The following is a 124,206-nucleotide window of genomic DNA, read 5'->3' as shown; positions in this document are numbered from 1 at the left end:
GCTGGAGGGAGGCCCCGGAGACACAGGGGGAGCGCGGGGCCGGGGTGAGTGAGAGTCCGTCCTGGCCCCGAGCGCAGGCAGGACTCAGTCGGGCGGTACTGGAGGGAGAGTAGGGGGGCGGCCCGCGGGGCCAGGCGGCGGCTGTTCTCCCCCCCGGGCAGTGGGACTCGGGAGCAGCCGCTGCTGCAGCTCCCACTGCCGCGGGGGGAGGAAGCGGCCGATGGCCAAGCTCGGCGGCTGCGGCTCTGGCGCCCGCCAACCCCCTGAGCCTGGACCTGTTGCGGGGACCCAGCAGCGCGCCCAGCCCCTGGCAAGTCGTGTCAGTGCTGGTTGCCCAGCTGGTGTAATCCCCCGGCGGCCCCGGAGTGGGGGCAGCAGGCCCCAGCCCCCCCGTCCCGCTCGGGTCCCGCAGGGGAACGAACGGGGCTGGGCTGCCGATGCCTCTGCCCCGGGGCCGCCGCGGGATTGCACCAGCTGGGCAGCAGCCCAGACGCGACTGGCCAGGGGCTGGGCGCAGCGTGCACGCTGCTGGGTCCCCGCAGCAGGCCCGGGCTCGGGGGGTTCGGGCCCGGGCGCCAGACCCGCAGCCGCTGAACTTGGCCATCGGCCGCTTCCTCCCCCCGCGGCAGTGGGAGCTGCAGCAGCGGCTGCTCCCGAGTCCTGTTGCCCGGGGGGGAGAACAGCCGCCGCCTGGCCCCGCGGGCCGCCCCCCTACTCTCCCTCCAGTACCGCCCGACTGAGTCCTGCCTGCGCTCGGGGCCAGGCCGGACTCTCACTCGGCCCCGCGCTTCCCCTGCGTCTCCCGGGCCTCCCTCTACAAGTGCCGGAGGGAAGACGCATGGCGAGCCTGGGGAAGAGGCGGGGATTCGGGGAGGGAGCCAATGGGGGAAGGAGGGGGCAGAGTCGGGGCGGGGGTGGCGCGAGCACTTCCGGGCTCCGGAGTATTTGCTTGTTTTGTCCAGTGTCCCGACCTAACATTGGTCGGGATGCGGGACAAACAAGGAAATATCGGGACAGTCCCAATAAAATCGGGACGTCTGGTCACCCTACATCCAGCCCTTCAGATGTTTTAATGTGGCCCTTGAACTCCTGCCGGGGAGCGGGCTTCAGGGCTTTCATCGCTCCACGTGTGCTGTGGCTTCCCATGGCTCCCTTAGAAGCAGCAGCATGTCCCCTCTCTGGCTCCTATGCATAAGAGCACCCAGGGGGCTCTGCATGCTGTACCCACCTCAAGTGCTGCCCCTGCAGTTTCCATTGGCCAGCAACCATGGACAAAGGGAGCTGCAGGGATGGTGCCTGCAGATGGGGCTGTGTGCAGAGCTCCCCGGCCACACCTCCGTGTAGGAGCCAGAGGGGGACGTACTGCTGCTTCTGGGAGCTGCTTGAGGTAAGTGCCACCTGGAGCCTGCACCCTTGATGCCCTCCAGTGCCCCAACCCTCTGCCCCAGCCATGATTGCCCTCCTGCCCCCAAGCCCCTTGCTCCCACCCTCCTGCACCCCAGAGCCCACACCCCCAGCCAGAGCCCTCACCCCTAGACCAAAGCCCCCTCCTGCACTCTGAGCTCATTTCTGGCCCCACCCCAGAGCCCGCACCCCCTCCCACATCCCAACCCCCAATTTCGTGAGCATTCAGGGCCTGCCACACAATTTCCATACCCAGATGTGGCCCTTGGGCCAAAAAGTTTGCCCACCCCTGGTCTATACTACAGCAGCACAGCTGGAATGTTGCAGGAGTGCTTGTTGTGTAGCCATACCCTTAGGTGCTGCAGCTGGAACAACTTTACTGTTTAGTGGAGCCTTGGCCTAGTCTGTCTACTGTAGGGGTCTAGCAGAGAAATCACATTAGACTGTGAGGTGCTCAGGCACCATACTCAGGGCATACATTGAGCTGGAGCAGGGCTGAGAGGAGCTTCAGTAAATATTTTCAAACCTGCAGGAGCCCTGCCACCGTGCCCTGTGGGACTGGACTGAAGCTTGGACCCCTGAATGATGTGCGGGGTGGTAGGTATGAGAGGCTCTGGCAAATAAGCTCTAAGCATTTAAACCCTGATGATACTCGGGGGAGAGGACAGCGCATCCAATTACAAAAATGTAGATCTGAATTGATCCCTCTACACAGTGTAGACCCCATCCTTGGATCAAAACCGTACCTCCTGCTATGTAAACTCCAGAGGGAAAACACCCTGCCCCCTACTACCCGCCTATTAGTTAATCGCATGTAACCGAGCCGGGGGCAGCAGTTCAGGCACAGGAGCGGATGTATTGGGTGTAGTTCTGCTTTGGATTTTTTTCCCAGCTGCTTTTCACTCTAATCCCGCCTCGTTACCCTGTTCCCTGGCCCCCGCTCTGCTCCCGCCCGGCCCCGGCGCTGGAGCCTGGGGGAGGGGTCGGGTCTCGCGGGCGGGCGCGAGCCTGTTCCGCAGCGGGTCCCGCCCCTCGCCTCGCGCTGCTGGGGCCGGGCGTCCTGACATCAGCGCCCGGCCACGTTGGCAGCGCGGGCGGAGCCTGGGGGCGGTGCCCGTGGCAGCCAGTCCCCGGCCCTGCACATCCAGTCGCGGGGCGCCGAGCACGATGTCTTCGACTGACCAGGAGCGAGCCGAGACTCGGGCCGGACACCCCCCTGCCGGTACTGCCCCCCCACCCCCCCCCCGGCTGCGGGGAGCGAAGGGAGCCGCGCGCGGCGGGGGTCGGGCGGTTGTGCGGGGCCGGCACGCGCCAGCTGCGGGGCCAAATCCTCGCGCTCCCCCAGGCCCAGGCATGACATGATTTGGGCCCAGCCCCGCCAGCGGCCGGGGCCCCGGGCGAGCGGAGCGCGCAGGAGCTCGCTGCCGTGCGACCAAACCCAGCGCCTGGCTGCGGCGTTGTTGTTGTTGCTGCTGAGGTGGGACTTTGTCACCCCAGTGGCCACGTAGGCACCGCTTGCAGCTCTGTTCAAGCGCTAGGCAACCGGGGGCTCCTTTTGGCCTTTCGATGGTAACAAACGTGCGAACTTGTCAGCATGTTGGTTACTGTCCGCACAGCGATTTGAAAAAGTAGAGCACTGTGCGAGTGTCGAGCAGCAGCCTCAGGGCTGCCCCCCCCCCCCCCCATTCCGCTAGGATATGTGGCCAGGTGTAGGTAGATCTAGGTATTTTATTCTTATCAGACTTAAACACTTGTTGTTCAAAACAAAGTCCTAATCGACTCCTCTTGCTCAATGCCATTACCGAGCAGCCGTGCCCCCCCCCCCATTCAAATCTTCAGTTCTAGCTTGTGCTCTCATTGCACTTTTTTGTTGTCCTGAGCAGTCTGCGCTAGAAACAAGGCTCACTTTCTTCTTTTCCCAGATAAGTTTTGTACAGGCAAGTAATGCCTGACTGGGTGCATGCTATTTGACTTCCCAGGTTAGTTGCTGAGCATGAATGAGCTTTATCTCTGTGTTTTTTCCTTGTTGAGGGAGATATTTGTACCCTTATGCAGAAAAACCCATGGAAAGGGGATGGAGGAGGGCCCGAGAAACAGCCTTCTAGTGTTGCCTTAATCATGTGCTCCCTTCATGGGGAAGGGACAAAATGAGAAGCTGGAAACATGGGGCCTAATTCTTCACTACCTTGTTTTGCCATTTGCACCAGTATGACTTGAGTGTAAAACACTGCACTGTTGTGATTTAGTAGTGCTTTTACACATTTTTACACAGGTGTACATGACAGTACAGGTTTTAAGGCAGCAGAGAATCAGACACAGTGTTTCTAGCCCTAATAAATTGTGGAGACTGGAGGGGGGGGGGGAGGGCTGTGATGATACAAATAATAATAATTTAAAAAAAGGGCTGCTTTATTGCCAGGTCACAAGACTCTTCTGTTGTTGTTGGCATAACAATGCCTGTTTGAGGATAAACAGGGAGCAGAAATTAATACTTTTTAGGAGCAGCATTAACCCCTACACTTAGGTCTGTGGGGTTCCTACACAATCATGCAGTGTGGCTACATCTGAGCATCATTGCATCCCCTGCAGAGCCCCACTCTGCATAGTGGGCTTTTATTATCACCCACAATAAGCAATTCTTCCTGCTCTCCTCACCAAGCTGTCTCTCAAAGGGGTGCTTTGGATCCTAGGTGAGCAGCAACCTTTAAAATGTCTTCTTCCAGAGAGAGAGAGGGTTTTTTTTGTTTTGTTTTCTTTTTTAAATGGCACTAAAGTTTCAGCTCAGTGTTTCTTGGCAACCTTTTATTCACCGGGTTCGTTTAATAATTCTGTCTTCAAGCCAGTAGGAATAAAATTATAATTTTAGAGTCTTGCAGTACCATTATTGTTAATGTTTAAGATTTTGTCTCAGGAATTTTTCATGAGTCATGGACTGGTTATGGGCAATAAACAGACATTCCCAGAAGCCTGTGACCTGTCCGTAGGGGCATTGGGGGAGTGGGGGGTCGGACTGACAGCTGCGGCAGGGGGCTGAAGCTGAAGAAGTCACAAAGGTCCGTTATAATCATGGAGTCCGTGACCTCAGTGACAAAATTGAATACTTAATTATTGTATAAAGACATTATGTCTCAAAGGTAAACGGCGATGAATTTAAGCAAATTTGGGCTCTATTTTGCTGCTTTATGATATATATGGAGTCTGAAAAGTGAATGTTCATGTGTAGGTTTTTTTGTAAAATAAAACAAAACATCAGAAATTCAAATTATGCATTGTATGGAAGACGCTGACTAGAGAATTAGGAAAATGAAAACATAAAGGAGCCAAGAGAGTAAAAAGTTGAACAGTGCAAGAAATTTTTGGTCAGACTGACGTTTTGGTTTTACTAACACCTGTATCCAAGGTATTTAAAAAAAAAAAAAAAAAAAAAGTGGGGTGAAGGATGGGTTTTTTCCAAAATTTGTTTTCAAAATCTATTTTTAGGCATGTAAATAAGTGACCTGTTTTTTCAGAAGTGTTGATTGAGCACCCAGCAGCTCCAATTGGAAACAAGCAACATATATGGTATAATGACAAATTAAGAACAAGTTTCAGCTTATTGGTTGGCATTAAGTGTTTTTACTGTAATACCTGTGGAAGGTGTGAGTGACAGCACAGAGACTACATTTGTCTTTTAACCTCTCTCTGTCCCTAAAACAGCTACAACAGAGACATCGGGAGTGCAAGCTTCCCCTGATCTTGCTGACATAGTGCTTTAACTTTTTGTGGTTTATTTTTTGAGGCACCTACTCTAGAGGTGAAAAGGTTGTTTAATCATTGTGCCTATTCAGATTTTGGCATCTCTGTTGAGACTTACAGCAATTCCATTGTTGCATGGACATCTGTTTACTAGGCCTTGGAATTAGACCACTGGTTCATTCTGTCTGAGCCCCTGAACAATTGTCTGCTTATAGACTTTGAGACACTTCTAACAGAGGATGGTTTTGAACCAGAGGTGAGAGGCTGCGGGCCGTATTTCCATCTCTTCTAACACTGGAGAAAATCCACAGTAATTCCATTGACGCTAGTGATCCAGTAGATTGTCAGTGGTCTACCCGATATCAGGACCTAATTCTCTAAATGCTGAGCTATCTAGTTTCATGATTTAAAAAAATATTGAAGTGGTAATTTACAAACTAACATTAAAATAGAGATTTGTGGTTTTAACAAGAGACTGTCGGAGACCAGACATGGGTGGTCATGTCTAGTGGTTAGAGCAGCAGTTGGTAGCCAGGAACAGGACCCCAGGGTCAGAGCCAAGTTACCTGGAATGGGACAAAGGTGGGGCCAGGAGACATCTCAGCCATGGATAAATGCTTTGAGCAGCAACTGAACTACTGTAGCAGTACTTAAGAGCCGGTCTGCTGACTTTTCCCACCAATCAGGCAGCCTAGTACAGGCCAGCCGCACTGGTTAGATTTGTCCAGGAACTGGGTCTGCAGCAGGCCCTGATTCCTGACAAACTATATATAGATAAATGGGATAGCATTTTTAAATTACGTTGCTAGGAACTAGCCCTACCAAGTTGTCAATAGAGGAGTCTTATTTTATTACACTGTGCTTAAGAGAACTTATTGTTTTACTACACTTAATGACGTAAAGGGACCCACTGGGGTTTACTCTAATAGTTCAGAAAAAATATGTAAAGTAAAAATAATTAAGACTTGACTGTGAGCCAGATTCTGCCCATAGTTATACACAAGCAAAAAAACATACAAAGTAAGAGTATATTTAATGAACTTTTAATAGGATGCATTTCTTTTCCTCATGTCAGTTCAATTTAACCTTGGGCTGGAATCATTACCATATAGTTTGTGTGAAATTAATTTTAAATACATATCCTAAATATTCAAGGTTACTTGCAAGGAAAACTGTCAAATGCTAAGACTTTAGGGCCTACATTAGAGTTCCTGGGCACCCAGTGACTTCATTCAGACTTGTGGGTGCCCAGTGAATACAAGATTAGGCCCAGACTTTGCATATCAACAATCTAAATGTACTAAGCTGTGAATAGTAATGGAGTTGAGATTACTGGGGAACCTCTGGTAGATATCAAGAAGAAGAATCAAATATGTTAGCATGATATCTCTCAGACTTCAACAAACGGCCTACAGCTATAAAACAAGCCCACACACTGAGTAATGGTTGAACAAAACTAGAATCTGTACTGGTTCTAGATCTCCAACAAGCATCCCTACTTTAGAGCTTTGCCTAAACAATCCAACAGTATATCTGGAACAATCTTGCTTGTCAAGGAACATACAACAGTCCTTGCCCTGTATTAAAAATACATGATCTTTCCTGCCTCTCAGGGAGAACGCAAGGTATTGCTGTTAAAATCAAATCAGGCTCTTACTCCAGAAACTGAACAAATGGAACCCTGCTTTTTTTTTTCCCGAAGGGTTCATAAGAGGCACTTGGACTTTCCTTGCTTACATCACCTAGGTGGCCTCCCTTGCTGATCCTCTCTTTGCAGCTTGAGGCAGATTTCAAAAAAAGTGGAAACACAAGGAAACTGAGTTTAGCGATTGGGTCAGAAAGTTATGTAAGATTTTTGGGGCACAAAAAAATTACTGCTTTTAAACTTAAAATCTTGGCAGTACATAGACTACTAGGGCACTTGGTTCTCTTTCTTCCACACTGCCAAAGAAAATTTACTACACTAGTCAGAACACAGATTAAAATGGTGGGGTGTTTTTGTTGTGTGAATACTCCCAGTAATAAACCAGCAGAGAACAGTGACCAATAGCCTGACTGTGTAATAAAAGTGAAGAAAGAGCCTGACCCAACCAAATTTAGTGCTAAAAGGAGTAACTTGATCTTTTGTTTGCTATTTGGTTGTAAAGAATGGTGTCGAAATAGACAGCATAGTGTAACCTGACAAAAGTACAGTAACCTACTACACCTTCTTTAGGCTTGTGAATTAAAGTAAATAAAAAAAAAAAAAGTTCAATAGAGCTATTTGTCTGAGTAAAGAATACTCATGTGAGTAAGAATTGTGGGACTGACCTTATATCTTTGTACCATTTTATTTCAGGTGGGGATTAAAACAAAAAATCTTCTAGTTTGTCCCAGATCTTGCTAGTAGATATGTTTACTTTTGTGCTAGTACACAGTTGTTATTGACAAGAAATAACATACAAAGCAATAAACTTTGATATTTGTTTTAATCTCAAATAAAAAATATACTGTTATGCTTCCTGTTCTGTGGTTCCTCAAACAACTTATCTTCTGTAACCTAGTTTTTGTTTTTATTGCACCTTTTTTCTATGTTTATTGATTCCTACCTCCAAGCCCGTTGTGGGAAGTATTAATGGGGCTAATTGTCTTTATAAACTAAGTTAAGAGGAGATGTTAATGCTGGATGACGTGTTGTAGGCCCTGACGTTATTTGCTAATGCAAGCGGTCTCTTTAATAGTTTGCATCATAAAAGAGTAGCAGGAGTTTGTCATTTCTTTGCATTCACTAGTAAAATCCTCCTTATCTGATATAAACAATGTTCACTATTGTAGGAGTTTATACATTTTATGTTTTAAAGATAATCCAATAATTCTTAATATAAATTTTGAGAAATAGTAAACTGATAATTTTTTTTTAAATGTGTTGCCAATCATGGTTGCGTTAGTTTTGCCTTGTAACTGTCTCTTAAATTGTTCTCCATTGTTAAATTAGGGTATATTTTAAAGGTTTTGATTTAATATTTTAAGGAAAAAATCTAGTTAAAAATCAGACAAATAAATCCTGTAATCAAACTGCTGTTGCCTTGTGTCAGTGGAGGGGGGCACCCTGACATTAGCCCCCCCGCCTCCTCTGCCCCCCACCCGCACAGCAAGCAGGAGTCATGGGGAGCAGTTCCAAGGCAGAGGGCAGGAGCAGTACATGGCAGTGCGGGGAGGGACAGCTGCAATTGCTAGTCTGCTGGGCAGCTGCTGCATGGGGAGCTGATGGGGGGGCTGCTGGTCCACCCTGGTTCTAAGCCCCCACCAGCTAGCTGCAATGGGTTGCTCTTACTGCAAGTAGTGGACAAAGCAGGCGGCTGCCAAACAACGTTAGAAGGGAGCATTGCACAACTTTAAACAAGCACGTTCCCTAATTGATCAGCAATGTAACAAGGTTAACCAGGACGACTTTAAGTGAGGAGTTACTGTACTTGTCTTCAGAATGTTGACAATCTCTCAGGATGATGTGATTGTTCAGTCATTGTGTTTATTCAGATTATGGCATCTCTGAAACATCCAATGAGCTCTTTCATAGCAACAATATCAACTTGAAACACAAATGAAAAAGTTTGTGAATCTTTGTGCTTGCATAGAGTTCTGCGTTCTGTCCCTTTTAATGGCTTTCTAATGGAACTATTGATTGTAATGTAATTTGGAACCTGTTTCCTTAAGGGACATGGTCACCACCTTAAAATTCTTGTACCTTATTGCAACCAAATGGATTTTTTTACCAGTTACTAATATCACCACAGAATGTTAAAACTGAAAATTTAAAAAAATCAATTTTACTACTTTGTTCTTTTAGGCCCCCAAAATTGGGACCACTTGAGTTGTCCTGATTACAGAAGCAGAGCTTAGTTTCTATCTTGCGGTTCTCAAGATGAACAATGAATTGAGTTTCACTTTCAAAGAGAATGGTTTGGGTTGGTCTACACTGGCAGAGTTACAGCATTGCTCAGAGAATGCTGAAGGGAAACGGTTGTGTGTTCACACTGTCAGCTGCCTGTGCAATAGCATGTTTGCGCTTGTGGCGGTATTTGGAGCAGTGCACTCTGGGGAGCTATTCCACAAAGCATCTCTTCCTCTTCGAGTTGTGGGAAGGCGAAGGGGGTCACAGGGCATCCTGGGTCCTGTCCCAATGCCTTGTGATTCTGTCCACATTTGGCGCCATCTTTCAACAGTTTGAGTACTCTCTGAGTATAATCTGCCGGAATGGATTTTTAATATGGAGATATACCTATCTCATAGAGCTGGAAGAGACCTTGAAAGGTCATCGAATCCAGTCCCCTGCCTTCACAGCAGGACCAAGTACCATCCCTGACACATTTTTGCTCCAGATCCCTAAATGGCCCCCTCAAGGATTGAGCTCTTAACCCTGGGTTTGGCAGGCCAATGCTCAAACCACTGAGCTATCCCTTCTCCCTCCAGTATGCTGCTCGCTGTGACTAACACATCACGAGTGGCAGTGGAATTATTTCTTAAACTACAAAGGCAAGAGGAGTGTGACATTGATCTCGCCACCCGTAGTAGCTACGACACAAGATTGCTTGTGGCATTCACGGAGGTGCTGACCACAGAGGAATGCCGCTTTTGGGCTCAGGAAACAAGCGCTGAGAGGTGGGATCACATCGTCATGCACGACTGGGATGATGAGCAGTGGCTGCAGAACTTTTGGATGAGGAAAGCCACATTCATGGGACTGTGTGATGAGCTCGCCTCAGCCCTGCGATGCAAGGACATGAGAATGAGAGCTGCCCTGCCATTGGAGAAGCACGTGGCAATTGCACTGTGGAAGCTGGTTATTCCAGACTGCTACCGATTGGTCACTAACCAGTTTGGCATGGGAAAGTCTACCGTTGGACTCTTGTTGACAGAAGTGTGCAGGGCCATTAATTGCATCCTGCTCCGAAATACATTGACTCTGGGCAACATGCGTGGATGGCTTTGCAAATGGGTTTCCCTAACTACGGAGGGGCGATAGATGACACGCATATTCCAATTCTAGCACCAGGCCCACCTAGCCACCAAGTACATTAATCGGAAGGGGAATTTCTCAATAGTTCTCCAGGTGCTTGTGGATCACTGTGGACGTTTCACAGATATTAATGCAGGCTGGTCCGGAAAGGTGCATGACACACGCATTTTTCGGTACACTGGCCTGTTCAGGAAGCTGCAAGCAAGGACTTTCTTCCAGGACCAGAAGATCACCGTAGGTGAAGTCGAGATGCCCATTGTGATCCTGGGAGAACCCGCCTACCCCTTAATGCCGTGGCTTATGAAGCCATACACAAGGCACCTTGATGGCAGCAAGGAGCGGTTCAACACCAGGCTGAGCAAGTGCAGAATGACTGAGTGTGCTTTTGGCTGTTTAAAAGCCCTCTGGCGCTGCCTTTATGGGAAGCTGGATTTGGCCAATGACAATATTCCTATGCTTATAGCCGTGTGCTGTATGCTCCATAATATTTGTGAAGGGAAGGGTGAAAGCTTCGCTCAGGGCTGGACCACAGAGGCTCCGTGCCTGAAGGTTGAGTTTGAACAGCCAGAGACCAGGGCTATTAGAGGGGCACAGCGCGGGGCCATAAGGATCAGGGATGCCTTGAGGCAGCAATTTGAAGCTAAAAGCCACTAATATTTGCTGCTATGCTTGGGATTGCAGTGCTTGTAATGCTAGGAGGGGACTGGTGCATGTGATGCATAAGGGGGTTTAACATAATTGCCTGTTGCTTTGCAGTGCTTTTCTTGCTTTCACTTAATAGAATAAAGATTGCTTTCAAACCAACATACCTCAACCAGGGGAGAGAATCGAACAACAAAAATATATCAGCAGGGAGAGGTATGGGGGAAGGGAAGGTCTCCAGAGCGGGAGAGGTCCCGGGACAGCTACAGATTTGTGTATGTCCAGAGATCATAACCAACCTTCTCCTTTGGAGTACAGTGCAGCGGGTACTGTACTTCAGCAGGGCCAAACTGAAGAGGGATGGGTGTTGAGTGCAGAGGGTAGTGGGAGTCCACAGTGCTGGACTGTGAGGAGGGAGGAGTGGAATGCTGCGGGTAGAGAGTGGAGCCAGGAGGTTGATGATAACGTGTTGGCGGTGTGTGGGGGGGGCACATGGGAAAGAGTTTTGTGACAGCGGCTGCAGGGGTGGGTGGGTGGGCGGGCGCGGAGCTGCTCAGTTTGAAGAGCTAGTATCACCTGGAGCGTGTCCACTTGGCGTTCCATAACATTTAAGAGCTGCTCTGTGGCTTCCTTCTGGTGTGCCGCCTTCTCCTTTCGGTCCCTCTTCTCGCTGTTTCGCCACTCCTTTAATTCCTGTTTCTCAGCGGCGGAGTGCATCATAACCTCACGGAGAAAGTCCTTAGTTCTTCGTGGCCGCTTTCTAATTCTGTGCAGCCGTTCTGCCGCCGATACGGGAGGTTGGCCTCCCAGGGTCATCTCTGTGAAGTTTAAATGCAACATTTTACAGAAGCGGTATTGTTTGCAACACAGAGAGCACTAATTCAGTGCTTTAAAACACAGCCAGTACTCACACAGCTGTCACTAACTGGCTGACCCCAGGCAAGCACACATGAGCCACGCGACCGCCAAAATGGTGAGTAGCCGCAGGGTAAATCAGTGTTCCCGGACCCTACTGTACACTGGGCATGTGGCTGTTGGGGAGAGCCAGCACTGTAGTGGGGTGCTGATAATCATTCTTGTGTCCACATTTTCCACAGGCTGTATTGATTATGGAAGATATCTCGCTGCTGAGGGTGAGCAGGGAATTAAGGAAGCGTCTTTTCCGAGACTGCGGCTTCTGCCCCTGGCCCTTATGTAGCTCGCATGGGTGCAGCAATGATTCTCCCTCTCCCCCCCCGTGATGGCAGAGTGGCGTGGGAAAGTTGTTTCCTGCCCCATCAACGGTAAAGCAGCTCTGCCAAAGAACCTGCGGCAGTGGCTTGCCCAGTATCTCCATGACAGTTTCCTGGAGATCTGAGGCAGGCTCCCATGAAGTGAGGGAGTCAATCAACAGCCTGTTCCACCGCTCAGACTAGGCACGTGGTGGTACGTGCATCATACAGACACACGCCTGCTTTCTGCAACTCTCCTCCCCCCCCAACAACTCACTTCTGTGATTTCCCAAAATCAGATCCACTTACCAGAGGCTTCCTCTCCTGTTTGCATTTCGCCAAGATCCGGCAGCTGTGACTGGCTAGCCTCCTCCGGGGTAGGAAAGAGCTCCTGGCTACATGCATCTCTGACCTCCGAATTGTCCTCTGCTTCTGGGTCCCCCTCCACATTCTCATCCAAGATTTCCTCCTCCTGGCTCAATCCACTCTCGATTGGCACGCGAGCCACCGAAGTATCCACAGTGGCCTTCGCAGTGGAGGTGGGGTCGCCGCCGAGTATCGTGTCCAGCTCTTCGTAGAACTGGCAGCTTGTGGGTGTAGCACTGGAGCGGCGGTTTGCCTCCCGCGTCTTGTGGTAGGTGTTCTGCAGCTCCTTCACTTTGACTCTGCACTGCAGTGTGTCACGGTCCCTTTCCATCATGCATCGTGAAATATGTCCATAAGTATCATAATTCCTAGTGCTGGAGTGCAGCTGGAACTGGACAGCCTCCTCTCCCCAAATGCTGATGAGGTCCAGTAGCTCACCATTGCTCCAAGCGGGGAATCTCCTGGTGCTTGGAGCAGGCATGGTTACCTGGAAAGATGTGCTGAGACCACTGCATGCGTCACCGTGCAAATGGGAAGGGGACTTTCAAAATTCCAAAGGAATTTACGGGGTGGGGATGACGGTTGATCACCTGAGGACAGGGCAGTAGAGTTCAAACCGATGACCAAAGAGGCGAGAACAGGCATTGTGGGACACCTCCCGGAGGCCAATCACAGCACTGTAATCGACCAGGGTGTCTACACTGGCACCGCTACCATATACCCCCCGGGGCAGAAAGCTGTACACCTCTCATTGGGGTGTTGTGGGTGGGTGTGTTTGGTGTTTTTTTTTTTTTTTTTTTTACAGCGCGGCAAGTGCGCCGTTTCTGCACACTAAATGGGTTTGCAGTGTGTACACCTCGGGAGTTACAGTGCAGAAAGCTGCTTTACTGCGCAAAAACTTGCCAGTGTAGATAAGGCCTTTGTTTCTATCTGGACTAAAAGTAAATCATGAGAAAACTTCTGTTGGGTTTGAGGTTTGGTAATCAGCATTGCCAACTTCAAGAGATCAAAAATGGTGTGTCGGTCCCCCCCAAAAACTATAAGGTTTTTTTTTTTTTTTTTTTTTTTTATACTCTCCCTGTCCATGCCCAGGGTTTGTGCATGTGACAATTAGTGTTGCCTACTCTCCCACATGTATTGACATATAAGAGTTCTATTGCAAGATCATAAGTGAGGTTTAATTTTACTTAGAAATCTCATCTCTCATGATAAATTTGTAAGAGTTGGTATGTCTGGGTAATGCTTGTATTTTAGAAACACAAAAGTTTGCACCAAAGGTGAATGGACAGTGTCTTTAAACTTTTTTTGGTAATGCTATTCTAAAAACACCTTTTTTCTTTTTTTAAAAAAGATACATTTTAAAAAAGATACATTGTGTATACATTTTATTTGGAATGGTAAAAGTGCAGTTTTCTACCACTGCTGATGTGTGTGCTGTTTTGCAAAAGACACTGCTTTTATGTTACTCAGTTGGATAATCCCAGACTTGCCTGGCTGCCTCTTGTTGCCACAAGTTAATGGAGACAAATGGTGAAGTAAGAGCCTATTATTTCCTTAAGGAGATACGGAAATAATAAGAGGTACATTGAGTGGCCAACTTGGAAGGCTATATAAGGCAATATAACATGCCTGGCTTTGAGAAGCAACCAGCTACTGCTCAGATCCTCCACCTGCAAATATTCTCAGGCTCTCACTGAGTTGTACAACCTGATTCTTACATTGTTTTTTGGAAATAGATCCTTATTTTTACTAGTTTTCTCTCCTTTGGTTATATTGATTTGACTTGTTTTTCTTATTTTCATTCCAGTGAAAGCTGGTGGGATGAGGATTGTGCAGAAACACCCGCACACCCCAGATGTCAAAGAGGAGAAAGATAAGGATGACCAAGAGTGGGAGAGCAGCAGGTGAACAGTCTGAAGTCTATACATGATTTTATGCATATTGTACAGCTAACTTCTATCTCTCTGGAGATTAGCATGAGTTTGTTTACCTTGGTGATAATAGTTTGGGTAAATCATGTTTATTTGGGTAGGGCCTTTATGCTATCTGCAGTTGCTTGTAATCTGCCTTTGTTTTTGTATTCCAATTCAAAATAGAAATGCAGGATCAGATTATATATGCCCTTACAAGAGGGTTGGGAAACTAGCAATTTACACCTTGCTGAGCTGCCTGTAAATCATCTTTCCAAGTGAATGTGGCCCCTTTCTGCTCTGGTTCCCCTCTCCCCTTCCAAGTAAGCCTGAGACAAGGCCCTTCTAATCCACAGTTTTCCTAAAATCTGTTGGGAAATCGTGCCAGCTGTGAGGTATCTGTAGAGGCCAGGGAAGTCTGGACACAGGCCCACTGCTTCTGAATTGTTCCCCAGGCCACTAAGGGTATGTCTACAGTAGGTAAGTAGTTAAAACCCCGCAGCTGACTCGGGCTTGTGGGCCTCGGGCTAAAGGGGCTGTTTACTTGGGGCGTAGACGTTTGGTCTCTGGGACCCTCCCACCTCACAGGGTCCTAGAGCCCAGACTCCAGCCTGAACTCTGTCTACATCACAATTAAACAGCCCCTTAGCCTGAATCAGTTGGCATGGGCCAGCCGTGGGCTTTAATTGCAGTGTAAACATGCCCTCTGCCCACAGAGTTCCAAGTTATGCTTTTGCTGATTTCCTTCCATGTCTGGCCTATTCCACTCTCCCTTGCAGGGATTTGAGTGAGGTGCAAGGGGTCAATTAAAAATAATACAGACAATGTTTGCCTGGTTATTTTAGGAGGGGAAACAGCATGGATTTGGAGGGGGATTATGCCATACGCTGCAGCTGTCGTCTGATTCCTTTCCCCATCCACCCACTTGCCAAAAACACAGAGCCCCAAATGTGAGAAAAATCAAACCTCTGGGCTTTTGTGAAGTGAGTGATGCTGTACTGGTTCAAATTCCGTGCTTTTTAATTCAATGTATGCCAAGCTCACTGGTTTTGTGTTTCTTTCATTCCTCCCTGGGATGATATGGCTGACAATACCAGCTGTTTATTACTGTCCTGGGCTTGGCGGGGGAGACAGCAAATGTTTGAGGAGTTGTGAGCTTCTGAATGACTTGTTGTTTTGAAGCTGGACTCACCTGCTGTAAGACTGTTCATTGTAGTGGGAGATTGTGCAAAATAGTAGTGTATTTTCCCATATTTACTGGACTCTTTGCCTCATTCTGCTGAAAAATCTGCAAAACAGTTTTCATTATTGTATATTTAAGGTTGATTTATTTTTATTTGGCATTAAAGTTTGAAAGCTGTAGTGGCTTCTTATGCTTGAAATACGTAAAATAAACATGTATGGTGACAGCTGTTTCTCCTTTATAACTAAGCCCAATGTTACCCAAATCCTATTTATGCTGATTGACCACACTGCTCCCAGTATTTAGTAAAGGTGCCACCCCCCTCCCCCAAAAGGTGGAAAGCTACTTTCTACTGTGGTGGTGTTAGCACTGTTTTAGCTACAAGAAGATGCATTGTCTTTAGGAATAAAAACAAGCCATTAACTTTTCTCTTTCCACTGATCACTGCGACTTGAAATAAAGAATTTGTGTGTGGAGAAAGAGTTTTAATTAGTATGGCTGGATGAAAGGCTGGAAGAATTGAACAGCCCATCATCTACCAGGTTAGTCATCTCTAAATTCTGTCTGGAGAAAAGCAAGTTGGAGCAGATAATTTTGGGGGGGCGGGGGGGTTCAACCCCTGTACCAAATGTTTATTGGCTTTAGAAGGCATATATACTTCCTTTGAGGTGTGTAACATGCTGTTCATTTGACTTTATTCTCTGTACTATGTCACCCTGAAACCATTGCAGGATGGTCCTGTCTGTTCTAGATCCAAATAGGAAGTTTTGCTGTGGCATTTTGATAATGGTGACCTCTGAGCCTGTGTTTTGATGTAGCTGTCTGACTTATTTGTTGAAACAGGGTTGCCTCCAATGTTTCCCTTTCATAGCAAAACACTACTGTGAAAAGCTATAAACATAACTAGAATTATTTTACCATTGTAAAGCAGGGCAAAGAGGAAATTTTTTGTACTTAGCAGAGGGTAGAAAGTATAACAACCTGTAGTACTTCCATCTTATGTAAGGGGAGAAAAGCACTTGTGTCTCACAAGATCAATTGTTTCAGCTTGCTGACCACTTTATCTATGGAAGTACCCACTTGGTGCAGACTCTTCACTCTTGTCTTTCTGTAAACTATGTTGATGACTGATCTTGTGCTTTTGACCTCAGAGGTGTTGAGGTAAAGTTAATTACAAAATTGTTTTCGAATTCAATAAATACCAGTTTGAATTTCCTTTTAACCAGATTGAGTCCTACTGTGGTAATGCTAGCAGGAAGTGTATCATTAAACAGGAAGCATTGTGAGTTACTGTCTGGAATTGCATGGCATTAACCTGAGGGGGTGGGTGCTGTTGCTGGTTTGCTTGTCTGGAGAGGATAGGGGCTGTGACCATGAAGATCTGAGGGAAACTTGTGCATCTGCAAGGGAAAGGAGGGATATGAGAGAGGTGTACTGACTCCATCATAGGCTAGTACTGGAGTAGTGCAATAGCCCCTAGTGTAACAGGGCATATGGACTCAAGCAGTAGGTCATTTAGCTGCAGCTGGGCAGTGTGGATCAAATTGATTTAAATCATTAGTCAGGAAGACTCGATTTAATCATGGATTTCTACATAAAAGTGCATTCTTGTTGGTTGTTATAACCTTAATACATATTCTTCACAGCTCAGAGATAGATGTAGGTTTCATTTTTAGAAGGTACACACTATACATTTTTTAAAGTGATTTATTTTGAAAACTTTTCAGATTAGGTTTACAGCTATATCAGAAAATGAATGATTGTTTGGTTATTTCATTTACCAAAGGTAATTAAAGCAGATAGTTCACTTCCCAATGACTTCATAAATATCTCCAATTCAACAGGTTAATCATTAATATTTGGAGGATTTTCTTGCCATGCTGTATTAGGAGGAGAACATCACCAGACAGACATTTAAACTGTTTTATTTAACTAAAACAACAATGTTATGTATTCTGGATTTTTTTTCTTCAACAGCAAACATATAATATTTTAACAAAACAAGCATATGAATTTTTGAATTTAGTTAAACATTAGTGTTTTTTAAAATCAGGGTTGTTTTTGTTAAAATTTGTTTTAACTAAAATAGTTAAATGAAATATTAAAAAAAAAAAAATCGATGATGTCAGCCAGGTCAACATGAGAAACTTAAAATATTGGCTTCTGCAGCTAGCTTAGTCATCTTCACCTTCATTTTCCTGTTTGTTCATAATCTGGAAAAGAAAAACAAGCTTTCCTGCTTTTTCAGGTCCCAAACGATTTCTCAATTTGGAATGAATTAGTCCAAAGAAAGAAAATATTCTTTCTACGTCGGCAGAAGAAGCTACTGCTGTTAAAAGTGAGATTATCACTTCAGTAGTCTCTGAATCCAAGTGCTTAAGTGACTTCCACCAGTTCACTGGTATGACTTTCTTTAAAACATCATCAGCAAACATATATTTCTTGAATGGTTCACCCTTAGCTCTGAAGTTTATAATAATTGGCATTATGGAGGGATGATTGCTGGATGTCCATGTCATAGCAACTCCTCCTCTTCAGCAGTTAAGGTTTGACCCTGGTACCGAGTACTGAGAATATTTGCAAGAAAATGAGCTGGAGATAGTGCTTGTCCCATTTGGTTTTTTTAACGCTTGTAATTTAACTCTGTCATTGCATATTTCTCTTTAAGTTCTCACTCAGTTCCTTCCAAATTTCAACAGCGTCAGCAATAAAACAGCTATTTCCCTGCATTTTGTTCAAGGCAACAGAAATAGGCTTCAGGGTACTCAGCATGTGTTCAACATGTCTCTTAAGCCCAATGTTGAGAACTTTGGCTGTGACAGTGCCATCTATTTTTTCATGATTTTGTTCACAGACTGTCATCAGATTAGGCCAGTTCTTGATATAGTGCTCAAAACAGTCCACTACTGAGTTCCATCGCACGTCTTGTGGGAGAGTTAGCTTGGTTCCTCCCACTTTTTTCAGAGCAGCTGCTGCAGAGTGGTTGTTACGGAAGATTTTGCAATTTCAACAACATTAGCCTTTATTTCTGGAACACTGAAGTCTTTGGCTAGAAGGTGCATGAAATGAGCACTGCAACCGTATGTTATTAGCTTGGGACTCTCTACTCTCTTCTAAATAATTTCTTCTCATCTTGGATACATTTGCAGCATTGTCTGTGACCAAGCTCAGTGGCGTAGCCAGGGTTGCAGCTGAGGAGGAGCAGCGGCAAAAAAAGGCGCCGGTCCTTCGGTGGCATTTTGGCGGCCCTGCGCATGCGCCGAAATGCCGCCGAAAGATGGAGCGGCGCATGCGCAGGGCCGCCCCGCTTCCCCATCCAGAGCACTGTCCGGGGCACCGAGACCCCCGGCAATGCTCTCAGGGCCGGAGTCCCGGCCAGAGCGCGGCCCCGTTCCGCCGGCCGGCCGGAGCGCCGGGAGCCGGCCAGCCCGCGGCCCCGTTCCGCCGGCTGGCCGGAGCACCACTTTTGGGGAATGTGGGGTCAGGGGAAGCAACCGCTTCCCCTGAACCCCGCTAGCTACGCTACTGACCAAGCTGCTTACTAGACATTTGAATTTTTTTTCAAAGTTTGTTATAGCTTTTACTGCTACTTCTTGTAAGTATTCTGCTGTGTGTGCATTTCCTGATGTATCAATTGTTTCTGTGAGATTCCCTTCTTCTGTTGTCACACAAGCACATACAACAGGATCATTGTGGACATTGCTCCACCCATCAAGACTCAGGTTAACAATTTCATCCTCTAGACCTTGTGCACACTGCTCAATTTCTCCTTCATACACTTTATCTAGCAATTTGCCTGCGACATCTGCTCTGTTGGGTGGACTGTATCCTGGTCTTAATGACTGAACCATGTTAATGAAGTGTGGGTTCTCAATCATACGGAAAGGAGAGTTTGTTGCATACACAAAGTGGGCATTTTTTTCATCAGTTACCTCTTTTTGTAATCTGCTGGTTCTTATCACAAACTTATCTATGGTTGTTTCTGGATGATGGAGATTTTTTTTCTTTTTGCTACAGGTGATATACTGTGGCTATGTGACATACATGATGTGACTGAAACACTATCATTGGCAGATAACTCTGAAATTATAGAAAATGATGGTGATCGTGAAGGTGGATAGTCTTCAGAATCCTGTACATTGAGGATGGATTCTCCTAAACAAAATAAGTCAATGCAGTTATTTAATTATTATTACCATACTGCTCGTTTAGTATTCCTCACTGCATTCACTGACACTCAGTACTACTTTAAAGGTGTAATTGTAAAAGGAAAATCTGTCTATTTCAGCTGTTTATTTTTCATCAGAACTGCATCTAAAATGATAGTACCATAGAGTAACAACTATATTTTTTGCTCAGACATGAGAATTCAAGAATAGTCCAGAAGGAAGACAGGCAGTCCTTAAGAAAGAAGTATGGCAAACTTTTTTTATTTCAACCTGAAGATCCTGCATGTTCAGACATGTTCCTTTCATCATCTTCAACGCAGCTTCCTCCTGAGAAGGAACATATCTCACGATGTTGTTTCGGGCAACCAGGCCTTGCATTTCTTTGTTGCACTGTTTGCATTTTGCATGCATGCCTGTCTTACCCACAGGTGGAGGAACTTCATTAAAATATTCCCAGATTGGGTCGCTTTTACGGCCTGCTGCCATTATAGGTTTTCCCTTCTAGTGAGAGACTGGTATGGTAGATCTCAAATCAATGAAGGCTCCACTCAGACCTCAAGACTTCTGGAATATGCTGCTCAAACAGTTTCACTTTTGTTTCTACTGCCTGTCCCGCCCTTCTCACATTTATCTCCAGACTTCTTCTCCTTGTCCAGTTCTATTCCACCCCCAACAATCTTCTATTGATTGAACTTTTTGAAACTTTGCACTTTTAGAGAGCGGTAAGGGATTGACTCTGTGTACAAAAATGTGCAGAGGGACAATAGGGTTGAGGTCTGTTGTTTCTCACCTCTAAATATTATTTATTTAAAAACATTTTTGCTGTTAACAAGCATACTATCTCCAGAGACACAGATCCACAATTTGAGAACTGCAAAACTAAGCATCTCTGATGGTACACTGGAACCTCGCTATAACGCGCCCCGTGATAACGCGAATTCGTTTATAACGCGGGGCGAGTCTGGCCCCGGCGGCTGCAGCAGGCGCGGGGCTAGTCTGGCAGGTGCGGGGCGTTTGAGATCCATGCCCCAGTGGCTGCAGCAGGAGCGACTCTCCCTGCAGCCCCGGCCCGCCCCTGGGGTTCTCACCTCTGTCCCCGGCAGGGCCCGCTCCAGCCCGCGTCTTTCCCTCCGCGGACCGATGTAGGGGGCGGCAGCGCGGAGGAGGGAAGCGCCCTGCTGGGAGCGGGCTGCAGAGTGGCGCGGAGCCCTCCCGGCAGTCGGCGCGGCAGGCCGGCGGCGGTAGTCTTCGGGGGGCCCTGCTCCCCTGGCCAGAACACCGGCCGGAGCACGGCCAGCCCCGCGGCCCCGCTCTCCTGGCCGGAGTGCGGCCGGCTGGAGCGCGGCCAGCCCCGCTCTCCCAGCGGGACTCTGGCTGGAGTGCAGCCGGCCCCGCTCTCCTGGCCGGAGCGCGGCCAGCCCCGCGACCCCGGCGGGACCCCCCGGCGGGAGGGGCCAGCACCCCAGCTGAAGGAAGCCCTGGCCGCCCCCTTCTCTCTCTCCCCCCCTCCCTCCCTCCCTCCCCCTAGCCTGGGCGCGGAAGCTGAACACAAGTACAGTGGAACCCCGTTATAATGCGACCCCGCATTTACCGCGATTGAATGTTTTGGACCCCAATGATCGCGTTATAGCGGCTTTCCACTGTATCTTCTAGATTGAGCACTGAGTCCCATTGGGTAGATAGAAAGATTAACCTAAATAATCTATCCAGAAGCCCCTGAAACCCCATAAAATTGGGTCCCTAATCCATGAACTATTGGAACTCATTTACAAAACTTTTTTTAAGCATTACATGAATATATTGTCTCCTCCTATAGAATTAGAATTTATAATCCCTATTCTATGATACATTATAGCTCAAAGATATATCTTAATTGTCTTTATCTTTTATCTTTATCAAAAATATCCAATTTAAATAAAAAAAATCCGACTTTTTTGATTGGTGGTGTGTGTGTGGGTGTGTGTGTGTGGTTTTTTTTTATTCACCCTACAGCTGGGTAACAAAAGCAGACATGGCACTATATGTAAAATTGTTGCTGCCTCAGTCAGAATTAAATTATCTGTTGTATGTCCGCTAATTTGCTAGCGGATGCTGCTCCTTTGAGTGACTTGGCCCTCCATTCCAGCCAATCCAAGCTCTCCCGCTAAAATTTGTGGGCTGCTGATGTCCGTGTTGAGGGGCTTCCATGTATTCATGGGGGAGAGGAAATGATGCCACTCAAGCTGCTCTTCTCTCTTTCCCAATCATCAATGTGCTTACCAGTCCCTGCTGGTTGCCATTTTCGCTCTCCGTATCTAGCAACTGAGGGGGATGTTTTTGCCCTCAGTAAGCCCCATCACTTTTCTTCCATTCAACTTAAGTTATTCTTCAGTCATTAGATGAGTGACTTGGTTTACTTTTATTCACGGTTCACTGTCCTAGAACCATATTATTAATGATGCTGAGATTAATAATGTTTCCATGAGCACTAGAGTCAGGTAGGCACTGATGAGCAAATATGAGGAAGAATATAGAAAACTAGTGTATTTTGTGCAAACATATGAATTATGTATATAGTGAAGACTTTAATTTTATAATCAGAGATTTGCATTTCAAAATAGACCTGAATATCTGTAACTGATCATGAACAGAATAAGAGTTATTAAGCATTTTTTTAAAATGCAATTTTAATGTATAGGTAACTTTTAGGGTTTTTTTGCAAAGCAGGGAAATTTTGTTAAACTTTGCATTTTATGTTTTTTGTCTTGGCCACATTGCCACCATAAACAGTCCTCACATTCCTTAAATGGCATCTCTACATTTTTTGCGTTCAAAGTTAAACATTTCAGGGAACTTTGTCAGCTGACAGTGGCAGCTGATAATGAAGTAAGGGAAAAATGATAACACAGAAAAGATTAACTTCTGTGTATTTAAAAGGGCAGCCTGAAGGATCTGGTGTGCTGGTGAGTTTATCATTTCATTATAGGTCCAGTTTCACACAAGAATAGTGAGAGATAATGCTGGAGCTGGTGATGGACACAGAACAAACCCACATGAAGTGTGTATTTCCTTCTTTTTTCAGATCTCACATAGGCTGGTGGTAGTTGAGTTGGTGGGATTGCACTACTGCAAATAGCAAGGGTACAGCGTGTCCACATGGTATTTCAGGTGCAGTTTTTGCCTTTGTCTATACCACTTGCATTGTACTATACCATTACTGTTGCACCGCCATTTTAGATGTTTATGCCACAGTTTCTGGTACAGCTCTTTGAAGCCGTTGTGACAGGTTGGATCACAGAGACCCCCTTGGGACTGCCACCCGATGTGCTGGGACTGTCTCTGAGCCTGTTTTCCCTGCCAGCTTGGGACTCCAGTACGTTGCCTTGTTTGAGCCAGACACGCTTGCCTGTTGCAAACACAGATTTCAGGTCTGAACCACGTCCCCCACAAGCTGCAGGCTTAACTGAAAACAGCTTAAGAAGTGCTCCTGTCTCCAGCACTCAGATACCCAATCCCAATGGGGTCCAAACCCCAAATAAATCCATTTCACCCTGCATAAAGCTTACACAGGGTAAACTCATAAATTGTTTGCCCTCTATAGCACTGATAGAGAGAGATGCACAGCTCCCCCCTCCTCCCCCCGGTATTAATACATACTCTGGGTTAATTAATAAGTAAAAAGCGATTTTATTAAATACAAAAGGTAGGATTTAAGTGGTTCCAAGTAATAAAAGACAGAACAAAGTAAATTACCAAACAAAATAAAATAAAACATGCAAGTCTAAGCCTAATACAATAAAAACTAAATGCAGTTAAATCTCACCCTCAGAGATGTTCGAATAAGCCTCTTTTACAGACTAGACTTCCTCCTAGTCTGGCTTCAGCAATCACTCACACCCCTGTAGTTACTGTCCTTTGTTCCAGTTTCCTTCAGGCATCTCCTTGGGGTGGAGAGGCTATCATTTGTGCCAGCTGAAGACAAAACGGAGGGGCTTCCAGTGGCTTAAATAGACTTTCTCCTGTGGGTGGAAACCCCTCTCTTCCCCTGTGTAGAATCCAGCTACAAAATGAAGTTTGGAGTCACATGGGCAAGTCACATGTCCATGTATGACTCAGTTTTCTATAGGACATTCCCAGGAAAGCTCAGATGTGGATTGGCTTCTGTCAAGGTTCATTGTTCACCAAGTACTCCCAGTTACTTGAATAATCCCCTCACGCTATGTTGACCAAATCTGCCTTAGGTGCTTTCTACAGCAAACACTTTAAATACAAGCATAGAGCCAGCGCTCATAACTTCAGATATAAAAATGATACATCCGTACAAATAGGATGAATACATGCTGAAGAATATAACCTTTGCAAAGATTTGCTACATGGCATATCTAGCATAAAACATACTCCAGTTATGTCATATTTACACTCATAAGCATATTTCTATAAAGCATTATGGGGTGCAAAGTCACAGCAGTGATTTCTGGGAGATTTCAAAAGGGTGCTTGGCACCTACGAGGATTGTGGCAGATGTGGTCAAACTCCCATAATTCTATTAGAAATTCCAGAACATGTTCCATTTCTTAAACCTCTCCTTAAAATGGCAGTAAGGCAAGATGAATGGCTGGCTTTTAATGCTCATCAAGAAAGCTTTCTGCTAGAGCTCTTGCAAAGAAGTTGAGGCATCTGAAGTTGCTGCAGCACCTGTTCCAGCAGCACCTGTGGAGGGCCGGACACAAAAAAAATGGTTACTCACCTTCTCGTAACTATTGTTCTTCGAGATGTGTTGTTTATGTCCATTCCAATCAGGTGTGTGCACGTGCATGATGTCTGGAAGATTTTTCCCTTAGCAGCATCCATCGGGTCGGCCTGGGCACCCCCTGGAGTCATGCCCTCATGGCGCCTAATATATAGCCTTGCCGGCTACTCCAACAGAGGGGTAAGAGGGTGGGTATTTGGAATGGACATGAACAACACATCTCGAAGAACAACAGTTACGAGAAGGTGAGTAACCATTTTTTCTTCTTCAAGTGCTTGTTCATGTAGATTCCAATCAGGTGACTCCCAAGCAAATTTAGGAGGTGGGGTCGGAGCTGTCCACTGACTGGAATACTGCTCTACCAAAGGCCGCATCATCTCTGGCCTGTCTAGTAATTGCATAGTGTGCGGCGAAAGTGTGTATTGATGACAATGTGGCCACTCTGCAGATCCCCTGGGTGGGGACTTGAGCAAGGAAAGCTGTTAATGAAGCTTGCGCCCTTGTAGAGTGCGCCGTTATCGGGGGCTCTGGGATTCTTGCTAGATTGTAGCACTCGGTAATGCAGGCCACAATCCATGATGAAATGTGCTGTGTCGAAACAGGCTGGCCCTTCATCCTGTCCACTACTGTGACAAAGAGCTGTACCGACTTCCTGAACAGTTTTGTCCTTTTGATGTAAAAGGCCAGCGCTCTGTGGACGTCGAGTGTGTGGAGCCTCTGCTCCCTGCTATTGGCATGAGGCTTGGGGTAGAAAACTGGGAGGAAAATGTCCTAGTTGATGTGGAATTGTGATATCATCTTTAGGAGGAAGGCCGGATGGGGCCTGAGCTGAACCTTGTCCTTAAAAAAACCATGGTGTAGGGCAGCTTGGACGTTAGAGCCCTGAACTCAGACACTCTCTGGGCTGAAGTTATTGCCACCAGGAACGCAACCTTGTAGGAGAGGTAGAGCAGGGAGCATGTTGGTAGAGGCTCAAGGGATGCCCCATGAGCCTAGAGAGGACCAAGTTAAGGTCCCAAGCAGGAACTGGTTGGCGGACGTGCTGGTACAACCTGTCGTGGCCCTTCAGAAAGCAACTGACCAGGGGGTTAGCAAAAACCGAGTGGCCCTGTACCCCCAGGTGGAAAACCGAGATGGCAGCCAGGTGTACTCTTATAGAACACAAGGTAAGACCTTCCTGTTTTAGGTGGAAAAGGTAATCCAAAATCTGGGGCACTGAGGCTAGTGCCGGGGGAAAGTCGCGCTGAGCTGACCAGATTGAAAATCTCTTCCACTTGGCCAGGTACGTGGCCCTAGTGGAGGGTTTCCTGCTGCCCAAGAGAACCTGTCTGACTTGTTCTGAACAGGAGAGCTCAAATTTATTCAGCCATGGAGCCTCCAGGCTGTGAGATGCAGCGACTGCAAGTTTGGGTGCTGGAGCCACCCGTGATCCTGCGTGAGAAGGTCCGGGAAGAGCGGCAGGATAATCAGGGCTCCGAGTGACATGTCTAGGAGAGACGTGTACCAGTGCTGGCTGGGCCAGGCTGGTGCTATGAGACTGACCCGAGCCCGGTCTCTGCGGATCTTGAGCAGGACCTTGTGGACGAGCTGTATGGATGGGAAGGTGTATAGAAGCAGTCCCCCCACAATGGAGGAGGAACGCGTCCGGTGTGGAGCCCGGACTGTGATTCTGGAAGGAACAGAACTGCTGACACTTCCTGTTGCATCGTGTGGCGAAGAGGTCAATCGGGACAGACCCATCTCAGGAAGAGTGAAGATGCGACGTCTGGGTGAAGGGACCACTCATGGCTGTGAAAAGATCTGTTGAGGTGGTCAGCCAGCTCGTTCTGGACCCCTGGAAGGTACGATGCCTGTAGATTGACTGAGTGCTGTATACAAAAGTCCCATAACCTGAGGGCTTCCTGGCACAGGGGAGAGGAGCGTGCACCCCCTGTTTGTTGATATAGAACATCGCGGTCGTATTGTCCGTCATGACCGATACACATCGGCCTGCTAGTTTCGGGCTAGACTGACACGCTAGGCATACCGCCCTGAGCTCCCTGACATTGATATGAAGATGGAGATCTGTCTGTGACCAGAGGCCCCGCATCCTGTGGTCCTCCAGATGAGCTCCCCACCCCAAGTCTGACGCGTCTGTCACTAGTGTCAGGGATGGTTGTGGGGCAGCGAAGGGGACTCCTGAGAACACCTGCTGAGCGTCCGTCCACCATAAGAGCAAGTTGAGGATAGGGCGAGGCAGGGTCACGATCCTGTCCAAGTTGTCCCTCGCAGGTCTGTACACTGACACAAGTCACGAATGAAGTGGCCGAAGTCTGAGTCTGGCGTGCCGAACCACGTACGTACAGGCCGCCATGTGGCCAAGAAGTTTGAGACAATTTCTCGTGGTGGTGGTTGGGAACTGCCTGAGTCCCTGGATCATGGCGTCGAGGGCCTGGAATCTTGCCTGCGGGAGGAATCTCTGGCTTGGGTTGGGTCCAGAACCACCCCTATGAACTTTATCCTCTGGACGGGGGACAGTCGATTTTGTCTTGTTCAGTAGGAGGCCCAGATTCTCGAAGGTGGCTCTGATGAATGCCACCTAAGCTTTCCCCTGAGCCCTGTATCGGCCTTTGATCTGCCAGTCGTTGAGGTATAGGAACACCTGTATCTGATGTTTCAGCAGAAAGGCGGCGGCGACTGCCATGCACTTGGTGAAGACTTGATGTGCTGCTGACAGGCCAAAAGGGAGGACAGTAAATTGGTAATGGGAACCATTGACCACAAACCTGAGGAACTTTCTGTGGTTGTGCGCGATTGCTATGTGAAAATATGTGTCCTTCAAGTCGAGGGCGGCATACCAGTCTGCTGGATCCAGTGAAGGGATAATGGAGGTCAGGGAGACCATGCGGAACCTGAGTTTCCTCACAAACTTGTTGAGGTCATGCAGGTCCAAGATAGGCCTTAGGCCGCCTTTGGCCTTCGCTTTTAGGAAATAGCGGGAATAGAAACCCTCGCCCCTGTGTTACAGTGGAATCTTCTCCACTGCCTCTAGTGCTAGGAGCGACTGCACCTCCTGAATGAGAAGTTGCTCGTGGGAAGCGGTGTGGAAGGGCGGGAGGGCACAGAATTGGATCAAGTATCCCCTCTCTACCGTGCGAAGCACGCAGCGGTCCGAAGTTATACGGGACCATGCACGGTAGAAAGGGGATAGTTGGGAGGAAAAAGTAAGGCGGAGTGAATCCAGTCTCCGGTCTGGTGTGCCGTCCTCGACCGCAGCTTCAAAAGGCTGGTTTAGGGCCAGAGTGCGGTTTGGACTGGCCTTGATTAGCGGAGGGATGTTGCGTTCTCCTACTGCTCTGGTTCCTCCTCCTAGAATTGTCCTGGCGGTTCTGCTGCTGGAACCTTTAAGGAGGTTGTGGGCAGAAGTATCTCCGCTGTGTGGCAAAGGAATGCAAGCCCAAGGATCTGAGGGTGGCTCGGGAATCTTTTAGGCTGTGGAGCCGTTTGTCCGTCTTCTCTGAAAACAGAGTTTTGCTCTCAAACGTGAGGTCCTGAATTGTTTGTTTGGACTTTGTAGGGTAACCCTGAGACTTGCAACCAGGCCTCTTGCCACATAGCCACCCCTGTCTCCATGACTCTTGTGGCAGCGTCTGCAGCGTCTAAGGCTGGCTGCAGTGAAGCATGGGAGACTAATTTCCCTTCTTCCACCAAGGCGGTGAACTCTGACCGAGAGTCCGAAGGGACGAGCTCCGTGAACTTAGCCACAGAAGAACAGGTGTTATAAGAGTACCTATTCACAGTGGCCTGCTGGTTAGCAATACGGAGTTGTAAACCACCAGTGGAGTAGATTTTTCTACCCACGAGGTCCAGGTGTTTAGCATCCCTGTTCTTTGGGGAAGGACCTTGGAAATCTTGTCTCTCCCGCTGGTTAGCTTCATTGACGACCAGCGAGTCTGGAGGCAGATGGGAGTGGAGATACTCAAAGCCTCTGGAGGGGATGAAATGCCGGCACTCATTGCGCTTGGCAGTGGGTGGCAGGGATGCCAGCGTCTGCCATAGAGTCTTGGTGGTGTCCACCACCATCTTTGAGGGGTAACGCTACCCGTGAAGGCCCCGAGGGTGCTAGGATGTCCACCATGGGATCTGTGTCATCAACCACCTCCTCGGCCTTGATGCCCAAACCTTGGGCAGCCCTGCAGAGCAACTGCTGTAGAACTCTGTTGTCCATAGCTCCTGCGTTAGAGGACGTCCCTGCCAACGCTTCGTCCGGTGACGAGGCAGAGGAAGCGTGTGCCGGTGGTGGAAGCTCCCTGCTGTCTGTCCCGGATGGGTCACGTGACTCCCGGGGCAGCGTTGGAGGAGGTGGTGCCGATGATGGGGCCTTAGGCGTCGTAGCCAGCGTCGGCATCAGTCTCACAGGAGGGAGCTGCATCGGCATGCTCGCAGGAGATGCCGGGGTTGGGGGGCCAGGTGCCGACATCGGCACCTGGGCCGTAGGTGCCTGCATCGATATCGACAACGGTGCAGGCATGGGAGATGGGTGTGTCCCTGTTACAAAGGCCAGTGTTGGAGCCGAGCACGGTGCTGGAGTCGACGACGGTGCCGGAGGGAAAGGCATCGGGACCGTAGGCGCCAGGTGTGTATGCACATCGGAAGGCGGCACGAAAGTGGTGGAGGCGACTGAAGACGTTGCTGACCGTGAGCCCTGGGTTCCTCCGTCGCTCTGGTGATAAGCCCAGGGAGTCCAGAAGAGCCACTGAGGCGGGTTCTGCAACTGCGGAGGCCACGCCTGATGCTCCCTTCTGTCTCTGCCCGACCTCGCTCTACGGCTTCCACTCCTACTTGAGCGATAGGAGTTGGGCTCCGACTCCAAGGTCTGAGACATTGAAGACCACGGAGGAGCCGATCCTCGGTGCCTCGAACGTTGAGAGCTCGGAAAGCAGGAAGGCTCTCTGTCGGAGCGTGTAGGCGCCGATGGACAAGGCGAAGGGGAGCGCCTCGGCATCATAGCAGCTTTCCCTTAGAATGCACCAGAGGACGGGGCTCCGTCGGCGCTGAGGGTTCCTCCCTGGCAGGCGAGGAGATCTCTGGCGGCCTGGTACGCTTCCGGCGTGGACGGGAGCTGAAGCTGCTGTGTAGATGCCAGAGATATAGGTGGGGCTGGACTCGACTGCCTCACCTGGACAGGAGTCAACACGGACCCGGAAGGAGACGCCGAGGAGTGGCTCTCCTGGGATCGCACTTTTTGAGGCTTAGCCGGAGGAGAACGGTCGTCCGGCTTTTTCTTCTTTTGAGGCACCGGCGAATGGGAGCGGTGCCTACTATCAGATGGGCCCCGTGAGGAGCTGTAGCGGTGCCGAGCATCCCTGGAGGAGTCCTTCTGCGTTGAAGATGCCGCTATAGGGGTCGGGACTCTCGAACCCGGGTCAGAATGGGGGCGCAAGGCTGCCTCCATGAAGATCACCTTCAGCCACTATTCCCGTTCTTTAAGTGTTCTCAGGCGGAACTCGCAGCAGATCTTGCAGCGATCTTTCTTATGGGTCTCCCCCAAGCACCTAAGACACGACGAGTGCGGATCACTCTTAGGTATGCGTTTGGCGCAAGCCACGTATTTCTTAAATCCCGGGGACCGTGGCATGCCACCGGTCTCATTCGTTCCCAACGCCGGGAATGTTCCCAACGCCGATCACTGCCCAGCGACCGCTCAGGGCAGAGTCCAAGTGGATCGCCCTCGATGCCAACCAGACTGTCTGGCTGGGTTCCGTCCGGCCGGGACTCGCAGCACCGCTCGTCCTCAAGGAGCGAATATCGCGGTGGGCATCGCCATTGGTCCTCGTCTCGGAGAGCGTACCACAGTCAGTCACGACGCAATCATTGACACAGTTCCCGCTTGGCATCCCACTCCAAGTCTCTGCCAAGATATCGCAGCCCCGGGCATCGATCGCCGTCATCTCGCCGTCGTGGGTCCGCACGTCGAGGCCGTTCGCGGAGCAGCTATTACCGTTGGTACCAGTCCTCCACGTCGATATCACGGTCTCGTGGCCGTCATAGATCCCGGCACCGCCGCTCATCCGTAGCCGTTCCTTGATGGGCCAGGCCGGTCAACCCGGACAGTCAGTCCCATCGGTGCCACAGCAGGTGCGAGTGGCACCGAGCATCGTGGCTAGCCGAATGGTACCAGTGGGCATCGTGGCCCCCAGTGCAGCCCCCGGTGGGGGCTCTCTCAGTGGCTGGAGCTTCGGAAGCACTGTCGGCCTCCCTCTCCAGACCCCCTGAGGAAGGAGTCGGTGGGACATACGTCCTCGGCACCATGCCCGGAGTCCGACCAGGTGGTGGACCCTCTGGTGCCGGCCGACACCCAGAGCATCCGCACCGGCCTCTTTGCCCCACCCAGAGGAGGTGATTGCAGCCCCGCCCCCTATGTCCCACAGGAGGACTCTAGGGCCCACCAAGAACTCTTAAAGAGGGCGGCAACCAGCCTACACCTCCAGGCAGAGGAGATGGAGGAGCCCTCGGACTCCCTGTTTAACGTGTTGTCCCCATCGGTACCGAGTAGGGTAGCCTTGCCTCTCCATGAAGGGGTGTCTAACACCGGCCTTGTTGGCCCCATCTCTGAAAAGGCGGAACGTAAGTACTTTGTACCCAGTAAAGGGCACGAGTACTTGTATACCTACCTGGCGCCCAACACCTTGGTGGTAGTCGGTCAACCATAGGGAACGGCGGGGTCAGCCAGTCCCGACCCCAAAGAACAAAGACTCTTGGAGACTGGACTTTTTCAGAAGGAAAATTTATTCATCTTCGAGCTTCCAATACGAGTGACAAACCATCAGGCTCTCCTGGGCCAGTATGAATTCAGTCTGTGGGGCTCCCTGCCTAAGTTTGAGGATTCCCTCCAGGAGGGCGATAGGGACGAAGGGACAGCGGCTGCTAGGGCGTCCCTGCAGGCAGCTTCAGATGCCACGGACATGGCTGCACGATCAATGGTCTCTGCGGTGTCCATGAGACGGGCGTCATGGCTCCTGCTCCTACTCTCTGGGCAGTCCAGTGAGGCGCAGTGTTCCATGCAGGATCTCCCGTTTGATGGGAAAGCTGTTTGCGGAGGAAACCGATTCAAGGCTGCATGGCATGAAAGACTCCCGCATGACCTTCCAGACTCTGGGCCTCTGTCCCAGCTCTGGCAAAACCTAAATTCAAGCCGCGGCAGACTCCCACCCAAGCCGCCCTCCCAAAGTACGAGGCGTCCATAAGAAGCAGCAGGACTATAAGAGATGCTCTCACAAGCAGTCTCAGCCTGCCCCCCAGCCTGGGTCCTCCAAGGGCAAGCAGGCGGGGAAAAGGCGTTTTTGACGGGATGCTCAGGGTCACCCCACCAGTCCAATAAAGCTTCCCTTCTCCAACTGGTTGTGTGCTTTCCTCCCCGAGTGGTCGCGGCTGACCTCGGACCGCTGGGTCCTCAACACCATTTCCCGGGGTTACACCCTCCAGTTTACTTCCTCCCCCCCCCACCCCCCCCCGCCCCCATTCTTCTTGGGGAACCCCTCACACGAAGCTTTGCTCGAGCAGGAGGTGGGATGGCTTTTAGGACTAGGAACGATAGAGGCGGTGCCCAAGGAGTTCATGGGCAGGGGTACTACTCCCGTTATTTTCTTATCCTGAAGGTCAAAGGGGGGCTCAGGCCCATCCTGGACCTCCGAGGTCTGAACCAGTACATGGTGAAGCTCAAGTTCTGCATGGTTTCCCTGGCCTCCATCATCCCCTCCCTGGATCCCAGGGACTGGTACGCTGCCCTCGATCTACAGGACACGTACTTCCACATCCACATATTCAAGGGGCATAGACGCTTCCTCTGTTTCGTGGTGGGACAGAATTATTACCAATTCATGGTCCTTCCATTTGGTCTGTCCACTGCCCCCAGGGTGTTTACAAAATGCATGTCGGTGGTAGCAGCCTACCTCAGACGGCGGGGGGTCCAGATATTCCCCTATCTGGACGATTGGCTTGTCAAGGGCACCTCCCGGTCGTGGGTGAGGGATCACATAGTGCTCCTCCTGTCCACGTGCACTGCCTTGGGCCTGTTGGTAAGCAACACCAAGTCCACGTTGGTCCCAGTCAAACGCATAGACCGGTTCGAGACCCTGAAAGGTCTCATAGACTCAGTCACAAGGTTCTCGGTGACAACAGCCAGGGTTTGCCTGGAACTCTTTGGTCACATGTCGGCGTGCACGTACGTGGTCCTTCATGCCAGACTCCGGACGAGGCCCCTCCAGCACTGGTTGGCCTCGAAGTTCTCCCAGGCCACAGACAGGATGGACAAGGTCCTCACCGTGCCAGACTCTGTGATCTCCTCCCTACGGTGGTGGTCCGCCCCAAACAACAAGCTCTAAGGGGTCCCATTCAGGGACAGGGCCCTGTAATTGGAGCTGGTGTCCGATGCGTCAGACCTGGGTTGGAGGGCCCACGTGGAGAACTTTCAGACCCAAGGTCTGTGGTTGGCTCAAGACCTGATCCTACATATAAACATCAAGGAGCTCAGGGTGTTGCGGCTGGCGTGTATGGCCTTCCGCTCGCACCTAGAGAGCAAGGTAGTCAGGGTCCTCACGGACAACATGGCCTCGATGTTCTATATCAACAGGCAAGGCGGGGCCTGATCCTTTGCTCTCTGCCGCGAAGCCCTCAGGCTGTGGGACTTCTGTATAGCCCACGACATCCACCTGAAGGCCTTCCACCTACCGGGCGCCGGGAATGAGAGGGCAGACCGCTTGAGCAGGGACTTTTCCTCGCAACACGAGTGGTCCCTCCACCCAGAAGTGGCCCACCGGCTCTTCCAAAGGTGGGGAACTCCCCAGGTGGACCTATTCGTGACTCGGCAGAACCGACGATGCCCCCGGTTCTGCTCTGGGGGGGGACCTGGGGAGGGGCGCTGTCGCCGATGCCTTTCTCCTGTCCTGGTCAAGCCGGCTTCTTTATGCCTTTCCCCCGTTCCCCCTAATCAGCAGGGTTCTGGAGAAGATAAATTCGACAAGGCTCGGGTCCTCCTGATTGCCCCAGCATGGCCCAGGCAGCATTGGTATGGGACCTTCACGGGCCTGGCAGTAGCTCCACCGTGGCCATTGCCACTCTGCCCGGACCTGCGCTCTCTCAGGACCAGGGCCGCCTCCTCCACCTCAACCTAGCGGCTCTTCACCTCATGGCGTGGCTGTTCAGTGGTTAGGTGGAGAGGAACGGACGTTCTCAGACCAGGTTCAGCTTTCACCCTCCTTGAAGGTAGATGGCCCTCCACTCGCCACGCTTATTTGGCGAAGTGGTCCCGATTTTCTAGATGGGCGGCGGACCAGGGCGTCTCCCTGGTGACTGCCCCAATCCATCTTATCCTTGATTACCTCCTCCACCTGAGGACCCAGTGCCTGGCGCCCTCGTCGGTCAGGGTGCACCTGGCAGCCATATCGGCCTTCCAGCCGCCAGTGCAAGGGCACACAGTATTTTCCCATGCTATGACTGGCCAGTTCCTTAATGATTTGGACTGTCTTTTTCTGTATTCTAGACCCCCAGTCCCACAGTGGGACCTAAACCCGGTGTTGGCTCGTCTCACGGGGCCCCCGTTTGAACCACTGGCCATGTGCTCCTGGTCTCACCTCTCGTGGTCTTCCTGGTTGCAATCACATCAGCCAGGTGAATCTCGGAGCTCAGGGCCCTGACCTCTGAACCCCCATACATGGTCTTTCATAAGGACAAGGTCCAGCTCCTCCCACACCCCACGTTCATCCTGAAGGTGGTCTCCGCCTACCATGTGTAGATCAGGATTTTTTCTACCGGTTCTCTGCCCCAAGCCTCACGCGTCCAGTGAAGAGCACCGTCTCTACATGCTTGATGTGCAGCAGGCTCTGGCTTTCTATCTCGAGCAGACTAAGCCGTTCAGAAAGTCCTCCGCAACTGTTCGTTGCCTCGGCTGAGCGTGCGAGGGGCCAGACGATTTCACTCAGAGGCTGTCCAATTGGATCACTTCGTGCATCCGTTCCTGTTATGAACTGGCGGGTGTTTCCTGGCACCCATTGTGAGGGCACACTCGACTTGGACACAGGCCTCATTGGCTGCCTTCATGGCCCATGTCCCCATCCAGGACATTTGTAGGGCCACCAAGTGGTCTTCGGTTCACACGTTCACCTCGCACTACGGTTGTCCCCCAGACCAGGGATGACGCCGGGTTCGACAGGGCTGTCCTCCATCCTGGGAACTTGTAAACTCCTACCCACCTCCAAGATATAGCTTGGAATTACCTATTGTGGAATACACATGAGCAATCACTCGAAGAAGAAAAGACAGTTACTTTTTCCATAACTGGTGTTCTTCGAGATGTGTTGCGCATGTCCATTCCACATCCCACCCTCCTTCCCCTCTGTCAGAGTTGTCTGGCAAGAAGGAACTGAGGGTGGGGGGAGCGCGCAGCTCCCCTTATACCACGCCAGACAGGCGCCACTCTAGAGGTTGCGGGGGGCGTTCCCCCCCTACGGGTACTGCTAGGGGAAAAACTGCTTGGCGAGCACGCACACCTACTGTGGAATAGACATGAGCAACACATCTCGAAGAACACCAGTTACGGAAAAGGTAACTGTCTTTTTCTTTCCCTTTCCCTCAAGGTAGCTGTTCAGTAACTTGTGATACGATCTTCTTGGTTTTCTCTGGAAAGTTCATTGTGCAGCATTGCTCCTAAAATACAAAATATCAAGTGACAGAGGGTCCCCTCCCTTTGGCAGATGTGCGGTAAAAGTAATTTCTGTTCAGTTTAGAATTTGTGTTTTTCCTCCAAACCACTCAGTCCTGGGTCTAGGAATGGTAGGGACATAACATTAGACAATAAGATTTAGAATTCAGTGGTTGGAATGGGTTATTGAGGGGAATGAGATCAGTCTAAGAGGAAGGAAGGAAAGAGAAGAATTAACTGAACCACACAAATTTGAATGCACAAAGGTGTATGTATGACACACAAAACCAGAGCTTGAATAACCTCTGTGTACAGAGGTTCCTGGTAAGGCACAAATCAATGAAAATATTTTAACCCTTTGAGAAATAGTTATCTGATCTTACTTAATCAGATCTGCAATACCAACACTTGTTTCACGTATAAGATGTAGTATCTCTAACGTCAAGTGTAGCATATTATTGTAATAGCTGGTACATCCTGTAGTTTGCAGTTGCAGGGAGTTGGGCTCTCCCAAATTGGTCTTTTCCATCTCTAATTATTTGGATCCTGTATTAGTTGCCTTTGTTTGCACATGAAAATAATTGCAATATTTTGATAAGTGATGCTTTCTATAATTCTATAGAGTTCATTTGTTTGTTTCATCTTGCTGTATGGTTGAGGTTTTGATTGGCAATCATATCCATTTCTGCTGCCTGTTTTTTGTGGCATATTTAGGAAGACTAAAAGCTTTAATTATAACTTGGATTAGGAATTCCAGTGAGTGCAAGATGGTAGATTGAAAACTGTTTTTGTTACCTCAGCAACTACATGTATGGGTGGTATATTTTTAACTACTTAGATGAAAAGGTTCATAACCATAGCACTGAACCTCATAAAAGTGCATGCTTGACTGAGGCATGGGATTTTGCACTAACTCACCTGCTAACATCTTAAATTTTAATGCAGTAAATGCTTCTGAAGGACAGACAATTTGAAATGATAGCAGCTTGTTTAGTTTTGCCTAAGAGTTTCATTAGCTATTGTTGTAGGACACTAATAAGTGGAAGCGACAATTAGATTTTAGTATTCAGAGTTCTTAGCAGTAACTGCTGCATTTTGTCCTTGAACCAAACCAAGTAAACAGTGAAGACTTCTGGGACTAAATACTCTGATTTGTTTCTTTCTCCTTGGCTATATTTGCAGTAGGAAGGGGGCTATTGCAGTGATTTTAATTACCAAGCATTAATATGGGTAGTTTTTAGATGTGTGTGTGTGTGTGTGTGTGTGTGTGTGTGTGTAGACAAACAGATTTGATGGAAAAGTTACCCCCAGTAGTATGTCAGATTAGTCCATTTTACATTGTGTATCCTCAAAAATATTCTATCTCCATTGACTTAAGAGCAAACCTGCCTTGGAATTGTGAATCTAGTGTCCTCTCTAATTTCTCCTTGTGCACTAGAAAGTATGAATTGTGAAGCATTGATTTTTAATTCAGTTTAAGATCTGGGAATTGGCCATGATTCTGTTGATCTTGCAAAATGAAACTACTTGGTTTAAAATCTGTCAGGTAGTGAATTAAAAGCATAGGCACATGATGAAGCATATGGCTGTCCATATGTCAGAAGTGCCTGGCTCTGTGCTTATTCAATTCTGGGGTGAGATGAATTGCTTAAGGCACCCTGGCATCCTTCAGTTGTCTGTCAACAAAACTTGCTAAATCTCAATACTGTAATTATAGTACATCTGCTATCTCGGTTCAGAAGCAGTGCAGAAAGCAGGTGTGATTTCCTCTCCCCCCCCCCCCCCCCCCTCCCGCCTCCCACGATTTACCCTCCTTCAGAAGTCAATTTCTTTTCCTCCCCCCCCCCCCCCCCTTCAGTTCATCAGAACTGGTAGGGAGTAAATGGAAATAAAGCCAGCATCTTTTCTTTTGCTACTCGTGATTGCCAGATACCATTGCAATCTATTTAGTTTCTTCATTCTAAAGTACCTTCTCGTTTTTTCTCTCTGCTCAAGCGGTTATGCTAGTGGGGTATTAGAATAAATGTATGCATGTCGGTTTACTTCTGAAATACTTGTATCAAATGTATATAGTATAAATTCAATGGTTAAATCATTTGAAACAGTATGTATGTGGATAAACACTTTCAGTATTGCCACCCCAGATGTTGAAAGTCGTGAAACTGTCTAATCATGAGTAAGGCTACGTTTTAGACACGGGTATTTTTAGTAAAAGTCATGGACAGGTCATGGGCAGTAAACAAAAATTCTGGCCTGTGACCTGTCCATGACTTGTACTATATACCCCTGACTAAAACTTGGGGGCAGGGGTGCTGTAGGGGCGGGGCAGTTGGTGGGGCTGGCAGGCTCCCTATCTGGCTCTGCACCTCCCCAGAAGCGGCAACATCCCCCTCCCTCAGCTCCTAGGTGGAGGTATGGTCAGGCAGCTCCGCGCACTGCCTCTGCCCTGAGCGCTGGCTCCTGTTCCCAGCCCTGAGCCCCCTCCTGTGGCATTACACCACATATCATAAAAATATTACTATGAAGAATATGATTATGGCATAACTGTGGTGTATTTTGTGCAAGATGAGGCATGTGAGATATTGAAAAGGTTATAATTTACTGAATATGATTATCCTGTTTATATGCATGTATCATTTTGGTATCTGAAGTTAGGAATATTGTTTATGAATCTATTACAAATGTGTTTACACCTGGGAAACGCTCACTACATAGAATGCAATCAGTCTAGATGGCTGTCTTGGGAGGGCCATTAGGGAGAACAATGGGTTTTAGAAGATGCTAATCTCCCACTGGGGAGCCTTTCCTGAGCATGCTACGAACAGCCTCTGAGTCATGGCTGCTGAGTCCCTACTGGGGCATGTGAGCAAGTCACCTGGTACTGGACTCCATCATAGAATACCAGTGTTTTTCCACTGAAAGGCATGAGAACTAAAGTTGGAGACAAAGGGTTCCCACCATATGCAAAAGCTATTTAAGGCAGGGGAGTGACATCATCGTGGTTCTTCACTGAATCCCTGCCCAAAGGAGATGCTTAGAAACACCTGAGAAACAAAACCTGGACTAGGGGAGAAGGGCTGAACCCAGGCTAGAGGGATTTCTAGCCTATGAAAGGAATACCTGGAGTTTTGAGCTGCAAGCAATTGCAACTTGCCCTCAAGAATCTCTGCAAACTGCCTAAAACAACAGTTATGGTGAGAATTTGCTACTCATATCCAATTTTGTTAGTATGTTAAGCTTAGATTGCGTTTTTGTTTTATTTGCTAGGTAATCTGCTTTGATCTGTTTGCTATCCCTTATAACCACTTAAAATCTATCTTTTGTAATTAATAAACTTTGGTTTTGTTTTGTCTAAAACCAGTGGGTGGAAATCATAACTGGGGGCAGAAAGCTGTTGCGTATTTTCTTCCACTTTGAGGGGAGGGGGTGAATTTCATGAGCTTATGCTGTACAGTTCTCTGTGCAGTGCAAGATGGTATAATTTAGTGTGTACCCTCCAGAGGGGGTGTGCGCCTGTGAAGCTTATTAGTGCCCTAGCTGTATAGCCTTCCCATGCAGGAGCTGGTCAGAAATCCTGTCTACATGTTACAGCTGGGTGTGTCCCTACCTGTGTGCTGGTGAAAGTGAGAGACCGGGAGCGTGTCTGCAGCTTGTCACAGCATTACCGGGTGAGTGGGAACCCAGGCTGGTGGGTTGGCAGGCTCAGTGGTACCCCAGTTCCAGGTGGCACCTTGGTGGGGGGGACCCATCACACCTCCCACACCCAAACTCCTGCTGCTGCTGGGTGGCCCGAGACTGCTCCAGCAGCAGCCAGCCGCACTCGCCGCTGCAGACATCACGAAGGTCCCAGAAAGTCATGGAATCCATGACCTCCATGACAAACTCTCAGCCTTAATCACGAGGTGTTTAAAAGAACTATATTTTTTTATTTGTTTTGTTTAGCCCTCCCCCCCCCCCCCCCCCCCGACCCTTGGAGAGAAGCTACCCACCCCAAAGTGTGAGATTTCCCAAGGCAAAATTCACATACAAATATGTGGGCATTGGCACCCTCCCTCTGCACCCCCCCTCTGCTGACACTACTGTCTCTTTCCCCTCTCCATCTCCCTCTTAGCTCACCCAGGCTTCTGTATAGATATAACTATAAAAAGAGCAGTGTTGGAAAAGTTAGTTATTGGTCTTTGAATTAGACCCTTAAATGTTCAAGTTAAATAAAACTCAGCTAGCTCTAACTTGGCTCCCATCTGCCCCAATTCAGAATCCAGCTGTCCCATTTGTGGATTTATGTAGTTAGCTGTAATTGTCTAGTTTAACTTGCAAAAATGGTCATTTAATTGTTCATGCGATTTCGATATATCTTTGTATATCTGAGCTCTTGCTTTCTCCCTAGATTTATTTTTACACTTGGAATATTTTGGATTAGTTTCTTATTATTTATCCTTTAGAAAAGTGTCAGAGGGGTAGCCATGTTAGTCTGAATCTGTAAAAAGCAACAGAGGGTCCTGTGGCACCTTTAAGACTAACAGAAGTATTGGGAGCATAAGCTTTCGTGGGTAAGAACCTCACTTCTTCAGATGCAAGAAAAGAAAAGAATTGCTAATCAAGAGCATAAGGATTGCCATACTAGGAACATTGATCTGTTGTTCATCCAGTCAAATGTCTTGTTTCCAACAGTAGCTAATGTCATATTCTTAAAAGCCGGAAACAATCACATTCTGTATTTAGCTGTGCCATTCTTTTTATATAATTTGATTTAAGTTTCTTTGGGTGAGGACCGTGTCTTGCTTTTTTGCATATAAAGCACCACGAACACTTACCCAATATTATGAAATTTATATAGTCCCATAGAGTATTTCTTTTGATTCCCAACTTGTGATCTGGTTATACCGTGAAACATAAGCTTTAATGAATGGCCTTTAAATAGCTTCCCCCTAGCTATAGAACAGCAGGTGTTACTCTTTTTATATAGTATCATTTTTCCTAATGTACCTCAGTATGGGGACACGTAAATTAAATAAGGCCTTCCAACCCTGGGTTTAAATAGCCAGAAGGGGAGGATAAGAGAAGGTTGGAAGACCCAAAACTGGATGGATGGATGTTCTACAAAAGGATTTCAGTAACTGGAGTTTACAAGGAACTGCTTTAAGACAGAATGGAATGGAGTAGAGAGACTCAGAGCTGACCCCAGACAGATGTTTTAAGACAGGAGTAGTCAATAGACAGACCACCAGACGCTTTTGAATGGACTCCAAAACATTTTATTTACTTATCATTATTGTTGTTGTGGTGTGGAAAAATGTTTCTCTGGAGTCTATACCTTGACCAAGAAATTTGGACCTTGACAAAAAATACACTACTTCGATCTAAGGCCAAGAGTAGATTAAGAAGGAGAACTTGATCAGCATTCTTTATATTTACTCTTTCTCATGTAACTTCTTTTCTAAACCAAATTGCCTTTGATCATATTGAATATTTGTATAGTGATTTGAAAGTGTAAACTGGATATGTAAATACTAAGCATGTAAATACTTCCTCCTGTAGAAGCCATAGATGACCCCTGTTGCCCATCACTTTTGTTCCTCCTCTTGGGACCGTTTCAATTTCTGCTGTGTCTCTTTTGAGCTGAGTTAACCCAAAGTGAGTGCAGAGTTCACAGTGGGGGCATATTGCTATTATATGCTGCTGTATTAAAACTGAAACTCTGTTAACTGAATGGGTATGATGAATATATCCCCAGAGGGTTGACTCCAGCTCTCTGGTCCTGCAGAGCCCAAAGTCCTCGGGAGCTAACTGGCCTTGGGGAAGATGGAATTCTCTCTAATTGTGGGGAGGTAGCCTAGAAGGCTTTGAAGTCCAAGCTTGGGTTTCCCTGCAGACTTTAAAGACTACTGGGCTGGCTCCCCCAGTTATCCAAAATTTCTGGAATTCTCTGAGAGCTCTGAATAATTGGGATTGTGAAGGTCTGTAATGGCATAGCTTCTCCCCTATACCAAATCATGCACTTCTTACTTAAGCACAATTCCCATTGATTTCAAAGACAGTTCTGCTAGCCTAAGGACTGTAGGATTTTGTCTCATGTTATTCTGCATTCTGTATTTACAGCAAAATGTCTTCTGTTGTTTTTTACCACAACTGCATGCTGAGCAAATACCTTTTTTCTGCTTTCTAAAAACACCTCTCTCTTTTCCTAGGAGGTTCTATGTGTACAGTTAGATGTAACTGTTTCTATCTGTTGCATTACTTTGCACTTATGTGCACTGATGTTAATCTGCACAATTTCCCATCAAGCATTTTTCATAGTCCTCCCTAACCATAGAGCAACATAAAATATTACCCCCTCAAAGGTTTTCCCATCTCACTATTCATCACCACTTTGGAATCATTCATATATAGCTATTATATTAGTAAACATATAATTATAACAGTTAATCTTTATCTTTGGGTAATGCCTATTAGGCTCACATTTTTAGATAAGGGGGTCTGTAAATTAATTGTATCCCCCCGATCAGAAAAAATGTAATAGGAATGTTAAGAGTGCAACCTTATCAGGACAATACCCTGACTTCCCCATCAAGTATAGCTCTACATAGAGAGTAACCTTAAGTAATTACTATGACTTACAATTCAATGTCTTCTCTGTCTCACATCCATTCCTGAACAGTCTCTTTTTTAAACTCACCTGTTCATAACTTCTTCGCTCTCAGTTTACAGAAGTTCTGTATTTAAGTCAATATTTCAGTCTCTACTTTCCTTTATTTATGGTTAGATCAAGAGCAATGACATTTGCTAGAGGAAGCGCTGACCATTAAAAATGGGGAAACTGTAATATAAGAAGACTGAGCTCATATGGAAATACTGAAAGTGTGATATAGTCTTTCTGAATAATTACAACCAATCAAATGGACAAGACAATAAAGACCTCCATCAAGGTAGATACTGAATTTGGCTTTCAGTAGGAACTGAATTATGCCCTTAAGCAATATATAGTACTATGTGAAATTAGCTGAAAGGCTGATGTCAAGTTTGAATAAGAATGATTAAAAGAAAAATAAGGCTTAAAATCAAGTATTTGTTTTGAGTGTGGAGAAGAGCAAGAGGAAAAAAGAAAAGACAAGTAAAAGAAGGGGACACAAGGAGGCAGTGACAGATCTTGTTTACTGAGAAATTGCATGCCTTTGTTCATACAAATAATAAAATGCCCAGTTTTATGGCTTGATATTCAAATCTATTGCAATGTACTTCTGTTTATCACGACTCCATTTTAGAGTACATATGATCAGGGTCTCTGTGCTAGTTTAGGGACAGAAGAAAATACCATAAACAGATGCTTCTCTGAGATTTACAGACTTACTGTAATGCGCAAAATTCTCCAAATCCAAAAAGTACAGTGGAGTCGCATCATACACGCATTTAACTTACGCAGATTCAACTATATGCGCGCAATGAGTGCATGCCCCGATGCTGTTCCCTCAGTCGGTCTCCGTTCCTGTGTGCCTCTCATAGTGTGAGCATCTCGCCGCGCTGAGTGTGATTCTAGTGTTTAAAGATACGTATTTTTCGTACAACATGGCCCATAAATGCAAGCCAACTACTTCATCTTGTGCTCAACCAAAGAAATAGCGATCTGTTCCAATGCTGGAGGAAAAACTGGCGGTGTTGGACTTATTGAGAGACGGTATGTTGGTCTCCAACGTGGCGCGTAAATATGGCCGCAACGAATCTGTGCCATCAAGATTCGAGAGAGAGAAATTCGTCAAGCCGTGGCATCAAGTGCTCCAATAACTGCTAAGGTGACCAGCCAGGTGCGTGATAAGACTTTAGTGAAGACTGAAAAGGCTTGAAACTTATGGCTGGAAGACATGAACCGTAAATGTGTACCTATTGATGGCAACACGTTGCGAGAAAAGGCTCTTAGCCTCTACGCGCTGTTCAAACCTCCCCCCGAAGAGGGACAGCCTTCTGATGAGAAGGAATTCAGAGCCAGCCAAGGTTGGCTAAACAGTTTTAGGAACTGCTTCAACCTCAAAAACGTGCAAACTACTGGTGAAGCTGCATCTGCCGATGAAGAGGCAGCAAAAGCCTGCCCCGAACAATTAAAGAAAATCAGAAGAAAAGGGCTATTTTCTGGAACAAGTTTTTAATGCTGACGAGACTGGGCTCTTCTGGAAAAAAATGCCCAACTGCACTTATATTTCGAAATAAGAAAGACAAGCCCCTGGCTTCAAAGAAGCTAAAGACCGTGTGACTATGTTTTGTGGTAATGCAGCTGGGCATTTAATAAAGCTGGGCTTGCTCTACAGGGCTGCAAATCCCCAAGCCCAAAAAGGCAAGAACAAAAATCTCTTACCTGTGTTCTGGCAATCAAATAAGAAGGCTTGGGTGACAGCAGTATTATTTCTGGATTGGTTCCACAAGTGTTTCATTCCAGAGGTCAAGCGGTACCTCGAAGAGAAAGGACTTGACTTTAAAGTGTTGCTGATCGTAGACAATGCTCCTGGCTACCCTGAGGCACTCTGGTTTGCGCATAACAATGTTGAAGCCGTCTTCCCCCCCCGCACCACCACCACCTCCAACCTCTCGACCAAGGCATGATTCGCTGTTTCAAGGCCACGTACATGAGGCTTATGTTCTCACGGATACATAGCACTATGGATGCTGATCCCAATCTTAATGTGATGGAGTGTTGGAAGTCCTTCAACATTGCCGATTGCATCACTTATATTAAACAGGCAATGGATGCAATCGAGCCTGAAACAGTCAATGCATGTTGGCGAAACCTATGGAAAGAATGTGTGAATGATTTTAAGGGTTTCCCGACCATTGACAAAGAAGTGAAACGCATTGTTCAGGTGGCCAGGCAAGTGGGTGGTGATGGCTTCGTTGAAATCCTTGAGGAAGAAATTGAAGAATTGAGAGCCATAGAGAAACATTGACTAATGAAGAGTTAGAGGAACTGATAAAATCATCTACAGAAGATGAAGATGACGACGATGAACAGGAAGAGCGAGCAAGTTGGAATCTTCATAAATTTGCTGAAGTGTTCCAAGCAGCGAAACACTCGAATGATTTAATTTCTGAATACGATCCCTCTATGGACCAAAGCCTCAAAATCACACGTCGTATTACGGACGATTTGAGACCATATCAAGAAATGTTTGAGCAGCTCAAGAGACAACAGCGACAGTTGCCAATCATGTTTTTTCAAGAAAAAACAAGTGGCAGCAGATGAGCCTGGCCCATCATCTCCTGGATCAACATCAAGCCCTGATGACCCCCCCGATAGTGTCATTGTCGTCGTAGACTACCATGAATATCTAGGATGAATGGTGAGTGGTTAGGTTTACTGTTTTCCTTTTTTATTCTTTCATTCTTCCGTCTCTCTCTCTTTTATGTAATTAAAAATACAGTACTGTAAAATTATATTTTGCATATGTACTCTTTATTATATACTGTACATTACTGTATACATTATACAGTTAGACATATTACTGTACAGGGTTATATACTGTACACAAAACCATGTATACTGTACTTTATGGGCGATTTAAGGGATTTTCAAGGGTAATTTTGACTGTACGCGATTTTCGCCTTACGCGCTGACTTTAGAACCTAACCCCCGCGTAAGATGCGACTCCACTGTATAATAAAATCTTCATTACCTAAACATTTTACAACTCTGGAGGCTCTTCCAAAGCTGTGTGTATGAATATGTACTTGAAATGGATGCCAAGGAACCAGATGCTGCTTTTTATTTTTAAAAAGCAGGAGAAATCACATTACCATGAACTAAGAGGGAGTAGGAGGGACTTGCAACTGATACTTTGGACTTTTAAAGGGATCTGTTAATTTGTGTAGCCTTTTTTGCTTTCTTCTTGTTAGATTTACTCTGTCCTAATTTGACTGAGACTTGACCTATAGTAGCAATTTATATAAGTATAACTCTGTTGCTCAGAAGTGTGGAAAATCCACACCCCGGAGTGATCCATTTACACTGACCTCACTCCTGGCATAGACAGTGCTATGTCGACAGAAGGGCTTCTGTTGTCGACATAGCTACTGCCTCTTGGGGAGGTGAATTACCTACTCCAATGGAAGAAGCCCTCTCCTCGGCATAAGTAGCATCTTCACTGAAGCGCAATAGCAACCAAAGCAGCTGTACCACCGCAGCATTTTAAGGGCAAACAAGCCCTGAGTCGTAAACACTGAATTTGGACTTCGAAGTATAGGACAACAGAGTGAAAATGCAGATTAAAAACCTTGTTTGCTTCTGTATTGATTGATTGCTGCTGACCAGAAAGGGGAGAACTTTCTGTGGCTGCTTCAGGCCACAGGTACTAGAAACGAAACGAAAATAATATTGGAGTTACTTAAGGATTTGAAAAAAAATAGTATTTTGTGTATAATACTGAACATATGTTAAAAATGAAAAACTGGAATTTAGTATTGTGATTTTCCTTTTCATTAGGTAGTTATTTAAGTTTTAAGCACTACGAGCCTGAATGTGATTACATTTACACTGGTGTAAATAAGGATTAGCTCCATTAAAGTTAGTCATGTTGTCTTAGTGTATAACTAATGTGAGATCAGAATCAGGCCATCTGTGTTCTGTTCTCCAATGGACTTTGAATGTAAGTATTACTACATACAGTGATTCCTTCAGTTTTATTTTTGTTATATGGGGCCGGAGTGAGGGGAGTACTCTTAATAAGGCCTAATCCTGCACTCCTCACTCAGGCAAAATTTCTGTTATCTTCAGTGGGAGTTCTGCCTGGGTGAGGAGCATGGGATTAGGCCTTAAACCAGACATCTTTGAAAATGTTTATGAAGGCATGGGTCTCGAATTTTAAATGCTACTCACACAGGAACACTAAAAATAAATACAACTATACTTAGATCAGAGTGTTTTTCCTATATTCTATAAATTTGAACGTTTGTCTCTCCTTCCCAACCCCAGACTAAGGCTTTCTTTCTGAATAGAAATAAAATGTTCCCGATCTTGCAATGGAGGGCTTATTTTTTCAGACTGCATAGCTCAGATTCATGGCGTATGTCTCAAGAGCTATGGTTGGCTGGAGCAGTTTTATGCTATATTTCAAATATTTTAAAGAAACCCATTGCTGAGTGCGTGTGCCTTCTGACATACTTTAAGTGCTGATACTGTGCTCAATGCTGTACAAAACATACCCTCATCCATGCTAGCTAGCCTGGATTGAAAGCACCATTAAACTCAGGTTACAAGTTTTTGTGTGGAGATGGATTAGGGGCAGCACCCTGATTATTTTGGTTAGAGTAGACCAGGGATCGGCAACATTTGGCACGCGGCCCACCAGGGTAAGGACCCTGGCGGGCGGGGCCGGTTTGTTTACCTGCCGCGTCCGCAGGTTCGGCCGATCGCAGCTCTCACTGGCCGTGGTTCACCGCTCCAGGCCAATGGGGGCGGAGGGAAGCGGCGGCCCGCACATCCCTGAGCCCACGCCGCTTCCCTCCGCCCCCATTGGCCTGGAGCGGCGAACCACGGCCAGTGAGAGCCGCGATCGGCCAAACCTGCAGACGCGGCAGGTAAACAAACCGGCCCACCAGGGTGCTTACCCTGGTGGTCCGCGTGCCAAAGGTTGCCGATCCCTGCAGTAGACTTGGTATGCTCAAGTTCAGAAAGTACTCTTTAATTATACTCATCGAGAATTCATAACCCCCTTGTAAGCACTTCACACTACCACCTGGGAGCAGAGTTTATACCCAATGAGACTTTTCTTTAGTCTCAGGAATACACAAACAGCATATAAAAGTTTTTATGTAGAAGTATACAGCATATGAAGTAACCTTTAGCGAGACCATTCCTTTAAATGCTCAGTCTCATGACCTCTTGTTTCAAGTTTCTTCCTTTATCTTCCCTGTGGTACACAGTTGGCTGCTTCTGCATTTTGTCTCAGCACAATCATTATCTGGGAGTCAAAATTCTATCTTGTGCTCAAAATACTGAATCTTCTCTGGGCCTCAAAGTCAAACCTAGTAAAAGGGAAAGCCTTCAGCAGACTTTGATTTATCTTAAACTTGTTTGCCCGCTGACATAATTTCCTCTGTTCAGAGGAAATGGAGATCCCATAGAAGATTCTATAGATATGGATGATGAACAGGAGATGCTCTTCAGAAGTTCTTGTTCTGACTGACCTTTCAGTTGGTTATGGAAATGAGCCAGGATGAGCCTGCAGTGAACTACTTCTGCAGTAGCTTCAGATCCTTCTAAGATGGGCTGAAAAACATTTTTAGTCAATTAAAGGAGTTGATAGACCTGGAAACATATACAAGAGCCAGTTAGTGGTACACTAAACAATTTGTCTTCTGGATCTGCTGTAAGTGGGGTTTCCAGGCCAAATCCTCAGCTGGTGTGAGTGAGCACAGCTCTGCTGGTATCAGTTGTCTACTAGATGGAGATCTGGCCCTCTGTTATTAGGCCTGTTCAGCCTATCTGGGACATTAGAAGATTCTGTGACAAATTGAAGGGAAAATTCAGTAGTAGACATTAGTGTTTTCCATTCCCTAGATTCACAAATTGTTGTACATGTTATTAATAGCTTTAATCTCCCAGGCTTCCCTGAACAAAAGGTTAAGTCTAATCATTCGGACACACCCCTGACACACTGTGCTTATAGCTGCCTAAATGAAGGTCTCTCTAGGCTTGGTTTCTGAAAGGTAGGCCTAAAAAGAAATTCAAGACATACTCTTGAATTAGAAAATTACCCACCACCACCAATATCTGTCATAGGAAACAAACGAGTCTTAAGATGTTCTGTTTCTACAGGTTTAGTACTACTTCAGGTTGGAGAAAAGTCATGTCTCATGCATCTTAAAATTGACAGTCAATGGTAATTGGAACTGTAAAGTTCCACTTGAACCTGATTTTTTTTGTAATATGTGAGTGTTTAAGAAATCATTCCTAGAATCTAAGTGTGGCATTAACAGCAATACATGTGTAAACATTTTTACTGTTGGCACTTGATACTACAACAGGGTTTAAAAGAGAACTAGATAAATTCATGGAGGTTAAGTCCATTCATGGCTATTAGCCAGGATGGGTAAGGAATGGTGTCCCTAGCCTCTGTTTGTCAGAGGGTGGAGATGGATGGCAGGAGAGAGATCACTTGATCATTACCTGTTAGGTTCACTCCCTCTGGGGCACCTGGCATTGGTCACTGTCGATAGACAGGATACTGGGCTGGATGGACCTTTGGTCTGACCCAGTATGGCCATTCTTATGTTGATTGAATGTGTGTCCATTATCTCAACGTGTAGCATAACTTGGATATGATTAAATCTTTTATGGCTTCTATATATTTTTCGGGCACAAGTACATATTTGGATTGAGCTTGAAAAACAAGACTCCGAGTAAAATGTTCAGAGGAAAAGAATAAAAAAATATGTCTAAAGCAAGGGGAAGAGAATGAAATTGATCTGAGTGGCCCAGATTAATAAAGTCTCTAAAGATGGTTTGAAGAAAAGGAAATCCAACTGAAAAAGTTAAGATAAAAGGAAATGGGGAGTTGCACTGTTAATTGATGATTCATCACTTGCCAAATTCATTATGTATCTGAGAGGAAAAAATACATTGTAACTTTTCAAATCCAGAAAAGGAAGGAAATGCAGAGTGTGCTGAAAAATGGATTCTGCTATAGTTGAAGTTTAAGAGAGAAGGATTTTGTGTTTGTGCCTTTTTCTTTCAGTGCAGGATTCAGAAAATGAGAATAAATTAAAAATTGAAATACCACATGTTGGATTATTAGCATAGCCTCTAGTTCTACTTTGAGGCTAGTCAGTATTTGGATAGAGGACAAGAAGCAAATGTTTGTTGTTAATTTAAAAGTTTAATCTTGGTTCTTGACATCCTGAAAATATTTTTTCATTTTATGTCCCCATAATTCAAAGGAAGATGTGATGTTTCCCTGGATGGAAGCCACCCAGAGAAAACCCAATGCAGGGTGTGGTTTTGCTAATTCACTATTTGGCATTCCACCCTCTTGATTTTTTTTCACACTCAGTAATGAGCCATTCTGAGATACTTCACAATCCTGGATACCCGTTAAGTATCTCACTACCCCTTTCCCTTAGCATGAGGTAGCCTTGTCTGTGGCTGTAAGAGATCAGCTACAGGCAGCACAAGTATCCGCCTCTCAGCATATGCAAGCTCCGCTGTCCCTCTTTTGGGTTAGTGGTGGGCACACTCCAGCCTCTGAATCCTCCAAACGTCCTTCTAGAATGCCCAGCCCCTGATCCATTGGACACTTACAGAATTCACAGATCTGCTACTCCCAAAGAAATAGTACAGACCAGCTTATCGTTTCCACTGCTCTGTTTAACACAAGCACCTAGATACATTTATAGTGAAAAGAGAATACATTTATTTAACAAAAAATAGATATCCGAGAAGAAGCAAATACAGTAACTCCTCACTTAAAGTTATCCCAGTTAACATTGTTTCAGGGTTAGGTTGCTGATCAATTAGAAAACATGCTCATTTAAAGTTGTGCAGTGTTCCCTTATAACATTTGGCAGCCGCCTGCTTTGTCCACTGCTTGCAGAAAGAGCAGCCCATTGGAGCTAGCTGATGGGGACCAGGGTGGACCGGCAGCCCCCTATCAGCTCCCTGCTCCCCTAAGTTCCCTGTGCAGCAGGTGCCCAGCAGGCTATCAATTACCGGGCAGTTCAGCTGGCCTCCTCCCCCACTGCTGTTTGCTGCTTCTGCCCTCTGCCTTGGAGGTGCTCCCGTGAGCCTCCTGATTGCTGTGCGGGGGTGGGGAGGGGGAAGAGGGGTGCTAATGTCAGGGGGTCCCCTGCTCCTGTACCTCATCTCCACACAGCCGGGGGGTCACGACAGGCTCAGGACGTAGGGAGCTTGCTGGCAGCAGCTGCTGTCTCAACTTGCTGATCTACTTAAAAAGGTAGTATACTGAGTGGGGTCAGCGTACTTAAAGGGGCAATGCTTGTCTCTCTCACAAACATGGTGTGTGTCTCTCTCTCTTTGCCATGCTGTCTCCCCTCCCTTCATTCGTGCTGCCTTGTAGAGTGTAAGGCTACATTAACAACATGTTAACCCTTGAGGGCTCAGCCGAGTGCTAGTTCATCATTTAGCAGTAAGGCATTCCCTGGGAAATATCCCACACTCTTCCACCCTCTGACTTCACCATCTCAACCAAGCTTCACAATCATCATTGCTGTGTACAGTATTAAACTGTTTGTTTAAAACTTATATATAAAATATAGTCTTTTGTCTGGTGAAAAAAAATTCCCTGGAACCTAGCTCCCCACCCCCATTTACGTTAATTCTTATGGGGAAATTGGATTCACTTAACATGCTTTTGCTTAAAGTAGCATTTTTCAGGAACGTAACTGCAACATTAAGCGAGGAGAAAGAACAGGAGTACTTGTGGCACCTTAGAGACTAACAAATTTAAGTGAGGAGTTACTGAAATCATGACATTCATTCTAAAGCCTAAACTTAACTAACAAGATGCTCTTTTGTATGCAGTGTAGTGACAGCCATGTCGGGCCCAGGATATTTGAGAGACGAGGCGGCAAGGGTAATATCTTTTATTGGACCAACTTCTGTTGGTGAGAGAGACAAGCTTTCGAGCCATACAGACCTCTTATACCGGTCGTCTTACATATTACCTGTTCATACATCTTGCAGTGAATGTGATGACTAGCAATTCTTTCCGAGCCCTGAAGAAGAGCCCCGTGTAGCTTAAAAGGTTGTCTCTCACGAACAGAAGTTGGTCCAGTAAAACACATTACCTCACCGACCTTCTCTCTCTAAAATGCCGCTTATCCAAAATCCTTCTCAGCATTTTCAACCAGCATGGCTGAGAAGCTCCAGCCTGGTGGTAGCTTGTCTCCCCAGCTGCAGGATGCCAGCACATCTCTCTGCACCCCTAGCTATATTAGACGAGGCCTTTGTTCTTCTCCTGTTACCAGAGTTCCCTCCGTTGACATTCACCTCTTTGTTAATTTCTTCAGGAAAAGAAAGTAAAACAATCTCTTCATTAGCATTTGACTCGCTGTCCAAATAGATTTCTATTGTAAGATACACAATGGTCAGCCAGGGAGATAAGAGCCTCTTGTCTGGTGGGACTTGTCTTAAGGCATGTTACAGCTGGGTAACCTGCCTTTATCTGCAAGGTTTCAAGAAGTGTGTGTGAGAGAGAGAGATGACCAGTATGCACATGGCTATCCACATTGCAATAGAAACCTTACATGACATTCTGTGATTAACTAGAATGTAAATACAAAACCCCAGGGCTCCCTGTAACTCTTAGGCACCCTATGTCCTTTGCCAGTTGGCATCAAGAGGTCCTTGGGTAACACATTTCCTTTCTAGGGTGATAGGAGGCACTGTACTGCTGAAGGCAATATCTTTCCGGTGGACTGTAAATGCGAATTCTCCTTGCTGTTCAATCACATAGAAATTTTTCAAATGTTGTTGTGCTGAAGAAAAGGACCTAGAGGTTACAGTGGATGAGAAGCTGGATATGAGTCAACAGTGTGCCCATGTTGCCAAGAAAGCTAACGGCATTTTGGGCTGTATAAGTAGGGGCATTGCCAGCAGATCGAGGGACGTGATCGTTCTCCTCTATTCGACATTGGTGAGGCCTCATCTGAAGAACTGTGTCTAGTTTTGGGCCCCACACTACAAGAAGGATGTGGAAAAATTAGAAAGAGTCCAGCGGAGGGCAACAAAAATGATTAGGGGGCTGGAACACATGACTTATGAAGAGAGGCTGAGGGAACTGGGATTGTTTAGTCTGCAGAAGAGAAGAATGAGGGGGGATTTGATAGCTGCTTTCAACTACCTGAAAGGGGGTTCCAAAGAGGATGGATCCAGACTGTTCTCAGTGGTACCAGATGACAGAACAAGGAGTAATGGTCTCAAGTTGCAGTGGGGGAGGTTTAGGTTGGATATTAGGAAAAACTTTTTCACTAGGAGGTGAAGCACTGGAATGGGTTACCTAGGGAGGTGGTGGAATCTCCTTCCATAGAGGTTTTTAAGGTCAGGCTTGACGAAACCCTGGCTGGGATGATTTAGTTGGGGATTGGTCCTGCTTTGAGCGGGGGGTTGGACTAGATGACCTCCTGAGGTCCCTTGCAACCCTGATATTCTATGTGCAAGCCACATCTGTCTGCATTTCCTTGGCAATGACATTTCATTTAGGGACACGAGTTGCTGAAAGTCAGCTATCCTTCCCTTGGCAAGAAATTTCCTGCAACAATGGTTAGAAGCATGAAGACGTGCAAGAGAATTTTTTGGTACATTGAACATTGGCTGCCCTAGCTGTGCAGCGTCTGTGATTGATATTTGGTACTATGGGCACTCTGCAATCTGCAGACCAAAAGGGGTTGCAAATATTGATGATTCTGCATGGAGCAGGTGTGGAATCTGTGTCTCAGGATGATGGTGGAGGTAGCAAATATCACATTTGTTAGATGCCACGTGTTCCTCAAAGGACATTGTCGTTCTCATCTTCATGAGGGCAGTTGTCAGCTCCTTCTCTTCTTCCGTTCTGTATTGCAGTACAGGATTAACAGCTACTTTGGGGAGGAGGGGGGTGATCTTTTATTTCTTCTCATGTATGTCTCATCATCATCATCCATATTGGTTGTGTTCATAGTAAAGATTCTTATACAGACAGGAAGAGATGAACAGCTGGCAGGGGTAGGAGGCTAGAAACGTGTGTGTACTTGATGAGAGGGGTTTTTTGAAGAAAAAGGAATCTGTAAAACTAGTACGTGTTGTTTTATCAAGGGACTGCCTGTCAGGTCTAATTTGAAATCATCAAACTAATTGTTACATCTGACAGGCTGGGAGCTGGGAAGTTGATAAATACATAAGTGAAGAAGTCATTCTTGCTCTAAATACCTTACTGTTGTTTGATTTAATGGTGGAGGGTGCTGAGATGTGTATGCTAATGGTCTTTTTTTTTAAGAACCACCAGCCCTGAATTATTTTTAAGTAGAAACGATGAGCTTTTTATGCTCTTTTTGTCAAATGCATTTTTAAAAAAGGGCTGAAGTCAAGTGCCTACATTTACTCTGTAATCCATGTTAATTCTCCAAATATACACATATTGTCACTTACGCTGATGTGATAGAATGCTTACCACTAAAATTCTGTTCATGCTTATATATTGTTCCATCCTTGTTAAGCACTCTAGCTTCTGTGATGTATCTGCAACAGAGAACTGTACTAACTGCCTAACTGATCAAGATTTAGAACTGAAGTATTCATTTACATGTTTTGTCAAATGAGATTGTATCAGAATCACTTGAACTTTAAAGTATTAATTGCAAGCTTATTTTGCACTAGGTATTAAAGGGACAGTAGGGTGACCTCTTTTGATCAAAGCAAAGGCTGAAGGGAACTGATTGGAAGCTGACACAGATAAGAGGACTAGTTCTGTGAATCATCTAAATTTTATTGATATCACTTCAAACTAGTGATCATAGATGTTACTACTTCAGCAGTAACAGAATGCTCTGCGTTCAGAGCAAGATAAAATGAAGACGGCCAGAACAGCAGAGTGATGTGGGCTTTGAATGTCAACGTTTCTAATGAAGTTAAGACTTCAGACATCACCCTGGATTAAGTGCTGGCTGTGTTGGTTATCTTTTGTGTTTTGTTCTGCCTATGGTTAAGCTTTTCTAAAGAAATGAACATACGATCACAAACCGCCATGGTTCCTTTTCTGTGTTTCGGCTTGTGATATGGCCAAAAAGTTTCAAAGATACCAGAAGGATAACTTCATATGTTTTTAACAAGTGAAGCAAAACTTGCACGTTTTAAATGTCTTGAGCTTAGATTTGTTTAAACAAAATATCCTTGTTGAAGCATTTTCTTAGCTTTTATTACATTCTTACAAAAATCGTTATAAAGAATTATTTCTTCCTCGTGCCTAAGGTCCCCAGATCCATTTAGGGTGACCAGACGAGAGGAAGAAAATATTGGGACATGGGGGGGTCTGCCAGCGGAGCAAAAAAACTGCCGGCGGAGCCAAATATCGGGACAAATTGTGTCCTGACCAGATATCGGTCAGGACTCAGGACAAACACCTAAAAATCGGGACGGTCCCGATTTTATCTGGACGTCTGGTCACCCTAGATCCATTACAATAGGTACCTCCGCTTGCTTGGAGCTTGCAGAAGAACCAGACCTGTCATTCAATGGCAGCAGGGAAATACCCTGCTTCCAGAAATTTCCTTCATTTTGATCTTCCTCCAAAGCTGCTTGCAGTTCAGCCAGACCTCTGTGCTGTAAAATTTTCTGAGGGAAATGTCAACATTTTATTTCAAATTTCAGACTAACAGTTTGGCTCAGTAATTTGTCTAACTTTTTCCTAGGGCTAGTTTTTCCTTTCCCTTTGGAGGCATTGCAGCAGCTAGTGCCAGGTCTTAAAGTGGGGGCTCTCATTACCCCCCCATGTGCCCATCCCCCTGCCCAGCAATTCTCCTCCAGCCTTTAAATCAATCCTGTTCACCCACACTCATCTTTGTATGCACAGAGATGCTTCAATGAACCAGTGTTCATATAAAACCCATTCCTGTTACCCCTCCTCAACTCACCCTATCATATCCACTGGCAGAAATCAGTGTCCCATTCTTTATTCTCCATTCCCTCAACTGATAAATTCAAAGAACCAGAGTTTCCAAGGGATTCCCTAATCCCCACTTTACTGAACCAGTCAGACCAATTCTTATGATAGACAGCAGCTGGGGATAATGGAGGTGGCTCATTCAGGTGCCATTGTGATCCCGGGAATGGGTGCTAAAAAAGCCCCACATCCATTAGTTGGTACTCAGTGATTCATCATTGTCACAGATCACTCTGACTATCCTGCACAAAATAGGCACACAACTTTCTATTCCCATTACTACTCTATCCTGCAGACCATACACTCTAACCTCTTGCAAGCAGCAGGGTTACCTTTTCCCAGCCTGAGAAAAGCAGGAATGGCAGCAAGGAACCCTAAGTACTTACACTCTGGTTGCTGGATATCTGCTTGGTTGGGTGTGCTAACCTTGCTGTAACCTTCTGCCACACACACAATCCTGTGATGGGTCCCCTAGAGGAGTTGGGTCTGAGGGTACATCTACACTGCATTTAAAAAAAAAAACAACAACCCTGCACCAAGTCTCAGAGCCCAGGTCAGTTGACTTGGGCTCACTGGGCTTGGGTTGCAGGGCTAAAAATTGCAGTGTAGGCTCTTGGGCTGATACTGAAGCCCTCCCCCCTTCAGTGGCGGAAGAAAGGAAGTATATATTACTCAGTGACTGGTAACTGGTTGGAAGATAGGAAATAGTTTTCACACTAGAGCGAGGAGGGGTCCCACAAGGCTCTGTGCTGGGACATGTACTGTTCAATTAAGTGGCAAAGTTTGCAGACAATACAAAAAGAATAGGAGTACTTATGGCACCTTAGAGACTAACAAATTTATTAGAGCATAAGCTTTCGTGGGCTACAACCCACTTCTTCGGATGCATATATGCATATATGCAGACTAACACGGCTGCTACTCTCAAACCAGACAATACAAAGTTATGCAAGATAGTTAAATCCAAAGTAGACTGCGAGGAGTTAGAGGGATCTCACAAAATTGGGTAACTGGGTAACAAAATGGCAGATGAAATTCAACACTGATTAAGTGCAAAGTGATGCACATTAGAAAAAATAATTCTGATTATACATGTACATTGTTGACCTTTAAATTAGTTGTTACTTCCCAAAAAAGAGATCTTGGAGTCATAGTGGGTAGTTCTCAATGTGCAGAAGGGGTCAAAAAGGCTAACATCATGTTAGGAATGGTATAGAAAATAAAACAGAAAATACCATAATGCCACTGTAAAAATCCAAAGTTCACCCACACCTTGAATAGTATGTCCACTTCTGGTCGTGCCATCTCTAAAAGGATATAGTGGAACTGGGACAAGGTTGGGAGAAGGGTAACAAAGTTGATCAAGGATATGGAACGGCTTCCATACAAGGAGAGACTAAAAAGATTAGGGCTTTTCGGCTTAGAAGAGAGACTAAGGGTCTGACCTCGTGTGGCAGCTCTTGTGTTCTTATGTACTATAGAGCAGGGGTTCTCAAACTTCATTGCACCGTGACCCCCTTCTGACAACAAAAATTACTACACGACCCCAGGAGGGGGGACCGAAGCCTGGGCCCGCCCAAGCCCCACCACTCTGGGGTGGTGGGGCGGGAAGCCAAAGCCCCACCTCCGCAGGCCCGAAGCCGAAGCCTAAGGGCTTCCGCGCCAGGCAGGGGCCCTGTAACCTGAGCCCTGCCGCCCAGGGCTGAAGCCCTCGGGCTTGGGCTTTGGCTTTGGCCCGGGTCTTCAGCAAGTCTAAGCCAGCCCTGGTGACCCCATTAAAACAGGGTTGTGACCCACTTTGGGGTCCTGACCCACAGTTTTGAGAACTGCTGCTGTAGAGAATTGGTATTTCATTTTGTTATCAGAGAAGAAAAATAAATGCTAATACATATTTGTGTATTATAAAGCACAAAAACACAGCTGGATGTTGGTGCTGTCATCACTTCAAGGGTTCATAGTGCTGTAATTATCCATTTTTATTACTGCAGCGTGACTACAGCATAAAATAATTTATACTTCTCTTGACTTCTTTAGTCCTGTATTCTGCACTGTAAAGATGCAGTTCTACTAAAGTAAAAAAGTAGTAAACCAGTTTGTCAAATTTTAAATGAAAAAGACAGTATCTTTTGAAGGAAGAAACAAACCACACATAGTTTTGATAATTCAGTACCACATTTATAGCAGCATTTTGATTTCTTGATGCTCATGATACAAAGCCCATATGGAGTAAGAATTTTCTTTGTTTCAAAACAAAAAGGAGAGAAGAAAACATCTCAAATTTGAGTGCCATGAGGATTTGCTATGTAAATACAGTCCATTTAAAATAAGTATCTTGTAACTTTAGGCTTTATAATTATCTAGTCCATTCATAATGAGCTGTTTCCTCAGTAGTCTGCCAAATGCTTCAGAAAAGTCTCTTGTAAATTGTTGATTTGTTTTTTCTTTGAAAGTTTGTGACTTTGACGGCTTTTTTTCTTCCCACCCTGCAAAATAAATTGTGGATTCCTTGAGGACTGATTTGATTATGAACTGTGTAAATAGTGGTTGACATGCACAGTTACAAGGCTAAAACCCCAAATTTCCAGCCATTAGGTCTGAATAGCTTTGTAGGAGGGATAAAGAACCATTTGACTCAAGATATCCAGTTCAAATCCACCCAGAGACATAATGACTGTGGTGTTACCTGTGGTCTAATGACTGTTTGTCCAAACTGTAATGGAAGTCTTAGCCCGGGAGTCAAAGGAATTGCCCTGTCACTCCAGAGAAGGTTCTTGAGTCCAAGTCCGGGTTGATAAGCAACAGCAGTGCTGTTCAAGTTGGCCTACACTTTCCATGCCTATTCCATGGATAAATAGAAGACTTTTGTTCCTGGGTTGTCATGCCTGCAACTTACACCAATATTACATTCACTTCAAAAACATCCAGTGATCAGATAGTCCAGTTTACACAATCACTGTTGTTATCAGTAGACTAGAAACAACCAGCCCTTGCTTCTGTTCCTTTTTGATCATCTTTATAGAGTAGAGGGCATGCTTTTTAACAAAAAAATCTTGTGATTTAAAGCAAATTCTGTGATCCTGTTTTGAATCTAGACAGTTCCCAAGCATTGGAATTAATTCGCTTGGGCAGTCTCATTATGTGCCCTTAATTTTTTTTTATCACAAACACTTGACCCCAATTAGTATGTGTCCAAGTGAATGCAGATAAATAAAGAATTGTTTTGCCTTTTATTTTTTCTGAGATGAAGCATAACTTTTATTTTGCCAAGAAAAACATTCTCCTAATCAAGATGGTAGCTCTTAAGTGAATACTGATGAATAACAAAACTGTATGGTTAACCCCCAGTTTCAGTAGATGTAATGCCACTGATTTTCTTGTAGCTGTGTTCAGTTTTCATTTTAATCTGTTCTTGTTTTTCCCACTGAGGGACCGCGTGTGTGAGAGAGACCCTTTTACTCTGTGAAAATTGGAATCACTAAATGACAGCAAACACTGCCATTTTTTCCCATCAGAAGCAGCTTTGGGATCACAGCTCTTGTAGCTCTCATATTGGAAAATGATCGTTTTGATACTTTGACATCACTTTTTTTTAAGACACAGTACATTGTCTGTTTGATGGTTGGCACTATATCCCAAAACTCGCTGGAAAACCTGATTCCCCTATATCTGAGAATTTCTGCTTCTGAAATATCAAAATATTCTGCTGCAGCAATTTGGACTGTTATTTCCTCTTCCCTTTTAAAATTGAGATGCCATTTTGGGTCCAACTTTTCCCTGTTCATTTTTATTAAGCAACACTTCAATTTTCAGAGATTTTTTTCATTGCTCAACAAAGTCAGTGAGGAGTAAATGTGGGGAGTAAGCACACACATCTTGTCAAAAAATAGCCAGTTTATACACGGATGACCTCTCATTCACACTTTGTACTTCACTCTCAAGTGTCTATTATAGAAATGAATAAATACAGTCAAGAGTACTTCTGGGGTACAGAAGAATCCTTTCATTGCTTATAGGATATGTTGGTGAGAGAAACACAGAGGGAAGCTGAGCACCTGTATCATGAATGAAAAGGTGTTACAGGTGTTATAGATTGCATTTTAAAATAAAAAAGAACTAGCAGTGGTTTAGAGATGGGCAAGCAGATGAATAGAGGCATGGAGAGATGTCTGAAATTGGAGTCCCAGGCCTGGTCTACACTAACCCCCCAAGTCGAAGTAAGGTACGCAACTTCAGCTACGTGAATAACGTGGCTGAAGTCGACATACCTTACTTCGAACTTACCGCGGTTCAGACGCGGTCCACACGGGGCAGGCAGGCTCCCCCGTCGACTCCGCGGTACTCCTCTCGTTGAGATGGAGTACCGCAGTCGACGGCGAGCACTTCCTGGTTCGATTTATCGCGTCCAGACCAGACGCGATAAATCGAACCCGGAAGTTCGATCCCCAGCCGCCGAACTAGCGGCTAAGTATAGACCAGCCCCCAGTCTTTTCACTGTAACAGGTGAGAGAGAAGGTAACCCAGTGGGTCATAATAAAGCTATACTAAACAATAATTGGTGCAGAGAAAATGGATTGAATACTGCTATTTACCCTTCCTCCTAATACAAGAACAAGAGGATAGTCAATGAAATCGAAAGGCAACAGACTTGATACTAATAAAAAGGAGTGATGTCTTACATACACAGTTAGGTAGTGGAAGTCACTGCCACAAGATACTATTGAGGAGAGGAGCATAGTTCCCAAGTTCATAAGAGGACTAGACATCTATATGAAAAAATCCAGTTATATTAGATAGAATAATATTTTATTAGAAAAGGTGTAAATCCTCATGCTTCATGGCATAAGCCAACTCCTACCTGACATGATTTGGAAGAAACTTTTTCTGTGTGTTGGCTATTCCATAACTGCCCACTATAGAGGTTCTTGCATCTTTCTCTGAACCATGTGAACTGACTACTTTCAAAAAAGCTCAGTCCTGCAAGGGACATTCTGGCCTTGATCCAGTAAAACAGTTAAGCACATGATTATCTTTCAGCACATGAGTAGTCACTTAGACTTCAGTGAGACTACTCACTGGTTTAAAATTAAGCACCTACATGCTTCACTGGATCAGAGCTAGGGTGCTCACTCAGCATCTAACAGGATCAAGCTCAATGACAGGACACTAAACTAGATGAACCATGAGTCTGATCTAGCATTGCAGTTCCTTTCTGTGTATATGTGTGTCTTTTTTTATGAATATTTCTCTGTTAATTTTGATAGCAGTTTTGCTATTAAAATAAACAAGTTTTAAGATAAGGAAGGTGGATAAACATAATGATATAAAAAAAACCCTTAAAATTGCTTTTCATGTTTTTTTATTTAAATTGGAGTTTTTATTTACATGTTTCTCGTTCTTTACTTTCTTCCCATTTTATGGTCTTATTGCTAAAGTGGATGTTCTGTACATTTCTTTTTAGTTTCCAAATTTTTTGTAGAATTTCAGGTGTTGCATAGCATTTTTTTCTAACAAGTTTCGTACTTAGCATTTTCAGTTATGCTGAAAAAGACAAGCCCACTTTCTCAGTAACCTCTATACTGTGCAAATAATAGAAACTGAAATGTAAAATTGTTAAATACTCCCATGTAGTATTTGCAACCAACACTACTTTCCAATAAACTAACCTATCACAAGTGAAGAAAGCAGGTATGTTTCAATCAAACTTCACTCCTCCAAAAGTGTTTGCAGTTTGAAATCAATTGGACTTGTACTCTGAAATCATGTAAATCAGTGGTTCTCAAACTAGGGCCGCTGCTTGTTCAGGGAAAGCTCCTGGCGGGCTGGGCTGGTTTGTTTACCTGCCACGTCTGCAGGTTCGGCCAATCGAGGCTCCCACTGGCCACGGTTCGCTGCTTCAGGCCAATGGGGGCTGCAGGAAGGGTGGCCAGCACATCCCTCGGCCCGCGCCGCTTCCCACAGCCTCCATTGGCCTGGAGTGGCGAACCGCAGCTAGTGGGAGCCGCAATCGGCCGAACCTGCGGATGTGGCAGGTAAACAAACTGGCCCAGCCCGCCAGGGGCTTTCCCTGAACAAGTGGTGGCCCTAGTTTGAGAACCACTGATGTAGATGCTTTTGAAACTCCCAGCTTTAGATGCCTCAGGAGGGACTTGCAAGTAGACCTAGGCAAAAATTGGAATTTCTAGTTCATGGGAAATGTTTACATTTCAAAATTTGGTTTTGTTCTTATTTGAACCAAAACCAAATTTTTTCAAAATATCCTGTGACCTGAAGATTCAGAAAGTTTTTGTTTTGGAACCTGAAACATGTTTCGGAAACAACATATGCTCCCTAGTAGTTTTCTCCCACTTTTCAGACCTAGTGGAAGTGTGTGTGAAAAGCAGTACAACCTGGGGCTGTATTACCTTTACCAGGGAAACTGTAAAGAAACTGAGCCCACAGAGAGCCCGTTGTGGCTCTGGGAAAAGAGGAGTGATGGTACAAGAGACATAGCTAACTCTTCCCATTTCCACTCAGAGATAAAGTTTCAAGACTGAACCAGCTATTAAACTATAGTTTGCCCTGTGGATTTTCTAAACCCTTAGTTTCCCTCTGTGTACAGTTGTATCACCAAAGCCCCTTGCACTTTCCAGCTGTGCTTTAGAAAAAGTTTACATCCCTGGTGACTCATAGTTTAAAATATGAATTTTTACTTTTTCCCGGTAATGCAAGGGCTTCCTAAAAATGCCATACTTACTTGAAATGTTACAGTAGTCAAAGGAAACAGAACTAAATATTTGCCTGTAAAATTTGTGTAAATTCCCCTCATTCCCTGCATTTGTGTGTGGTTTGAGGAGTGCCCCCCTGATAGATAAAAATGAAATTAAACCTTAGTTTGCAGATGGCTGTTGTGTTGCAGCGATAGTGTTGCTGTCATTTGGGTGCCTAGAGTACATCTCCATGGGCTTCTTTTCTATAAAGATTTTAAATAAATATGACAGGAAGCCAATACCCTTCTGTCAATTCTAATGTCATAACAGCGAGTATTCAGAGCAAGAATACACAAGAGGTCTGCCTTCTCCTTTGAATGTAGTGTGAATAATAGGAATGCCATATTGGTTAATATAAAATTGTGCCATGAAAATAGAGGGTGAAAATCAGAAAATGGTTTCAGTCTTTTATTAAATTAGGAGTGTCCTCTTTACATCTGGTCTTTTTTTCCCTTTACTGGTGAAGATAACTTATCTATCCATTCATTAGCTGTATATTTGATTTGGGGAGGATGCGCCAACTTGCCTGCTGGTAGAATGATTCCTAAATACCAGATCAAAAAATGCCATCTCAAAAAGAATATGGAAGAAGGATTATAATTACTGGTGAATCCAAGTGGAAAAAATATAACAGCTCTTATATATCATTTTTGTAGTGTCCTATGTGCCTGTAGTGTCCTAACATAAGATTTGTTCAGTCTTAAAAGGGGGCTAGATTTTCTCACCATTGTGTAAATGTTATGGTGGTTTTATGTTGAGCTTTGCTATTGATTGTTTTAAAATTTGTTTCATCTTAATCCATGTAATAATGTCTGATTTGGTTAAATGAACAAGCAATTTATTTCATCCGTTCCTTTTGAAGATTTATTTAATATATTTTAAAATAGGTCATTTAGGGGGCACAAGCCTTTTCTCAGAGATGATGGTTTCCTTTTCCTTCCACAGGTGCAATTTCTCTCATCTGTGACCCTAGAATTCTTCACGTTCTCTCAGGATACTCTCTTCCTTATCCATTTGTGTTAGCCATTTGCCTCTTCTCTCAATATTCCATAATACTGGGATTGCTTTTATCCAAAGCCAATACCAATATGCAGGGAATATTGGCAGTGTCTATATAGATTTGTCCAGTCTCCCAACTCAGATTTTGTCCGCCCTCAAAAAAAAATAAAAAATGGATGGAGTAAGAAAGGCGTGTCCCACATAGACAGGATTTTTGCAAAGGATTTTGGTGGTTGTTTTCTAAGACCATGTGATTTCACTAGGCAAAATCCTCAGCTATACCAGCAAGTGCCTGCCATCTCACATTCAGTTGTGCATTTTCTAACCTGCAATGAAACTTAGGTTGCTCCTGATACCAAACTCATAATCTGGAATTTTAATACACCTCTACCCCGATATAACGCGACCTGATATAACACGAATTCGGATATAATGCAGTAAAGCAGTGCTCCGGGGGGGCAGGGCTGTGCACTCCGGCGGATCAAAGGAAGTTCGATATAACGCGGTTTCACCTATAACGTGGTAAGATTTTTTGGCTCCTGAGGACAGCGTTATATCGGGGTAGAGGTGTACCAGTTGATGATTCTGTAAGTCACAAGGATGGTTATTCAGGAATACTGAGTAGTCTGACTGGGGACACCGATTGTCTAAAGCCTCATTGTCATTGGCCAAATGGACCTTTTAATGATAATACACCAACTTCAAGTGGGCATGGCTGGGGTAGTGTCACTGGAAGAACAAAACACCTTGTGCCTATCATGTTAAATGGAGTGGGTAGGAGTGTGCGTAGGAAGGCAGTTAAAGGAGAAAGATATAGGAGCAGCTAGTGGGGAGCGGAGGAAGGAAGAGAGGAGGATCAGTTTTTAAAAATGTATTCTTTTCAGTTTCTTCTGTCACCCCCCTCAAAATGTTGAGCTCCTCTTTCAGAAGTCCTATGGAACCTCCAGCCACTTGATTTTGCAAAAGCTAAAACTAAACTGGAACTGTTCAATACTGAGTTCTTACTATACAAAAAAAAAAAACTCCAAAGAGGCTTTTGAGCTAGGGCAGTGGTGTGCAAACTTTTCCAGTTGCACCCCTCTCCTCTTACCATTAATAGAATCAATCCGTACCCTCCCCCCCCACCCCCATTACTGCACAGACAAGACTTCCTCAGCAGCTGAGCTTGGGCTGAAGGCAGAGCTGGAGGCGGAACTGGGGATGGGGGAATATCTGGAGCTAGAGGCGGAGCTGGTCTTGGGGTGGAGAGGGAATGAGGGCATAGCTGGGCAAGGGGTGGAGTGGAGGTGGGGATGGGGCGTAGTGGGATTGGGAGTGGAGTTGGGCCTAGAGTTGGAGCTAGCCTAGAGGCAGAGCAGGACTGGAGGCTGCATGGGGTTGAGGGAGGAGTAGGGCTGGAAGTGTGGCGCTCTCTCCCTACCCCCTGTGGGGGCTAGCCCGGGTCCTACTGCATGCCCCCTGAACTTTTTTCTGTGCCTCCCTAGGGGGGCATGCCCCACAGTTCGGGGACCACTGAGCTTGGGGTTCCTGATAGTTCTTGTTACCCTAATAGGGAAAGACACCTAGTTTAATCAAACATACTAAAAAATAGGGAAAGCATATTTAACATTTTAAGAATTATCATAGTGGAAGGATTCATTATGTTTATAAATGTTTTTTCAAAAAGTGAAATTTAAAATTAGTAAGCCCTATTCTGCCATCAATAAATAATACCAGACGTGCTCACAGATTATTGGAGCCAAACACCATCATCTTTATGAATGCACACAGCCTGGTGTGCCTTATTGCTATATAATAACTTATTGTGACAAGTAGTATTTCCATTTTTTAATCGCTTTAATATCTATATTTATGATTCTTAATGTTCTATAGCTCAATTACTCTTTGATGTACTGGGACTCCATTACACAGATAAACTGTGCTGAGTACAAATGATCTACTGTACCAGGAGGGATCTCTGCATTTGCATATTAATGACATTCTATAAAAGTGATGGCTTAGACCATTAGCAAATAGAACTATTAAAATGTATGGAACAGAGTTTATATGTCTAATTGCACATCAGACGAAAGGGAAGTCCTTTTGAGCTAAACAAGGAAACCAGGCAAGCTTCTTAAAGGAACTATTGCTAATCTAAACTCACTAGATGCTGGAAAACAAAAAAGGAGAACATTGCATTGTGTAGATTGTCCCTGATTTCACAGCTTAGGATATGAAGGACATCTTAAAGCAAATGCTACTATGTATTTGTTATATTTCCCCATCAAAGGCTAGATGTACTAGAACTAGGCCAGTGTTTAGGCAGACTACATATTCTTGCTGGGGACATATCACAGCTGACGCCTCAGAAACACTGCTTCAAATTGGTCTATAGTCAAGAAAGACCGTACTACCATGTGGACAATGAGGTAAAATCTATAATTTTATCTGGAATTTAAATATAACTATCCTCTGAGGACTGTTCCATTACTTCTCCCTTTCAGGCATTTAATATACATAATCTTTTTTATTTCTGTTCCCTCCCTTCTGTAAACTACTAATAAATACTCCTGTTGTTTATCTGAGGTTAAATTAGGTTTTGACTGCTTGGACTGGGAAACATTACCGACTTGCACTCCTGAAAGAAACTCATCTGCTTGCTCCAAGTAGGCAGAGAAGGGTGAACATAAGAGCCTGTAAATGGGTCAGTAACATGGAGAAAACTGTAATCTTCTAGCAGTGTCAGCGAGTTATGGGTAAGAGAGTGAGCACAAGAAGACCAAATGCCCTAAGGGTACAAAGTTCCATTATACATATTAAAGTGAACTATCAGCCTTAGTAGCTTCTGGAACAAGCAACATCCATTCAAATAATCATAATGCTGGAATATGACATATAATGCAGCTAAACTTAACTAGAAAATTTAGCAAGTTTTTGTTGCACCAATTAGCAGTAAAATAACTAACGTTATTGATATTGAAGTGATCATAATTGACTTTGATTTTGATACCTATTAAAGTAAATAAGTGGTGTTGCCTCACTATCCTCAGACTCGACAGGAGAGCTATACCTTATCCATTGTCACAGCTTTCATAAACATTTAAGGGGCTAGAGACTTTTTTCACCCCAGTTGGAAGCTTATACTCTGAAGATTTCCGTTAAAATCCTCTGAATGTTCATGTTTTAAATCCCATTTCTGCAGATTTGTATTCTTCTGGTATTTCCATTTATATTTTTAATGTCATACTTTCCAAATGCCAAATCGTGGTCCCTGAAATCAGTGGAAGTTTTGCAGTTGATTTTAATACCATATTTTGACCCTATATATTAAACCCAGGGGAATAGTAGAAAAGAAAAAAGCGACCCAGTGTGATGCTATTGGGAATATTAGATATTTCTGTTGGAAAAGGAATTAAGATTCTGCCTCTTGCAGCTGCAGCCCAGTGGCTAGCCTTAGGGGTGGCGGAAGGAGAGTGGAAGGTTTCTGCTTTCCGTCGTCGATCTGAGCTCTTCTTCTCCAAGTTGAAATTGAAATCTAGTCTGTGTTAAGAAACAGGCACTTAAACAAAGTCCTGATGTTGTCAGAATGTGTTTTTTAAAGACTCTGTGCCATGTCCTCTGTTACATTAAAATATTTTTGGCTGAACAACTCTGTTAAAGGTGAATGATAAAGTAAAAGAATATTTTTGAATTTGGCTTCCTGGTTCCTTAATGATCTATTAATACAGACTTACGTGTAAGATGAATGTTCTGTGTGTTTCCTGCATTTGACATACCAGGAATTTCAGGTACTAAGGCTTATCAGCCCTTGATGCCTCTGTTAATGGAAACTGGCATTGCAGCTCAGAGTGCAGCTGGATGCACTATGCAAATCCTGCTAAGATCTTGCCAAAGACTGTAAGGAAAGAGAGGGAAGCCAGGACCTGATGTTTCATATGTGGAAAACAAGCATGAACATCCATGCTTTGTGGGGGGGAAATTGTAAGACAATCTTTAATATATTAAAGAAGAAAGGAAGAAAAAGTCATCAAACCTTTATCCCTCCAGAAAGTCCATTGACAAGTCGGAAACCTTCTCTGGAGAGTAGGGGGCAGTATAAGCCACAAAAATTAAATTCTGGGCATGTATGGGTTGCAGAGATACCTGTTGAATGTGAACTAATGCAAGTCTGTCTTCCTGAGTCTGCAGACAGCTCCAGTGCCTTTACTGCTTCCCAGAGCTAACAGTAGTACAGTGGAATTTACAAGAACATAGTTATTTTACATTTGTGTTGATTTCACTCTACAGTTACTGTAGAAAGCTTTGAACAACAGCAGAGGTACGCATTGGCGCCATGCTCAGACAGGCAACTATACAAAACATGGAAGATCTTAGAAAGTTAAACTAGCAGAGACTTCTCTTCATAACAGTCAGGAATCTCTTGTGTTTGAGGCAAGGATACAGAGTGAAAAGGAAGAACTTCACATTCCATTGCTCAAAGAAGTAGGAGGGTGTAAGATGTAAACTCATCAAATGCCTACTGGTCAGAGGGTGAGGTTCAAGTAGGAATCTGAGTAGATTAGTGGCGCAGTTGATATTGACCGAGAATCTCACTGCTAACCAGCTGCCCTATCTGTTTTAATGTCTGTGGCTAGTTCTCTGGCTGATAAGCATTTTACTTCCATAAATTAGATTTTCCTTTGAATGTTGTCACCATTTAAATAAAATTTACTTTTAGTATGTTTAAAACATTTGCCATTTTTTCCACATAAATGGCTACAGACATTAAATGTACATAACAAACACATATGACAGCTGTTGCTTGTGCAGACTTCATCATTGAATTCCCTGGGAGTCACTTGTATGTTAGAATGACCAGGCTGAGCCCTAATTAATGAAGCAGCAGCTGGACTATATACAAATATAGTGGGTCTATAGAAAAGGTGAAATACTTAATTCCTTCTGTTCACAAAACAAAAGCTTAACAAACTCTGTTTATAGTTCCATATACTCCAATGTTAGTGCTTGCCAAACAATGTGAGGTAAGATTGTGGGGCGAGGGGAGATGTTCCCTAAAATGGGTTTCTCCTATGGATAATAGAGCATTAAGAAAGGTAGATGAAAGAGAGGCTGGTGAGAGAATGTCTTTAAAAATTTTTATCCAGGCTATGCACCCCAGTAGGCTGATACTGAATATCAGCCAGACAAATATCAGTCAGTTGCTATTAAATTTAATTTAATGAATTAAATTAGAACATCCCATTTACTTGTATATGAATAACAAAACTAGTTATTGTTAATATAGGATATTGTTAATATAGGATATTTGACTCCTACTTAAGATTTGTGAAATTGCATTCATTTGCTGTATAGAAAAGGGAGACAATTTGGAAGGGTTGGAGCTTTCACATGGGATTTATTCAAATTCAGACCAGTACATGGAACAATGAAATTGTTTCCCAAGTATAATATAATGTGTGTATGTGTGTACATACATAAATATGTACACTGCGTTGCCTATTTTTTGTTAGTGGAAACATTATCTGCAACTTTTTTTAGCTTAGTTTTTAATATTTGCCAAAGTTCTCAGGTTGTCTTGTTATAGTACACAAGGCTAGGAGGTTCAACAGTGCCATCTTGTGGATCATCTTGCAGGTTTCAAAACGTGGTTTTGGTTGGCATACAAACAACCTCGACAGCATAGCATGTTGTAGAATCTCAGATACGGAATGTCTGTGTGCAATCAAGCAGAATATTTCCCTCTGGTAGCCAGCCAGGCTAATTATTACTTTTGTGTCCTGAAAATTAATAACCCAAATATATTATAAGCAAATCAGAAAGTATTTCAGGCCAACTGATGAGCAGTGCGCTTGTTGTTATTCTTACTTTGTTTGCTGGGAAATGTGTTTTTAATCATCTCAGTGTGTGTTTAATCATCTCAATTTGTTTTCGTAGACAATGTCAGAATCAAAGGCAACCAGGTACACTCAAACACCTCTGTGAAGTTGTATATAGGAGACCTTCAAAATGGCACTAAACTAAAATTGAAAATAGTTAACTCTTGTTTTGTAACAATGACATACAAATTCCCAAATAACTTTGAAGGCTAAGCTGGATGGGTTGAATGTCTCACTAGTTGTTGTTTTATTTTTATTTTTTTTAATTCCAGAAGGCTAAGGGCAGGATCGAGGTCTGAAGTTTTGTCCACTGAAATCAGTGAGCACAGGTGAACTCCAGGCTGGAAGGTTTAGAGAACCTTAGGGATTCTTACAACAAATGTTGGTGGCCTCAGGGTGCGGCCACCAACTCTTGCTGGTGGCCACTCTGACAATTTTTCCTAAAATACTTAATTAACCTTGGGGAAAACATATAAATATGCCCATATACATGTCCAAATCATTGTAATTCATTTATGTAGGGGTTTATTTGCAGACTCAATAATAAAAATAATGTACAGTTGTCTCTATTCTTTACGGGACCTAAACAGAATAGAAACACACATCAGGTGCTTTGCATGTTGTCTTGTTTCTTGTTTCTTTTGCCTTTTTGGTTGCCTTTTTTAAGACTTGATAGCTACTAAGTCTGCTATCAAAAAGTGGTATTAACATACAACAAATAGTCTGCTGTGAAAAGTAGTTACTCAGCCTTGGCCAGCCTGGGGACAAATTAAGTCCTGAATGAGGAAGTGGGTATGGAGGCAGTGGGGGCCAGGGGCAGTGGGGGCACTGGGGGAGGTAATGGGGGCCAGGAGTGTTATGGGGGGGAGTTGAGTTCAGGGCCAGAGCCCGCCACTGTGAGGCAGGGGAACGGATCCCAAAGCCAGTGGCTGGGGCCTGTCATCCACCACCCCAGGGCTGAAACCCTTCCCCACCACTCCCAGTGAAGGTGGGGAACTCACTGGCTGCCTGCTCCTCCAGCTTTTTTGTCTCCCGAGGTGGCCCAACCACTGCTGGAGGCCTATGGGGAGGGGCTGCTGCTTTGCCCCCCTCTCCCCCACCATCACCGCACAGGAGGCTGTGGCCACAAGAAAAGCCCCTGGTGGCCGCATTTGAGAAATGCTTGTGAACCTTATTGCTCGCTTTCCCATGAGTGAGATCAGTTACATACTAGCTGCATACTGTAACACAAATACAGAATAGCCATCAAAATAGGAACTTTTAATACGTGCTTGTAGATGGGCAATTGGAGATCAATGGATAATTCGCATCACGATACAATTGATCCTTTCCAATTTGCTTGCCCTCACCCATTGTCCAGGAGAGAGTGCATGATCTTTCATTGGAAATCAAGCATGAAAATTGGATACCAAGTCATAAAAAGCCCTGTCCCTTCTCCAGCAACTCCCTACCCACCTGCGAGGGGGGGGGGGGAAGAGTGGTGGTTGTAACAGGTGCACAATGCCTGTCTACTGCTGTGTACCCAGGCTCAAGGTCCAGGTATCCCTCAGAGGTATAAATTGAGTCCTTACTACGCCTTGTGCCCCTCTTCAGCCACACAGTCCAAGACATAATCTAGCCTTTACCTGGGACCAGTATTTGTCCTTCTGATTCTGTAATTGGAGAGCCCAGTTAAGAGTCACAAGACATAATGCTGGGAGATTCAAGAAGAGATGGACAGCTCCAAATATCTCTATCACTTTTTGGAACTAAAAAGCAGGATCTTGTGTATTTCTGTAGTTCCTGGCCCCTTAGCAGCTCCTGCAACTATTAAACATTTTTCTCTCACTTATAGTAGAGTTTAACTGGCTCCTTAAATAGCCTTGCTGTAGGTTAATGTGGATGGTGCTTACCAGGGTCAAGGCAAGCAAAGAACTATGGCCCAGATCCACAAAGGGACTTGGGCACATAGGAAATCACAGGAACAACACTGGCATCTACAAAGCCTGAGTTAGGTGCCTAGGCTCCCTGTACAATGCTTGGGGAGAGAGGGGCCTGAGATCCCCCAAATCCTGGAACCATGTAAGCTAGGCCATGAAAAACATGTCACGGACCATGAAATCTGGTCTTTTGTGTGCTTTTACCCTTTACAGATTTCACTGGGGAGACCAATGAAATTGGTCTCAAATTGGGGGTCCTGACCCAGAAGGGAGTTGCTGGGAGGTCGCAGTATTGCCACCCTTACTTCTGTGCTGCCTTCAGACCTGGGTGGCCGGAGAGCGGCAGCTGTTGGCCAGGCGCCCAGTTCTGAAGGCAACGCCTCACTACCAGCAGCTCAAAAAGAAGGGTGGCAATACCATACCATGCAACCCTTACTTCTGCGCTGCTGCCTTCAGATCTGGGTGGCCGGAGAGTGGCAGCTGCTGACTGAGGGCCCAGCCCTGCAGGCAGCAGCACAGAAGTAAGGGTGGCAATACCATACCATGTCAGTGGCTCTGCCTTCAGAGCTGAGATCCTAGCCCGTAGCCGCTGGTGTCCAGCTGCCCAGCTCTGAAGGCAGCACCGCTGCCAGCAGCAGCACAGAAGTAAGAGTAGCAGTACTGCAAACCCCCCTCCCCCATAACCTTGTGACCCCACCACAATTGTAGGACCTCTACAATTACAACACTGAAATTTCAGAATTAAATAGCTGAAATCATGAAATTTACTATTTAAAAAACCCTGTGACTGAAATTGACCAAAATGGACCGTGAATTTGGTAGGGCCCTACCAGTGGGAGATGCCCTGCCCCTCTCAGGTAGTTCAGCCCTTAAGTCTGGGATGCAGGGAGGTGCCTAGCTCTGCTTGCAGTCCAAGCCAGGAACCCCTGTCCTGGAGTCAGGTGACTTAGGTGACTAAGCTGTTTCTTGCGAGAATGAGTTATGCAGGTGCCTAACTCCATGCAAGATGGCCCAATGCCCTCTCTCATAACCTGTAGAACAGTGGTTAGGAGACTCACCTAGAGTATGAGTGAGAGCCTAGTTCAAGTCCCTTTAGATGAAGAGAAGGGATTTGAGCAGGGAATCTGCCATCTCTCAGGTATGTGTTCTGACCACTAAACTGGAGGTTATACAGCAAGTCTTGTACAATTACTGTTTAATTATACAGTTATTTAAAGTGGACCAGCTTCAACAGGAGAGTTTGAGAAAGACCCACATCAGAATATCTCATAGACCAGTGGGTTAGGGCATTCACCTAAGAAATGTAGTTGATCTTTCCCTGTTCAAGTCCCACCTTATCAGGCAGAAGCGGCACTAAAACCTGGGTCTACCATGTCCCAGCTGAGCACCCAATCCCCTGGATGAAAGGTTATGAGGGAGGTCATCTGTCTCCTGCTCTTTTGTGTGGAGTTAGGAATGCTCACAGCCCTGCTGGCGACAGTGCTCCTCTGCCTGTCTTCCCCCAGTTTGTGGATTGTGCTGGGGCTTAGGACACCTAGAGGGAGGCAGCAGTGCACATGCCCAGACTCAGAAACTTAGGTGTCTAGGGAATGTTCACATCAGAAACTTAGGTACCGAGTTTTGGCACCTACCGGGTTAGGCGGCAGCTGAGCAGGGGCTTTGTAGATCACCAAGAAGCCTAGAAATTGGATTTCAAGACCTTTGTAGGTTTGGCTCTACTTCCCTTCTCTTAGGGGAGAACACCTGTGTGCCAATCATCCCTGTTTAGGAGAGAGCACCCTCTTGTTTAGTAAAATATTTATCATTTTCTCATTTGTCTCAAACTATCCTAGCCCAGTAAAAAGGTGTGTGCTTATATTTCTCTCCAAGTGTCCTCCTTGAGGTTTGACAACTTGATTCAGTGTTGGCAGACTGGAAATCTTTTGAGAACTCTGCTTCTGCTCAGACACATAGTACTGCATGGTTTTAGATGGTTCAGGTATACTATCGGTTGAACCCAGGAAGGACAATGACATGTGAAAGTGTAACCTACCTGATCATAGAGGAAGTTTCTTCTTAGCCTCCATCACATAGAGGTTAACTTATGCCCTAGAGCATGAGGGTTCATAGACATTTTACATTTTTGTATCCTAACTGATGTGATTATGGATGTGTTCAAGTCATATAAATGTCTAATTCTGTTTTTGAATCATACTAAACTCCTTGCCTCAATAATACCTTCTTGCAGTGAAATCTGTAGATTAATTATGCGCTCTTTAAAAAGTATTTTCTTTTATCAGTTTTAAATGTGCTGCCTCAATCTCTAATATGGAAAGCCCTCCATGCTTCTGATTCTTTCCCTTGCCCATCTCTGTACCCTTTCGATTTCATCTGTCTCTCTCGCTGTGGAGTGGCCAGGATTGAATGCGGTATTCTAAACAAGGGTTATAATTAACATTTTCAGTATTGTTTCTATTCCCTTCTTTATTCATCCTAACATTTTTGTTTGGTTTTCTAACCACCAGTGCACAATATATCAGTAGCTCAAATTATTCCTTCTGGTGTTCAGGGCTTTGCATTAGTCTGCACTGAATTTCATCTGTCGCTGTGCTTCTCCATCATCTAGCTCTGTGAGGGCAGTGGAGAATTTCTCACAATTTTTTTCTAATCTTGACTTCCCAAAGTAATTGTGTTAGCTGCCGAATTTTACGATCTCACTGTTTATCCCCTTTTCCACAACACTGATAAAGATATGAAACAACACTGGTCCTAGTATGGAAAGTTGACTCCCATGTTGGAAGTTAGCAATTTATTTCTTTATTTGTTTTCTGTTTCTTGCACTTTTTCTTCATGCTCCTATCTCCCAAATAATTAACTCTATAAAGATAATGAGCATCATCAATGTGTACAACAGGGTTCAAATACTGAATTATGCAGTCTCTCCCTTAAAATAATGTAATATTATGCATTCTCTAGGGACTTTCATATTATTAATTTTTAACCCCAACATATGGTCATTCTTTACAGTATATCTGTGAGATTTGAACTCACAGATTTAAAACCCCTGCAGAATGAAGACATAAGCTTTTAGTATTCGTAATACCTTATTTCATCTAGTTTAGTGGTCTTTTCAAGTATTCTATCTTCTCTATGATTTTCTTGTAATGTTAGTAAACACCTTGTTTAAGCTTCGGTACTATGAAGTAATAGAACTCTCTATCTTACTTGGATACTTTCAGTGCAAATGAACCCAGTAAAATTTGTGATGTTTAAAAGGTGCAATTTTTGACAGTATTGCACATATAAAATTGGAATAAGTGCTTTGTACATTCAAATCTTAAATGTGGGCTTTTTCTCCACCTATTATAATAAAACTAGAATTCCTTATGAAAGTATTTTCATGAACTTTAAACAATCCTGGCAAATGTAGCCTTGTATTCCTTAAATAAGACCTACTTTACCTTTTATTTAAACTTAAATAAATGTGTCTATCAAATATAAAATAGTAAAAGCATGTATAAGAATTCTATTTTAGTAACAGTAATTTTTTTTTCACTTTTTTGTTTACTAAAGCCTAGAAAAAGTAATGTTGCATCTTCAAAACAACATCTGTCAAACCAATTTTCATCAGATTAAATATATCCTCAAAGCAACCATCACAGGTTATAAAATACTAGAAATGTAGGTTGTACTTAGCATAAAACACCAATAGAATTTAAAGCACTTGAAAGTGTGTTACAAATGTAGCAATGATAGCCTGCTCTTTTCTTGGGGTCTGCTGACATGCTCACCTCCCCCAACCCCTATTTTTCGCAGGTGTTTCTGAGCAACAGTAGTGTATGTTGGACTACTGCAAACACAGTAAATGTCTCAGTGCAGTGGTTCTAAAACTGTAGGCTTTGGGGCTCGTCTAATGGTTCACAGAATTAAACATTCTGAGAACCAAGCAGTAGGGGTCGGGATGGGAGGTGCATCTGTAAGAAGATCTCTCATAAAGTGGTCCTGTGAATCAGAGTGAGAGAACTACTGATTCAGTGTACCATGTCCTTTTGTTATCCTTTTAAATCTGCATTGGCACATGTCATAGTTATTCAGATCTTCAAAGACAAAAGCTGAGGATCTTGATTTTCAAAGATCTTTGGGGGACAAAGAGGTCTAGCAGAAATGGACAGGAGAGCCAGTGGATTTAATGTAGCATACAAACATATACTGTAACCCAATCGTTTATAGCTATGACTAGGTTTCCTTTTTTTCTGCTAAAGAAGAAATAGGATATGACTGTGCACTTACTGACAGGTTACTGTCCCTTTCACTGGGGGGGTTGGACTGGCATCAGGTTGGCCCCACAGTCAGGGCAACAAAGTGGTATAAAGCTACCTTTGACTCTTTGACATAGCATGGGTGGATTAGACTAGAGCATTTGGGCCACTTTAGACAAGAAGAGAGAAGTCGAGGCTGCTGTCAGAGGAAAACGACTCTGGTATGTAAGTTAAAATCAGTTCAGTATGGATCTTTACTGTAGGAAAAAAATTAAAACGATTGCTTGTTACCATTTGGGTTGTTTTTCTTTTGCTGCAGTGGTTCTACGGGATTTGTTAATGTAGCAGTCTATACTACAGTTAGCATTAAGGATTTCTGTGATTTAGCTGAAGTTTATGGTAGGCAATTACGCCCTAGTACTGGGCAGTGCTGGTAGAAGCCAGGGCTGGAATTTAAGAAGGGTGAATTAAATCTGAGGAATATCAGGAAACGAGTATTCCTAATTTTTGTCTCAGCTGTCTCATTAGTTAGTTCTGCTATACCATCTGAAATGCTATCCTCAAACAGCTCTTGAACTAAATTGATTAGGAGGGCGATTTTAAAGACTTTCAGAATCTTCAGTGTAATTTCTTTGGCAAGAGCAAGACAGAGTACGACCAAATAAAAAAAAAAAGCACAAACCTAGCATGAGTTCTCAGCTTGTTACCTTCATTGGGAGTTCAAGGGGCTGGGTACCTTGTAGGAACAAGTTCTTTGAATAATATGACACAGAAGACCAGAATTCCCAAAAGGCATTGTAGAGCTTGCAATTGGAAGAGGTGTTTTAAAACAATTGTGATGTCAAAAATTCCCTTTTTTTAAACTCAAGTATTGCTTCTAGCCACACCCGCCCTCTTTTTTTAAAAGCAGCAGGAAGCATGGTTCACATAATGGTGTGTGGTGGCAGGTTGACAAAGCATAGCAGGTCCAGTACACACAAGCTTTGTGCAGGAAATACAAACCTGCTTTTGAATTTCATGCATCATCAGAGCACAGTGAATACTGAAAGGTCATGGTGAGAATATAAGAAAAAAATCCATCAGATTCAGATTTGCCATTATGTAGCCTCCTTAAAAATGTCATGGCAGAAAATAATTGTGTTCCTGTGATTTAAAACTAGGTTTTCATGTATTATTAAAGAATCATTTGCCATTCATTTTTCTTTGTTTACTAATCATTTCCTTTCATATGTCTTTAAGTGTTTAATGAAAGTTTCTCCATAAAGTTTGTAAATGGAATCTTTGACTACTGCTCTGAAATCCAGTGTATCTGTGTTGCGTGTAACCTCCATCCACCAACATAGCTAGTGTGAAATTAAGATGTTGGGTTCCAGATACCGCCTATTAAATAGTATTAAAAGAGAATTAATTAAAATATTCTTCTGCCATTACAGGTGCTTTCAAATGGATTTGTCTTACTAGCTGACCTCTCTCTATTGTTTTCCTGTCAAACTATTCTTTTCCTTTCTTCCTTGCTATTTTTAGTTTTCTAGAAGAGATGATTTGTGCTGTTACAACAAGAAGAGCAGGATGTTCAGATAATATAGTGATCTAATACTATTTTAACTGATGGTTAAGACTTAATTAAATCACTATTTATGATTAAAAACTTATTCTGTTTGCTGGCTGTGTATGTCCTCTGAACATCTAATAAGAGAATTTTTTTTTAAAACTATAGGATTCATTAATGTTTGCAAAGAGTTGTGCAGTTGTAAAGTGCTGTGTAATATTCTTATGATGAATCATCTGGCTGATTGCTTAGTTCATCTTTCAGGGTTTTTTTTTTTCTTTATGGGGTTATGTGTATTGTAGAGTTTTTTTGGTGCTGATGTGGAACTGAAATTAACAATAATCTAAGGCCCCAATCCTGCGATGAATTCTACACAAACATACTGCTGCATTTGCCCAGAACTCCACAGAAATCAGTAGGGCGCTGAGCAAGTGGAGGAATAAACTTATGACTCCCACAGGTGGTACCAGTTTAGTTGAACCAGTGCTAGTACCTGTGGGAGTGTGTTTTGTACAGTTCTCTCGTGTAGACAAGGATTGGAGTCAAACTCTGCTTTGGTCCAACTTTTATAAAGGTGAATGAGAGTTTGCATGTGGGAAAAGCAAGAGCCAAATTTGCTTCTTAGAGTGTAAGATTTTGTTTATAACAGACATGCTTCTATATCCTTGTATTTGGAGTGGTAATGTTATAAACATTTCTGATAAAAGTACTGGGTATTGCTTTTTCTGAGGCTCAGAAAACTTATTCTTCTTGACTAACAAGCATAAACTTGCAACCTGTTTTTATTCTGCATCACAGCAGCAAGTTTAGTCTAACTACTAGTATCATCATCTTTTGCAGCACAAATATACAAAGTCTAAAAATACAGCCGGCAGCTTTGATGTGTAAATTGAGGATTTGCAAACCACTACAAACAAAAGACCCCTAACTTTAAATAAGCAACACAGTGTTGTTGGACTAGTCTACTACTGCCCATCAATTAACTTGAAGATACAGCAGCCAAAGAAAAGTTCCATAAGTGTTTTTGGCTCTAATGGGCTAATTAGTGTGGCAAAACAAGGTTGAAGGGAGAATTTGTCTTTTCTATTTCAAGCATCCATTAATTGCCAAGAATACCCAGAGTCATCTTATATTAGGTTGACAAAGTCTTAGTGCTGCTGTACCTGTGTTCTTTTTCCCCCGAGGGTAAGTAAAGTTTAACAAATCAATTAAATAACTATAATCTTTCTTATTTTCCAGCCCACCTAAACCAACGGTGTTCATCTCCGGTGTCATTGCAAGAGTGAGTTTACATGTTAATTTCTTTTCAGTCCTTTGATTAAGAGCCTTTTCATTTCATCACTGATTAGAGAAAGATTTTTAATTGTGATCTTTTCCCTTCCCTCTCATATTTGACTTGATTGGGGTTTATATTTATACTTTATTTAAGCCTGCTTAAGTATTTTTTATTTGATTAGGTTATGGATGAATAGATATATTGAAATTGTTTCTACTGTTTTAGTTTGTGAGTTTAAAAATGTGAAGCTATTGGACTTTGTCCTATATCCTTGATGCTACTGCATCACTTTTTTCAAAACTTGTTACATATGGGCCATCTCCAGTAGCTTGATCCATGTGGATAGACACCTGCTGAAATCAAATGGGCACCACACAAGCATAAGGGTCCATCCACACAGATCCAACTGCACGATCTAACTCCGTGCATGTGATATATAGAAGCACTTGCATCCTTATTGCATCTCAGACATAAACGTCTCGTTAAAATTATATTGTGGGGAGATGCATAGATGTAATCAAGTAATGAGAATCCTGAAAAACTGAGCTTAACAAGTGCAATTGCCTACATTAACATTATTAGCTCCATCACTGTGCACATACACAGGACTACATGTGCAACCCTTACTTACAAATGTGAGCACCTTTCATGTAAATAGTCCATTAAAGTCAATGGGATTACTTGTGGGCATACTGATGTAAACGTTTCACAGTCTAGTTTCTTCTGGATTAACTTTTTTCTAACAACTGTCAGTGCTCAAAAATGATAAATATGTGTTTTAGTTGCTTCCTATAATTATAATAGAGCTAAGGCATGAATATCAACATGATGTGATTAACATTAATTTGCCATGAATTTAATAATAATTCTTGCCCAAGCTCACTGTAATTGTCAGTGTATGGAATGTAACATAATCTCCCTATATACTCAGAATAAATTACCTAAGCTTGTATCAACCATATTACCACCAATTGGTGAGGTGAAACTAAGCTAAGTGTGGGTTAAATGAGTGTAAATAAATTCGTTACAGTTATGTTTTGTTTGACTCAGACCCAATGCCCTTACTAGACTGCAGTGCTCAGTTGGTAAGTTTCATTTATTTTCTGGGGCTGGAGCCAGAGGACCATTTAATCAGTGGTCAAGCTGCTGTGAATAGTCTTGTCAGAATCAGTTAAGAAGAATTTGCACTCTTGTATGTGCCTGGCCACCACAATGTCCTCTGCAAGACTTAAGTCCTGCAATGGAACTGTAGTGGGCGCCAGTGGAGAGGCCAAGCACACACTCCCTGTGAACTGTGAAAGGTTTCCATGCCAACCCAGCCTGATGGTGGTAATTGGGATAGATCCATACTGGGGAAGTGGTATAGCCACAAGTTCTGAAGTGCCAAGAAAGGGCTGCTGCCATTTGCTCAAGCCCTTGAGCTAGAGTAGCAGAGAAGTGCTGGCCTCAGAATGAGACTGGGTGTGTATTTCAGTGATATAGTTGTGCTGGCCTTCCCCTGCATAAAGCTCAACATTACTGCGCCTTTGAGGATTTCATCCTGAGATGTTTTGGGGGGTTGTTTGTTTGTTTGTTTGTTTACAGCCAAAAACATTTGCATTACAATTTAGAAGCTTTAGTCTCACTTTGTCATCTCTAAAATTGTGACATTTTGCCTTGGTGACATACAAACATCCTTCACGTTGCTGAGCATAACAAAAAAAGGGGACCTGGACTTTGTAAGTCTACAAGGTCCAGGCCTAGTGAAAATAGAAGGGAAGTCCTTTCCTTAGTTACCTTGCGACTTTTCCTTCCTCTAGCTTGTATCTTGCTCTTTAGGAAACACTTGACTCCTTGGTAGGTTACTGTGGTGACCTGCAGCATGCTTGCAGCCAGTGATTTGCACTCTATAGCTCAGGCAGGCAGTACTGCACCTCTAGGCTCTACTGTGGCTGCCTTGATCCTCAAACTTTGTCAGTTCGCCACCACCAGAAAAAGCCCAGTGTTTGAACTGGGAGCCACTTTGGCAACCGCATCCTTCAGCCGGATACAGAGTGGTTCTCTGCATGGCAGAGAAACATTTCTGGAGGACAGTGATGGACCCACTTTGGCAACTGCTTGTCCTCTAAAACACTCACCAGTCACATTTAGTGTGTTAACAAGACCTGCATTCAGGCCGCCATCTCAAGTATATGTGAGAGGGAAGTAGGAGAGGATACAAAAAAAAATAAAAATCAATGACAGGAGAGGGAAAAAAAGAGGGGAAAATATCAGTTCAGAGAAGAAAATATCTTCAAAAAAGAGAAAAATTTAGTGCAGAGAGGGATTAAATGAAGCAATTTAATGGTGAAAATTATAGTTAGCCTAATGTTTGCAGTGTTGTTGTAGCTGTGGTTATCCCAGGATATTAGAGAGACAAGGTGGGTGAGATAATATTTTTCATTGGACCAACTTCTGTTGGTGAAAAAGACAAGATTTCGAACTACACAGAGCTCTTCAGGTCTAGGAAAGGTACTCAGAGTGTCACAACTAAATACAAGTTGGAACAGTTGTTTAGCATAAGTAGTTAACACATGTTCTAAGAGACCATTCAAGGTGAAGTGGCCTGAGAGCATCTCCCTAGTCTTTGGCCAAAAAAGTGGGGGAGGGGTTAGTGAGTTACAGATTGTTGTAATAAGCCATAAATCCAGTGTCTTTATTAAGACCATGAGTTTTAGTGTCTAGCAGAGTTATGAATTTAAATTCCCAGACTCATCTTGTGCTGGTGTGCAGGTTTCCTTTGAGGATGAGATCTGAGAGGTCAGATATCATGTGATTGTTTTGTGAAAAGTGTTCACCCACAAGTGATACAATGTTTTGTCTTTTTATCATTTTTCTGTGAGAGTTCATGCAAGAGCACAGTGATTGTCTGGTTTCACCCACATAGAATCATCTGACTGGACACCCCACAGTAGATAAAAACAACACACTCGATCATTACATTGATAGCTTCAGGAAAAAAATTGACTGAAATCCTTAAACATCACATCCACCACAGTCTCTCCACTGCTGAGAGGACAGCAACACTGTCCCCTGAAATCCAGCCATCAGATAGTGATCAAACCAGCAGACAAAAGGTTCACCATTCTGGTCTTCAGCTGTGATGACTGCATCAGTGAGCCCAACCGCCAACTCTCTGACATCACCTACTATAAAGAACCCAGAGACCCCCACACACACCACAGTTCACCCAGGAATTTAAGGATATCATCAAATTCTTCCCCAAGCAACTCCAAGAAAAACTCTACAATCTCATCCCCCGTGAGCTGCCCCCAGAGACCTTGTACATGCTTCCCAAGATACGTAAACAGGGGAACCCAGGCAGACCCATCATATCTGGGCATGGCACTTTTATTGAAGGAATATCAGGACTCATAGAAACCATCCTCAAACCAATCACCGCACAAAGGGACAGCTTCCTCCATGACACAACCGACTTCCTCCACAAACTCTGCAACATTACAGCCTTCCTAAGAACACTGTCCTTGACACTTATACACCAACTTCCCTCACAATGATGGCATCACTGCCTGCCTTAAATATCTTCAGGACAAAGGACAACACTCAGATATCCAGCCAAAACACATTACCAAACTCATCCATTTCATTGTCACCCATAACAATTTTACAGGCAACAACAAACACTTTGTCCAAGTCATGGGAACAGCTGTGGGTACTAGAATGGCTCCCCAATATGCCAACCTGTTGATGAGCCCCCATGAGGAAGAATTTCTGGACAAATGCACCACAAAACCAATGATATACCTGAGATACATTGATGATATTTTCATCCTCTGGACAGACGACCTAATCTCCCTCATAGATCTTCACCACAACTTCAACAACCACCACCTGTCCATTAAACTCTCTCTAGAACACTCCCACACCAGCCTCAACTTCCAGGACACGAGGATCACTTCAACAATGGAACCCTTCAGACAACTATGTACAAGAAACCCACAGATCACCACACCCACCTTCAGAGATCCTCCCCAAACACACCAAGCAATCTGTTATCTACAGCCAGGCCCTCGGATACCACAGAATATGCTCAGAGGAGAAAGTGCAGGATACACACCTTAACACACTAAAAACTGCCTTTGTCAAACAAGGACACCCCACCAGAGAAGTAGATTGCATCATGGAACAGGCCATCCAAATTCCCCGAGAGAACCCACTTCAATACAGGGGGGGAACCCTCCGACCTCACACCGTTAGTTGTCACCTGCTACCCAACACTGTAACCCATACAAGGCATCTTTAAACAATTACAGCCCATACTCAATGGGGACCTGAAAGAAATCTTTCCCAACCCCCCTCTTCTGGCCTTCAAACAACCCCCTGATCTCAGTAAGCTCATCAGAAGCAAGCGCCCCACAGACCAGGACACACCAACTCAAAGCAGCACTGGACCCTGTCAGATCAACAGATGCAAAACCTGCCTACCTATTTCCACTGCTACGATGACCAGTACCTCCCACAACACACCTTTCAAGATCCATTATGCCTATCGCACCTTGTGGTGTACCTCATCCAGTGCACTAAATATCTCAACAACAACTGTGTGGGTGAAACCAGACAATTACTATGCTTTCAAATGAAGTCACATAGAAAAGTGATAAAAGACAAACACCATATCACTGATGGGCCAACACTTTCACTAAACGTCATTTCATTATCTGACCTCTCAATCTTTGTCCTAAGGGAAATCTGCACAACACTTTCGAAAGACAAACAAATTCATAACTTTGCTAGACACTAAATATCACAGTCTAACTAAAAACACTGGATTCATAGCTTATTACAACAGTATGTAACTCACTATGTTCCCCGTTTTTGTCCTATGACTGAAGAGGTGTTAATAGGCACTTCACCTTTAATGGTCTCATAGACTAGACTAGGTGGGTACGGTAATATCTTTTATTGGACCAATTTCTGTTGGTGAAAGAGACTAGCTTTCAAGCCACACAGAGCTCTCCTTCTTAGAATGTGTTTAATTATGTTAAACAATCTGTTTCACCGTGTATTTAGTTGTGACACTGAGTACCTTTCTCAGACCTGAAGAGAAGCTCTCCGTAGCTCGAAAGTTTGTCTTTCAGCAATAGAAATGGTCCAATAAAATATATCACCTCTCCCACCTTATCTCTCTAATGAACAATATGGCCCTGAAAGAGCAAAGGCAAACTTGACAAGATAGAGAGGGGACATTAGGGTAAAATGGAGGGAAAATAAAGCAGACATAGGATTTCTGTTTTGTATAAAATCACTTTGTACAACATTGTCAATCTGCCAATGAACAGAAGTTAAAGTGTTTCTGGCCTAAACATAAGAAAATTAGATTCTTCCCCAGCGTTTAGACAGGGATATGGTGATGTTCCCTCTCTAGTCCCTGCCCCTTTGGATGCTAATGATTTTCCTCCATTGCTTTTTGAAGGGTTGACAGGGATGACTTCACAAACAGAAATAAGCAGCTGCCTGATTCCTTGCTGATTGTACAGCAAATACGTACTACTGCAATTGGCCTGGTTTTGCAGAGTAGATGTTAGGTGATGATGGCACAGGTGGGACCAATGCTTCTTTAAAAGGGACATTTTAAACTTGAAATCTAAGCCATGTTTATACTATAGAGTTAAAAGCAGTTTGAGTACGCAGCTCCCCTGGCAGAATTCTGTTTATTTGTATGGTTTAATAAACTACTTTCTCCTGTTTTTAAAATGTTTTCCCCTCCCTTGCTGCTGTTTAAAAAAAATTGTCACAAATAAGGAAACTGAGCATAATAATCAGAGAAACTGAGGCCATGTCTAAACATATAGCTGCGCCACTGCAGCACGTCTGGTGAAGACGCTCTGTGCCGATGTGAGAGAGCTCTGCCATCGACATAAAACCACCTCAACGAGTGGCAGTAGCTATGTCAGCGGAAGACGCTTTCCCGCCAACAGCGCTGTGCACATGAGCACTTATGTCAGTGTAACTTATGTCGCTCAAGGGGCGGTTTATTCACACCCCTGAGCAACATACGTTTTCCCAACATAGATTGTAGTGTAGACATAGCCTGACTTTACACAAAGCGCTGACACTGCAGAAATCAAAAACAGAAAAATCTTCTCTCTCCAATCTGTAAGATACAGTCATTTTAGGTGCTACTTGGAACAACAGTAGGTGAAAATTTTCAGACAGAAGTGTGTTTTTTTTTTTTTTTTAAGTTTACAAAATCCCTGTTAAAAATGCCAAGATAAAATTCATGCAGTGTGTCTGCAAAGGAAGAAAGGAAATAGAGGGACCCACAGTGTTTTTCATATGTTCTTTATGCTTTAAATAAAAAAAAAAATACTATCAGTTTGAACTGGTTGGCATGTTTTTTAAATGTTTGTATTTTTACTGGTGTGTTCTTTAACAGGGTGATAAAGACTTCCCTCCAGCTGCAGCTCAGGTGGCTCACCAAAAACCTCATCCCTCTGTGGAAAAGCTTCCTCATCCACAACACCTCAATCAGCACATCAACCAGCCTCGCAAGTGAGCCCTCTGTCAAAAAGCCAGCCAAACTGCATCAGTGAATACATTGTAGAAAGAAGAGATTCGAGTTTTTAGGATTCACGCTACCAAATCAATAAAACTGGCCTTTAAAAATGATAGATGTTGCTTTTGCCTTAATTCTCCATGGTTTAATAAAAATGGAGATTTCATTAGGTTCTGTTACTCCAGATGGAAAACATGCTGCTTTGCCGCTGTGTGTTTGCTGATCAAGAGTATTACTCAGTTTATCCAGTTCAGTTTTGCTTAGCAATGTAATAAATCGGTTATTGCCAAGACCAAACGTGAATATAAATAATTAATCTGATGAAGGGATTTAGATGCGGGATTGCCATAGCCAATAGCAGAGGTAACTTTAATGTTAAACCTATTGGGGATCATATAAGATTTTGTGTTTGGTTTATTTGACGTGGGGAGGATATTTTTTTTATTTGTTTGGGAGGTTTGTAATATGTGGGAGTCTGATTTTTATAGAATCTTGCAGTCTGGACTATATTTGTAATCTATCTAGAATATAAGAAAGAATGTTGCTAAAGTTTTTATGCTTTAGATTCTCTCCTTTGAATTTAGCTGTGGCAGAGAAGAAATGATCAGACACCATGATCAAATGGGGTGTGTGGGGAGGAATCTAGTTGATCCTTTGTGACACCATGTTCCATTTACAGCACCTCTTCCATGTAGACTTCGTACATTTGGAGCGCTGTTGCTTTAGGTGGGAGGAAGATGTCAAAATAGGGGGAAGCCTATTCTATGCAGTGTCATTCCTCAACTCACCTGTTGGGTCTCGTGATGGGTATTTGTGAGACTTCAGGACCCTGTGAAGCCTTTCTAAATAAAGTGAGCAATAAGGCATAATGGTGTGTAGTAAATCATTGAGGTGCAAGCAGTCCAATGCTGTGAAGAAGTGAGCTCCCTTACTTCCCACTGAGAGAGTTGAGGGAACTCAACATCTCACAGAATTGGCCCCAAAATAGACAGAAGGGTAAATCCATTTAACTTAAATACGGTGTATGGTTATTGTTCTAAAATATGGACTATCTGTAACTGTAAATGTGTATGACATCATTGTGCATGGTCTATTACATACCATGTCTGCTGTTTTTTCTAGACTTTTACCATAGGCAAGCAGATGATACAGATAAGATGTACCATTTTAACTAACGTAGTCAAGGTTAGGTCTGGCCATGTGTATAAATCTTTTTATGCTTGCACAGTTTAAAATCACTAGCTCTATCAAAATCAATACCCCTATCTATTGCCTCCCACATCTAATCTCTATACACCCATGACATTTTTTTTAAATGTAGCCTATATTTTTTAATATGTAGTTGAATTTTTAAAGGAATATAAATACACTACAGGCTTTAGTACCCTGCATGATTATAGAACATCACTTCAAGGAACGTGGCCACTTGGACCAACATTGAAGTCACTCATCTGGCAAACCCTGGTAGTTCTGGGCTGCTCAGGGCTTGGTAGTGTATTTAGAGTTAAAAATCAAATAGCATGAAAAAGTAGTGAGAGGAGAGCTTTAAAAATACTATTTAAAACCATGCTAAATAAAGTCATGATTATTCTGAGTGGCTGATTATTGTAAACTGAAATAGAAAAAACAGTGGCATTTTCTAAATGGGATAATTCAGTTCATTGTGAGTAAGATTTACCCCTGTGCAGACGCCCTGCACAAGGGCTGTGCATCACTTGGTGAGGATCCTCTACACATAGAAATGAACTTCACCCTGTATGCGTTCATGTACATCTGCAGACCAAAAAAAGTATAGTCTGGCTATGCGATCCTTCTGTAAATGAAATAAGACTGTGAATTTCTTGGGCTTCTGGGAAAATATTCAAATTTAATAAAAATTTATGCTGGAATATTTTCTTGTCAGCTGTCTTCACCGTACTGTCAGCTTAAGAGACTTGTGAACTGTATTTGCTTTAAGGATGGAGCATCCTCTCAAATTAAAATTTGCATATTCAGCATTTTAAAAAAACACACTGAAACACACAACATAGGCCTCTTCTCTAAGGACACAGACTTGTAATCCCTTACTCTTGTTAGAGGACTTATTCCTTCACCCTCCCACTTCCCTGGTCCTTCTCGTGTGAACAGAGAGTAACAATACCCAAAATCTGAAGGTGCACACAATTCGATGTTTATTGGGGTGAACTTCCAGCAAGCTTAAATCCGAGTTCCCTTTCCTTATTTTCGAATCCCAACTTACTTCCTGTTTGCCCCTAATTTATACAGTAATATTCTCAGCTATACCTTAACCAATCATTTTACTGAAATTTACCTAACCAATCCTAACATATTGTAGCATGATTAGCTAACCAATTATATCCCACCACCTTAATTAGCTTAGACCCAGCAAAATTAATGATACAGCAGACAGAAACAATTACAGAACCAGACAGAGACCATGCAAATAAACAATAGCAAAGTGGGAAATATAATAAAACAATACAGAAGTGAGAATTTCACAACTACACCTATAAAGACATAAGGATTTCCCAGCTGTGTCTATTGATAAGAGAGTTCTTACCAAACAGAAAACTATCAAGCTAAATTTCCTTTTACATCTTCTAGGCTCTTCCCTTTATCTGGAGATGATAGATCAGATCACCTCCCTAACAGCCCCAGATTGCCTTATTTCAATATGACTAGTTTGGAATCTGAGGGTGTGACCACATGCTTCCCAGCTTATGGCTGCTTCCACTGCTTAGCCAAAGGCCTTAGCTTAAGAACAGGCCCTCAGACTGTCACAGTGAGAGAAGGCCCTTACACAGATTCTTTCTTTTATACCTCTATAACTAGCTAAATGCTAAACATTTACCTACGTTCTTAAAGTATAGGCCTTTACAGACAGGCCTAAATATGTACACCTCTACCCTGATATAACGTGACGCGATATAACACGAATTCGGATATAACACGGTAAAGCAGTGCTCTTGGGGGGTGGGGCTGCGCACTCCAGCGGATCAAAGCAAGTTCGATACAACGCAGTTTCTCCTATAACGCGGTAAGATTTTTTGGCTCCCGAGGACAGCGTTATATCGGGGTAGAGGTGTATATCCGAACAACCCTGTGGTTCTGTTAAAGCCAATGGAATTACTTACCTGAGTAAGTTGACTTGCATTTTGGGGCAGTGACTGTTTTTGTACAGTGCCTAGCGCAATGGGGCCTCATTCTTCATTTGCCTTTAGGCACTATTATAAAACATGGCTAATATTAATAATACTTGCATGCTGGCAGGATTCAGCCCTGAAACATTGCTGATATGCTAACGGTCCAGTCAACAGTTGGCACTGTCGTGCACCAATACATCTTCCTCAATTATTTGGTAGTATGTGGGTACTGGCTTTGGAATTCACTGCGTCTAGCAATAGGAGATGACACTGCATGCTTCCAGTGATATATTACTTCTTATTACAGTGACCATCAAACTTAATGTTAAACGCTAGGCACACTCCTAATGCTGGTTGTCAGTATATATAGACAACCTTTGCAGCATCCATTAGATATTCTAGACAGATGTAGGTGTGAACAGCAGAAAATTACTCAGATCGTTTTAGTGATTTTCAAGATGGTGAGAATTAATATAAGCTTAGAGGGACTCGCTCTGTATAGACATAGTATAGAAACTGTTGGATATCCATGTTTGCACACATAGCACCACCTTGTCCAAAATAAAAAAATCTTAGCCAGGGGGATGGATTGTGTGCTGCTGCAGGATCTATTTAAATTAAATAAATGCATTTTAACAGCCTTTAAGTGCAAAATAAAGTATCCAGATATTCAGCTGTTAACATGAAATGAATGTTAGACATTTCCTGGAATAGAATTGTCAGCATGGTAATGTAACAATAAAAATGACTCCTGTGGTATATATTTGGTGTACCTCTCGATGGGTTCAATACATCTGAACTGTTATTTGATTCTTACTCAAAATGTTAAGCAATGAATCAACATTTGAACTAGTGACATTTATTGAGGTTGCTTGGCACAAGATATGGGAAGTTTTAAATATATTCTCATCCTGTGAAGTATTCCCTGGTCATTTAAAATAAAACTAGCTGCTGTCTACTAGAATGTTGGTTACTAATGCAAGTTAGGAAACTGACAATCTGGGGATTCCCAGAAGTTCTTCATGGGGGACACAGATGTAGAAGCTGGGGAAACTAGGTACAGCAATTTGTTTTATGGTACTTAACATTTTAATGTAGTACTTGTTTCAGTTCTGTTCTCTCTCAATGCAAAAGGTTTTATAATCAGCATAGTTGTAAACTTCTCAAAGTCCTTTAACATGATGTATAGATTTGTAGCACCCTTTGTAACAAGCTAGTTTAAAAAAAACTAAGATCACGATATTGAAGAAGTGAGGTTCTTACCCACGAAAGCTTATGCTCCCAATACTTCTGTTAGTCTTAAAGGTGCCACAGGACCCTCTGTTGATATTTTTGGAGACTTACTGGTAGTAGTAATTTATTATTATTACTACTTACATAGCACTATAAATGTGCATGGTGCTTCACAGTACGCATAAAGATGGATTCCCTGCTCTGAGGAGTTTACAGTGTAAAGCTCTGATCCTGCAAACATGTACACGTGTTTAACTTTACGGACATGACTTGTTCTACGAACTTCATTGGGACAAATCGCATGCATAACAGACAGCTTCCCCATTCTAGAATTCAAAAACCTTAAGTGGTGGGATATTAATCCTAATAAAGATGGAGTAAAATTTTCACTATTTGTGAATACTTTGGGGTGGTCTCTTAGCACAGGAGGTTGCCTTTGTCATTTACAGGTGGTGTCTTGTACAGGTTTTACTGTAATTGAGAGGGTGCAAAGAATCTACATTAATGAAAAAATATTTCCTCAAACCATTGGTACTCAGATGGGGTCATATAGTAAGTACCCTCTCAGAAAAACGTGGTAACTCCACATGGTCGCTGTGTGACTTTTTAACTATTCCTGCCCTCGGGTTGTAGTTGTGGATAATGGAGGAGGGAGGCAGGCTACCTACTCTGAAGATATGGGCGGGAAGGGGGCTGTAGTTCTGTGGATGGACTGAGGACTCCATGGAATTTTAGCTGCTCTGAGTTCTTTTTCTAGGCCCCCTGCTCCCTGGTAATGTGAGACTATATACCCACTGGCCATTCATTCCAACATCTGCATAAATGACAGCTTCTCTAGGGAAGCGGGGTGGGGGTGGCACTGGGGCACATGCTATTGCTATTTAGAACAACATTACCTTTGGATATCTGCCATCTCCAGAGGGGAGAAGGATCCTGAGCCCTAGCTGTAATGCGTTAAGGTGCAGAGGCCTCCATGGGTTTGGAAGGGACAGAAAGTATGAAGTGGGGATGTTGCTTCTTTTTTCTAAAAAAACAACAAGGAGTCTGGTGGCACCTTAAAACCTCACTTCTTCGGATGCATCCGAAGAAGTGGGAGGTTTTTACCCACGAAAGCTTATGCCCAAATAAATCTGTTAGTCTTTAAGGTGCCACCAGACTCCTTGTTGTTTTTGTAGATACAGACTAACACGGCTACCCCCTGCTTCTTTTTTCTGTATCCCTGAAAATCCCTCGGGAATTTGTATCTCCTGGTTCGCCTCAGCCCACATCAATTGACAGTATCTGGAAAATGGTATTTTCCTCTACCTTTCTATAATATCCTGGAAAAAGCTTTGGGACTGGAAGGCTGGGAGAAGAGATGGAAAAGGATGTTTTGTTCAAAGTGGTCCACAAAATGAAAAAAATTGAGGATTGCTATTTAAGACTTGTCTGTTTCCCTCTCCTGCAAGGTACTAAGCTGAGGCAGGAACGGGTACAACATTCTAAGTGGACTATTTATTACTGCTTGGAGGTGGCAGAGGTATTAAGATGTGATCATTTATGCAACCTGTAGTGATCTCTCAACACCTGCTAAAGGCCAGGTTTGAAATGCAGACACCAAGCCTATTACAAAATACACGCTTGCAAGTGATCTGTTAAGTAGCCCTGTAATACAATCGCTGCTGCCCAGCTTGTGTTTGAGGTATTTTTAGCAAACTGAAGTCCATATTATTCTACACTCACAGCATTAAAAAAAAATGCTTTTGTAATCTCTGATTTTCAGGATTCTAAAAGTTGCTTTGCGGTTAGTGAATGATGAATATAATACCACAGTGCCTACTGACGATAGCGAGGACACCTGTGTTACCTTATAGTTCTCTCGTTATTGTGTGTGTATATGTGAGCAAAAATTCTGTTGCAAAATATTTTTACCCTTGCTTCTGGCTGATAATCAGGTGACAGTTTACAAAAGCAGACAAAGTAACTTCATCCCAAGGCATTCTCAGTAAACTTAAACTACGTATGGTGTCAATGGGAGTCAATCTTTTATAACAAATGTTTCTGGAAGTTCAAAATCATTGATTCAATTCAAGTTAAATGCAAGTGTTTTCTGCACTTAGTGGCAGCTGCCAGAAGCTGGAATAACTTGTGGCTCATGGTATTTCGAATGTGACAGGAACCCCAGGCCATGTTTGAAATCTTACAAGGCAATCTGTTCTTTTGAGAATCCTAGCCAGGTTCCTCCTCCACTGAGGGTAGACCGTACTTGGCTAACCAAACCATACCTTCTGAGGTTTGCCCATTACAAGACTAATAGAAATTAGAGCTAGAAAGATAATGCCTCAGGTTCAGGAAATAAATGTTCAGCCTTTCCTTGCCTCAGCTCCCCATCTGTAAAATGGGGATAATAGCACTTCCCTACCCCACAGGGGTGTAATGAGGCTAAATACATTTTAAAATTATGAAATACTTTGAGGTTTAGTGATGAAAAGGGCTATATAAAAGCTAGATATTATTACTGTAATGGAATTGAAATAAGTAGCCTACTGTAGCATGACAGGAGATGATATGGATTAGATTAAAAATGCTATATTGTGAAGAGGCTGTTGCTACATGGATGGCAAAACCAAGCCCTCCAATGCTAAGATGGGTTGAGGTACATGGAAACAGAATCTTTTAAGGAGGTGATCTACATGGTGAGGGTATACAGCCTTAGGATCCACTGGCATGCTCAATGTACTCACATGAGTAAAGTTAGTCTGATGGGCAGGCTTTTGCAGGATCAGGCCCAAAGACAGATGTGTTAGCTCCATCTCCATCTTTATTTAATTTATGGTTAAACCCTGCTTAATTATTTTAAAGAAAAAGATTTTAGCCTTTACCGCTTAAAGGACATTTAGGGCTTGTCTACACTGGCAATGTTAAAGTGCTGCCATGGCCTCTCCCAGCACTCTAAAAAACCCACCTCCACGAGGGGCACAGCACCCAGCGCTGGGGCACTGTCTACACTACCACATTACAGTACTGCAACTTGCAGCGCTCAGGAGGGTGTTTTTTCACACCCCTGAGCAAGAAAGTTGCAGTGCTGTAAAGTGCCACTGTAGACAAGCCCTTATTTAACCTTAGTTTTTTCTGTAATTTAAAAATTACTTATAACTCTTGCTCTCTAATAATGCTTAGTGCTTTCCTCCTTTTTGTACAATTAAATCTCAAGCCTTTTAAAAAAATAACTTTTAACCCTTGCCTATTTCCATTGCTGACACAAAGCGGCAGGCCAGGGAAAGCAAGTTATTGGGGAGGTAGTTTTGGTGCTGAACTCAGCAGAATGCAGGTGACATCACAAGGGCAAAGTGCTAGGCGAGTCTAGAACCAGTGAAAGTGGTAGGCTTTCAATCTCTGCCCCCAACAGGCCCCTGGAGATGGAGGTTGCATTGGGTGCAACTGCCCTAGAGCTAGTGGAAGGAAGGGAATGAGAGTAGGCCCTAGTCCCTTATGATCGCCACTGCTTCTGCCTGGTGCTGGGGTAGTGGAGGCCTGTGAGGGACTTGGGAACTCTACCTCTGGAAGGCCCATGAAGGCAGTGGCCAGTAGCGTGGGCCACATGCTACTGGAATACAGCATAATCAGCCCTTTTTTAAGCAAAGTATTTATTCACCTCTGCAGTGAGATGGGGTAAGAGCCTAAAATGTAACAGCTTAGTTTGGGCCAGTTTTAATTTAAAATAATAATAAAAAAAAAAAAGGTAAGTGAATCTGCACCAGTCGAACTTGGTGGTGCTCAGTAAATGTGATTTTCGTTAGAAAATTATATTGCAGACAAAATGGCCAGTTACAGTCCTATAAAGTGCTGAGCCCTTCCCACAGCCCTCAACTCCCATTGACTTGAATGGGAGGTGCCCGGCAGGATTTGGGCTCCATGCATAATTCAGTGATTTGTAAGTGTGCATGACTGTGAATCTTCTTCCGGGGCAAGGAGAGGGGAGGAATGTTTACATGAAAGGTTTAACATTTTACAAGCTTCCGGTTATCTACAGGGCTCAGCCTAGGAAAACATATGTTGGTCATGTGTGCTACAATAGGTGGAACCAGACATCTATTTTTATAGGCTGTGGAATCAAGACATAATTCAACTAAAACTAAGCCCTAAAATTATATCTGACATTCTAATACAGCCACCTACTGAGAAAAAGAGTAGTCAGTTTTAGAATCTGAGATCTGATATTTTATTCATCTCATGGAGATGGAGCAATGTGGGCTCAGACTTCAGCGAATACATTTACTAGATGAACACCTTTAATGTCCTTTATAGTTTCTCAGTGTTAAATATTTAAATCTGAGCGGTTTATTTTAAAAAATAGTTTAATTAGAAGCTGATTCTATGCTTGATTCCTACTCTTATGAAAAACTGTAACAAATAGCACAAGTGAGAATTTTTTTCCCATATAGTCTGATTTATCAACCAGAACAGGATAAACATTAGCCTACTGCTGATGTGACAAATGTGACAGCTGGAGGGGTCTGGAATGAATACAGAAACCTTAAATAAGCTTTTCAATTGAGCTCATTATGAGGACATTTGTTAAACACACAGCCTCTTCTTTTGCTGTGCCAAGCAGCTCTTAGCATATACACATTGGAAACCTATACTTTATAGCACAAGGGCTCTATTTTGCATGCTAATTGCTGGTTCACCATTAGCCGATTGTTTCTAAGTTAAATATTGATGGGAAGTATAGAGCGTGATCTGACTATTTATCATGGATTAGAATAATCCTCTCTCCTGAGTTCATATATTTACTTTAATAGACGTTAGTGTATTAATATACACTTTTCTGGATGTTATGGTATGCAGTATGAATGACTGATTTTGATGTCACGTATCAGAGGGGTAGCCATGTTAGTCTGGATCTGTAAAAATCAACAGAGAGTCCTGTGGCACCTTGCGTCTGAGGAAGTGGATATTCACCCATGAAAGCTTATGCTCCACTACATCTGTTAGTCTTAAAGGTGGCACAGGACTCTCTGTTGATTTTGATGGTCAATCTTTTTATAACTGGTGTGATTTTATCCAGTGGAGGCAGGCGACAAAGTGCAGAACATTCCATCAGTCTTTTTGTGCAGGAATTCTATATCAATAGAACTTAAGCAGAGTCTTCCTGGATTCTCTGCCAGATGTCAGCCTGCAAATCTTTTAGTGTAAGGAAATTTTACAGCATCTCTACAGTAGATGGCCCAGATTCTACCAACAGAGTCTGCACATCCATGGAGTGCTGTTGAATTCAGTGGCACTCCTCGTGAGTAGTATAAAGGTAATTGCAGACTTTGTTTGCAGGATGGATGGATCAGTTATCTGAGTTAAAGTGGTAATCTCCAGAAACATGCATCCTCAGTAACTGTAAGATATCAACTGGAAAAATAGTAAAACAGGAGACTTAAGAGCCAGATCCTGGACTGCATCTGAGTGCTAATCCCTAGCATTACGTGCAACATCAAAAATGCTATTACAATAGACACTTGTTTGCATCAACACCTTGTAAGAGCAACCGCCGCTTATGAGCGGCATTTCCCCTGGGACCACTTTCTCTACTGTGAATTGTCAACACCCCCCATAACAGCAATAGCTGCTTAGGAGCAATGTAGCAAAAGGGCTATGTTGCTACTAATGAGCAACTACTGTATTCTGATCTGATACCATTGTTACATTCACCTTGCTCTGGTGTAAACTACACAGGAGTAGGTCAACAATACGTCAGGCCTGGAAGGTTCAATTGTTCTGCACACCGAGGTTAGTGGGTAGCTTCTCCATTTCTCAAGACAGTGACTGGGGGTCAGGTCTCATTTACAATGCAATATCAGTTTAGTGTGCTAATCCTGTATGTACTTAAGGGTTGTTTCTCAGTAATTTCTCTTCTTGTTTCCAGCCAAGTTAAGTTTTGCTTTTCTACTTCAGTGTATTGGTTTATTTCCCATCTCTCACATTAATCTCCGTACATGTAGTAATAAACAAACTGGGACAGGAAGGAATTGAGTCAAACTTGTCTGCCTTTGAGTTGTGCTGCTTGGCATTATAAGAGGGATCAGGCCTTTAGCCCTGGACCTGATCCTACAAGGAGATGTGCAGGCAGACACCTGCACTGCCCCACTGACTGGAAGGGAAGAGAGCTGGAATTCATGGGGGCTCAACAGAGGCACAGGGGATTCATCTATGAACCTCTCCTTGCTAGACTGGGGACTTAAAATGGTGGCAATAACTACCTAACTTGTTTTTACTTTTTATTGTAAAGATCCACCAAATGCTATTGTGTAAGGTGGTTTGTTGGCAAGCAGGAGTGGTCACTACTATGAAGTGGACAAATCCATGCATATGCAACTCACGCACCACCTGGGTGTGGTGCTCTGTCCCAGCTAGTGGCACCAAGACCACTTTGAGATTAATGAGTCTGCTTTAAAGCCTTAGCTAAGGGCCACATGGCCACATGCAGTAGAGGCTCATGCATTTAGCTCCATAGGTCCCGGGTTCGATGTGCCCACAGACAACCAGGGTCTGTCGGCGTTACAAGAAGGGGCTTCTCCGGGATTTCAACTGGGAAGTCTCTGAAGCTCAAGACATGCTTCCTCAGCTAGGGGAAGTATGTAACCCACACACCTCCTGGGTGTGGTGTTCTGCCCCATCTAGTGGCACTGAGACCACTTAGAGAGAATTAAATGAGTCTGCTCTACAGCCTTAGCTAAGAGCCATGTGGCTTTTAGCTCATGCAGTAGAGGCTCATGCATGAAGCTCCAGTAAGTCTCAGGTTCGATCCCACCCGCCGATAACCGGGGTCTGTTGGTGTTACACATACACACACTAAATGACTCAGTATTCACTACCAGTAATAAATTCTGCTAAATGGGAGAAAATGCTCTGATTTTGCAAAGATTAATAAAAAGGCATACAGACGCTCCCCGAGTTACGTAAATCCGACGTACGCAAATCCAAGTTTATGGAAAAAGTTCTGTAAGCTAGAAATAGGAGAGTTTTTTGGTTTGTTTTGGGGGGGGGTTGTATTTTTTTTTTGTTTTTGTGTAATGGTCGGAGATACGTTTCCGACTTACGCAAAATTTGAGTTATGCAAGGCGTACCGGAATGGAACGCCTTGCGTAAGTCGGGGAGCATCTGTATACAGTATTCATCAGCTAGAACATTTCCACCATGATGACACACACACTTCTATTGATCCTGCATTAATTTACAGAAGTAATGACGCTGTTACTATTCTGCAATGGTTACTAAAAGTAATCTAAGTTTCTATGCTACTGTTGCTGTTACCAAAAGACTGCAAAGCACTTGTCTGCTTTGCACAGAGATACTATTCAACTGCTTTTTAAAAGAAGACATCATTCTTAATGTAGCATTCTTTACAGCACTGAAAATCCAAATGCCCTTTGACTAACTGTTTGAAAGAATGAAAAGATTCAGACACAGTCCTTTACAAGCAAGCAATAGAGACCAACTCCCCCCAGGAGTTATTTGCCCTCCTTGAAACTCTGCTTTAATGCCTACATAAAACTTGATAGTGGCTAGGCTGCTAGTGTGCCAAGACCACTGCCTTTCATGCTGACCAATACTGTCACATTGTTTCCTTGTATGCCCCTGTCTGGATCCATCTGTTCTCTCTTGTTTCATACTTAGATTTTAAGCCCCTGGGGTCAGGGACTGCCTTTTTGTTCTGTGTTTGTACATTGCCTATCACAATGGGGGCCTGGTCCATGACGAGGGCTCCTAGGTGCTACTGTAATACAAATAAATACTAATAAAATGCAGTTCTACCCAGAAAAGTGATTTTATAAAGATGGGTTTCAGAGTAGCAGCCGTGTTAGTCTGTATCTGCGGATACAGACTAACACGGCTGCTACTCTGAAACCTGTCATTATGCAAGGCACTGCATTTAGCCATATGGAGTGGAAATCCATCAACTTCATGAAAAAACTCGTACAGATACAGACAGACATCATCTTCCTTTCCAAATGCAAGCAGATGGACATCATACCAAAAGGACTAAAGGTAAAAAATCCATTACAATCTACATATCACACAGACTATGCTGAGAGACTGTGTCACACACTCTCAAAGAATCTGCGAAACCACCTGATCAGCATCCTATACAGCAAACAGGGAAAGATTAAGAATGAGCTTAATAAATTTGTTAGTCTCTAAGGTGCCACAAGTACTCCTGTTCTTTTTATAAAGATGGTACCTTCTTGTTCGTTGAGCCATTGCCTTGCACCTTTTATAGGCCACAGAGTGTATGGGAGCCAATAAATATGGAGCCCCAAATTGTCATTCGATAAATAGTTGCATTTGAAGGGACTAGCCAGTACTAAACTTGGCAAGCAGTCGTGAACTTTTTATTACACTTTTTCTTTCTTTTTGCTGGTCAGCCAACCATCTCTGCTTTCTTCTTCCTAGCCCAATGACTTCCCTTCTCCTCAGTCCTTACATATTTCTTTTTTAAAGGAACAAGCAACTAATACATCCCTCAGGTGTAGCAGTAGCACAGGAGCATTTGAGATAGTATTAAAAAGCAGTGCAATGGGTAAACTGGTTGTATTAAACCCAGCATCAACCTGAGCCGTTATTTGTCACTCCAAGTGACCTGAACTTTAAACCTTTGAGTGTAAGTTCAGCTGGGGGGACCTTCTCCTCCTACATCACCTTTCCTGAAGAGATGTGCCAACATGGCTACTACTTTCTCCAAGGATCTCACTTACCCAGGAAGCGAGGATTGCTATGTCCATCCAAGAGGTAGTGTTTCCAGTGGCCATCCTGACCTAGTGAGTAGAGCACAGACACAAGAGTTAGGAGACCTGAGTTGTCAATCCATTTAGCAATGGGTTGCCTGATGGCTTTAATGAAGAAAATCATAGAATCATAGGGTTGGCAGGGACCTCAGGAGGTCATCTAGTCCAACCCCCTGCTCACAGCAGGACCTAATCCCCAACTAAATCATCCCAGCCAGGGCTTTGTCAAGCCTGACCTTAAAAACCTCTAAGGAAGAAGATTCCACCACCTCCCTAGCTAACCCATTCCAGTGCTTCACCACCCTCCTAGTGAAGACGTTTTTCCTAATATCCAACCTAAACCTCCCCCACTGCAACTTGAGACCATTACACCTTGTTCTATCATCTGGTACCACTGAGAACAGTCTAGATCCATCCTCTTTGGAACCCCCTTTCAAGTAGTTGAAAGCAGCTATCAAATCCCCCCTCATTCTTCTCTTCTGCAGACTAAACAATCCCAGTTCCTTCAGCCACTCCTAATAAGTCATGTGCTCCAGCCCCCCAATCATTTTTGTTGCCCTCCACTGGACTCTTTCCAATTTTTCCACATCCTTCTTGTAGTGTGAGGCCCAAAACTGGACACAGTACTCCAAATGAGGCCTCACCAATGCCTAATAGAGGGGAATGATCATGTCCCTCAATCTGCTGGCAATGCTCCTACTTATACAGCCAAAAATGCCATTAGCCTTCTTGGCTACAAGGGCATACTATTGACTCACATCCAGCTTCTCGTCCACTGTAACCCTTAGGTCCTTTTCTGCAGAACTGCTGCCTAGCCACTCGGTCCCTAGTTTGTAGCAGTGCATGGGATTCTTCCTTCCTAAGTGCAGGATTCTGCACTTGTCCTTGTTGAACCTCATCAGATTTCTTTTGGCCCAATCCTCTAATTTGTCTAGGTCCCTCTGTATCCTGTCCCTACCCTCCAGCTTATCTACCACTCCTCCCAGTTTAGTGTCATCTGCAAACTTGCTGAGGGTGCAGTCCACACCATCCTCCAGATCATTAATGAAGATATTGAACAAAACTGGCCCCAGGATCGACCCTTGGGGCACTCCGCTTGATACCGGCTGCCAACTAGACATGGAGCCATTGATCACTACCCATTGAGCCCGACAATCTAGCCAGCTTTCTATCCACCTCATAGTCCATTCATCCACCCCATACTTCTTTAACTTGCTGGCAAGAATACTGTGGGAGACCATATCAAAAGCTTTGCTAAAGTCAAGGAATAACACATCCACTGCTTTCCCCTCATACACAGAGCCAGTTATCTCATCATAGAAAAGCAATTACTTTAGTCAGGCATGACTTGCCCTAGGTGAATCCATTCTGACTGTTCCTGATCACTTTCCTCTCCTCAAAAAGCTCCAAAATTGATTCCTTGAGGACCTGCTCCATGATTTTTCCAGGGACTGAGGTGAGGCTGACTGGCCTGTAGTTCCCCGGATCCTTCTTCTTCCCTTTTTTAAAGATGGGCACTACATTAGCCTTTTTCCAGTCATCTGGGACCTCCCTGGATCACCATGAGTTTTCAAAGATAATGTCAAATGGCTGTGCAATCACATCTGCCAACTCCTTTAGCACCCTTGGATGCAGTGCATCTGGACTCGTGCTTGTCCAGCTTTTCTAAATAGTCCTGAACCACTTCTTTCTCCACAGAGGGCTGGTCACCTCCTCCCCATACTGTGCTGCCCAGTGCAGTAGTCTGGGAGCTGACCTTGTTCATGAAGACAGAGGCGAAAAAATCATTGAGTACATTTGCTTTTTCCACATCCTCTGTCACTAGGTTACCTCCCCCATTCAGTAAAGGGCCCACACTTTCCTTGACCTTCTTCTTGTTGCTAACATACCTGTAGAAACCCTTCTTGTTACTCTTAACATCCCTTGCTAGCTGCAATTTGGCTTTCCTGATTTCACTCCTGCATGCCTGAGCAATATTTTTATACTCCTCCCTGGTCATTTGTCCAATCTTCTACTTCTTGTAAGCTTCTTTTTTGAGTTTAAGATCAGCAAGGATTTCACTGTTAAGCCAAGCTGGTCGCCTGCCATATTTACTGTTCTTTCTACACATCAGGATGGTTTGTTCCTGCAATCTCAATAACGATTCTTTAAAATACAGCCAGCTCTCCTGGACTCCTTTTCCCTTCATGTTATTCTCCCAGGGAATCCTGCCCTTCAGTTCCCTGAGGGAGTCAAAGTCTGCTTTTCTGAAGTCCAGGGTCCATATTCTGCTGCTCTCTTTTCTTTCTTGTGTCAGGATCCTGAACTCGACCATCTCATGGTCACTGCCTTCCAGGTTCCCATCCACTTTTGCTTCCCCTACCAATTCTTCCCTGTTTGTGAGCAGCAGGTCGAGAAGAGCTCTGCCCCTAGTTGGTTCCTACAATACTTGCACTAGGAAATTGTCCCCTACACTTTCAAAAAAGTTCCTGGATTGTCTGTGCACTGCTGTATTGCTCTCCCAGCAGATATTGGGGTGATTGAAGTCCCCCATGAGAACCAGGGCCTGTGATCTAGTAACTTCTGTTAGTTGCCAGAAGAAAGCCTCGTCCACCTCATCCCACTGGTCTGGTGGTCTATAGCAGATTCCCACCGCAACATCACCCTTGTTGCTCACACTTCTAAACTTAATCCAGAGACTCTCAGGTTTTTCTGCAGTTTCATACTGGAGCTCTGAGCAGTCATACTGCTCTCTTACGTACAATGCAACTCCCCCACCTTTTCTGCCCTGCCTGTGCTTCCTGAACAGTTTATATCCATCCATGACAGTACTCCAGTCATGTGAGTTATCCCACCAAGTCTCTGTTATTCCAATCACATCATAATTCCTTGACTGTGCCAGGACTTCCAGTTCTCCCTGCTTGTTTCTCAGGCTCCTTGCATTTGTGTATAGGCACTTAAGATAACTCGCTGATCGTCCTGCTTTCTCAGTATGAGGTAGGAGTCCTCCCCTCTTGAGCTATTGTTTCCTTCCACCAAAGTGAATGTGATTATTGTAAACTATTGGATAAATTTTGCTTGTGCAAATGGTGTGCCACAGATCTAGTTGGGGTCCCCTGCCAGCTACTCACCAGATGGCTGGGAGGGGAGTCCCAGCCTCTGGCTCCACAGGTGTTTTAAGCTTCCTGGAGCCTGAATGGAGTCCAGCCACTACTCCAATCTTTTGGTCCTTAGGCACACACTCAGGGCACAGACCCTTTGTGTGACACCCCTTCCTAAGAGCTGGAACCTGCTGTCCAGCTGCCTAGCCCTTCTAGCGGAGGGCTGACCCTTCAGACTCCCCATGCTCAAAAAACAACCTCCCCCAAAACTCCACCCCAAAGCTAAAAGCCTTCTGATTACTGTTCAACTCTCTCAGGAGGCATGTCAGTTGTGAAGCAGATACCACACAAAGACAGAGACACACTGCCCAGAAAGTGACACCATTGCTCTTTTATACTTAACAGATAAAGCACAAGTGAGTGCAGATCCTATAGAGCACAACAAACATCCTCAACACAATGCTCCTCACTAGCTCACCCTTCCCTTATCAATGCTTGAGGGACCATCTATGTTCAAGTAGGTGGACAGGGTCCCCTTCCTCATACAGGCTTCTCCTATATGGTGGGTGACCTCTCCCTCACCTTGAGTTGGAGACAATTAGCCAATAACCCCAAACACATCAGCTCCTCCCCTTTTATAACCTTCCAGTCTCCTCTGTCAGGTGACTCCATGTTCAGCTTCCCCATGTGATCACAGGCCCCTACCAGGTGATGTCCTTGCCCATGCAACCTCTTCTCTGACAAACCAGTTCTTCTGATCAGAAGCCAGTTATTTATGGTTATTGTTATTTATGGTTATTCTGTTTCAATGGGAGAGCATGTAACATCACTGACTCTTCTTTGTTATTCCTTTACCTCTGTGTTGAGCTGAAATTTGAAAGGCTGGTGGCAAACAGACAAGAGGGAAGGCAAAAGCCTGCACCTTCAAAATGGAGTTTGCAGTTTGGTAAAGATGCATACCGTGACTTCAGAATCTCATGCAGAGCCATAGATTGTACAGACAGATACACCAATTCACCACACTGCGAAAAAGCTTTTACAAGGTGTATGCATTACCAGAATCTCAGTATTCAGTATCTGCTCCAATAAATATTTTGTCATGGGAAAGAACAAGTACAATTAATTTAAACAAAAATGTACGGTTCTTTTTAGAAATCCTAGTAAAGTTACAGGAGGTTCCATGGTTATGGATTTAGCTGCAAAATTCACCGTTTGCTGCAAGAATTGTGCTACAGAATCTCAGCTATCTTGAAAAGAGTGTAACCAATACATTGATATATGTCTCTGCAGAAAGCCTAAAATAATCTCTCTGAGAGATGGGTACTGTTGCATGCATTTCAGTGGGTGGTTAACTTTGAAACCTAAGATGACAACCAGCAGCACCATGAAAATAGAAACTGGGAACAATGTCAAGCAAATTAAAATTCATATTAAAATAGCCTGGGGCGACTGTGCTGATTGTATCATTTATTTTTATATTTAATTCAATAAAAACCTCAATTAAAAAAAAAAAAGATGTGAAATTGCTGCAGCACTTCCACCTGCGTGCCCTGGAATTCAAGGGTGTTGCTGGAGAATTTAGGTTCACCTTGTGGTGGTGTCCATGGGGCCTTGGTTACAGGTTGCTGCTCTAGCCGGGCACATGCACCCTGGGGATTCTCAGTTCTTCTTAAAAGGTTTTCACAATGCCACCAAAAATCTGCCATATCCACATTGATGCACCCAATAATAATGAACAAACCGAAAGAAACTGAGCAATGGCTATACAAATCTTGCCTAACTGAGAAGCAGTGAAAGCTCTGCTCATTTTAAGACATGGGTCAATGCATATTCAGTGCACCATACCATAACCTGATTATCTAAGAGCCTGACTAGCATTCGTATGTGGGACTCTATCCCTTGAACAGGTAGGGTGGAGGGCTGGTGAATGCAGTGGCAATATGAGGCTGCTCTGCATGAAAATAGAGAGTTTAGAGTATTACAGCTCTTTCATGAGCCAACAGCCACAGATGATATTTTGGGCTAAATCAGACCCTTAATTATGTAAGAAGATTCATAGTTTATGGTCATGTAATTAATATGATTTGCCCAAAACTCTCCTGGGAGATTATCCTAAAGTTAGAATCCTGCTTTGCTAGCCCGATCTCCCTGCTGCTGTTGGTGGCTGGCTGCCTCATCCCCCCGCCCGCCCCTTCCAGTTTGTTAGTTGTCATTCTGTCTTCAGGACTTCACCCTCCAAGACTATTCATCCAGTCTCCTAAGAAGCATAATGGAATGTTCCATAATTTTGCCTTCTCAGGAAGGTACCAGGTATTATGCAAAACACAGACTTACAATTTTTAGCCCTGTATTTATGCAAAAGTATTTGGTGTGCATTGTGCAAAAGAAATGCTGTTTTAAGGCGTCTGTGTTTTTAAGGATGACATCTCACACAACTTGGACTGTAGGCAATAAAACAAAATCAACCAGTCCAGACGCTACAGTATGTTATTACAACCACCCTCAAATAAAGTAAATGAGTATTAATAATCAGTTTTCATCTCCAACAGTTTTACAGATCTTAACTAATCTTTATAGTACCCCTTTGAGATAGGAAAATATTTCCATTTTATAGATGGGGAAACAGACAGCAGTTGCTGTCCTTTATACAGCCATGAAGTATAGGAGAGCCACCCAGCATCACACCCCTTGAGCTCTGAGATACTCTCTCTCTCCTAGGAGCACCGCCCTTTACTATGGTTAGTGTACAAACAGCCTGAGCTAACCCACGCTGTGCAGAGCAAAAGAATTGTGCAAACATTGCACTTTCCTCTTAGGTGGGTAAGTGAATAATGTTATCCCTCTTTCACATATGGGGTGTGTGTCACAGGTTATGTAGCTTGTGGAAAATGCAATAAAATCCCAGAAATTGAATACATTTACAACTAGGTTAACTTTGCTAAAAGATTCCTCAATTACAAACATGTAGCACTAAATAATGATAATATTTTGATCTCAATGCACTTGAGAAACATCACTTAAGCCTTAAGTTAGCAAATTTGTGCTGTATGGTATAACTATCCCATTCTACACAGGTGGGGAAAGGGAGGTACAAAGGGTACCAGAACCCCTGTGAACCCACCACTCCCTTCAGCCACGGGGGCTGGAGAAAAAAAATCTCCAGTGACTGAAGTTGGCAGGAGCAGCATCTTGGAGGAGTAGAGAAGTCCAGCTGGGATATCCTGCTCCAACATCTCTTAGACCTAGAAGTGTGCAGGGTAGATCTCCCCTCAAGGAAAACCAGACCTTATGCACTTAGCCACATCGGCTCATCCACTGAGGCAAGGCAGTGGGAGCAAACAAAGGAGTTTCAGCTGCAGGCACCTTTGAACCACTTGTTTACTGATGATGTCACCAATGTCTCTTTTCCCAGTGTTCACTCTTGACATTCTCTCCCCTGTGATGATTGACTGTTTGTTCCCACTTCTCCCTCTGTCTCTTCACTTCAACCTCACTCCAGCAGCCCCTCCTGCTTCTCTTCCCTCCACTCCCTTCCATCTCCCCACTCCTTTCTTTTGTCTAATATTGCCCTAAACACCACTCGCAAAAACCCACAAGTAGAACTAATGGGCACATGTGAACCAGCCCATTGTTCACTCTGCTGGTATGTTACAGACCTTCTGCCACTTTGCCTCTCATGTCTGAGTTGTCCCCTTACTAAAACTTAGTGGGGTTTTTTGGTTGATCTCTCAGTACCAAAAGAAAGAGGAAGGGTCGATGGGCAACCGGGACCCTGAGACGGACAGTCCCCAAGAACAATGGGGAGAGGCCAATGCTCCAGGTCAGCCTGATTGACAGGGTAGGCAGGCCAGTGAGGGAGTCAGGAGGCTGGGGTCCCGGCCTCCATCTGAGCTGGAGCTGCCTGGGCCAGAGTGGGGCCGAGCTAAGGAGCAAGCAGGAGCCTGAGCTGAGCTGGGGAGCAGGGCTGCGCCGGCCAGAGGAACAGCCCAGGGGTCTGCGCTGGCGGCAGAGCAGCAGCAGCAGCGCTGAGGCAGAGTGGAGCTGAGGGTGGAGCAGTCCGGAGCTGGGCGTGATAAGAAAGCTAGAGAGAGTGAGGTGGACCCTGGGCAGAGAGCCCCGGCAGGAGACACCACCAATCAACAGTGGCGGATTAGCCACTGGGCCAATAGAGGCCGTGCCAATTGGGGGGGGGGGGCCCTGGACAAATGGGCACCCCCCCATACCCTGATCTGCTCCGCCCACCCGGCACTCCTGCCAGGGAGTGGGGAAATCTCCTGAGGGGACCCCACTTGCTCTGGCCCATGGCCCCATAAACCTCTAATCCGCCTCTGTCAGCCAAGAGGCCTTGCATGCCAGACTTGGAGGGGGATCATAACCCCAACGGGGGGACAGATGCTGGGAAGAAGGGTCCTGCCACCTAGAGCCTGAAGGCATGTGGCCACCGCCAGAGCAAGTGTTCAACCCGCAGCATCCCTGCAGCACAGCCGGGGCCTGAGAAAGAGGCCTGGCATATGTGAGGAAGAGACGGAACTGCCCTTACATTCTAGAGACGCTGGTTGTGATGTCCCCGTGCCACAGAGCAGGGTTATGTGTTTTCCTTTAACCTCTCCCATTTTTTCTTTATTTTTAAAATTGGTTGCTGTTTAATAAATTTTATTTGCTTGAACTATATGTAATGATTAGTGGGGCAGGGAAGCGTCCAGAGCCGAGAGAGTACCCTGGTGTGGAGACCCCTAGCGCCTGCCTAAGTGACCACGACAAGGTTGTGGGTTGAGCCCCCCCCAGGAATCCTGGGCCCAGCCTTGTTGGGGTTACGAGGACTCTGCCACACAGGAGAGTTGAAGGGGAGCCCTCAAGGTCAGTCAGGCCTCTGAGTAGGCTGACCAGACAGCAAGTGTGAAAAATCGGGCCAGGGAGTGGGGGGTAATAGGAGCTTATATAAGAAAAAGCTCCAAATATCGGGACTGTCCCTATAAAATCGGGACATCTGGTCAGATTCTTTTGCTAGCCCATTCCACCAGGGTAGTGTATAAGCCAAGAAAGTTCCTCACAATAATGGGCTCATTCCCCCACTTTCATCTATTTAGATGGTAAGCTCTTCAGACAAAAGACTCTCTCCAAAAACAGTGGGGTCCCTTACCTTAGTTGAGGTGTTACTGTAATAGAAGTCTGTAATAGGAGAAGCAAAGGCACAGAATTTGAAGTTTCCGTATCCAATTCGTGATATGCAAGGCTTGTTTACCACCCCGGGCTTTGCAGCCACAACCTCCACTGAAGTCAATGTGAGCTGTGGGTGCTCAGCCTCTCTGAAAATTAAGCCTAAAGGCCACTTTTCAAGTGATCAGCACAAGAGCTGATCAAAATTGTTGATTAACTTTATTTTCTTGTTGGAAAACATTTTGAAAGCAAATGAATTTTCATTCACAATTTTTCATTTATGAAAATGTATTTTGATTTTTTAAAAAGGGTTTTTAATGTAAGAATTTCCCCCAATTTTTTTCCACTGAAAAAAATTGAGCATCAGTGGGGGGAAAACCCACTGGGAGACAACGGAATGGGGAAGATTCATCACATATATAGCAGAATAGGAGGGCAATGGTGTTTGGCAGAAGGGGAGAGAATGAGAAGGGCAAGAGAAAGGATAAAGAAAATTAAGCCAAACCATGAGGTCAAAATGTTACCAAAAATACACTATTGTTTGAATGTTTATGAACTGAATCCAAAGTACATTGAAATTAATGGAAAGACTCCCACTGACTTTAATGGACTTTGGCCCATCCTCAATAAGAGGCGATATCAGGGTTCAGTAGTACTATAGGAGGATGAAGAGGTGGTGGTTTTAAGAGCCATGGTGGTGCACAGGCGTTGGGGATAGGTGCGCAGTGTTGTTCTGTTTAGGGATAGGAATAGCTTATCAGAAGAAGGGGACTTTTTTTGTTTCTTGTGCAGGGAAGGGCAATAAGAGGCATCCATCAATTAAGATATTTTTGTAGCCATTTTTAGCAGCTATCATTATGGCCATATATTGCACGTGACAACACAAAGGGTACATGTACATACAGTCCTAATATAGGTCTTTCTGACCATGCTGCAAGCTTAGTGCCTGGGAAGCTTGCTGATTGTCTCCAGTACATGTTAAAATCCTGCCAGCTGAATTCTGTTCACGCTGCATTTTGTAACGAGAGGCCTGAGAGAGACCTGCAAAGAGGGAATTACTATAATCCAGCTTGGATGTCACAAAGCATAGATTAATATTTCATCATCTGCCTCTGACAATACTGTTGTCAGCCTCACTTTGTTCCTGAGCTGGGGCTATGATCTTCAAAAGACAGCCCTAAAGTAAAGATTATGGCAGTGTCTTCACAAGACAGAAAGAGAGCAGTCTCTAGAAAATATCTTGTGTTCTTCTGAATTAACTCATCATTGCCAGCAGAAGTTTGAACTTCCCAAAACCCAAATGCTAATACAAAATTGTAACATATTAGCAGATTGTTAAAGGAGTTGGAGCCCTCAGCAGTGCCAAGGCAGGACAATCAGAATTAGACTGTGTGGGTATACTCAGAGTATGCTAGTAGTCAAGGTGAGTAAGGGGGCCAAAACTGGGCCCTAAGGTACCAGCTGACTTGGGGGGTGGGGGGAAGGGAAGAGCAGGAGACACTCACGATATAGATCTGAAAATAATGTGGCTTACAATAAAAAAAAATCCAAACAAGTTACTATACTGTTGGGAAATGAAACCTGAAAACAATATAGGAAAAATGGGATCATCATAGAACTAAAACTAGAACCTTAATAAATATAGAGTCTTGAAGACTCAGTTTTAAAACTGATTTAATAAAAACCAATTTAGACCTGTGGGTAGAGGCTCTTATTTCAATTTGAATATCTTACTTTGGTTTAACTTAAACTGACTCCTAACTGATGTAAACGAAATCAAAATAAGCCTTGTTGAAACCAAAATAAGAGTGTCCACATAGGTTTTTGCGCCTGTTTAACTACATTGGTTTAAAATAACAACTTTAATTTAACCAATGCAACTTTCTTGTGTAGACAAGGCTTTACTGAGATATTTGAACACACCTTGGCATGCTGTTTAGGCTCCTCACCTAATAGAATCATAGAACTATAGGACTGGAAGGAACCTTGAGAAGTCATCTAGTCCAGTCCCCTGTCCTCATGGCAAGACTTAGGGCATGGCTACACTTGTAGATGTAGAGCGCTTTGAGTTAAACAAGCCTTCGTAGAGCGCAGTAGGGAAAGTGCTGCAGTCTGTCCACACTGACAGCTGCAAGCGCACTGGCGTGGCCACATTTGCAGCACTTGCAGCGGCATTGGGAGCAGTGCATTATGGGCAGCTATCCCACAGAGCACCTCTTCCCATTCTGGCGCTGTGGCTTGTGGGAAGGGGGCGGGAGGTGTGGGGCATTCTGGGTCCTGTCCCAATGCCCCGTGATGCATCGGTTCGCATCCCAGCAATCCCTCTGCTTTCATGCACATTTGGCACCATCTTTCAACATTTTTTGTGCTGCACGCTCTATCTTCTCTTTCGGTCTGCGGGAATGGAGCCTGAACTGCTGAGGAATATGCTGATGAGTCTCGCCAGCACATCACATTTGGTAGTTGAGTTATTCCTTAAGATCCAAACTGACAGTGAGAACTCCAACAATGATATCGACTCGAGTAATGCATACGACACGAGATTGCTTGTGGCATTCACGGACATGCTCACCACCATGAAACGACACTTTTGGGAAACAAGCACTGATCAATGGGATCACATCGTCCTGCAAGTCTGGGATGATGAGCTGTGGCTGCAGACCTTTCGGATGAGAAAAGCCACTTTCATGGGACTGTGTGATGAGCTCGCCCCCACCCTGCGGCACAAGGACACGAGATTGAGAGCTGCCCCGACAGTGGAGAAGTGGGTGGCTATTTCAATCTGGAGGCTGGCAACTCCAGACAGCTACCAATTGGTCGCTAAGCAGTTTGGAGTGGGAAAGTCGACCGTTGGAATCGTGTTGATGCAAGTTTGCAGGGCCATTAATTGCATCCTGCTGAGAAGACCCGTGACTCTGGGTAACATGCATGACATTGTGGCTGGCTTTGCACAAATGGGTTTCCCTAACTGGGGTGATAGATGGGACGCATATTCAAATTCTGGCACCAGCCCACCTAGCCCCCAAATACATTAATCGGAAGGGGTATTTCTCTATGGTTCTCCAGGCGCTAGTGGATCATCATGGGCGTTTCATTGACATTAACGCAGGCTGGCCCGGAAAGGTGCATGACGCACGCATCTTTCGGAACACTGGCCTGTTCAGGAAGCTGCAAGCCGGGACTTTTTTCCCAGACCAGAAGATCACCATAAGGGAAGTCGAAATGTCCATTGTGATCCTTGGAGACCCCACTTACCCTTTAATGCCGTGGCTCATGAAACCCTACACAGGGAACCTTGACAGCAGCAAGGAGCGGTTCAACAACAGGCTGAACCAGTGCAGAATGACTGTGGAGTGTGCTTTTAGCCATTTAAAGGGTCGCTGGCGCTCTCTGTATGGGAAGCTGGACCTGGCCGATGACAATATCCCCGCGGTTATATCCACGTGCTGTACCCTCCATAACATTTGTGAAGGGAAGGGTGAAAGCTTCACTCAGGCATGGACCTTGGAAGTTCAACGCTTGGAGGCTGAATTTGAACAGCCAGAGAGCAGGGCTATTAGAGGGGCCCAGCTCGGGGCTGCAAGGATTAGGGATGCCTTGAGGGAGCAATTTGATGCTGAAAGCCACCAGTAATGTCTGGTGCCCTGCACGGGAGTGAAGTGCAGTGGTTCCAATGTTAGTAGGAATCTCTGTTTGCTATCCTGACTTGCAGTGCCTGTTGCTTTCCTGGGCTAAGGTATCTTTTACTTTATGCAATAATAAAGAATGTTTTCAAGCCAAAAAATTCATTTATTGAAAAGAAACACAACTGCTTTGGAAACAGAAAGGGCAAAGGGGTGGGGTGGGGAACGGTACAATCACAGATTTGCGCATGTCCTGTTCTCATACTCAGCCTTCCTGTCTGGAGTGCTGTGCAATGAGTGCTGCACTTCAGGATGGCTATACTGCAGGGTGATGGGGGTTGAGTGCAGTGGGTAAGGGTCGTAGTTTTCAGGGCTGGGTGATGAAGCTACAGGTGTTGGAGGCAGCTGGTGGTGATAAGAATCCAGATGTTGGGGAAAGTGGGTTGGAGGTGACATGGGGGCACAAGGGAAAGAGTTTTGGGACAAGGGCTGCAGGGGGGGGTGGGCACGGTAGTGCTCCGCCCGCATGGCTACGAGCACCTGGATCGAGTCCGCTTGGCGCTCCATGATGCTTATCAGCTGCTCTGTGCTTTACTGCCGGAGCTCCGTGCTTTTGTGCCGGTGATCCACATTCTGCTGGCGGATCCTCCTTTCACTCTCCCTCCACTCCAGCGCTTTTAGATTCTCATTAAGGGACTGCTGCATTACTTCATGCAGCATGTCTTCTTTGCTTCTACGTGGCCTCTTCCTAATTCTTTGCAGCCTCTCGGCTGGTGATAACATGGACGGCTGAGATCTCAAGGTTGCATCTGTAAAAGCAAAACGCAACACTTAACAGAGGCAGCATTGTTCACACCAGACAGAGCAATGATTCCCCCATACTTAAAGAGGGCAAGCACAGTCTACAAAATAGCATAATTTGCCCATCCCAAAGTGAGTGCACATAACCCACAGGAGCACCAAAATGGTGAGTAAGCACAGGGTCCGGGGGAATGATTGTTTCATGGCTGTACTGTCCTCCTGATTTCTGTGCCTTGGGGAGAGCCAACAGCTACAGGGGGCCCCTATACTGAAAACTGTCCTCACATTTTCCAAAGGAGTTCATCCTGGAAGATATCTTGCTGCTGAGGGTGACCTGGGAAGCAAGGGAGGGTCTTCTACTACAATGCAGCTTCGGCCCTGGCCCATATGCAGCTTGCCTGTGTGCAGCAATGGTCTCCCCACCCTTCACGGCACAGTGGCGCGGACATGTTAGCCTGACTGGGACAAGGACCACAGTGGCTCTCCCAAGAAACATGCGCAAGTGCATTGCCCAAGATCTGGCTGAGACCTTGGAAGAGATCACTGAGGCCAATTACCGCGATGTGAGAGAGCACATCAGTGCCCTATTCCGCATCTAGGTGTTACCAAAATGTCGGGTCCGCCTAGCTGAGAGCCAATAACAGCTGGACAGGGATAAGGAAGAGATTGCTTTATTCTGCAGAAGAAAGGAGAGATTTGCACCTTAGTACAAAAACTCTAGCTCATACAAAAATCAAAGATCTTTTATACACACTCAGACACAGACTCCGGTTGTGTTAACATTTGATTGGTGGTTGCCAAACCCTGCACTTCTGCTATCTGGTCAGTGAAAACCGGTTTGGGACCAGTTCCAACTACCTCAAGACAGAGAAGGGAGGACAGTTCAAAAGTTCAGGCTATTTTGTACGTGAGGTGTCTGTTTTCCCTAATGGCCGCTGGCTGCCATAAAGGCTGCTAGCTGTTAAGGGGGGTCACTGCCGACTGTCACATAGGCATGCATGCAGCCCCAACCCTCCTCGCCCCAAAAGCCCGCACTGAACAATTTCTTTCCCAAAATAAAAGCCACTTACCATGCACGTCCTCTGGTGTTTGTCCTTCCTCAAGCACCGGCCACTGTGACTGGCTACCTTCCTCCTGGCTTGAGAACAGCTCCTGGCTGCATGCATCTAGGGATTCTGGGGTGTCTTTCTCCACCTCAGCACCCTCACTCCCGCTTTGCTCCTCCTCCTCCTCCTGCCTTGTTGAACTGGGCTCTGAAGTGTCCATGGTGGTCTCCTTGGAGTGGAGGTGGGGTTGCCCCCAAGTATCGCGTCCAGCTCTTTGTAGAAACAGCAGGTCACGGGGGCACCATCGGAGCAGCGGTTTGCCTCGCAGGCTTTGCGGTAGGCATTCTGCAGCTCCTTCATAGACTCATAGACTTCGAGATGATGCATTTGGCCATGCACTGCGTGGCAAGGAAAAGACGGCATGGAAAGCCTTCCAGTTAGTGGCAATAAATTTTCTCGGAAACAACAAGGCAGACAACTACAGGTTGTTGGTGGAAAACCTCCGCAAGGCATACAAAAGCCTTGGTTGCAACATGTCACTAAAGATACATTTTTTGCACTCTCATCTAGATTTTTTTCCACCGAACTGCAGAGCAGTGAGCGACGAGCACGGTGAGTGATTTCACCAGGACATTGCAACAATGGAGAAACGCTATCAGGGCAAATGGAGCCCATCAATGCTTGCAGACTATTGCTGGACAGTGACAAGAGATGCTCCATTTAATGAATACAAGAGACAAGCCAAGAAGCGCCGAGTAGACACTGAATAGGACTAAACTATGTACAGAATAGTTTTTTGCCTTTTGTTTCATAATAAATTTTATTTATATAACCCTTTTGCTGATTTTTAAAGTGTTACATAAACAGGACAGGTGAAATATTATCATGTAAAGCAACCATAAACACATGAAAAGACCTAGGTTTACAATTTATGATTAAAACTCTACTAGCTACACAATATACATAGACATAAAATGTAAAAACTTAAATATCTTAGAAACAGTAGCCAGTCAGTTGTTTTAATTGTCATATTTGAATTCAGCACATCAAAATACATAATAAATAGCACATTTTATCTCTGAAGCAGATGACTTCTCAAAAATTGTAGACCAGTGTAATTTCTCTCCCTCCCTAACCCTAACCCTAACCCTTCACGTTAACCCTGCACTGCACTGCGTCCTGGTCATGGCCCCTTTCCATCATGTCCCTTGATATCTGCCTGAAGGTATTGTAATTCCTATGGCTGGAGCGCAGCTGGGACTGGACAGTTTCCTCCCCCAAACACTGATGAGGTCCAGCACCTCGCCATTGCTCCATACTGGGGATCGCCTGGCGCGTGGAGGCATGGTCACCTGGAAAGATTTGCTGAGAGCACTCCACGCCTGGCTGAGCAAACAGGAAGGGGATTTTCAAAATTCCCAGAGAATTTAAAGGGCAGGTCTGACGGTTGGTCACCTGAGAGCAGGGCAGTAGAGTTCAAAGTGATGACCAGAGTGGCTAGAACAGGCATTGTGGGACACTTCTGGAGGCTGATCAGAGCACATTAACAGACCAGGGCGTCCACACTGGCGCCGCGGTGCTCCAGAGGGGGTGCATCAAACGTTATTCCACTTGCTGAGGTGGAGTACTAGGAGCGCTCTAGCCGCGGAGTCAGAGCGCTCTACATGCCTTGCCAGTTTGGACAGGTCGTGAGTTAGAGCGCACCGGGCTGCTTTAATGCACTCTAACTCGCATGTGTAGCCGTGCCCTAAGTGTTATCTAGACCTTCCCTGAGAGGTGTTTGTCTAACCTGCTCTTAAAAATCTCCAATGATAGAGATTCCTCAACCCCCTGGGCAATTAATTCCAGTGTTTAACCACCCTGACAGGAAGTTTTTCCTAATGTCCAACCTAAACCACCCTTGCTGCAGTTTAAACCCTTTGCTTCTTGTCCTATCCTCAGCTGTTAAGAAGAACAATTTTTCTCCCTCCTCCTTGTAACAAACTTTTATGTACTTGACAACTGTTATCATGTTCCCTCTCAATCTTCTCTGCTCAGACTAAACAAACCCAATTTTTTTCAATCTTCCCTCATAGGTCATGTTTTCTAGACCGTTAATCAGTTTTGTTGCTCTTCTCTGGACTTTCTCCAATTTGTCCACATCTTTCCTGAAATGTGGTGCCCTGAACTGGACATAGTTCTCTCGCTGAGGCCTAATCAGCATGGAGTAGAGCGGAAGAATTACTTCTCATGTCTTCCTTACAACGCTCCTGCTAATACATCCCAGAACGATGTTCGCTTTTTTCCCCAGTGTTACACTGTTGACTAATATTTAGCTTGTGATCCGCTATGACCCCTAGATCCCTCTCTGCAGTACTCATACCTAGGCAGTCATTTCCCATTTTGTATGTGTGCAACTGATTGTTCCTTCCTAATCCTGGATTTTTTCCAGGTACTTTGTCCTATATTTTTGAACTCTGGTCACCTGACAGTACACAACAGCTGGTGAACAAGGGCAAAACTTAATTGTGAACAGGTTGGTAAATTAGGAAGCATATTGGGATTTACTATATTCTAATCCTGTTTGTATTTACTTTCCATTAATAATAGTTTGAGCAAAATTTTGTGTTTAGGACCGTGGAAAAATGAAGTTTGGATAAAGCCAAAATTTTTGCTTATGGCCAGAACTATTAGAGGGATGTGATTTGACTGCAGAATCCTACAGGTGCAAGTATGCTGCAGTTGCAATGTCCCAAGGATGCGTGACCAGATCCTTTGCAACTAGGTCCATTTAAAACCTGTAGTTGGAGCCTTGTTGCAGAGCCATTTAAATAAGCCAAGGAAGGATTTACCTACCTATACTGGAGCTAGAACCACATACATACACTGCCACAATCGTTGTGGGAATGTGAAAAGATTACTGTGACAAATCACATGATTAGTACACACCATGGAACACAATTTGTGAGCAAGCCATAGGCTGACATTTGGTCACTTAAAGCATTCATTGAATAGCTTCAAATAATGAGCACATTCATAAAATCAGAGTTTGTGAAATGAGTCCCAAAGTGGAGGTGGGAGAGAGGCAAAAGTCACTGTTTATTTATTTCTATGACTAGGTTGTTCAGCTGGACTGTTCAATAGAACAGCGGGGTTTTATTTCACACATAGTAATACGTTGGAGGAACTTTAGGTCAGAATATTTGAAAAAGAAATTAAGTTGATCAAAGTGATCACTCATCAGGTAGCCTAGATATCCCTTCAGTGGACACTCTTGCAGAAGTTGCGCAATATAAACCTTTCACTGTATTCTTTCCTGGGACAAACGCATCAGTTCCCAGTACAATTAAGTGTGTATATTCTGTTGAAAATCCAGTCCAGCTTGTTTCTTTATACTTAAGGCCCTACTTAACTTGCAATATTGTGGAAATGCAGATTCGGCAATATTAGGCTTCCACCACAATTTTGACAGCGGGAGCCTCCGCTCTCAGCCACAGGCGGCCACCAGCCAACAGCAGAAAATCACAGAAGACTAATAATGGACTTTATTATCACAAATAACAAGGTCCATTATTACTTAGTGTTCTTCAATTTTCCATGGCTAGTCCGCAACTCAGCTGCATTTTTTTGACAACCATCCCGCAATTCAAGTAGCACCTTATTTATAGCATTTCTAGAATGGCAATTACTGAACTGACTCACGTATTGATTTGTGCCATGTTAACACTAGTGGTGTAATTCAGAATATCCAAACACTTCCAGCTTAGAATCATAGAATATCAGGGTTAGAAGGGACCTCAGGAGGTCATCTAGTCTAGCCCCCTGCTCAAAGCAGGACCAAACCCCAGACAGATTTTTGCCTCAAATGGCCCCCTCAAGGACTGAGCTCACAACCCTGGGTTTAGCAGGCCAATGCTCAAACCACCGAGCTATCCCTCCCCCCTGCTTGTGCAAGCTGCCAGCCTTAGTGCAACAGCAGTGAGAGGCAGGAAATCTTAACTCCCACTTCCAGTTGGAGAGAACAATGCGAAGACTTTAGCACCATTGTTAGGTAGAATATGATTCCGAATTTTTTAAAAAGCCACTATTTGCTTTTGGCTCTTCTGTTTTTTTGCTTCAAAAGTGACTTGATGAAAAAACAATGGCAAAAGCTCTTTCCCTTTAAATCATAAGATCAAATAAATAAACTTTGCAAAAGCTGTTGGTCGGTTACAGTGTCCAGTGTTCTGAATAGGTCGACATTTTTCAGAAATTGAACACAGAAAACATGTCTTTGCAAGTCTTTCTGTAATTCAGCTGAAGAAGCAGAGAAGAAGTGCTCTGTGCTTGTGATAGTTATGAAAGCAATAAAAAAACCCCAAAGATAGGCTTGCCAACAGAGTGACATTGATATATTTAAGCCTACCACCTTTATCTTCAAAGTGCTGTGCAAATACTAACTAAATACTGCTGACACCACATCTATGAGGCAGGAAATGAAGAGCTATAATTCACTTGGGGAAAGTGAGGCGCAGAAATGGTAAGAGCATTCCCTAGGTCACAGTGAGAGTCTATGTCAGAGCGGCGATTAAAACCCTGACCCTTCCTCAGTTGGGGTTGGAGAAGGTCTGAGCCCAAATGCAGTAGCATTAGTGCTTCAGAGGCTCCCTGTGGTGTTAGTGTTCTGGTATCCCGGGGAGCCAAGCACCAGCACCGTAGTAACAATCTCCTTGGGTTTAGGCATCAAAGATCTTCTCTGGTTGTGATGCTGGACTCACTGCAGCACCAGCTCTGGGGAAGCACCAATGTGTTGATGGTTGGATTTGAACCAAAATCCCAGGTTCCTATCAGAGCCCACAGACTCCAGTGTGAAGGGCTTCCCATCTGCCCAACCCCCATCCTAACATCTAGATCCTTATTGACTCAGTCTCAGTCCCTATTACTCCATTCCAGACCCACAACTCTCAAACAGTTCTAGTCTGCCCCACCCACTCCCCCATCACCCAGGGGAAGGCAGCAGAGGTTAGTGAATAAAATATATAGCCAATTGATTAGCCTCACTTGCAGTTTGATATTTTTTAAGAGACCCAAGTAACAAAGCTTAGCCAATTTGTTACCTAAAGACAAACCAGTACAATACAAAAAGGAGACATAAATACCTTTCCTTTCTGGAAGCAAGTCTTATCTCGCAGCATGTTCACCTTACATGGTAGGTATGCTTCAAAGATACACCCCCATAACTACCTCTCTTTACATCATGGCTGTTTACATGTTGAAAAGCACGTTATACGTCACCTAAGAGCCAACCCACCAGTTCGTACCAATTCCTAAACCTCTTGTTCTTTACCTTTCCGTCTCTTGTTTACCACATTCCAGGTATCAGTAGGTGTGAAGACACCTCCTAAGCTTGTACCAGGGCAAAAACATTTATGTATCTTGCTTTTGACAAGTTTGATATTTGCTAATGCCAAAAGCTGCATTTAGCTTTGCAGAGTATTGTGGGATATATTTATCTTGACATAAGTGAGCAAACGTACGTATTACCCTAACTGCCCACATACTGGATAGAACACAATATTCATGTATTGTACATGGCGGAGCGGGTTTGTATTCTACACCTAACAGATGTATTGGTGAACAGGTTACAGAGCAGTCAGGCTGTTATATTATGCAGCAGTGGGTTCAGCCATCTCCCCCCACTTTCCTCTTGCAGCTTCCTAACAGCTGTTGAGCTGCTGAGCCCAATTAGCATGAGTATCAGCTATTGCCTTCTGCCAGCATGTCCTCTTAGTCCCCCCTCTCTTAGAAGGCTGCAGCTGGGACTCCTCTCTGGGCAGCTCAGTTCCCTTCCTGTTCCACCTGGCCCCCTCTCTCACAGGCTCAGAACAGAAGGCCTGAGATCAGAGGACCAGTTGCAGCCTGGCTGGGCTTGGTGGGAGGTGAGCCTGCAGGGAAAGAGTCCCAGCCCCCGCTCTCCCACAGCAGCATCCTTTGTCTCCTCCACTTTGGAGGCAAGTATAGCAGGAACCTGGGAGTGTGGGCCCGAGGGACCATGAGAAGGAACCAGGTACATGAGACAACTTGGAGGAGAGATACAGGGGGACATTAGGTAGGAGAGGACAGAGATGCGGTACGGGGGAGCTTGGAGAGAGTGGACTGGGACAGAGGGGGAGGTTGGGGAGGCATGGAAGTGGAGACACTGGGGAGAGGAAAAGTTGCAGAGAGGAGGGAGACAAGGAGAGACAGGAGAAACCAGGATGAGGGGGGGACCTTGGAGGTACTGAGGAGTGGGGCCTTTGGGGCCAGGTACTAGTGAGAACTGGGGAGCAGAGGACTGGGAAAGGGCATGAGGAAGGGGGATGTGAGGATACTGGTGTGAAAGCAGCAGATATGGGGGCATCTTAGGGAGGAGGGAACCTGTTGTGGAAAGTATGGGGGGACCTTGGTGACTGGAGAGGTGGTAACTGGAGGTGAGACTTTGAAGACAGATATGCGGGGCAGACATCTTAGGGCAGGGAAGCTTGGGGAGGGAGAGCTGGGGTATGTTGGGCACTTGTACGGGGAAGATCTTGGCAAGTAGTAACAAAGTACTTGGGGGGTGGGGAGCCAGAGACTTAGGGTATGTCTACAGCACGAAATTAATTTGAACTTATTCTATTCGAATTTTCGGAAGCGATTTTATACATTTGGTGTTGTGTCCCCCCACTAAAGCACATGAATTCGGCGGAGTGCGTCCACAAAACCGAGGCTAACTTCGAATGTCAGAGCGGTGCACTGTGGGAAGCTATCCCACAGTTCCCGCAGTCCCCATTGGAATTGTGGATTAAGCTCCCAGTGCATGATGGGGCAAAAGCATTCTTGTGGGTGTTTCTGGGTGTGTGCCGTCACTCGCTCCTCCCTCCGTGAAAGCTATGGCAGACGCCATACTACCAGCAGACGGTGCAGTACAGTGCACCGCCTGTCTCCTGGTACTATGAATCCACCTCGCATGTCCTCTCGTCTTTCTATCTACTCTTTTATCTAACCATTTCCCGCCTTTTTTCGGCTACCGTGAACCAAGCAGCACAGCTTCCGCTGCAAACTCTGCTCTCCCACTCTTGCATTGCTAATTTTTCCATGTTGTCGGTCCTGGGCTCCCGTGGAAGCTACAGATGGCAACAATTCCCCGCCGTTTTTCGGCCATCGTGAACTGAGCCGCACAGCTTCCACCGCAAACTCTGCTCATGCTTCCGCCGCTAACTCTGCTCTCCTGCTCTTGCCACTCTAGCGAGCTTCCCAACTCCATGAAAGCTACAGAAGACAACCATTTACCGCCTTTTATTAGCCATCTTGAACCGAACAGCTCTCCTACGTTTCGTGCCCTTTTTCCAGGATTATCCGTGCAGGCACCATAGCGTGGCAAGCATGGAGCCCGCTCAGATTTCTGCTGCAGTTTTGACCATTGTAAATACCTCGCGCATTATCCAGCAGTATGTGCAGTACCTGCAAAACCGGGCGAGGAAGCGATGACAGTGCCATTACTATACTGATGAGGATATGGGCACAGACGTTCCTAGAAGCACGGCATGTGGCGATTGGGAGATCATGGTGGCATTGGGCCAGGTTCATGCCATGGAACGCCGATTCTGGGCCTGGGAAACAAGCACAGACTGGTGGGACCACATAGTGTTGCAGGTCTGGGATGATTCCCAGTGGCTGCGAAACTTTCGTCTGCATAGGGCCACTTTCATGGAACTTTGTGACTTGCTGTCCCCTGCCCTGAAGCACAAAGACACCAAAATGAGAGCAGCCCTCACAGTTGAGAAGTGAGTGGCCATAGCACTGTGGAAGCTTGCAACGCCAGACAGTCAGGAATCAGTTTGGAGTGGGCAAATCTACTGTAGGGGCTGCCGTGTTGCAAGTAGCCAATGCAATCATTGGCCAGCTGCTATCAAGGCTAGTGACTTTGGGAAATGTGCAGACCATTGTGGATGGCTTTACTGCCCTGGGGTTCCCTAACTGTGGCAGGGCGATAGACGGAACGCATATCCCTATCTTGGCCCCGGCACACCAGGGAGGCCAGTACATAAACCGCAAGGGGTATTTTTCCATGGTGCTGCAAGCACTGGTGGATCACAAGGGACGTTTCACCAACATCAACGTGGGATGGCCGGGAAAGGTGCATGACACTCGCATCTTCAGGAACTCTGGTCTGTTTGAACAGCCGCAGGAAGGGACTTACTTCCCAGACCAGAAAATTACTGTTGGGGATGTTGAAATGCCTATAGTTAGCCTCGGAGACCCAGCCTACCCCTTAATGCCATGGCTCATGAAGCCGTACACAGGTACCCTGGACAGTAGTAAGGAGCAGTTCAACAATAGGCTGAGCAAGTGCAGAATGGTGGTAGAATGTGCTTTTGGACGTTTGAAAGCGCGCTGGCACAGTTTACTGACTCGGTTAGATCTCAGCGCAACCAATATTCCAATTGTAATTGCTGCTTGTTGTGTGCACCACAATATCTGTGAGAATAAGGGGGAGATGTTTATGGGGGAGAGTAAGGTAGGAGGTTGGGGCAACTCGCCTGGCGGCCAATTTCACACAGGCAGACAACAGGGCGATTAAAAGTGCACAGCAGGGTGCACTGTGCATCAGAGAAGCTTTGAAAGCCAGTTTCATGACTGGACAGGGTATGGTGTGACAGTTGTGTTTGTTTCTCTTGAAGTTACCCGCCCCCTATATATATGAAAGGAAATAAAGTCAAAATTGTTTAAAAACTGTTCTTTATTATTTGTTGCTCAACACATTGAGAGAAATCAGAAGATAGACCGGGGGAGGGGGGTATTGGGTTAGGGGGGTGGAGGAGGAGGGAAGGACAAGTCCAGAAACCAAATCAAAAGTTCGCATATGCCAGCTTTCTGCTGCTTGGACGATCCTCTGGGGTTGAGTGTGTGGGTCCCCGTAGCCTCCTCCCTCGTGTTCTTGGGCATTTGGGTGAGGAGGCTATGGAACTTGGGGAGGAGGGAGGGTGGTTATACAGGGGCTGCAGCGGCAGTCTGTGGTCTTGCTGCCTTTCCCACAGTAGATCCACCATACAGCAGAGCATGTCAGTTTGCTCCCCCATGAGCTTGACCATAGCGTCCTGCCTGCTCTCATCGCGCGCGTCCCTCCTCTCTTCATGTTCCTGTAATGCTTTACAGGACTCCGCAATTGTTTGCCTCCACGCATTCAGCTGGGCCCTATCAGTGTGGGAGGACTGCATGAGCTCGGTGAACATGTCATCCTGAGTTTGTTTTTTCCGCCTTCTAATCTGGACCGGCCTCTGGAACATTTTCACCTGCGGGAGGAGAAAAAGGGAGGGTAGTATTTTAAAAGATACATTTCAGAGAACAAAGGGGGACACTCCTTCTCAGTGAAACAGGCAATTCATAGTACACAGCACATGTTCTTTCTGTACAAGTTAGCATTTTGCCTCTTATACTGAAGTGCCTGCCACTTTGGTGTGAGTAAGCCATCACACACGGCCGGGCAACAGAATTCAGCTTGCAGGCAGCCTAGGTGCATGCGGGGTTCTGCTTCTTCTACATTCATTTCAATGCTTTCAAACTGCTAGGCCCCCTTTCCCATAGCAAGCAATGCCTGGTGGGTTTGCCATATAAAAGGAGGGCCTGCGGGCTCGCTGGGATGATCGCTTCACACAACACCCCCCCACACCTTCCCTAACCGGCCCTCCATACAATTTCTGAAACCCGATGTGGCCCTCAGGCCAAAAAGTTTGCCTGCCCCTGGTTTATGCTGATATACTTCTTTCGGTTAAAAAAAAATACATCTAGCTGACAGTTATACCACTTTAACTTTTCTAGTGTAGACCAAGCCTTAGAAAAGGAGGCAAATAAGAAGGGTCATGATAAAAGTAAATAAAATAATGAATGATCTAGCGAAGGGAGATTGGGAACTTCTGTTCTCCCTGTCTCAGAACACAAGAATAAGGGGACATTAAATGAAACGAGAAGGTGGAAATTCAAAATCAATAAAAGGACATTTATTGTCACAAAACTGATAAGCTGTGGGAGTCATTGCCAGAGGAAGTCGTGAATTTAACAAGGGAGTGGACATTTATATAGAAATCAAGACTATCCAGAGTTTTCACAATGAATTATCACTTTTTTTGTGGAAGGGATATTAAACCTCATGCTTAAGGGTTTAAGCCAATCTCTAAATGTTAGAGATCAGGACGAAACCTACTGTGGGGGACAGATTATGCCACATCATCTTACCTTGGCGTTCTTTTACCTTCCTCTGAAGCAGCTGCTGTTACCCACTGTTGAAGCCAGGAAACTAGAATAGGTAGACCTCAGGTGTGGCAGTTGCAACGTGGAGAAGAGGAAGATATAAGGAGGGGTGGGGGGGGACATGAGGCAGTTGGGTAGGGAAAGGGTAATGAGGGGTTTTGTGGGGAGAGAAGTATTTGGGGAGCAGGAGGAGAAAATTTGTTTGGGAAGAGAGGGAGGGAGAATGTTGCCTTTGAGGGAAGAGAGGGTAATGAGGAGAAGGAGGGAAGAGTAGAATGTGGGGTGTTTGGAGCACAGGGGGGCTTGGGGCAACAGGTGTCTATGGGGGTGGTAGGGTAGGAGGGAACTGGGACTCTTATGGACTTAGGACCTATGGTACTGTGGAGAAAGGGACCTATTCCCCGCCAACTTTGCAAGTACAATCACTCCACTGACAGCCAAGTTGCCCTAAATAGGAGTGCAGATTTGGTCTAGACGTATGCAAGCTGGGTCTTTAACAGGGTGTGGCAATTTTAAATTAAAGCAATTTTAATAACAGTTTAAATGACTTTAAAAAAATCATGAATCAAAATCATACAGTCCAAAATCTTCAAAAATAGGAGCCTGGAGTTAAATTCCTAAGCCCGTATTTAGGCATTTAAGGGTGGGATTTTCAAAAGCAGCTATCTGATTTAGGAGCACAAGACCCATTCAGTTCAAACTGCAAACCCTAATGGAGGAGTACAGCCTGCTCAAAACATTTCTGCTTTCTGGAGTCGTTGGGATTCAGACTACTGGAAGATGGTGTTGGCTACAAATATAGAATGACTGTTTTCTTCTCAATTTTGTATTTGGGTTTGAGTAAGGATGTAAATCAGCCTCTGGCCTTGGCTTTTTCAGCCTAGCTGAGAATTTTAAGTATGACAATTATCTTAGAAGAATTCAGATTTTACATAGAGATTTTCTCTACTAACAATTAGAAGCAAGTATAGCATGCAGGTCTGTCTCATCTTACGCGGGAGTTCCGTTCCGCAGTTAGCGCGTAAAGCGAAAACCGTGTATAGTCAAAATTACATTGAGTTCAATGGCAGGCGGAATTGCCCGCACTACAGGTACAGTATTAAAATTGTAATGTAAGCAGAGTCAGGATGAGCTCTACCCTGACATCTGGTGGTGAATTATGGCGAGTGTGGAAAAGAACTCCAGGGGCTGATCTTGTTTGCATAGGCACACCCACTCGCCTGGCTGAAACACAGCAACTGAAAGTGGTTACTTTGGCTGGTGTGGGATCCCCAGTTTCTCTATTATTAGGGCAGGAAGAATAAAGTTTTGTTACCCTGATTCTGTGAATCAAGGCCAGTGGAACTGTTGTATGACAGAAGGACTGAGTGAGTCCTTCACCATTACCTAAGTAGCACTTGCTTGACAAGGGGCATGAGTTACAAAACCCAGTGAATTGAGAGAGGATGGGGACAGGTATTTGTACCTGATGGTATGGGCCCCCTCTGAGGATTTCAAACACCGATTGCACCGCCTCCTCTCTCCACTGTTGAATGTCAGAGCTAACTTTGATTCCCTTAGGAGTCTAGTTACAGGCTGCTGAGCTGAATTCACTTTGGGCCAATGGTGCACCAGCACGGGGGCTCCCCTACTATACTATGAGCTGAAATCGCTAAGAGCTGAAATCACAAAAGAGCTGATGTTATTAAGAGCTGAGATCACTGAGTGCTGTGTTAACTAGTGGGGGAGCCTGAAGCTATATTGCTCAGCAGCTGGCGGAGCAATTTGTGGGGACGACTGGAGGAGCAGCGAGCGGTGCGGGGCCGGTTGGAGCGGCCCAAGGAACGGCGAGCAGAGCTGTTTGCGGGGACGGCTGGAACGGCTCACAGGTCGGTGAGCGGAGTGGAGCGGAGCAGCTTGTACAGCGGAGCAGTTCGTGGGGTGGCAGGAAAGTGGACTGGCTCGTGGTAAAGGCTGCGGTGGAACCCCCATGGAGAAACAGACGGCTGGCCAGCCTCGGATCACGTAAGGTGCCCCTTAACACCCTGCGTGCCCCCCCCCTTTTACTCTGGGGCTGCACTGACCAGGGACAGAGACTTTGGGGGTTGTTGGACTTTTGGGACTTTGGGTGGTTGCTGGACCCAAGAGACTTTGGGGGTGTTGGACTTTGGGGACTCTGGGTGATTTTTGGGTTGCTGGATTCAAGAACCAAAGGGAAAGGACACAGCCCAATTTGCTGGGGTGGGTTTTGCTCATGGTTTGTGTTATGAATCCTGTTTGTGGTGTTTTTCCAATTTTATGCTGATGTCGTTTACCTCATGTTATTAAACAGTTTCTGCTACACTCAGACTCCGTGCTTGCGAGAGGGGAAGTATTGCCTCTTAGAGGTACCCAGGGGGGTGGTATGTAATTGTCCCAGGTCACTGGGTGGGGGCTCGAGCCGGTTTTGCATTGTGTTATTGAAACGGAACCCCTAGATACAGAACCCGGCCCTTGTTGCTGCCAACTTAGATGGGCAGAAAGGTTACAGTAATTTTTCTCTTTTTGTTTTTGTTTTTGCCGCATAAAGCTGAAATCGCGCATGTTAAATGCGCGTAAGATGCGACAGACCTGTATACACTTTAGCAACTTACGTCTATAAAATAGAAAGGAAGCAAAGAACTAGCACCATGAGGATAAAAAATAATCAATATAAAAAAGCCATATTTGTCCTCCCCGGACCTCAGTGACAGCTCTACAAGACCCCTAGGACTCCACCCCCATCTGACACTAACCCACCCCCATCAGTTATTGGTGGCTGAGGATATTCAAATAACAGCCCGCTGGGGGCGGGGAGAGGGTGTTCTTTTTCAGGCTGGGTATTCCCTCCCTCACCCAATGCTGACTGATGGGCAGGTATGAGAGCAGAGGGACTCCAGCCTGATGCTGCTATTCTTCAGGCAGGTTGGGACGTTCTTTCTCCCAGCATGCTGCTTCCTATTTCTGGCTGACCTGGAGTCCCCATTCAATGGAAGTGCCACGTGTGTTGGAAGGAGGCAACCTGCCATCCCAACAGAGGGTTATGTGGAAGGGAATACAACAGTCAGTGGAGTAACTCGTACTGTTTCCTACCAAGTGAAAGTGATATAACCTTTTGTAACCCTGAACCACACTGAGTGATTGGGGCCAAGAAAAGAGATCAGTCTCTTACCAGCACCCTGTATGTCACACACTTATTACATAGTGTGAGCAATGCAATGAATTCCCTTACATATGTTAACATGCTCAGAGGCTTCTCTGTTAGGTCTCCTTATTTTGGGATCTTTCCCTTTGTGCAACAGTTTCCAGCTCAACCATAATTTTGCCCTGCTTTGGGCTGCTAGAAACCACTGCACTGGTCTAGCAGAG

The 124,206-nt window shown here is 44.7% G+C and overlaps 1 protein-coding gene across 1 annotated transcript; it reads left to right on the top strand.

The window, feature by feature from the left end:
- The first annotated feature begins 2,522 nt into the window (after positions 1-2,522).
- DAP (death associated protein) lies at positions 2,523-85,658 on the top strand. The gene is made up of 4 exons (XM_026659122.2): positions 2,523-2,626; positions 14,162-14,258; positions 77,200-77,242; positions 83,652-85,658. Exons 1-4 carry the CDS (start codon positions 2,572-2,574, stop codon positions 83,769-83,771), a joined length of 315 nt encoding a protein of 104 aa, XP_026514907.1. The 5' UTR covers positions 2,523-2,571; the 3' UTR covers positions 83,772-85,658.
- The last annotated feature ends 38,548 nt before the right edge of the window (positions 85,659-124,206 follow it).

The sequence above is a fragment of the Terrapene carolina genome, unplaced genomic scaffold, assembly GCF_002925995.2.
Source record: "Terrapene carolina triunguis isolate 2854851 unplaced genomic scaffold, T_m_triunguis-2.0 Scaffold580, whole genome shotgun sequence".
Taxonomy (NCBI): Eukaryota; Metazoa; Chordata; order Testudines; family Emydidae; genus Terrapene; species Terrapene triunguis.
This window is presented reverse-complemented; position numbering and strand designations above follow the sequence as displayed.

Bases quoted from the DNA above. Each gene is read 5' to 3' on its own strand.
- DAP (XM_026659122.2), top strand. From the start codon at position 2,572: ATGTCTTCGACTGACCAGGAGCGAGCCGAGACTCGGGCCGGACACCCC. The intron at 2,627-14,161 runs GTACTGCCCCCC...TTTTCATTCCAG, and splicing joins GGCCGGACACCCCCCTGCCG to TGAAAGCTGGTGGGATGAGG. The intron at 77,243-83,651 runs GTGAGTTTACAT...GTTCTTTAACAG, and splicing joins TCTCCGGTGTCATTGCAAGA to GGTGATAAAGACTTCCCTCC.